The 137,433-nt window shown below is 42.5% G+C and overlaps 5 protein-coding genes, 1 long non-coding RNA gene and 1 other non-coding gene across 12 annotated transcripts in view; 4 read left to right on the top strand and 3 right to left on the bottom strand.

Annotated features, from left to right (window-relative positions):
* LOC138978127 (activated Cdc42 kinase-like) overlaps positions 1-28,584 on the top strand; it is a 106,215-nt gene extending 77,631 nt beyond the window's left edge. For all 3 annotated transcript variants that reach the window (XM_070350773.1, XM_070350772.1, XM_070350771.1), the window contains exons 8-17: positions 6,283-6,432; positions 6,907-7,013; positions 8,293-8,438; positions 10,712-10,879; positions 11,374-11,509; positions 12,030-12,132; positions 13,691-13,966; positions 15,828-17,052; positions 27,849-27,900; positions 28,446-28,584. In XM_070350773.1, the coding sequence (XP_070206874.1) occupies positions 6,283-6,432; positions 6,907-7,013; positions 8,293-8,438; positions 10,712-10,879; positions 11,374-11,509; positions 12,030-12,132; positions 13,691-13,966; positions 15,828-17,052; positions 27,849-27,871 (2,334 nt within the window). In that variant the 3' untranslated portion in view covers positions 27,872-27,900; positions 28,446-28,584. The remainder of the gene's footprint in view (positions 1-6,282; positions 6,433-6,906; positions 7,014-8,292; positions 8,439-10,711; positions 10,880-11,373; positions 11,510-12,029; positions 12,133-13,690; positions 13,967-15,827; positions 17,053-27,848; positions 27,901-28,445) is intronic.
* Positions 28,585-34,223: 5,639 nt separating this feature from the next.
* On the bottom strand, positions 34,224-38,319 carry LOC138979186 (uncharacterized). Its single transcript, XR_011459921.1, has 5 exons — positions 38,057-38,319; positions 37,478-37,581; positions 36,484-36,555; positions 35,168-35,256; positions 34,224-34,681 (listed from the first exon to the last, which is right to left on the bottom strand). It is a non-coding gene; the product is annotated as an uncharacterized lncRNA (long non-coding RNA).
* A 16,324-nt stretch (positions 38,320-54,643) lies between these two features.
* Positions 54,644-63,002, bottom strand: LOC138978124 (protein-S-isoprenylcysteine O-methyltransferase-like). The gene is made up of 4 exons (XM_070350767.1): positions 62,791-63,002; positions 59,218-59,476; positions 56,755-56,972; positions 54,644-55,185 (listed from the first exon to the last, which is right to left on the bottom strand). The coding sequence occupies exons 1-4, from the start codon at positions 62,992-62,994 to the stop codon at positions 55,003-55,005; spliced, it is 864 nt and encodes a 287-aa protein (XP_070206868.1). The 5' UTR covers positions 62,995-63,002; the 3' UTR covers positions 54,644-55,002.
* A 2,051-nt stretch (positions 63,003-65,053) lies between these two features.
* On the top strand, positions 65,054-105,090 carry LOC138978128 (ultra-long-chain fatty acid omega-hydroxylase-like). Of its 2 annotated transcripts, none has more exons than XM_070350775.1 (12): positions 65,054-65,285; positions 66,577-66,724; positions 72,256-72,443; positions 73,781-73,905; positions 76,850-76,912; positions 87,823-87,946; positions 89,106-89,286; positions 90,579-90,708; positions 92,142-92,272; positions 99,812-99,959; positions 100,429-100,494; positions 102,027-105,090. In XM_070350775.1, exons 1-12 carry the CDS (start codon positions 65,118-65,120, stop codon positions 102,130-102,132), a joined length of 1,578 nt encoding a protein of 525 aa, XP_070206876.1. In that variant the 5' UTR covers positions 65,054-65,117; the 3' UTR covers positions 102,133-105,090. The 2 variants fall into 2 exon arrangements, with proteins under 2 accessions (XP_070206876.1, XP_070206875.1); XM_070350774.1 differs by lacking the exon at positions 76,850-76,912 and adding an exon at positions 75,798-75,860.
* On the top strand, positions 82,679-82,797 carry LOC138979308 (5S ribosomal RNA). Its single transcript, XR_011459993.1, has one exon. It is a non-coding gene; the product is annotated as a 5S ribosomal RNA (ribosomal RNA).
* A 2,044-nt stretch (positions 105,091-107,134) lies between the features above and the next one.
* On the top strand, positions 107,135-116,950 carry LOC138978120 (uncharacterized). Of its 3 annotated transcripts, none has more exons than XM_070350762.1 (5): positions 107,135-107,279; positions 107,982-109,127; positions 109,632-109,678; positions 111,852-111,998; positions 113,179-116,950. In XM_070350762.1, the coding sequence occupies exons 2-5, from the start codon at positions 108,599-108,601 to the stop codon at positions 113,260-113,262; spliced, it is 807 nt and encodes a 268-aa protein (XP_070206863.1). In that variant the 5' UTR covers positions 107,135-107,279; positions 107,982-108,598; the 3' UTR covers positions 113,263-116,950. The 3 variants fall into 3 exon arrangements, with proteins under 3 accessions (XP_070206863.1, XP_070206864.1, XP_070206862.1); XM_070350763.1 differs by having other exon boundaries at positions 107,135-107,410; XM_070350761.1 differs by having other exon boundaries at positions 107,135-107,497.
* Positions 116,951-117,474: 524 nt separating this feature from the next.
* Positions 117,475-135,909, bottom strand: LOC138978118 (uncharacterized). Its single transcript, XM_070350759.1, has 16 exons — positions 135,804-135,909; positions 134,741-134,953; positions 132,553-132,693; positions 131,508-131,662; positions 130,546-130,639; positions 129,167-129,310; positions 127,431-127,507; positions 127,075-127,164; positions 126,078-126,177; positions 125,224-125,372; positions 124,728-124,855; positions 123,578-123,687; positions 122,135-122,239; positions 120,641-120,771; positions 120,135-120,226; positions 117,475-119,824 (listed from the first exon to the last, which is right to left on the bottom strand). Exons 1-16 carry the CDS (start codon positions 135,834-135,836, stop codon positions 119,640-119,642), a joined length of 1,947 nt encoding a protein of 648 aa, XP_070206860.1. The 5' UTR covers positions 135,837-135,909; the 3' UTR covers positions 117,475-119,639.
* Between the last annotated feature and the right edge of the window lie 1,524 nt (positions 135,910-137,433).

Genomic DNA, 137,433 nt, shown 5'->3' with positions numbered 1-137,433 from the left:
GCGCGTAACGCTGTGCTGCTCTTCCCAGGTTCTCTTGAGCCAGTTTGCAGGTCTCTTCAATCCTGTTCCTGAGTTCTACGATGTAGGTCGCTGTCGTCTGCACCTCCTCGTCAGCTTCTTCGTCCGTCCAAGCCTGACGCAGGATAGCCATGGGACCGCGTACCTGTCTGCCGTACAACAACTCAAATGGGGAAAAGCCCAAGCTCTCCTGAGGAACCTCGCGGTATGCAAAAAGCAATGCTGGGATGTACCTGTCCCCAGTCGTGCGTGTGGCTTTCTCCTGAGCTAGTTTCCTCAGCATGGTCTTCAAGGTGCCATTGAACCTTTCCACCAGTCCGTTGCACTGAGCATGGTAAGGAGTGGTGAAGTGCTGCTCCAGTGATAGCAGTCGTGCTGCCTCCGCCATCACTCCTCCCGTGAACTGCGTGCCTCTGTCGGTGAGTACCTCTGATGGAATTCCCAGCCGGGACCACATAGTAACCAGAGCCTCAGCTACTCGCGTGGCTTCAATCGATTTCAGAGGGATCGCCTCTGGGTATCGAGTAGCGTAGTCCACCATGGTCAAAATGTATCTGTTTCCGTCCTCAGACGCAGGCAAGATGGGCCCGATGATGTCCACTGCCACCCGACGAAAGGGTTCGTCGATGAGCGGCATCTTCTCTAAGGGGACCTTCCTCACCCTTCCTTTGGCAACCACCTTCTGGCACTTATCGCAGGACGCACAGAAACGTCGGACATCCGTGCAGATGCCTGGCCAGTAAAAGTGGCGCCAGACACGATCCGTGGTCTTCTTGGTACCAAGATGACCTCCCAGAATCGAGTCGTGTGCCGTTGCCATGACACCCTCGCGAAACTCGCGAGGCACGACAACCTGTTTGAATGTACCTTCTTGGTTGCTGAACTCACGGTAGAGCAACTTCTTGTCCCTGAGGAACCTTGACCTCCCATGCTTCCCGCTCAGCTTCACCTTCCCCGACTTCGCGTGCTCCCGAGGAGTAGCTAAGGTCGGGTCAGAATCCTGAGCCTTCGCGAGAAGCGCGGGGGTCACGTTCCCCAGGGCAGCTCGTGCAGCAGGTAGGGGTTTGAGAGGTTTGTCCTCTCGCTCCGCCTGTGCCCGCGTGAGCACTGAAATGACGTCGGGAGACCGATAAACGGGAACCTCCCTGGTGACGCCGTCCACAAACTGAACCCGGTTTCCAATGAGCAGGTCGCATGGAGGATCGTCCATGACGACGGCCACAATGGTCCCCGTGAACAACGGGGTTACGACCTTGATCACTGCCGTGTTCAAGTCGTAAGCGTGAGATGCCTCGGCCATTCTCACCCTGATGCTGTCTCCTGTGTAGGCCATAGCTGGAACTAGACTCGCCCGAACCACTATCATGTCTGCCCCTGTGTCCCGCAGACCTTCGCCCTTCACTCCGTTAACGTAGACGTTGCAGTGGGGCTGGAAATGTTTCCTGGAGCACGGAACGCAGAGTTGTGGAATGGTGCATGAGCTCGTGACGTCCCTTAACTCCTCACTGCCAACAAAGTGAACGCCCTTCTGGTCAGCCTGTCTCCTGTGGCAGTCCTTCTTCACGTGGCCCCGCTTGTTGCAGTAGTAACACTGGATGTCAGTTCTGGAACTCGATCCCTTGTGTCCCTGATCGTCCTTCCCGTCCTTGGGTCCTGAAGAACCCGAATTTCCCGATTTTCCTGGCCGTGAGCCTGAAGATTTGCCGGAGATCGCCTGGGCGTCCTCGTGCACTCTGATCCAGTCGGCTGCCTCCTGAGTAGTCTTTGGCTGGTGTTCCTGCACGAAGGTCACCACCTCAGGTCGCAGGCTGGACATCAGTTGTTCCATGACAATGAGGTCGGCAAGGTCGTTGACGGTCCAGTCCTTTTCGGCCATCTCCACCCAGCGCCGCAGGTAGAGATTAAGGCGTGCCACAAACTGATGACTCAGCTCGCCGCTCAGTCTCTTGCTGTTACGCAGACGTCGTCTGTAGGCTTCAGCAGTCAGGTTAAAGCGCTGGAGTAACGCCTTCTTAAGTGCCTGATAGTCTCTCGCCTCGTCGTCCTCCAAAGCGTTGTAGAGCTGCAATGCGCGTCCTTTTAAGCAGGTGCTAAGGCGGCTAGCCCACGTGGCCTCTTCCCACTTCTGGTCAGATGCAATGCGCTCAAACCGGCGTAAAAAATCGTCGAGCTCGTCCTTGTCATCGTCGAACGTCGGCAGTCTCGTACGGTCGGCAACAAACGTCGGCGCGCTAGCCTGAGTAAGCGTACCCTTCTCGGCCTGTAGCCTAGCTAGCTCTAGCTGGAGATCGCGATCCGCCTGCTCTTTCTCTTTCCGTTCCTGTCTGTCACGCTCGGCCTGTCGTTCCTGTCTCTCAAGCTCGTCTTTCTTTTCTTGTCTGTCTCGTTCTCTTTCTTGTCTGTCAAGTTCGTCTTTCTTTTCCTGTCTGTCTCGTTCTGCCTGTCGTTCCTTTCTTGTCTGTCAAGTTCGTCTTTCTTTCCTGTCTGTCACGTTCTTCTTTCCTTTCCTGTCTGTCTCGTTCAGCCTGTCGTTCTGCCTTCGTTCCCTTTCTTGTCTGTCAAGTTCGTCCTTCTTGTCCTGTCGGTCACGTTCTTCTTTTCTTGTCAGTCGCTCAAATTCTTCCTTCCGTTCTACTTCTAAGCGTTTTAGAACGCTTCGGGCTCTAACGCGTGCGTCTCGCTCAGTCGGTTGCTCGCTCCCAGGAGTCTCGAAAGTTATTCTCCTCGTAGGAGATCCCCCTGTAGCCATGGTTAGTTTTAGCAAAGCTTTATTACCAAAATAAGTCTAACGCAGCTATAGCTAGAACACGCGGTGATGAAAGCGGTGGATACAAAAATCCAGCAACCAGAAAATGCAGAAGAAAAATCCAAACGGTGTAGAACAAATCGCGTAGCCTACTTTATGGCTGCTTTTTGCGGTGAAACAAAGTGTTTCCCACAGCCGTGGCCTACTTTATCGGCTGCTTTTTGCGGTGAAACAGAGTGTCTCCCACAGCCTTGGTTAGGACAGAAGTCCTCGGACCCTTCCCCCCCAAAATTCCAACAAAGTCAAAATATGGAGAAAAATCCAAGTAAAACAAGACGGTAGAAATGTAACCTGTTACAGAATGCGAAACAACAATGTAGAGAAAACTGAGTAAAACGAACAACAAATCCGTAACCCGCTCAGCTCTCTGCAACGGAAAACTCTGAACGTACAACAACAAAGATTCACAAACAAAGGAAAGGGAAGTAATCACAGTTAGCGCATACAATAACTCACAAATTACAATTTACATTTCCTGCAAGATGTGAATCGCTTAAGGTGTGGTATATGATCAAAACTATACAAAAAAGGGTAGCACCAAGCAGAAAATAAGTCGAGCACTGACGAGATTATCTGCTCTTAGTTATCCTTAATTGGTGGGTCTTTATCAGTCAGAAATTAACTGAGTAAATCCCGGCTTGGCCCCCATGTGTCACGTTTCAATATATCACTCAAGGTGATTATGAACCGGTTAATTACTACTAATTAACTAACCACACCACGATCCACTCTCGCAGTCATACAATTAAATAGAGTCAACAAAAGTATAAGTTTCAGACGCCTGTTTATGTATAAACTCTCCACCTCCCTCGAGCCTTCACTCAAAATATGTTCCTTTTACGTTCTCAACACGTAAAAAACCAGTGTTCACTGACAAAATGCCAGTAGTATGTAGAAAATTATAGGAACACGCTGAACCCGTGTAAATATAGTTAAATGAGAATGTTCTGTCGAAAAGCCCTAGTTCGTGCAGGTGTCACACACCCCACGTTGTCACTACTCCAATGAAATCATAGATACGAAAAGACAACGGTGGTCAACGGGGTGCGTACGACATGGTGCACTTAGCTTTATCTCTGCTGCTGCTGCTTAGCCGGTATGCTGGTTAGTCGGTTCGCTGGTTAGCCGGTCCGCTGCCGGTTAGCGGTCCGCTGGTTAGCCGGTCTCCTGGTTAGCCGGTCTCCTGGTTAGCGTAGCCTCAACAGTTCCCGCCAGAGTCAGCCGTGCAGATGTTACAGGAACGTAACGAAGCGAGGCGAACGAAGCGAAACGAAACGAAGGCTGCAAACAGAAAGCATCGGTGCACTAAACATGTCAGCTACCCCTCACCCACCACCTTAAAACATGTCATCTTTAAATATCTCATCGAGCACGTGGGCCTGCACAAAATGGACTTTTTACAACAACAAAACAGTCATTTTCCGTCCTTCTCTCCCTATCTGCAAAAACCATATACAGATTAGTATTTTAGCGTCACAGAGAGTAAATTATGCGCTAACCTGGAAAGAACAACAGAGAGTATTTCATTCCACAACACAGACTCATCAACAGCGTTAAATAATGATTTATTACCTCAAAAGCCTATGATTGTACTCTCAATGGAAGCAAAGTCCGCTTCCTCCCTGGACCAGCCTCTGTTCGTCAACAGTGACCAAAACCGTCCAGAACCCCTTGTCGAATCCTTATGCGAAAGCCATCGCCGACGAAGGAAAATTGACGACTTGTCCTCAGCAAAATACGTGGCAGGGAGAAAGGAAAAACTAGTGGAAGTTCCCCTAGAGTGCCGAATATAATACTCGGTGAAAAACCATCATACTCTAGAAACTGTGTATACGATCCTTCCCCTTCTGCCGCTGGGTGTCAAGTGTGCCGTCCTTGAGTCTCTGACAGACCACCTAGCCAAATACACGTGACTGACCTTGTCCCAAAACCCAGTCCAGCTATACACAATTCTGCCCCCCAAGCAAACTCAATCCGTGAAAATCCCGTGTGCGCTGTCAGCGAAAAACCGTCAGCCCTAGCTATGACAGCAGAAACCTCCACTGTAAAACTCGTGCGATACAAAACATCCGTGCTCGTAGAGCACCGTCAGCAAACTCTGCTGTAACCCAATATCACGCACAGGCGCTTTCTATCATACACGACCAAGAACAGGCACTCCACTGAGTGACACTTTCTTGGTCTCTGTCACCCGATCGTGACAGAGGGGGTTGGGCGTAGTGTGGGGTGGGAGGGGGTTGGGTGTAGTGTGGGGTGGGAGGGGGTTGGGCGTAGTGTGGGGTGGGAGGGGGTTGGGCGTAGTGTGGGGTGGGAGGGGGTTGGGTGTAGTGTGGGGTGGGAGGGGGTTGGGTGTAGTGTGGGGTGGGAGGGGGTTGGGTGTAGTGTGGGGTGGGAGTGGGTTGGGTGGGGTGGGAGGGGGTTGGGTGTAGTGTGGGGTGGGAGGGGGTTGGGCGTAGTGTGGGGTGGGAGGGGGTTGGGTGTAGTGTGGGGTGGGAGGGGGTTGGGTGTAGTGTGGGGTGGGAGGGGGTTGGGTGTAGTGTGGGGTGGGAGGGGGTTGGGTGTAGTGTGGGGTGGGAGGGGGTTGGGTGTGGGGTGGGAGTGGGTTTGGTGTAGTGTGGGGTGGGAGTGGGTTGGGTGGGGTGGGAGGGGGTTGGGTGTAGTGTGGGGTGGGAGGGGGTTGGGTGTAGTGTGGGGTGGGAGGGGGTTGGGTGTAGTGTGGGGTGGGAGGGGTTGGGTGTAGTGTGGGGTGGGAGGGGGTTGGGTGTAGTGTGGGGTGGGAGGGGGTTGGGTGTAGTGTGGGGTGGGAGGGGGTTGGGTGTAGTGTGGGGTGGGAGGGGGATGGGTGTAGTGTGGGGTGGGAGGGGGTTGGGTGTAGTGAATGTATCAACTTCCTCAGCATACAGTGTCTCTCTTTGAGAGTTATTTCTTTACGTCTAGCTCTCTGCCCTGGGCCAGTTTGAGTGGACAGCAGTTACTGGTTCTGTTGTGTTATTTTTGTGTGAATAAAAATTATGCCAAGAGCCTTACATTGCATAACTGAAGACAGCTATTTGTAGTGAAAGTCTGTATGAAAGATATAGGCATGAAAGTTGGAAAAGAAATGATTGTAGTAAAGCCATATTGGTGAGTTAGTTCTCGCAAACTCTCAGGACAGTGGACCAGTCTCAGAGATAATGAAGAATCAGACCTCAAAAGCCAGGCCCCTTTCATCTTAACCTCCCACTTCCTACCACGTACACCACCACCCGACTCGCTCTGAAACACACACTGCTCAGTCAATCCAATTTCTCTGTCCTTGTCTCTATTTCTTAAACAAGAAGATTCTACTACAGACTTTGCATCTCCCATACCCACCTCCCCAAGCTCAACGGGCACTTAGCCTGGGAGCAATAAATATTCTGAGTTCTGAGTTCGGAAACATGAAGATTCTTACAGGTGCTTGATTTTTTTGTCCACAGATTCTTCAGGCAGTGGATGAGCCCCAGTGCCAGAGGTTAGAACAGCCAGACCTGTGTCCCAAAGAGTTCTATGCCGTCATGCAGAAGTGCTGGGAGCATAACCCAGAACGACGACCAACCTTCAGTCAGCTCTTCTTGACATTGCCGCAGGTAGGGAACCAGTGTTACACGGAGAGGAAGTGCATGGGTTCAAGTGGCAGGGGAGGGAAGTGTGTAGATGCATGGTTCTGTGGCTGCCGTCAGTTTTGAATTGCAAGGAATCCATTGTCAGATTTGGTTTTTAGGTCATCTTGCCTTCTGTTTTACTTGTTTTCTTTGGCAATCTGTTTATCTGTTTATCAATTTTCTTTGTACGTGACTTTGTTCAAAAATGAATAACAGGCAGATTCTTGAGTCTTTGCTCTGTGTGTGTGTGTGAAGTATATTTTGAAAGTTGTTCACTGTTGATATTTCATGTCAGATGCCAATACACAAGACCTCCACATGAAGGGTAATTGAGAAGTTGTTAGTCTTTGTGCAAAATGTACAGTTCTCATTTGACTTTGCTGCACAAAATGTGATTGACTATATTTTGCTTTCTTGACCACATTCGTGTGATACAATGTAGTTTTCTTTCTTGACCAGATTCGCCCAGTGCAGTTGAAGGCAGTGAGAGACTATCCTAGTCACACAGTGGAGAAAGATCACCTGTACTACAAGAACTACGATATCATCGTTGTGCTGGATAAAAAGTGAGTACATCACCAGGCTTGGGAATTGTCCTTGAATCCATGGAATTTCAGAGGAAATCTGATCGTTTTTTTAAGAAAGAAAATGAATCTTCGAGGAAAAAACATCCGATCTAAGAAGCAAATTTTGAATTGTACCCTGGATGAAAAGATCAGTTTAAAAGACTTTTTTTCTTTCTTTTCTTTCTTTATTTGGTGTTTAACGTCGTTTTCAACCACGAGGGTTATATCGCGACGGCTTTAAAAGACTGAGTACACAAGTACTGATCAATGTGCTATGGTAAACTGTCCAGAAATAATGCAACATAGGGATTCCAATAATAATCTGCAAATGTGTGCGTTTGTGTGTGAGAGAGAGGGGAGAGAGAGGGGAGAGAGGAGGGTGGGGGAGAGAGGAGGGTGGGGGAGGGGGTAGGCATGAAGATAAAGTGTGTGTGTGTTTCTATGCGCCCATACATGAGAGTAAAAAAGTACCACACTTTGTACTATAGTATACTATAGTAAAAGTACTATGATATACTATAGTTTACTACAGTAAAAGTACTATGGTACATTGAATTGTACTACAGTATACTATAGTTTACTATAGTACAAGTACTATGGTACATTGAATTGTACTATGGTAAACTACAGTTTACTATAGTACAAGTACTATAGTATACTATAGTACAAATAGTACTATAGTATAGTACATTACTGTGTACTATAGTACTTTGTGGTAAATGTACTATAGTATACTATAGTAAACTGTAGTACAATTAAATGTACTATAGGATTTTGCACGCTTTCTTTCCACACCTTACTTCTTCTTCTTCTTAAAACTATGGTAGAGGTAGACATTACACATGTATTGGGGCGGGGATATAGCTCAGTTGGTAGCGCGCTGGATTTGTATTCAGTTGGCCGCTGTCAGCGTGAGTTCGATCCCAGGTTCGGCAGAAATTTATTTCAGAGTCAACTTTGTGTGCAGACTCTCTTCGGTGTCCGAACTCCCCCCCGTGTACACTACATTGGGTGTGCACGTTAAAGATCCCACGATTGACAAAAGGGTCTTTCCTGGCAAAATTGCTTTGGCACAGTTAATAATTGTCTACCTATACCCGTGTGACTTGGAATAATAGGCCGTGAAAGGTAAATATGCGCCGAAATGGCTGCAATTACTGGCCGTATAAAATTTCATCTCACACGGCATCACTGCTGAGCGCCTAGAACTGTACCCACGGAATATGCGCGATATAAGCCTCATTGATTGATTGATTGATGTATTTCTTTGTTTACTCAGTCCCAGCAACCCTCCAGCACCTGGCATGTGGAAGGGATGCCTTGTCAGCGGAAAGTACGGCTTCTTCAGCCCCAACAACACCGTCCCCTTTGTGGAGCCCAAGACCAGCCCCATCTCTCTGCCAAAGACCTTACTCACCAGGAAAGGTTGGTGGAGTGACGTGTTATGTGTCCTGTTGTGGGAGATGTTTTGACATAAATTATCAATCATTGCAATATCTATTCATTGAAGCATCTAGTCGCTTCTTGTGGTGATGCATTTGTGAAAGTTACAAACCAAAAAATAAAGCCTAACGCTTCCTACGACTCCTACAGTTGTGAGCGATCTGAACTGACTGCAAAAAAAGTGGCCCCTCACAGGGTTTTTTCCGCATGGAACGTCTCCCACACTGTGTGTGTGTGCTGCTTTCTGCTTCTCACCAGTTTTGGTTGAGCCAGTCTGTGATTGTTACACTCTGGAGACCTTTTGGTTGAGCCAGTCTGTGATTGTTACACTCTGGAGACCTTTTGGTTGAGCCAGTCTGTGATTGTTACACTCTGGAGACCTTTTGGTTGAGCCAGTCTGTGATTGTTACACTCTGGAGACCTTTTGGTTGAGCCAGTCTGTGATTGTTACACTCTGGAGACCTTTTGGTTGAGCCAGTCTGTGATTGTTACACTCTGGAGACCTTTTGGTTGAGCCAGTCTGTGATTGTTACACTCTGGAGACCTTTTGGTTGAGCCAGTCTGTGATTGTTACACTCTGGAGACCTTTTGGTTGAGCCAGTCTGTGATTGTTACACTCTGGAGACCTTTTGGTTGAGCCAGTCTGTGATTGTTACACTCTGGAGACCTTTTGGTTGAGCCAGTCTGTGATTGTTACACTCTGGAGACCTTTTGGTTGAGCCAGTCTGTGATTGTTACACTCTGGAGACCTTTTGGTTGAGCCAGTCTGTGATTGTTACACTCTGGAGACCTTTTGGTTGAGCCAGTCTGTGATTGTTACACTCTGGAGACCTTTTGGTTGAGCCAGTCTGTGATTGTTACACTCTGGAGACCTTTTGGTTGAGCCAGTCTGTGATTGTTACACTCTGGAGACCTTTTGGTTGAGCCAGTCTGTGATTGTTACACTCTGGAGACCTTTTGGTTGAGCCAGTCTGTGATTGTTACACTCTGGAGACCTTTTGGTTGAGCCAGTCTGTGATTGTTACACTCTGGAGACCTTTTGTTGAGCCAGTCTGTGATTGTTACACTCTGGAGACCTTTTGGTTGAGCCAGTCTGTGATTGTTACACTCTGGAGACCTTTTGGTTGAGCCAGTCTGTGATTGTTACACTCTGGAGACCTTTTGGTTGAGCCAGTCTGTGATTGTTACACTCTGGAGACCTTTTGGTTGAGCCAGTCTGTGATTGTTACACTCTGGAGACCTTTTGGTTGAGCCAGTCTGTGATTGTTACACTCTGGAGACCTTTTGGTCCTCTGTGTTTGTAGTACAGTGGAACCCCCCTTTAAAGACCTCCAAAAATCTGAGAAAATCATGTCTTAAAAAGGAGGGAGTCTTAAAATGGGGGTATAAACAGGAAATCCAAAACAGCACAGTCTTAAATTGGGGGGGGGGGGGGGTCACAATGGGGGTTCTACTAAATCCTAAAACTCTCTTGAGTCTCTGTCCGTGTCTTTGTCTCTCTCTGTCTTTGCCTGCCTGTCTCTCTCTGTGTCTCTGTACGTCTCTCTCTTGTCTCTGTCTCCCCCTCCCTCCCTCTTTGCTTGTATTTGAATTGTGATGTCAGAGCATGAACTATACAGATAAAAACTGATGCTCCAAGCTACTTAGTTCCTGCACATTGCACATTCTGAACCTACTCAGAAGTTGTGTTAATGGTATATTGAGATGTCAAATTTGCACTGCCATGATATTTAATGTGTTCTGTTTTGGAAAAATTGATTGAATTCACTTTGCTAATTGTGCATTTGTTAGTTTTCTAATATGTTTAATATTAGGGATGAATTGATTGAATTCACTCCACTATCGTGCATTCGTTAGTTTTCTGATATGTTTAATATTAGGGATGAATTGATTGAATTCACTTCACTATCGTGCATTCGTTAGTTTTCTGATATGTTTGATATTAGGGATGAATTGATTTCGTTAGTTTTCTGATATGTTTGATATTAGGGATGAATTGATTGAATTCACTTCACTATCGTGCATTCGTTAGTTTTCTGATATGTTTGATATTAGGGATGAATTGATTGAATTCACTTCACTATCGTGCATTCGTTAGTTTTCTGATATGTTTAATATTAGGGATGAATTGATTGAATTCACTTCGCTATCGTGCATTCGTTAGTTTTCTGATATGGTTAATATTAGGGATGAATTGATTGAATTCACTTCACTAATCGTGCATTTGTTAGTTTCTCCCCTTGTCGTTTCCCCAGAGTCAGGCCGTAACTCCAAACGTACCAAGCTACGGACCGAGATGATTGGTGCCCCTCAGAGCGACCTCCGACACACAGGTCACATCGGCTATGACGGAGCGGTGTTTGGCGACGTCTCCTTCATCGGTGACAACTACGATAAGCTGCCTGTGAAAGTGGGCACTTCAGGTAATGTGGAGGGTTGAAGGTGTATTGTTTTTCTGTCTGTGTCTTTTGGTTAAAAACGTGTGTGTTTTTCTGTTCTATGGAATGGCACTGGTTGTGCATGGTTTGTGAGAATAGGTTTGTGTCATTGGATGTGTTTGTTGAGGAGTCTGTGCGGAGTATGCATACTCCGGTTGTGTGTGTGTGTTGTCTGTGTTTGATTATATATGAAGACCAGGTGCACACATGAATGTGAAGAGATTGAGATATTGTGAATGACTTACCTTTTATTTAGTGACCATTTTTGCAGACACAGTGTTTGTAGCATGAACAAACACACACACACATGTGCACACACACACACACACACCACACACCACACACACACACACACACACACACACACACACACACACACACACACACACACACACAGCAGGGTTGGTCCAGGCATGATACAGAAATTCAGCACTGAAGGATTACTGATTGTAAAAGTCATGCCGACACTCTTGCTGCAGGTAAAATGGACATCAGTCGCGGCTCATCGCTTTCGTCAATCCCACGCAGCACAGACACCGCTGACCGCAACGGTTTCGTCAAGGGCAGCACTTCCGAGGATTCTCTTGACAAACGCAATGGCGTCGGTCACAGTTGGTGAGACAGTTGTTCCCTAGTTGTGACTAGCTTTAGATGGATTATTATATGTCATTTGCATTTTGGACCAAAATATGGCATTTGACACAGAACGAGTAATTTTTCTACAAGACTACCTTAGCAGTTCAGTTGAATAGTGACTGCTATGTTGGTCAAAACTACAAATAATATTTGTGTATCAATTCATTTTAGTTAGAATATTTTTTATTTTGATTAAAGACATACACACATGCACACATGTTTAAAGTCTCGGCCAGCTGCCTATATGAGTTTTAGTCGGACTCTGACTCTGACTTCAATGGTGATTTTATTTTTAATTAAAGTAAATGTGGAAGGTAAATGTTAAAACTAGAACTGGCATTGACTTATATCCCATAATTGAGACGTGCTGTGAATTATAAAAAAGAAAAGAAAAAACGGAAAAAGAGAGAAAACAAGAACTGGTGTAAAGAGTAACACTGAAGATGTGGTGAACACTGACCTGAAACTTGTCATGACTTTGCTTGTTTTTGTTTTCCAGGATCAGCCAGGAGTCCCTGTCCAGCCAGCAGACAGATTTCCAAGATGGTTATGACGTTGAGGACAATTCCATCTTTGCTGACTTCAAGATGCCAGATCTGGCTGTAAGTGTACAGTGTTGCACATGCAGTACGTTCAACTTGGAGAGATTGTCAATTCAATGAGTGATCCACAGTGTTCTACAGTCGTATAGCAATTGCACATGGACTATTCTTAATTCTATAGCTTTCAAGTGTCACTTGTCAGTGAAGTTAATTTTAAAGATGCCCATTGAGAAAAGACTACTCAATCTAGTGGCTGCTCCGCCTGGCGTCTGGCATTATGGGGTTAGTGCTAGGACTGGTTGGTCCGGTGTCAGAATAATGTGACTGGGTGAGACATGAAGCCTGTGCTGCGACTTCTGTCTTGTGTGTGGCGCACCTTATATGTCAAAGCAGCACCGCCCTGATATGGCCCTTCGTGGTCGGCTGCACGTAAAGCAAAAAAAAAAAAAAAAAAGACTACTGCATAATATGTATGAATTTGCATTTGTAGAATTACGCCGATTTGAACGATACCTACATTGGAATGACTGATGCATTTCATTTATAGATAGATAGATAGATAGATAGATAATTTATTGCCAAGTGTACAATACATGAATGAACATAAAAAATACACGAGGAAAGCAGCTTGCTGTGTGATAAAAACAAAAATAAATAGCATTCATACATCACTGGCGCATAGCATCATACATACATGGGTAAGACAATTTGGTATCACAGTAACTAATACATACACTATACAGACATGGTGAGAACTATGAAACTCTAAGAGCTATCGGAACCACAATAAAAGTACGCAGAATAAGATAGGATCCCCCCCCCCCCCCCCCCCACTATCAACTACTGTAAGAACTGAACATGTTCCATACTGATAAAATGTACCTCTAAAACAGCACATAAAAATAAACTCTTCCAACACATCACAGTGGTTAAAGAACGACTAAAACTACTAAAACATACTAGATGTGTATTCCGGTAATATAACCAGCTGCTAAAACATAGTCTGGCTTCATCGCGTCACAGTGGTGTCACCATGCTAAAACCCACTCTATATATCACAGTATGTCATGTCAGCTACTAAAATCATACTCCTAGAGCATCCTAAAACGTGCCACAGTCTGTAGAGTTCATTTACCGGTTATTAAAAGCCAGGACAGCCTGGGGGTAGAAACTGTTTCTGAGTCTTGCCGTACGGCATCTGAGGGTTCTGAGCCTGCGCCCCGAGAGCAGAGGCTGGAAGAGTTAAGCTTTCCTTAGTTTTTGGCATACCGCCTTTGTCTTGGCAAAGTCATTTCATTTTCATTTTTCATTTTCATTACTTTATTGTCCCATCGCTGGGAAATTCGGGTCGCTTCCTCCCAGTGGAAAGCTAGCAGCAACGGAGTCGCGCTACCCAGGTGTCTGCGTGTTTAGGTGTATTCAGCCACCTGCACTTATGGCAGAATGACCAAGGTCTTTTACGTGCCATTGTGATGACACGGGGGTGGGACATGGCTTCCGTCTCTGGGTCTGCACATAAAGTTGAGCCGTGTCCGTCAGCTTTGTCCTCGTCAGAATTCAATCGCTTGAAGGAACCAAACACTGAGCATGTGTCCTTTCCCTGTTTCATTGGTTTCAGAGTTCTTTCGACTTCGGTCCCTCCTTCATGGATGAGGTGCTTAGAGCCCTGGACGAGAAGGAGAAACAGGCTGAAGCTGCCAGCTCTCCGGCCTTCAACGGCCGCGACTTTGGAGACGACATTGACCCCAACCGCGTTGACCTTGACGACAAAACGCCTGTGGTGGAAGAGAGGACTCCAATCTTCGAGGAAAGAGGATTCAGCACTTACGGGGAGAAAGGCGCAGTTTCAAAACACTCGGCCCCACCTCCCCTGCCCTCCCAACCACCTCGTACGGTCAGTGACGCCATTTTATTTTCTCTGGTGGGGTGCTGGCTTTTGAACTTTTTTTTTTAATTGGAGAGCATCGTTAGATTCTGCAAGGATAATATTCTTTCATTTCTTTGCTTGGCTGGATAGAAAACATTTATTTGAAGGATTTAGTTTTTTCTGCTTTTGATACCGACTGCAATTGAGAGGTGAATCTTTTTGCTTCACTCTGCTATTGAATGAATGCAATAGAACCTGCTTGTACTGCCCAGTGTAACCAATTCCACAAAACAGCTACTGTACTTTGGTCTTGAGCAGCATGGGGTGTGGGTTTGGTGTGTTAAATTTAACCTCAAGTTTGTGTCATTTCCAATAGCAATCAAACTTTTCGGAAGCCTCTTTGATTGGCCAGAATGGAATTTCAGGTAATTTTCCTTTGCATTTCTTCGCTCATGCTAACTGTCTGGACTTTTGTTTTATTTCTCTGCTGTCATCGGCCAAAGAATTTCCAACGGACAGATTGTTTTCAGACTTGTTACACATACCAGCAGGTTCCATTGCATTTGGTAAAATTAATTCTTAACACGTAACACCTTACGCAAATTTCTCAGAGAAACAGGATTTGCAGTGAGTATAAACCTCTCTTGTTTGTGTGTCCAGGGCTGGCATTAGGTTCTTATCTCACTTTGTAGACCTGTTGGATTTCACTTTTCAACACCTTATAGATGTTGGAGTAGTCATAGCTCTGTAGCACAACTTAGAGATGAGGAGACAGCTATTAATATCTACCATATTTGGGGGACTACATATTAGGCGCTGTGTTATACACGGCACAGCCCCCACTTTTTGAACAAAATTAGTCCAGAAAATACGGTAGATTATCCAAAGGTTGTTCAACTAGCACAAGTCAGTATCTTGGTCAAACTAAACGTTTCTTTTTCTGAATGTTCTTCAGCAAACATTAGCAAGATCTAGATCAGCACTTTTCAGGATGTGTACGGGTAACGTCATCAAATCTAGTTTTTACGTCACGCATTTGCCAAGATCTGCAGTCTTGGTGGGGAGCAAAACAACGTATGCATTTGGAACATTGGAGAAAAAAGTGAGGCACGTACACGTACAGGTCTTTGCTACACGTTCGACCATCTAGAACACTGTATTGTTTCCTGCTTCTCATCCTCACTCCCTCCTCCTTAACGCTAAGGGCCCAAAGCTGTGAGGTTGAAAACAGCAACTTTTTTGTATACACCTGTAGGGTGGGTTTGCTGTTCAAAAGATGTGGGATTATCAGTGGCAACTCATGCCTGGGTTTGCTGTTCAAAAGATGTGGGATTATCAGTGGCAACTCATGCCTGGGTTTGCTGTTCAAAAGATGTGGGATTATCAGTGGCAACTCATGCCTGGGTTTGCTGTTCAAAAGATGTGGGATTATCAGTGGCAACTCATGCCTGGGTTTGCTGTTCAAAAGCTGTGGGATTATCAGTGGCAACTCATGCCTGGGTTTGCTGTTCAAAAGATGTGGGATTATCAGTGGCAACTCATGCCTGGGTTTGCTGTTCAAAAGATGTGGGATTATCAGTGGCAACTCATGCCTGGGTTTGCTGTTCAAAAGATGTGGGATTATCAGTGGCAACTCATGCCTGGGTTTGCTGTTCAAAAGATGTGGGATTATCAGTGGCAACTCATGCCTGGGTTTAGTGATGCAAGTTGTAGCCACGGAGATACCAGACCTGGACACCTAGGATGAAGTTTTCAGCATTTGGCTTTGCTTCTTACTCGCTTACTTGAACTCACCTCCTTTACCCCTCTTGCCCCCCGTCTCCCGCTGTCTGTCTCTGCCCCCAGTTGTCCGTCCACCCAGTAACTGTTTGCTGTACTGACTGTGCAGGACTCGCACCGAGAGAAAAAGCAGGCCAAGGTCAAACCAATGTCAGCCTCGGAAGAGAAGATGATGGAGGATGCCATCAACTTAGCCAACATGGTTGATGCCACGCGAGCACAGCGACACAGTCACTCCCAGAGTCCGCCTCAGAGCCCCACCGATTCGGGGAAAATGGATTTTTCTGAGCACACAATGGAGCATGCTGCCCCCAGCCTCATGTCCAAGCTGAAGAACTCTATACGCCGCAGTCCCAAGTCAGACCGCAAAAGGACTTTCTCTGATGATCGGGCTCCTAAAGGGGAGGAAGAACCGCCCCCCGAGGCTCAGGAAGCGTACAACGCCCTGGTGGTGCGTGGCTCTGAGAAACAGAGCACCAGAGACGATACAGAAGCGGGCGCTGCAAGAGTGTCTGTGTCCAGCGACGCTGTGTTCGCCAGCGATGTGTCGGAACCTCATCTTCCCGAACCTTACGCCGCTTCTTCGTCTTCCTCAGCAGGGTTCCCGCAGACCCGGCTGTCTTCCTCTTCTTCCAAGGGCTCGGGGATGCCTCAGCCTCCCCCACGACCCATGCCCAAACCGCGGCTGGATCCCAAAAAGACTGACATCCCTGTTCCCAAACCTCGACCAGAAATTGTTCAGCGGGTGGAGCCCACAATACGAAAGCCTCCAGACTCACCAGAGGTCCCGGTGAAGGAGAAAGACTCGTCACACATCCCTGTCCCGGCCTCACGCAAAGAGAGCACTACAGAGACCAAGGAGCGAGAGAGAGAACAACTGAAGAGGACCATTGAGATCGTGCGCCTGGAGTCGCCAGCTAAGGACGACCCCCCCACAACCGTTGTCCCTGAGGTGGACACAAAGGAGTCGACACCTGAACCCGACTCGGATTCTACTCACCGGTCGTCAATCTCGGAGGGTGCGGAATCGAAGATCACGTCGCTGTTCGACGAAGATTTCAACGAACCGTCGCCCCGGGAGGTCATGTCCAAGCTGGCGCGGGAGAGCCGCATGCGTCGTAACCTTGACCACCAGAGGGTTCTGTCCGGAGAGAACCAGGACCTGCAGGCGGCCTCCGTCACGAGAACCCGGCCCCGAGAACCCTCCGGAATCCCAGTCAAAGCCACGCTGGCTACAGGAGAGGACCTAGAGAAGGAGGACGAGGAAGTGGACACCAACCCCCTCCGCATGCTGAGGGGGGGAGCCATCCCGCTTCGCACCAGCAGAGGGGCAGGTAACTCACCTGCCAAGAGCTCGGCGTCTGCTTTGCGCTATCCTAAGTTTGGTTTCCACAGCGGCGCCAGGAATGCTGGCGGTGAAGCAGACAGCGAGACCGCCCCCAGACTGCCGCCCAGAGCTCACAGTGTCAGCAGCGAAGGTGACGGAGGAGTCCTCTCCCCACCCAGACGAGGTGGTGGTGAGGGGGAGGTGGTGGGGGAAGCACCCTCTGTGCCACCACGGACCCCCAAGCGGCAGCTGAGCATGCCGGCGCTCAACTCTCGCCCTCGAGAGCGCCGGCATCCCCTGATGTACAGCAAAGACTCTGGTTGTGGCCCTACCGCCGAGTCCATGGCTCTTAGCAACAGTGCCCCCTCCTCCACCCTTCACGCCGCTCTCTCTGCTAACTCAGACTATTCCGCTTCTTTTGACGCTTCTTCTCTCGCGCCTCTCTCTTCCTCTTCCTTATCCTCGTTCCGCGCTTCTCACAACCCCTCCCCTCCCGCTTTTATGCGTTCCTTTTCTCTGCATGACGAGCCCTGCCCCCCGGACCTCCCCCAGGCCCCTTCAAGGCCCACCAATCCCCGGGCCCACCCCCTCTCCCTCCCCCTCTCCTCTCCCCCGCCTTCCTAGTTATGACGTTTCGGCCAGGTCAGACTTGGCCTCTCACCACTACTACGGAGTGGACGAGAGCGCCCTAGACAGCAGTAGCGATGATGTCTTTCATTCCAGCAGGCGGGCTCTCCCCCCGGCCCCCGCCTCCCCCACCTACCCGCCGTTTTCGGGGAGCGCGGGGTCCGGCGGGGCCATGAAGTTTGCTCCTCACAGCGTCAAGTGCAGTCTGGAGCAGCTGGGGTTCTTCAACCGCCAAGACCCGTTCTGGGTCCAGACGGTCAAGCTGCCGGAGAGGACCCGCTCCAGTGACACCACCCACAGCTCGGAGGAAATCTCTCCGCTCCTGCTGGTCAACTACAAGAACTCCGATAATGTCAGCTATGAAGACTTGCTTGACTTTGGACTAGATAGGTAAATGCTGTTTGCCAAACTGCTTGTTTAGACCTGCACTCCCTTTTCCTGTTTTCCGACATGCAAAAGAAAAGAAGAAAAAAAAAAGTCCTCTCCTGTCTAAAATTGAATAGAGTAAATAAGATCCATAACGGAATAAGATTTGCAGCATCCCATACCCTGATAATACGCCAGTAATTCCTGCCCGCTCTAAAACTGAAAAAGAATGAAGACGAGTGCTGTTTGGCAATCTACTTTCTTAAGACCGTAACTCTTTCCATGTGCGAAAATATGTCCTACCCTGTATGAAACATGAAAGATTGAAGAGTGAGAATGCTGTTTGCCAAACTAATCTTCCAGATGGTAACCCTTTGATCCTTATCCTGATAAACCAGAAAAGTCCGTTCTCTGATAAACCAGAAAAGTCCGTTCTCTGATAAACCAGAAAAGTCCGTTCTCTGATAAACCAGAAAAGTCCGTTCTCTGATAAACCAGAGTTGTCCTTTCTGTCTGAAACTAAAAGAGAGTGCAGAAGAGTCCTTTTTTAACAGAATTAAACTGGCTGCATCCCTTTTACCTGAAAATGCTTCTAGTTTATCATGGTGATGAAGCTTTTATTTGCCCTGTGTTCTTTCTGCCTGAGGGTAAACAGAGAAATGATTAATTGTAATTAATTATAATTAAGAGATAAAGATTAAAACCACCTTTCCCCCATCATGAATTGACAGGAGACCAAACAGTAAAGAATGAGACTTTTGAAATAACATGGAAATTCATTGACTGATATTGTTTGAACCACCTTTTCCCCCATCATGAATTGACAGGAGACCAAACAGTAAAGAATGAGACTTTTGAAATAACATGGAAATTCATTGACTGATATTGTTTGAACCACCTTTCCCCCATCATGAATTGACAGGAGACCAAACAGTAAAGAATGAGACTTTTGAAATAACATGGAAATTCATTGACTGATATTGTTATTGTGATATTGTTTGGTAGGTTCCACAGTAGAAACCCAAAGCTATACAGGACCCTTAGACTTCCCACTTGATGATACATTTCCCTGTTACGCCTTATTTTATTTTTAATGCCTGTTTGACCCATGAGTTATAAAGGAAGACTGACCGTTCTGTATGGCCCAGCTTCATGCTTGCTTGCAAGTGTTGGTTTGTAAGACAGCCACAATGGTAGCTGGACTTTTTGCAAAGCTGTGGAGCGAAACATTTTGGTTTTATAGTTGAGATCACAGAGCTTATTTTTAGCGGTGTCTGGAATTGTGTTTCAAACTATTAAAAAGCTCATTGTGCTGTTATGATAATCTCAAATAAGTCGATGAATCGCTTCGATAGTGTTGATTTTCAGACATGTCTGGTTAAGCTTGCAAGTCCTTAAAAATTATTGTGTCCGTCTTCTAGTGAGAGAACGTCATCACAGCACAGAGTTATAAATCCTACCCCATGTTTGAGCCCTTCGATCTTGATCATAGCTCATTTCCCTTCAGCTTATTTGAAAAAGAATAGATTCTGTAATATGTTATATGGTGTTGAAAGAGTTTTTAGAATTTTACTCCTCCCAAAAGTATTTCTCCTGATGCCGGAGTTAAGATAATTATTGACTGGTGGTATTTTGAGAGTACTTTAGGTCACAGATTGTAACTCTCAGAGGATACTGGAAAAAATCCACTCCTGTGAATTGTGCAATTTTGTCATTTTAATCAGGTCATGCTGTAATAGCTTATTCCTACCTTTTTAATTTTATAATTTCACTGAAGTATATTTTGAAGTTTTTGTTTCCTTTTGTTTGTTGTTTTTGATTTTAATTATTCCCACAAGATTTGAACTTAAGCATGCAGCCTTTTGAAGATAAGTTTCTTGTTTTGACTTCTTGCATGTGAGAGAAAAGATAATTGTCAAAGTTAAATAGTTTTGCGAATTGAAAAGAAAACTTTGATGTGAAAGTAAGTAGCAGTTTCGCTTGATTTGGTGAAATTCCCTTTCTACCAATCTCAAATAACTAATTCAGTTAGTCTTGTTTTAATCCAAAGTCCTTGTTTTTGACATTGTCATACTCATTTATAAATTGTTTTTGTGGTAAAACTGGTGTTTCTGTGGGCTTTAACAGTGACTCTCAAGTGTTCTGTAAACCTCACACCCTGTTTTTAATCTTCAACTTTGAATTCCCGCAAAATTCAGTTTTTGTGTTTCCCATTGTCTTTACTCCTCTCCCCTTTGTAACCCCCGGTCTTGAGGAATGTTTGCATGGTCATTAGTCGTGATTTGCCTGTTGAGTTTTTCTCTTTACGTTTCTTTTTTCCAACTTGATCTTTCTTTTGAAGATTCAGTCCTTCTGGCAGGGGACAGTTGCACACAGATCAGCAATTCCGGAAATAACTCTGGCAGGATTTCCTAAGTCTAGCAGGGGACAGTTGCACACAGTCCAGCAATTCCGGAAATAACTCTGTCAGGATTTTATGTGTTGTGGAAGAGTTGCTTGTCTTTGCAATCATCGAGGCAAGCTACACGTGACATTGTAGGCCAATCACTAGCGAGCGGAGAGTCTGCGCATGTGGTCGCTGGATCTGATCACTGAGGGACATGATCACATCGGCAATGCTGATTGTCAGCTCTGATGTACATATTTTCTAATGAAAAGAGCGTTATGTTGAGGGGACAGTGCAGAAAGTACAGATCAGAGATAATTCTCACTGGGATGTCGGTCGCTCGCAGAGACAAGCTGCTGGCTAGTGTTTTCCGAACAATGTCTCGTGTACCTTGCCTCAGTGTTGCCAAGGAAAAGCAAGGAAATGTTACTCTCCCACAACCCGTAAACACTTGACACAGTTATTTCCCAAAATCGTCTATTTCAACCAATCCAACACTGATTGGTTCACACCCAGTTGGGTACTTTTCTTAATGTGCACACCAACCCCGGTTTGAAATTGTAATGCGTTGCAAGCTTGAACTTTACTTGAAAACCTTTCACATAGCTGCCAACCCTCCAGGATTTTCCGGGAATCTCCCGAATTTTACAACTTCTCCCTGCTCATATTCAAGACTTGCGTTGCAAGCTTGAACTTTACTTGAAAACCTTTCACATAGCTGCCAACCCTCCCGGATTTTCCGGGAATCTCCCGGATTTTACAACTTCTCCCTGCTCATATTCAAGACTTAAACGGTCCCCATGGACCCCCTGGCTCCTGGATTTTGACTTCAGAAGGTTGGCAGCTATGCTTTCAAAAAGTTAATTTCCTTGAAAAAGCAGCAGTATTGTCATGGAAAGCTTGAAAAAGCAGCAGTATTGTCATGGAGAGCTTGAAAAAGCAGCAGTATTGTCATGGAAAGCTTGTAAATGCCTCTATGATATGGTTCAAAGCAAGTCTGAGACAAAAGCAAGGTCGTTTCTCCCAGAAGGACAGTAACTTTGAATTTAACCCGTTGAGTTTGATTTTGTGTTTGTTGTCCTCTTTTGTTATGTTCTTTAACCCTTTTCATTTCCAGTGTTGCCAGAGAATCTGCATCTTGTGTGCATGAAGTTTGATTAGCAGTCTTTGATTTTTGCATGGGGGTGGGGGGGGGATCAGAAACAAAATCTTTTGTTTGATGCAGGAGTCTGTTTTTTTCTTTTTCTTTTTTTCTTTTTTTTGTGTGTGCTTATTTGTGCATGACAGAAACAAGAAGATAGAAAAACGCAAAAACAAGTTGTGTAGTTTTCTTGAAGTAGACACAGAATCTATTTTGTTAGGTTTGCACAGATTCTTATGATCTTTGGCTGAGGCATGGTGTGTGATGTTTCGGTTTGCCTAAGCAATCAATTTTATCTAGGCTAACACAACTGTTTTTCAGACTAAAATGAGCATGCCTTTGTTCCTTCTCTGTTTGCCCTATATTTACTTATTTATTTTGTTTGTTTGTTTGTGAGTTTGTTTATTCGTTTTATATTTTTGGCTGACTGTTTCTTTTGTTACTTGTTCCGGAAGTCAATCACTCTGGTTGTGGGAAAATCTTCTGTTTCCTTTCTTCATCTTTCCCTTGTGTGCCCTTGGCATATTTATATTTTATTTTAATGTAAAGTTCTTCTCTCTCTCCATCATCCCCCCCTCTTCTGTCTCTCTCTCTCTCTCTCTCTCTCTCTCTCTCTCTCTCTCTCTCTCTCTGTCTCTCTCTCTCTCTCTCTAGCTCTCTCTCTCTAGCTCTCCTCTCTCTTTCTCTAGCTCTCCTCTCTCTCTCTCTCTCTCTCTCTCTCTCTCTCTCTCTCTCTCTCTCTCTCTCTCTCTCTCTCTCTCTCTCTCTCTCTCTCTCTCTCTCTCTCTCTCTCTCTCTCTCTCTTTCTTCCACAAATCTGGAAGTTCTTGACTAGTTTGTGCTAAATTCGTATGCAATTGTTTTTGGCTCTGTTTTCCCTTCCCTGTTTCGATAATCAGAAAGAGAAGAGAAAACAAACACTTTGTCAGATTCATGACTGTCGTTTTGACAAACGTTGCTCTACAGACTTGCATGCATCCTGCATGTGGACATTGTCTGTGTGTCTTTAAAGAGAGCTTCCTTCCAGTGCTAATTACAGTATTATTACATGAACCAACACACATCTGTCAATGTTTTTACAAGGAGTATACAGTGGAACCACCCTTTTAAAACATCCACAAATCTGAGAAAATCTGGTTTTAACACTTTCCAGCCCAACTATGTTGACAACGTTTTTTTTTAGCCGAGACCAGCTGTGCTGTAGCAAGGTCACTCAGAATTGTTGTAACTGTGTAGCAATTGTGCATCAACAACGCTGGAATGCAGGCGTTAGATGGACGTTACAGGAAGCGACTGAAGCTAACAGTCTGGACAGATATATCCGTACCTGGTCAGATAGAGCCATATAAGTAGGTACGGATATATCCGTACCTGGGAGACAATGAAAGGAGAGTCTTAAAAAATGGGGAATTTTACAGAGGTTATGAACAGAATTAAAGTCTGGAAAAAAAGTTCTTATAAGGGAGGGACAGTCTTAAATTGTGGGGTCTTAAAAAGGGGGGGGGGGGGGGGGGGGTTCCACTGAATGTAGGAGCATCCTGCAAGTTTGACACATTATGAAAGTAATACAGCCTCATTGCTTTCTGTGAAGAGCGAGACAGTTTTGACAAATTAGTTTTGTAACTGATGCCTATATCATCCATAGGCAATGTTTCAAACTAACTTGATCAGGGTTTAAGGGGTTGTGGAAGAATATCTATAAGTCTTCCAAACACAGAGGCAAGTAAACCAATTAGGCGAGTGGTGTGACTACACAGGTGGTCGTTGATCTGAACACCGAGGCACGCGATCCAGGCATGGGAATTGTGCGCTGAAAGGTCCATTTCTGCAACAACAAAAACAATTTCTGCCGAAAAAGCAAAAGTGTCCGCCGAAAAATAAATGGGGGAGGCAAAAAAAGACTAAATTTAATTCCAAACGAGCTCGGATGACACCAAATTGCACCATTTGGGTTCTTTGGAGAAAAAAATTCCCCGGATCCCCCTTGTAAGGCGAGGCACTTCGCGCCGTCACTTTGGCGCTTCGCGCCTACAGAGTTATTTTCAAACATCATGTAATTGTTAGATGAATTCATCAAGACGATTACACTGTGCACAGAAATCCTTGAGGCCAATGTGTGGTTAATGTTTGTGCCCAAGTGTGGTTAATGTTTGTGCCCAAGTGGGAGGACACTCTTATCCCGTGTAAACATCAGTCAAGTTCTGTTTTTTTATTTTTTTTATTTACGAGGATTTATATTGCGCACGTATCTCACCACACAAGGCGACTTAAGGCGCATGTTACCTATTAATGCCATGTGAGATGGAATTTTTTTACACAATATATCACGCATTCACATCGGCCAGTAGATCAACAGCCTATAGGCGCTGCATCCACCTTTCACGGCCTATTATTCCAGGTCACACAGGTATTTATGGTTTCCAAGATGGTTTATCAGGCATGGGAATTGTCCGCTGAAAGGCAAATTTCCGCCGACATATTGTTTTGATCCGCCGAAGAAGCAAAAGTGTCCGCCGAAAAAATAAATGGGGGAGGCAAAAATGGTTCTAGATTTAATTTAATGAATTTAATGGCAATCTTGGAGCTCAGATGACACTAACTTGCACCATTTGGGTTCTTTGGAGAAGAAAAAACCCGGGGGAGCATGCCCCCTTCACGCTGTCGACTTTGCTTCTTCTTCTGCGTTCGTGGGCTGAAACTCCCATGTACACTCGTGGTTTTTTTGCACGAGTGGAATTTTACGTGTATGACCGTTTTTTTACCCCGCCATTTAGGCAGCCATACGCCGTTTTCGGAGGAAGTCGACTTTGCTATTACATGTACTTACACATTATCAGCCTTTTGACTTTTTTCAATTCCCATGCCTGGTTTATACAAAGAATGTTGATGCTACAAGAATGACTAGGGTGCTGGCGAATGTTCATTGGTTTAAAAACAGTAAGTGAGACTGTCTGTGAATGACATAGAACTGTTGTGTAAAGAGCAGGTGTAGTATATTAGCTGTGAAAGTGTTTGTGGGAACAGTTTTATGACTTTACTAATTGTATGTAGATCTTATGTCTCTCTTTGTCACCTAAGCTGTTCAATTTTATTTCTGAGGCGATGTTGTATTGTGTATGCTTTTGCATATTTGTCTTCTTTTTGATGAGCAATTTTGTGACAATTCGGTCTGGTGAATAGTACAATTGTGGTGAGATGTGCCCTTTAATTCGAAAGACGATTCGCTTATTTCACCAACCCTGTTGGGGTCATATTAGTTTGGTGAGCCAATTGGATTTAAATATGAACCAGGAAATTTTAACTTTTAACTGTAAACCTTTTGATTTTGGAGTTGACCTGCTGTTAGAATTTGTATGGTTTTATTCACAATCTAAAGCACATGAGTGCATGTTACAGAGGTTGTTTTTGCCTGCTCAGAATACATGCGTCCAGCTCACTGTATATTCAGTCTGACCTTCAATCGTCCTTTCCAAATAAGTATGATGCAGATGGTATGGTTCTTCAGTTGGACATCTACTGATTGTCATCAGAAGTTGACCGGCAGTTATAGTATCTTAATGAATGACCCAACCCCCTCTTGCTACTAAAATGACTCCCCTACCGCCCCCCCCCCCCCCCCCCTTTACCACTGCCAGTACTTTTCCAGACCTATGCTCCAGTTATTCATTACTCCTGCAACAACCTCCCCACCCCCCTTCTTTTCTCTATTTCATAATCTCTCTCTCTCTCTCTCTCTCTCTCTCTCTCTCTCTCTCTCTCTCTCTCTCTCTCTCTCTCTCTCTCTCTCTCTCTCTAATCACGTTCCTTTTGTAAGCCTTTTTTTTTTACCATGGCTCTGTCAACAAATAAGTGGATTGAAAAGTGGATAAACAAAAAGGAAAGCATTTGAGTGAGACGTTTTTGCATTTGCCTTCTGCTCACTCAACAATCAGACCCAACCCCCCCCCCCCCCCCCCCCCCCCCCCTTTTGCACCTGTGACCTAACAGACTTGCCTGGATGGTGGTAAGAAGCAACCAGAGTTCTTTGCGGACATCCTTTAACACTCTCCTCTTCTTTTTTATTAATTGCATTTTTGTTGCAGTTTGGTGAGGAAAAATGGTTTGTATGGGTGTGTCTCTTGTGGGGATGGGGGCGGGGTGTTTGTTGTGTCTTTGTAAAAAAATCGTCTGCTGTCATTTATCTATGGCTTTTAATGAAAGCTGCTGCTTGCCTTTTGCTTCCTCGGTGAATACTGTAAATTAACTGCTGGTTTTTTTTTCTTTCTCGCTTTTCATTAACTTTACACAAGCCTCTGGGTGAGAAGGGGTGACGCTTACGCTTTTTGGCTCTTTTCTTATTTTCTTGCCTTTTATTCCCTGTGTGAAATAATTTTTCTCATGGAAGAGAAAAATGACAGCAGACTGTCGTTCGATATGAGAAGAGAGAGTGTTGGAAGATGTGTGTCTTTTCTGTCTGGTTAAAAAGCTGACGTCTCGTGTGCGTGCTGTGTGTTTTACAGTGACATGACCATGCAAACATTTGTTCTGTTCTTGTATAGATTTGTACAGCAATTTGATTTTCAGATCCCCAGTACCCTGTACATGCTGTACATATAATGTGATATCTTGCAGATTTTCTTTTTTTAAATGATGCATTGCAGTCTGTGAGTTGACCTTGTTATGCAAATGATTGTATTGTGCTTGCATTACCTGTTAGTTTGGTAGAGATTTGTTTCCTAGAGACATGGTTATGACCTAGACAAGTGCGACCTTGACCTAAATGAGTATGACCTAAATGAGTATGAGTATGACCTAAATGAGTATGACAATGCACAGTGGTACATCTGTTTCTAACCAACATTTTTTGTTTGCAATTTTTCCCCCAGAATCATTCACCTTTTGGTTTCTGTTGTGAATGAGTTGGATATTGCCCCATACTTTTTGTTTTTGTATATATCACTGTCAAAAATGTGTCAAAAGAAGGCCAGACTTTTTGTATGTGTACCAGGGTCTCAAAACAGATACCAAATTAAAAAGAATGTTATCTCTGATTGTTAATGATGGAGCTTGGGAGGAAGGTCAAGATAGAAAAGGTTAAAGATTTTTGTTTGTTTGTATCATAGTACAGATTAAAATCACACACAAATTCACATTCACACACTGTGTGAAAGTAAATTAACAACAGCAAAAGACAGAAGGGTGAATTTTGTCTGATAGGTTCTTTCAGACACGGCGCTCTGATGATTTGATATCATGTGACAATCGTTGCTTCAGGTGTATCATGAAAATTCAGCAGTCCATGCATTCATTTAGTTGTGTCATGTTGGTGAAAAACAGAAGTGCCACTGTGGCATTTGTAATTAGGGGTGAAAAGTCAGCAGCAGAAAAGTCCTCTGCTTAGCAGCCCCCAAGTCAAACAATTGTCAGTTTCCTTTTGCCACATTCTTTACCTATTTTTGTGGAAGGAGGGCGAAGAGAAAGGGTACAGATTTTGAAATTGGCACTCCATCTCAAACTTTTTTCAAAAAATAATTTTTTTTATCAACGATTTGGTCAGCTTTAATACCTTTATCTTATGTTGGTTTGTTTTTCATTTGCTTGTTATATGGTTCTATGATTTAAGGGGCAGGATTGGTAATGAATTACATTTTTGGAAGAGTGCAGAATTTAATGTCAGTTTCAGTTGACATCATTTTAAGGCCTATGGCAGTTTTGTTCATTGTACCGAAAAAAAGGGGAAAAGATATTTTCATAACGCTGTTTGAGCACATATAATACAACCATACTCAGTCAGATAAACAGTACCAACATTTTAATTTTAATTGAAGTTGATTTTTTTCAATCTTTTATTTGCATTACAATTGTACTCACATTAAGTACTTTCAAAGTTTGCCATAAGCCATATGAAATTAGCTTTTCTCCAATTAGAATTTGATCATGCTGTGAGAAATTCATTTTCCAGGAAATACCTGGTTAAACTTAAACCTATTACAAGCATTCCCTGTATCGAACAGTTATCACAGATATGTTTCAGTATCCAGGTTTAATATAAAATAATAATAATACTAAGTTGTTTTTTTCTTTTTAATTTGCTTTCAAACAGTTTTAAAGGAAAGAAAAGCTAAATTATTCGCTTTGAAAAAATACACTGTCTTTACCAAGACATTGCTTGTAGACTTAAATAGCACATTGGGGTTGCTTGTAAGAGGTTTGCCTGTATATATGTACAGTCTGTTTGTACTTAAGATTTTCCCAGTAGCGGAGATTGTGACATTGTTTGACATGTGTGTTTGTGTTACTGCAGGCAGAAGAACCGCGAAGAGGTAGAGATGATGCAGAGGCTGCTGGACAATGAGGTAGGTTATTATTGTATGTGTGTGTGTGCGTTTGCATGTGACCACGTGTGTGTGCCCGGGCTCGCGTGCGTTTGTGTGTGTTTTACTATCAGTGAGGTTGTTCTCTGTTCAGACTGTCACAGTCTGTGTGTATGTCTCTTTCTCTCTCTCTATCCCTCCATAATAAAGTTTTCGAGTTCTCTCTCTCTCTCTCTCTCTCTCTCTCTCTCTCTCTCTCTCTCTCTCTCTCTCTCTCTCTCCTTCCTTCAATCTTTCCCTTGCCAGCACTTTTTCAACGTCTTTGTTTTATTCATACACTTTCACAGACCCTGCCAACCTAACAGTAAACACCTCTACCCACCCTTTTTCCTAACAAAATTAAATTGCTGGGTTCCGTCTTCCTGCTTCATCTGCACGTTTTCTCAAATTTGCTAATGTTGTATCATGCAAAATTTCAAATATTTTCCCTCGAAACTTGGTATGCTTACATATATATATATCTGAATCTAATTACATTCTCCTTTTAGAGTGTGCTTACACATCTGACTCTTACGTTGTCCTGTCAGGTGAACTACGATGAGTGTCGCACAGCCCTGGAGGAGACGGGCTGGGACATGGGCCAAGCGGTCAAGTACGTTCTCCTCAAGCAGCTGCTCTCCCTCCACCTGGCCGACGTGCACACCTGTAAGCGCACGCTGATGGCTCATGGCTGGCACGTCCATCGGGCCGCCGACCATTTGCTGTCGCTGCCCAAATCACAACAGTCTGGTGCTGGAGACTCTAGCCCCGAGTGTGTGGACGTATAGGGAAGGGGGTGACATTTCTGTAGCTGTGTTAGTTAGGAAGTGTCTTGGTGTTGATGCTCGGGTGGCCAGGGTAAGCAGCATGTTGACTGCGTTTTTTCAGGAAATTACAGAAATATTGAAACTTCAGAGGTCTGTTGATTAATGGATTCTCAGAAATTAGATCCCCAGTAAAAACGAAGAAGAAATCGGTGATGAGGAGCTGAATTCTTCAGAGCATTGCAAATGTTAATGGAAGAAAAGAAATTAATGAACACTGTTTTGTTTTGATTTTTAATTTCTTTTTGGTCACGTGCCAAACAATATCAAGCAAATGAATTCAACAGGTGTTGTTGATGCCCAGACATGAAATGGAGCAAAACAAGAGGTGCTGATCTACTTTGTTCTTTAGTTCATTCACAGGTTCTAGGGCAATAGGAGAAATGGTGAAAGTAAGCATCCGCAATTTCATAACATGTGATGTGTCAAAGGTTTGTCAACACTTCTTGCCTGTGCGTGAACATACTGTCACTTAATACAAGGCAAGAATTGTGGACCACATAATTATCGAGCAGTGTGAAAACATTTCTTTGAAGTGAAAACTCAACAATGCTCGCTGACTATCTGCCTGTGAAAATGGAGCTCTTCTCTAAAGCAGACAGCGGAGTACAGCCCAGATATCTGCGGTCCTTCCACTAGAAGCTTTTAAGAAATTAGTCATCAAACATTTCGCATTCTGCACAAAGAGCAGTCAGGATGTTGAGTTTCGCTATGAGTCCAAGTAGAGGGATGGTTTTATCCCATGGACATACAGATCTGATGTTGTGAACTTTTTTGGCGGGAAGGACTGTGCCGTTAAGTATGCACAACAGCTACTCTTTGTATATTTTTTTGTATTCTCCTTAGGATTCGCGAAGGGAAGAAACAGAAAAATAATGCGAATTGAGACTGATGTGGATGTATCGTTCATATTGATGATGCGAATAGTGAGTCCATGGCATGTTTTGTGTGATCGGAAAAGATTCGCTTTATTGTAGTTCTTTGCTGCTGATGGTAGAAATGGTTGACAATCGTTCTGGTTTTGGTTTGAATCAGGATTTGCTGAAACTGTCACTTACATCTGTGCTTGTGTTCTTTCTTTATATCAGCCCATGTTTTGCTTGTATGTGTTTTCTGTAGTCCTTCTTATTTTGGTAATGTTACAGAAGGTGTGTGTGTGTGAGAGAGAGAGAGAGAGAGACTCAGTGCAGTTTCTGTGCTCATTCAAATGTCTACATCTTTGGGTAGAACAGGCAAGTTTGCATTATCTCCACTAGCATTGTACATCAAAGAAACAAACAAATCCAGTTTTCTTGACCAACACATCTACTCCGTCATGAACGCCTTTCATTTATGAAGCATATTTCAACTATTCATTACATTTTGAGCTGAAAGGTTCACTTCACATGAGAATGTTTAGCAGGCGAGTGTCCCATGTTATCACAGCTCACTGTATTTCAGTCATTGCAATATCGAGGATGACAAACCCCAATAAAGCGAACATTCCTGGTAGGAAGTTAGATTGCTCAGTTCTTCAAAATATTTGTCATATTTGTCATTCTTTTTGGTTCCAAGGAAATCCTTATCACACATTCATAACATCAGCAGTAAATCTTTTTTCCCAGCTTCAGTTCAGTTTTTATAAATACATGTAGAACCAAACTAAAACAACAGAACTACTAATGTTGAAAAATAAACACTAAAAAGTCTGAGTGCATGACACCTGATTAATAAATATTTTGTGCACTGTGTATTTGCACTTGCTTTTACTGTTTAGCGTCCTTTAACTATTGATGCCAGAATTGAAGTGAGTTGTAGATAAGGTATGGACAAGTATGCATGTGTGCTTGTGCGTATTAGAGAGAGTGCTTTGTGACTTGAGTGTAACTGTGCACTTTAAGTTATTTACAACACATTGGCTTCACAGTAGTGGAACACATGATCTGCTTGTAAATACTCAGAACAGTTGATCATAGCTGGCTTTATCACTACAGTGAAGCCCATATGAGATGATCATCAAAAGGCACACAGTTAAAAGAAACTCAGTCTTTGAGAAATGTGATAGAGGTGACTGCTTCCCAGTTCTCTTGCTTGCGCTAATGAATTTAAGGCGAAAAGATCAAGGCACAGTACTCATTACTAAAGATAGCTTAACTTTTCAATCTTCTTAGACTTCCCCTTCTGCACTGAAGTTAGAATATACACCCTAATTTGTTGAGAATAAAACATGCTGCGTGTATACTTGTAGCTACTTTAAAAGCTTTCCGGATTTCAGTTAATCAAAATGTTCTTCTCATTTCTACTTTATTTAAACATTTTTAACATTTGTATGTACATGTACTTTCCTGTTGCATGTAAAAGCTTGGTGTCGGCAACTGTGTTAGTGTAGTCCATAGCTACGAAAGTATCTTGCTGCTTCTACCTGGTGAATACAATGCACAGAGCATACAAAACAGTAAGCACGGCACTGTAAATAACGTTTAGACATGCTTCATCTTTACATGTAGTACACTGCTAGCAATGAATGTACAGATGAGAGTTGGTGCACAGTACAATAGACTGCATGCCAGTAAAACTTCAATAGTACATGTACCTGGATAGAAAATGCTATACAGTAAATAATGCAAACGTACAACTGGGTTGCCAGCTTCAGTGACATACATGTGGAAACTAGATGTACAGCTGACGTCTTGGCTGTACTCTTGTAAAGGATTATGAACAGTAAATGACTAATGTACAGTGAGGAGTCTGACAATAACCTATATACTTACAGTGTACACACAGTGTACTGTACACACACAATGGTGTACATTACTGTACAAAGCATGCCCATGCAATTTGCATGCTTACATTTTGTGCACAGATGGAATACGTATCATCGTCGTATGTACATACAAAAAAAGGATGATGTAATTGCATCACTGAACAACTTACGAAATGAAGTTTTTGTATGCAGTTAGAACTGATGTACTAGCTGTGAAGTTTGTGAATGTACAGTTTGTGCATTGACATTGTCCTGTAGCTGTGTTCTAGTTTTGTCTTCTCATATCATGTACAGCTAGTATGCAATATCGTAGATCTACACCTTTTAATACATTACTCCAGTATTTGCTCACTTGCCAGTGTTCATATTTGTGCAATATTTTGTTTGTGCATCAAGCATTTCCTCCTTCTGTCGTTCTCTTGGTATTGTTTTGTTCATATCAAAATAAGTTCTGTTTTGTATTTTGGTGTCATTAAAAGGGGTAACGTACATCATGCTTGCAATACTTCTTTCAGTGTTTATTTGACAGAGACTTAGGACCCTAGGCTCTTGAGACGAGAAAGAAAAATAAACGAGTGTTTGTTTTTGTCAGTTCTGTTTAGATTTGGTAAAAAAACACAGACAAAAACAAAACATTTTTAAGCAAATGTTGGTATTTTGCTGTGCTTTATGTCTTTACATGAAAGGTTCAAATCTACTTACTGCGTAGCTTTAGCCTGAAAGAAAGAGTAATGTGAATATACATCTTCAAGAATGTTTACTATGTTGCAAGGATTAAGTTTTATTACATGGCGTTAGTTGATATATTCTTGCTTTATCACCTACTGTTGTATACATTGCTCCCATGATACTTTGTGCTTCCCAGCAGTCATTGTGTTATTTAGGGAGATGCGTCTGGAATCATGAAAGTAAGAGCTCGATCTCTAAGAGCACCGTTCCAAATTTAGAATGCTGGTAAACAATGAAGTGTACAGGAACATTTTAAAGCATGTAGGTTTTGTAGTACAGTGGAACCCCCCTTTTAAGACCTCCAAAACTCTGAGAAATTCAGGTCTTAAAAAGGAGGGAGTCTTACAGTGGGGATACATTTACAGAGGTTATGAACAGAAAGTCTCAGAAAAAAGGGTTCTACAAAGGGAGGAAGTGCCCCCCGCGGGTTAGGGGGAAGAATTTACCCGATGCTCCCCAGCATGTCGTAAGAGGCGACTAACGGATTCTGTTTCTCCTTTTACCCTTGTTAAGTGTTTCTTGTATAGAATATAGTCAATGTTTGTAAAGATTTTAGTCAAGCAGTATGTAAGAAATGTTAAGTCCTTTGTACTGGAAACTTGCATTCTCCCAGTAAGGTCATATATTGTACTACGTTGCAAGCCCCTGGAGCAAATTTTTGATTAGTGCTTTTGTGAACAAGAAACAATTAACAAGTGGCTCTATCCCATCTTCGCCCCCTTTCCCCGTCGCGATATAACCTTCGTGGTTGAAAACGACGTTAAACACCAAATAAAGAAAGTAAAGAAAGGGAGGAAATCTTAAATTGTGGATCTTGAAAGGGGGGTTCCACTGTATGTTGTATGTTAGAAAGGCATTGGAAAGAGAGAGGGCGTGGGTGGGTGGTTGGGGGAGAGGGGTAAAATGAATCTAGAAGCATTGAAAATGGTACTGCAAAAGTTTAACGCCATTGTGTCATTAATTAAGCATTTGAATCAGATCGAAATATGCTGGATTGAGTAAGAACCATTTTCCCTCAAACAATTTTTTTTTCTCTCAAAAGAATGTTTATTGAAAACCTTGTTATCAGTTTTATTATTGCTGCAATGTTCTCTTATTTGTTCATGTAATTTCATTGACTCGGAGCAGTTGCAGTTCTCCCTTTTGACAGACTTTCAGTATCTTTTGTTTTCATACATTATTGCAGTTATTCAATGTTTCTGCTTATGTGTGTGTTCAAAAGTCAACTAGCTCCATATAGTTCGAGTTTTCTGAATGTTCACAGAAAGAAAAGATTTTCAACCAGAACATGTTCACACTATGTACAGTCATTTCAGTTCCAATTATCTTTTTTCCGTCTTGCGTTTATATTTAGCTGCAAACATGTTTTTGTCAAGTGCGCCCCTATTGTCTTAATATCATTTAAATATAAAACCCATGCTGTCTAAACTGGTTTGCTTATTTATATCACATTAAAACTTTAATTTTGTACCTTCGTCTACGACATGATCATATGTTAATGTAGCGTACAATATGGTGTACATGATATGTGTTTGATTCCTGTCATTTAACGTAATGTAAAACACATGCTCTTGCCTGAATTAATTAAATACAGACAAAAACCACCAACTCTTGGCTTCTTTTTGAGTCACGTTTGTAAAAATGTCGGTCCGTGTGATGGCGAATTTGGTTGTCTGTCCGTGTGTGTGTGTGTGTTGAAAGAAGTGAATTTATTTCTGGTGTGTGTGTTAATCTATTTCTGACACCTTTGTTTATTCACCAGATCTAGAAAACATGCGAACTTTCAAGAAAACTCTCTCTCTCTCTCTCTCTCTCTCTCTCTCTCTCTCTCTCTCTCTCTCTCTCTCTCTCTCTCTCTCTCTCTCTCTCTCTCTCTCTCTCTCTCTCTCTCTCTCTCTCTCTCTCTCTCTCTCTCTCTCTCTCTCTCTCTCTCTCTCTCTCTCTCTCTCTCTCTCTCTCTCTCATGGACACACACACACACACACACACACACACGCATTGCTTTCAACAACAAAAAGATGAAGGAAATATTCGAGCGTGTTTTCCTTTTATTAGTGTGAATTTATTGGATGACAAATAAGCCCGACACAATGTTCTTTTTTTTCTTTTTTTCCGGTAGATATTTCTCTCTTGTCCACAAGAGAGAAATATCCACTCTAAGTCTCTTGTTCAAGTCCACTCTTGTTCTGTGATTTGAAAATTACAGGGAAGGAACTTTTTTTTCTTGTTAGCTGTCTTCAATGTCTGAATTTCTCGCTTTTAATTCCACAACGAGTTGTTGTTGAGTTGTTTTAAATGCTTTCATAAGTTACATTTTAAGACGAGATCAATTATCATAACCGTGCATTAATTATGATCATTAATTAAGTCACGAGTGTGCCATCGTGGTTCCTGATTGGTTATCAGCTGCTGGTGAAACCACAGGATGATGAGAAATAAAGGTAGATATTTCTGTTTCCGACATCTGATCCGGATTTATTGTGAGTCCCTGAAAAAATTGAAGAATATTAAAAACATATCCAACCATCCAACCATCAATACATCCATGAATCTATCTTTCCAACCAACCAAAGATAGAAATCTTGAGACCCCGTCGTCTCCCTTTATCCTTATTTCAGAAAATTATTAGCTTGTCTGCGTTGTGGAAGGAAAATTACTTAGTAAGCTTTAGCTACATTCAATTAAACCCCTTGCGTCTTATTTTTGCTCTGGGATGACAAGAAACTGATTTGAACGGATTTTTGGGTAAAACATGGTAGCTATAGCTTCCACAAACAGGTAAAATATACAGTTTAAAGTACACTAAAGGCACCCACGGCACGCTTGCACACGCACACACACATACACAAGCACGCACGCACACACACACACCACACACACCACACACACAAACCAACAAACGCGCACGCAACACCTTGCCTATTGTAAACTTAAAGTACAACACCACCACCAACTACCGTGACGACGAACTTACCCACACACAGTAGCATAGTCCGCTGTAACACATCCCCATCCCCATGGAGCAGTAACACTCTTTGTGATGAGTGCAATGCCTCTTGTGATCTGAAATGACAAGGCAATGTATTAGCAATTCAAACAGAAGAGATCGAAACCATTGTAACCGATCGAGTGCCGAAACACTACGATCACCTCGGGAGGCGAAGTGCAATCAAACAGGATTGAAAATGTTAGGGCCAATTTCTTAGCCCTATAAAAACTGTTATGCAAACCCGAAGGTTTCCATGAACATACAGACAATCGGAAACCACCAAACCCCATCACAAACAGAATTCCACAATCCAGAGATGTTGACTCAAAAGCCAACAACTCGGGTGCAGATCGAGTCTGCTGTGAAAGGAGTGGTAGCCTCCCCTGTCACACCATACACAGTGGAACCCCCCTTTTAAGACCTCCAAAAATCTGAATGAACAGATGTTATGAACAAAAAGTCTGAGAAAACATGGTCTTAAACAGGAGGAAGTCTTAAATTATGGGGTCTTAAAAGGGGGGTTCCACTGTAACATCCCGCGGTCCAACTTGGCGATGACTACGACATTGAAGCTGGGGCTGGATCTGAGCTGCGTCCTGCCTGTACCGTGGCATCGCGCCAAAGTATTAAAAAAAATACACACAAAAATACACTTGTAGTCAACTCTGCTCATTTCATTCGTCCATACTAAAACATGGCCAATATCCGAGAAAAAAAACCACACCAGCAAACTTCCGTTGTCAACATGAAGGCTTGATTTGGGTTCGTTTGCGTGTGAGTGTGTGTGTGTGTGTGTGTGTGTGTGTGTGTGTGTGCCAGCGAGTGTGTGTGTGTGTGTGTGTGTGTGTGTGAGTGTGTGTGTGTGTGTGTGTGTGTGTGTCTGTCTTTCTCTCTCGCCCGTCCCCCGGGAGTGTAGGCCTATCGCGATAAGAAGTGTGTGAGCGCGGGCTTGTATACCTATGAGTGTTTGCTTGCTCTTCAAGTGTCTCTGTCTTTCTTTGTCTCTACGACTACCTTTCTCTCTATCTCTTTTTTGTCTCTGTTTCTACACTTACATATTTACTGAGCACCGACCAGTTTATGCACGTACCACCTCCACTTCCCTATGCCCCCCTTCCCGCCCACACACACACACACACACCACACACACACACACACACACACTGCACACACACACACACACATACACACACACACACACATACAAACACACACACACACACACACACACACACACACACACACACACACATAGGCACACATACACTGCGAGCAGGCGAGTCTAATGATACGGCACTTACCTACAAACTGTCCGATGGCAACCGCCGGAGGCGGGGACGCAGATGACGTTTCTGCTACTGGTGTCGCTGAAGCTAAAAGAATAAATAAATTACCCCTCTGTCAGTTAAATCTGCATTCCATACTCAACCCGTACTCACTTTCACCACAGGAAGGTAAGGGAGGTAATGATGTGGTCCAGCTTCAGGGAACAAAAAGTCAGAAAACCCGCTGGACACTTTTCTGCTTAAAGCCGAACATCCGTTTCTGGGACACCAAGCCACAGAAGGCCACAGAGCTAGATTTAGCGTTGCCAGCACGTGAAACTAGAGTTACATCTGCCGCGCCTCGATGTTGGCCATTAACTTTGTTTACTAGTCATTTTTGGGTTTTAATTGATGTAACGTTATTTTGTTATCTATTGTCGTTATTCTGATTCTGCTATCCCTCCTGTTTAATACCCAACCTTAAACATACTAATACTAGTTTGAGAACTGATCGAGAAAGTCTGCTGGTAATGTTGCTTGTGCTACCGTTTCTGTTATATACATATATTTTCTAACTGACAATATAAACGTCAAGAGAAAGATGATAGGTAAGCTTCTCCATCAAACTTTGCGTCAAAATTCTTACAAATGTATGAGGTTCTGCATGTTTACAAATGAATTTAATTTCTGCGCCAGTTGCGGGATTTTGATGGCCGGTCAGAAATCTTGGGGTCCATACAAGCGCTTAATTAGGCCTCCCCGACGCAAGCTTTCGTTGTTATTGAGAATCTCATTTTCAAAAAAAAGAAGTTTGTGCACTCTTCACTGAGAATCACCCGCGTGCTGCACTTACTAATACACTAATTTAACATTCACACAAAGTTCGTAATCAACTTCATCACGAACAGTTCCTCTCTCAGTTTTAACACAAAAAAAGATAAATAGTTCAATAAACATTTATAAATAGTTTTTAAGTCAATGCAAATACACATTTTCACTACCCACTCCTTCAGAAACGCACTATACTTACGTAAGACGGCAGCTGACGTCAGGGCGAGCGAGAGGAGAACCCAGAACATGCAAGCAATCGTGCACTTGCTGGCGAACATGACTGTCGTTTTCTCACAAAAGAGTCTGTACCGCAGGGGAAAAAAGGAACAAAATAATATGACATTCATGAGATCTTTAGAAATGTTAGTGGAAATAGCAAACACAAGCGATACACAGTCATTTGCTTTGTAAAAGTTTGCAACAAAACTCAAACTAACAAGAGCTTCTTTGAAAGGAATTCGAAAGACATTCCTAACTTATACAGCTGCAAGAGGAGAAATTAGAGTTCACATTGTCCGGCTGTGTTCATTACCGAGTTAATCTATAATCTAAAAAAAAGTCACCATACGCAGACTTTATCCGAATCCCACCGACCTATTTTTAACATACAATCCCCCTTCCACTGTCAACGTCCATCCTGCTACATCCCCATAAAACGATTATAAGAGCACAGAAATGAAAGAAAGACTGAATAATTTCACAACTCACAGACATACACAAACAGAGGAAGAGAGACAGAGAAAACAAATTGTGAATTTATCAATCTTTACGTACGTACCTTTTCCCGGCGAAAAATAATCCGATTCTGGTTTTTGACTAAGTGCTCCTGTTGGTTACCGCAAAACAAAAGTTAATGAACACACCTTGCACCAATTGTCTTGTAAATGCTGATTACTTGAAGTTTAATTGTTCGTTTCTCTTTTTTCCCTCTTTTTTCTCTCCTTTTTATTGTTCTTTTGTTTTGCCAAATTCACTCAGTTTTGAACGCTGCTCTTTCTATGTTCGTCCCACCTACAACCGTTGGGTGTTGTCTGCGAATGGAAGATTCTCATTGGTTCTTTATAGAGGTGTGTAATCGACGCTCATTGGCTGAGGTTGTGTGTGTGGCCCAAGAGTGAAATTTATGATTGGGGTAGAGTCGGGGGTGTGGGTACTCGACTGTCCGTTCCGGTGTGACGTTTTCATCTTTCGCCGTGTTGATATTTCGCTTCTCGGCCTCGTTGATCTAGTATAAACTCTACACTGAACAAAAAAACACCCTTCGATAGTACTGATGAGCGACCTTGTGTACCTTACATTCATGGGGCCAAATTTGTCCAACCAATTTGTTTTATTTAACTTAGAAATTTGATTCATCCTAAAATGTTTTCCTTCTAACTCAAGGGACGTAACCACTCAGTACACGTTTTCGAAGAATTCGATTTTGGGGGTGAAATCTATTAAATTTTACCACCAATTTTCTTCACATGCAAGAAACTGACATGCTTTTCGTCCATAAATTAATTTCACTTCTTAATTTTACCAGGAAACAACATTTCAGTCTTGAGTATATGTCGAGGGGGAAACATGTACACAGGCGAAAGATGAAAACGTCACACCGGAAAGAAAACGGATAATGGGGTCGTGAGGATTGGCCGAACTGAATTAGTGTGAACTAAGAGTGGCACTTGAAGGGTTGTTGTCCGCGCGCAGAAGTGCTTCTGAAAAAAACCCACTATGTACGGAGGACAGTGCATACATTGAAAAGGCCAAACCTTTAAACCGACACTGGTATTACTTTCAGGGATGACGTCATCAGATTGTTACGTCCCAAAGTGACGAGGGTTTAACTACAATATCTTACTTTTGAGTGTGCTTCAAAATGGGGTATATCAACAAGCACCATGACAATTCTATGTCTTTGTAGCCGGATAAGGATATACACTGGACATGTCTACAAATGTGAAGAAAACTACACGAACTGTCATTCTGGTTATTTCCTCTTTGAAAAGGAGACTAAGAAGTTTCACTGCATCCAGGACCTCAAAAAAGCTCAAAACCTTCCCCGAATTAGGCTTTCGATAGGCCTTTTCTGATTGACTCAGGCGCATGCGACTTAGCCTCGATGTAAGAGGACTAGACCTGCCAACCCTTGTGAAGCCCCAAGAGGAGCAATTTAGATTTTTGTTGTTGGTTTTCAGCGTAGCAAATGGTGTTTGAGAGTAGCATTTTCTAAAATGTATTCCCACATCCGCATGTATGCCATCTTGCACAAGAATAGACATCTTTAATCAAGTTTCATGATGATGCAGGGACATGAAATGCCCTTTAGAGAGTATCTGCAGTACTGTTTTATGACCGCCACACGGACTGGAAAGCAGAAACGAGTACCAGGACCTCACAAAGAGGGAACTGTTAGCATTCTTCTGATGATTTGTGTAGCAACCCTTAGTTTGGCGTAGCAGCGTAGCAATTGCTCTTAAAACGTAGCATGTTACGCCGAAAGCGGCGTAGCAGTTGGCAGGACTGTAGAACTTCTAATGACTGCTGTAATCTAGGCCAGATACGCCGAACAGTCTCCGCGAAAATCACATGTGATCATTTTGTCTGGATCATACCTCGTACAATAATTTAAATTTCAGTATTTGGGCTAAATTGAGCAAATCAGAAAGTTAGAATGAAATGACACGGGTATGGATGTTGTCGCTGGGGTACGAAAAATGGTGTAATAGCTTGTGTTTTGTTTTTGAGTTTGGTGCTTATAGCTAATATACCCGAAGAAGAACAAGGAAGAAAAGAAAAGTCAGTCCGAGGACAGCTAAATATAAAAACGAAATGATAATAGAACCATTTATATGATAAAAATAGACAAGAGCTGCGACTTGAACTATAACTGTCAACTTTCTCACGAGAGCTATTCCCAGGGCGGAGAAGGTAACAAGGCACAGATCAATTCAAACTTATGATTTACAGGTGAAACCACTTTCAGGAAGAAAGACAGAGTGCCTCCCGCCTGCTTTCCGTGCGTTCGGTAAATATGGTCGCGCTTGGTACTGTGTAAGTTCGGCAAATATACTCGCGAGCTTCCTCGCAATTTACAAGCTGCTATTACGCTTCTAATTTGAGATAAAGAAAATTTACTGCTTCCTGTGCGAGAGCGCTTCGTCCATAGTCCGATCGCGATGTCCGGTGATATCGCAACAGGCGATGGTAAATGTATCATGTGTCACGTTTCCTTGCAGATACTGTAAATTGTTGTGCCAAACTAGATCAAAAACAAAATTTTAATTTGCGATATAGCATAACGGCCATTGGCGGTAATCATATTGTCCTGGCCGGTGTCAGGGTACATAAAAAGCTTAGTGAGGTTAATAACAAAGAATGCTGATGCCTCAAAATCTTTCTCATCAATTATGTCGCAAAGAGCTGCTATAAGTAGGGGAAGGGCCCCTATTATGAACCACTTTTTGTTTCATGTCGATAAATCGCTTGTTTTCCTGTTAAGAAGTTTCATTTTATGCCGGTTTGGTAGTTGTTCTCTCTTTATAACTGTTATAGGTTATTTTCAGCAAGATTCTTAAATCTTTTCTTCTATTTGTTGAAGGTGGTCCATATTAGGGGACACACATGGTTCTATTTTGTTGTTTGGGGCTAGAAACTCGGGGCCAGAAAATACCGTCTTAACTGTCATATATAACAATTTTTGTGTGTAAACAGCTTTGTCTGTGTACAGAAACTAGTTCGTTTTAAGCGTCAAATTTAGAGTATGCTGTCAAAAGCCGTGCACAAAAAAAAGAAAAAGAAAAAAAAGCCTAACGTTTTTGTGTTTTGTGCGTCTGCAACAATTTTTACAAGCTAGTGCAAGTTATTCAGGAAGGGTAAATGTCTGCACAACTCAACGCTTTTCAGACATTTTGTTCCCACGTGCTTCTTCTGTTCCACTGATTTGCGGTCAGCAGCCCCGCGTACGCTCATCCGGCCTCACATTTGACCGCCCGAGTCTCCTACAGGGTCGGTCGATATATTCTACCCCCGAAATAGCACTTCTTTGCATCTTCAATGACTCCATCGTCCATTAGAATCCCAAACCGATGTCATATACGAGCTGATTTTGTGAAATAAAGCACATTTCTACTTCCGAAACCCATCGAACAGCCATTTCCGGCGCTCGATCGCCGATATGTTCAGCAGGCTTTGAGGGTAATTTACGGGCAAATATGAACCGCTCTATGGCATTTTATGCATCGATCAACAAACTAAGGCATCGCTGAATCTGTAGCTTACCTTAAATCCCGACGTATATCAAACAAATCCAAGAAAACTGACAGAACGTGCCTTCAATCGTGTCAGGCCCCGCGTACACCCTCTGCCCCGCTTATGACCGGTTATCCCCCGTATTTATCGGTAAATCATCTACTGAATGGTGAATTCAACCCTGTGCTTTTTATGGTCAATTTTCTTCAAATTTATATTCAATTTTAAATCTGTTTTGATAGTTAAACTGTAAAGGGTTTGGAGCTGTTACTGGGATTTGCTGTATACAAAAAAATGGATGAAACGAGCACCCGACCCAATAGACAATGTTCGGAAATAACTCTGTCGGGTTTGTTTGGGTTGAGAAAGAGTGAATACCCTTTTAGTGAAACAAACAATCTACACGTGCTCCTGTCCTCGTGTTTCAGACATCTCCTCCGGCGGCGCGAGTCACTCGAGAATGGCCTATAATGTCACGAAGGGAGCACATGTGTATTTTTGGTCTCACTTCTTCTTCTTCTTCTGCGTTCGTGGGCTGAAAGTCCCACGTACACTCGTGTTTTTTGCACGAGTGGAATTTTACGCCGTATGATCGTTTTTTTTACCCCGCCATTTAGGCAGCCATACGCCGTTTTCGGAGGAAGCATGCTGGGTATTTTCGTGTTTCTATAACCAACCGAACTCTGACATGGATTACGGGATCTTTTTCGTGCGCACTTGGTCTTGTGCCGCTTGCGTGTACACACGCGGGTGTTCGGACACTGACCGAGGAGAGTCTGCACACAAAGTTGACTCTGAGAACTAAATCTCTCGCCGAACGTGGGGACAAATTCACGCTGACAGCGGCCAACTGGATACAAATCCAGCGCGCTACCGACTGAGCTACATCCCCGCTACCGACTGAGCTACATCCCCGCCCGGTCTCACTAAAAGCAAGGGTAATACCGTGGAACCCCCCTATAAGACCCCCGACTGACTTAAGACCTTTGCCCTTTTCAGACCTTGCTTTTGTTTTTTATTATAATTTTCTTTTCATAACCTCTGTAAATTTACCCCCTTTTGAAGACTCCCTCCTCAGAACTGTTCAGATTTCTGGAGGTCTTCAAAGGGGGGTTCCACTGTAGCAGTCTTAATTACCAGAGCGGACTGTGCCGTGCTTGTACTTTTCGAGTTTAGTCACCTTCACGCGAACCCTTCAGTGTTAACACTATTGGTGCAAAGGGTTACTGAAGCCACCGAACAACAGCTGAGAGAGGCCTGATGGGTGTCACGTGAAAGAACAAAATTGAGCTGTGCAAATACGTATGCAGTGAGTTACGAACCATGCTGCACGCAAGCACGTACCCACCCACCGTGCACACAAACAGACACAGAGACAGAACTCTCTCTCTCTCACACACACACACACACACATGTATGATTATTATAATTATGCACACTCTTACACACACATGTATATTATACTAGAGTGAATACCCGCTTCGCCGGGTAGCCGGCTTTGCCGGGAAGAAGTAGAGCCGAATACCCGGCTTGAGTGGCGCACCGTACGCCGGCTTCGCCGGGTCCGAGCCATGGACCCGCCAAGCTTAGGTCCTACCCAGATTCGTGGAATGGGAACAGCAGGAAAATGATTCAGAGGGCATATTGCCATTCCTGATCATATCATATCGTGTTCCATCATTGTCGACGACGAATGTAACCGAGTGCCGAAACTCCACAATCTCCTTTGGAGGCAAAGTCCACTCAAACAGGTTTGAGAAATTTAGAGCTTATCTCTAAGCCCTTTTAAATCTGTATATGGCTTCTCAGAGGAAGGTCAGAACATACCGACACAGGAAAGCAGCCAGACCACATCACAAACAGAACTCTAGAATCCACAGGTGTTTTCCACACACACACACACAAACACACACAGAGAAGCCGTATATATATATATATATCTATTGTGTAAATATATAGAGATAGATGACAGTGTATTTTTCGCGTGGCTAAAAATTGATTCGACCTTTGCACTTTTACAGTGAGGACAACTTACGGCTGCATGGAAAGCGTTCTGGACACTACGGTGACCTTCTAAAAATAGTAATGGAACGGGAATATCCGAAGCTGCTTCTCGAAGCCATACGAAGGAAGGGAGGTAAACGCTGAAAACATGGAGAAGATAAGGAAGAGTTATGGTAGTTGATCCCGAAAAAAAAACCAAAATCGGTTTGCGCTGCGCGCTGAGAGCACGTATTGAAATATCTCATCGACCAGATTTTGTCCGGGGTGTATCTGAATATGGACACCAAATTTGAAGCAGATCCATCGAGAACTTTGGCCGTGCATGGCGAATACACACACAGACAGACAGACAGACAGACAGACACAAGCCGTATATATATATAGATGCACACACACACACACACACACACAGAGCTGGCTGCCCTGTTTAGCATGTGTACTGATTTCACTCAGGGATGAGATGCACAGAAGTGTGTAATGTACATGATGAATACAGTGGAACCCCCTTTTAAGACCCCCTGATTTAAGAATACCCCTTGGGCCCTTTAAAGATCCTAGGCCATATGTTTAGTCAGATTATTTGTTCACAGCCTCTGTAAATATATATCCATTTTAAGACTCCTTCCCTATCTAAGATTTGATTTTCTCAGATTTTTGGAGGTCTCCAAAAAAAGGGGAGTGGGGGTGGCACTGTACTGTGTTTGTCTGTTGCTGTATGCCACACAAACAAATATCTGACCACAAATAAATACAAATACACACAAAGTCTTGTTTGTTTAACACATTTCACTGTTTACTATTTCAATACATACACACCAGACAACACATCACACTATACTCTTATGATGGCATTTGCATACTTTTAAGTATCGGTGCTCCACTCAAACACATATCAAAATGATTCAAAGGCACAGTCCTACTACAGTAGTACTGTCTGGACCTAGTTTCAAAGAGATTCAAAGAAACAAGTCTTGTAATTGTGACAATAATAAATGTATTATGTGTACATATGTAATTTTGTCCTTTCACTTTGAAGTAAAATCTGGCAACCTTGTTTGCACTACGACAATTCACAACCATGTTGCATTTAAACCTTAGATGTTCTGGATCACAACAGAACTCACATGATAATTTATTGCTTCTTATTCTTTTGCATTTATTGGCTGCAGCTCCTATGTACATTCATGTGTACGAGCACATTTTAACTCGAGGCATTTTTTCCAGCCAGTTAGGCAGCCATGCTCCATTTTTAATGTTACATGTACTAAGTTAATTCTGACTTGGGCCGTACGTACTTTTTTGCTTTCCTTGAAACAAAGAAAATATTGATTGTCATTCATATTTTCCAGTTTGGATTGCAATGTATGTACTTGCAAAATCTGATTGGTATCATATTTACCTGTACTTTCATTACTGGTTTGTGAGTGTTTGTGTGTGTCTGTGTGTGTGTGTGTGTGTGTGTGTGTGTGTGTGTGTGTGTGTGTGTGTGTGTGTATGTGTAGATAGTGTGTGTGTGTGTGTGTGTGTGTGTAGATAGTGTGTGTGTGTGTGTGTGTGTATGTGTAGATAGTGTGTGTGTGTGTGTGTGTGTGTGTGTGTGTGTGTGTAGATAGTGTGTGTGTGTGTGTGTGTGTGTGTGTGTGTGTGTGTGTGTGTCGGATAGAGAGAGGAGGGACACTTCAAGCATGGCATGGTATAGTACCTAAACCCCTTGACTGCCTTGATGGATAGGCCTAGGTTCCTAGGACATCACAAAGAATCAGTTCTCCGCCAAGGGAAACAACCACTGTAAATTATCCTTTCATTTCCAGAAAGCTGATTGCCTCCAGCAGGGACCTATATTTATGTCTATGCCTCCAGCTATTGCCTATTTTCTCAGTTTTGGGCTCTTTGGGTTTTTTTGGGGGGGTGGGGCTTGTTAGCAATGATTTTCATCTGATTTTTCAATTGTTTTTCTGGTAGTCAAGGTGTTAAAAACTGAATGGGCTGGTAACCTACATCTGGGCAGGTTTTAGGCTTTACCAGTTATAGAAAACAGATTTTGAGAAGCCCGAAGCCCAAAGTTTGAAAGATGAGAAAGAACCAAAAACACGTACGCCTCAGTTTATATTCAAGATGATGTACAAGTAACAAAGCTGCACACACACATGAGTAACATGCTATAAAATAGTTCTCTCAATGTTCAAATATCACAAATGAATAGATTCTAACACAAAGCGTCATTCTGTCTCTCTTGCAAATCTGAACAGGAGTTTTCATATTTCAAGCAGAAATTTTTTATACTCAAAATGCAGCTAATACTGGGGTTAAAGCTAATGAAAATACTACACAGATTGCAGAAAATCTGTAAAACAGCAAATCTGTAAAACTCCTGAAAGAGTTGCTGGTGGATTTTTAATGCTTTAAAAAAAAATTAACCCTTTTTCACTTTGCTTCTAAATTTTGTTTGACTACAATTTCAATTAATTTACAGTTGAAATAGAGACAATGACAATGACATTTAATTACAGTATTGGCGTTAACCGGTAATTACAAGTATTTTACCGGTTGAAATGAGGAAATACCGGGAAAAAATTGGCTGCCGGTATGACCTACCGGTTGATTTTTAGAACTACCGGGGTTTTCTTCCCTGGTAAAACAACAAAACCAGTACTCTGAGTTGGACTCTTACTGGTTCCAATGACCAACCTACCGGGTTTTTTCTGGACTGTTTGCATCATAAAAGTTTGTGTACCGGTTTGAAAAAATATTAGCGCCATCACTGCATTTATAATGATAACAATTTCGACAATATGTGTCAATTTGTACTGTGAGTGTGTACAATACCAATGCTTATTTTGCATTCAGATCAATGGAACACACACCACACTTGTGCAGAAGGGACTTTGGTGGATGATATGTGTCATATGGAAAAGTTAAAAACAAATTAATTTAGAAGCAGAAAAAAAAGGGTTAATTTGTTTTAACCACCAATGATACACTCCTCGCCTCCCCTCTAGCAACACACACACACACACACTACCTTATTTACCCTAATAGTACTTCTACCAGATGTGTCAATCTCAGCTGCATCCAGATTAAAACAAGTCAATTAAGTTGTCACCGAACAGCAATAACAACTTTGTGCAAATGGTTTCATCTTTTTTCCAATTGCATTCAATTTCACACATGATTCCACTTGCAACGACAGCTATAAATGCAACATATGTACAGCAATCACACTTGGTATTAAATCAAATGACCTGCATATACATCAGACATGAGACCAGCAAATGTTGAAAAAGTAGGAAAGTGAGCCGGGGTCCAGGGGCAACGCCCCGGTAGGGGGTTCAGGGGGGCTTCGGAAAATGAATGTTAGAATTATAAAGGCCATTTTGGGGCCTCTCCTGATAGCAAAAAATGAGATCATGCCTTTTTAAAAAGCTATAAAACCCACAAGAATAATATGTTTTAGCATTTTAAACAAAAGTGTGATTTATAACAATCACACACACACACACAAAACTTTCCCCTTATTTTTTCAGTTGCTAATGAAAGATGAAACACCCGACTACGTTCTCATCAACTAATTTCGGTGGTGCACTCGCCCTATCGCAAAAAGAAAAAAATGACAAAAGTTCGTTTGCATTTATTTTATAGAATTCTCGCGACCTGGCGAAAAAAATGTCGATGCACCTCTAGCCCTATGTATCTGCTAGTGGTACCGGTCAGTATCGTCCACAACCAACCACTCAAATCGACGTACTTTGCCGTAACCTGACCCTGGGGTCCGGAGCCAAATCGCCGACCGGATTTTTGAGTGGGCGTGGTTTGCAGCGAGAGTTATCTTTTCCTAGCTTGCCCCATGCATAGATGCTACACCAAGTCCATATTTCACCAAGCAGTGGCCGTTGTCGCACCACGTGCACACGGCCTGACCGGGAATGGATATCTTGGCGATACTGTCGCCAATGAGCTGGCGCCTTTCTTTCTTGTTGATAGTGACAGTCACTTCTTCTGACAGCCAGTTGGCTTTCCACTTGTTTTTCACACTTTGGTGGTCGATCGTAAGAGCTTCCACAGCCGACAAAACAATACGGAATCCAGACGCCATGATGCTACCTTTTTCACCTTCGGCGTTTGGAGATCGGCAGCCAATCAAAACAACCCACAAACCGCCATCGGTGAATAATTAAGCCCCGGCGATAATCGTCGGAGATCGACAGCCAATCAAACGCGACCCATGATACTACTATGGGTTCACGCGAGTGCTGGGGTGCGAATGCACTGACTTCAGACGCAGACAGCTTCAGCTGAACGGTTCATACCACCACCTATGGGTTCACGTGAGTGCTGGGGTGCGAATGCACTGACTTCAGACGCAGACAGCTTCAGCTGAACGGTTCATACCACCACCCCCCTCCCCCCCTTTTTTCTCAACGAATTTGCATCGATCTCAAGAATGGTCTGTGAGCTAAGGAAAATATCGGAATTCCGATAAAAATCGGACCAGTCCCATATCTGATATATGCATAACAAAACAGTGTCTGGCTGACACTTCCAGTTTTTACAGCAGAATTAATGTCAATAAAAACAAGTCGCGTAAGGCGAAAATACAATATTTAGTCAAGTAGCTGTCCAACTCACAGAATGAAACTGAACGCAACGCAACGCAGCAAGACTGTATACTCGTAGCATCATCACTCCACCGCCCGTGGCAAAGGCAGTGCCCGTGGAATTGACAAGAAGAGCGGGGTATTCGTTGCGCTGAGAAGGATAGCACGCTTTTCTGTACCTCTCTTCGTTTTAACTTTCTGAGCGTGTTTTTAATCCAAACATATCATATCTATATGTTTTTGGAATCAGGAACCAACAAGGAATAAGATGAAAGTGTTTTTAAATTGATTTCGAAAAAAAAAATTTGATAATAATTTTTATATATTTAATTTTCAGAGCTTGTTTTTAATCCGAATATAACATATTTATATGTTTTTGGAATCAGCAAATGATGGAGAATAAGATAAACGTAAATTTGGATCGTTTTATAAATTTTTATTTTTTTTTACAATTTTCAGATTTTTAATGACCAAAGTCATTAATTAATTTTTAAGCCACCAAGCTGAAATGCAATACCGAAGTCCGGGCTTCGTCGAAGATTACTTGACCAAAATTTCAACCAATTTGGTTGAAAAATGAGGGCGTGACAGTGCCGCCTCAACTTTCACGAAAAGCCGGATATGACGTCATCAAAGACATTTATCAAAAAAATGAAAAAAACGTTCGGGGATTTCATACCCAGGAACTCTCATGTCAAATTTCATAAAGATCGGTCCAGTAGTTTAGTCTGAATCGCTCTACACACACACACACACACACACACACACACACACAGACATACACCACGACCCTCGTTTCGATTCCCCCTCGATGTTAAAATATTTAGTCAAAACTTGACTAAATATAACAAAACCACACAACAATGCAAATAAGTGATCAAACAAAAGGTACCATCCTTACTGTCTAGATCATGTTATATCTCAATGAATCTGTCCTGGCCTGTCACTGTCTAGATCATGTTATATCTCACAATGGATCTGTCCTGGCCTGTCACTGTCTAGATCATGTTATATCTCACAATGGATCTGTCCTGGCCTGTCACTGTCTAGATCATGTTATATCTCACAATGGATCTGTCCTGGCCTGTAACTGTCCAGATCATGTTATATCACAATGGATCTGTCCTGGCCTGTCACTGTCTAGATCATGTTATATCACACAATGGATCTGTCCTGGCCTGTCACTGTCTAGATCATGTTATATCTCACAATGGATCTGTCCTGGCCTGTACCTGTCTAGATCATGTTATATCTCACAATGGATCTGTCCTGGCCTGTAACTGTCTAGATCATGTTATATTGCTATTTCATATGTTACGTGGATTTCCATTGGTCAATTGGGCAAAACTGAGCTCAGTGCAAAAGTGATATCGACGACATTTCCGTCGATATCAGTTTTGATATCGACGACCTCTTTATTGCTTCCCCACTTCAAAAACAAAAACACCTGCATTTAAAAACAAACAAATATATATGAAAATGTAATTATCCCAGAATTTAGTTGAGCAAGTGACTAAAGACTTTTTGAAAGAAAAGACATTTTGAAATACTGAAAAGTACAAGAAAAGAGTGAACAAAAAGAAATAATAATCAGAGGGAGGGATATGGAACAGCCAAAACTGAGACAAATACTTTTGTAATTTCTTTACAGTAAATACAAAATGTCCAGAGAATTAGCAATATATCTAACATTGACTGACTGTGTGACGATATCTTCTGCTATTGGTCTGTTTCGACAATGATATCAAAATCTCGACCTCCGGTCTCGATTTTGATATCACTGTCTCAACAGACCATAGCAGAAGATATCATCACAAAGTCCGTCAATATTAGGTAATATTTCACAATGGATCTGTCCTGGCCTGTAACTGTCTAGATCATGTTATATCTCACAATGGATCTGTCCTGGCCTGTCACTGTCTAGATCATGTTATATCTCACAATGGATCTGTCCTGGCCTGTCACTGTCTAGATCATGTTATATCTCACAATGGATCTGCCCAGGCCTGTCACTGTCTAGATCATGTTATATCACAATGGATCTGTCCTGGCCTGTAACTGTCTAGATCATGTTATATCTCACAATGGATCTGCCCAGGCCTGTCACTGTCTAGATCATGTTATATCTCACAATGGATCTGTCCTGGCCTGTCACTGTCTAGATCATGTTATATCTCACAATGGATCTGTCCTGGCCTGTCACTGTCTAGATCATGTTATATCTCAATGGATCTGTCCAGGCCTGTAACTGTGTAGATCATGTTATATCTCACAATGGATCTGTCCTGGCCTGTCACTGTCTAGATCATGGTATATCTCAATGGATCTGTCCTGGCCTGTACCTGTCTAGATCATGTACGTTATATCTCACAATGGATCTGTCCTGGCCTGTCACTGTCTAGATCATGTTATATCTCAATGGATCTGTCCAGGCCTGTAACTGTGTAGATCATGTTATATCTCACAATGGATCTGTCCTGGCCTGTCACTGTCTAGATCATGTTATATCTCAATGGATCTGTCCAGGCCTGTCACTGTCTAGATCATGTTATATCACAATGGATCTGTCCTGGCCTGTCACTGTCTAGATCATGTTATATCTCACAATGGATCTGTCCTGGCCTGTCACTGTCTAGATCATGTTAGATCTCAATGGATCTGTCCTGGCCTGTCACTGTCTAGATCATGTTATATCTCACAATGGATCTGTCCTGGCCTGCCACTGTCTAGATCATGTTATATCTCACAATGGATCTGTCCAGGCCTGCCACTGTCTAGATCATGTTATATCTCACAATGGATCTGTCCAGGCCTGTCACTGTCTAGATCATGTTATATCTCACAATGGATCTGTCCTGGCCTGTCACTGTCTAGATCATGTTATATCTCACAATGGATCTGTCCTGGCCTGTCACTGTCTAGATCATGTTATATCTCACAATGGATCTGTCCTGGCCTGTCACTGTCTAGATCATGTTATATCTCACAATGGATCTGTCCAGGCATGTCACTGTCTAGATCATGTTATATCACAATGGATCTGTCCAGGCCTGTCACTGTCTAGATCATGTTATATCTCACAATGGATCTGTTGTGGCCTGTCACTGTCTAGATCATGTTATATCTCAATGAATCTGTCCTGGCCTGTCACTGTCTAGATCATGTTATATCTCACAATGGATCTGTCCTGGCCTGTCACTGTCTAGATCATGTTATATCTCAATGGATCTGTCCAGGCCTGTAACTGTGTAGATCATGTTATATCTCACAATGGATCTGTTCAGGCCTGTAACTGTCTAGATCATGTTATATCTCAAAATGGATCTGTCCAGGCCTGTAACTGTCTAGATCATGTTATATCACAATGGATCTGTCCAGGCCTGTCACTGTCTAGATCATGTTATATCTCACAATGGATCTGTCCTGGCCTGTAACTGTCTAGATCATGTTATATCTCACAATGGATCTGTCCTGGCCTGTCACTGTCTAGATCATGTTATATCTCACAATGGATCTGTCCTGGCCTGTCACTGTCTAGATCATGTTATATCTCAATGGATCTGTCCAGGCCTGTAACTGTGTAGATCATGTTATATCTCACAATGGATCTGTACAGCTTTGTTCCCAGGCTTCAGTCTCTGACGGCGCATATACTTTTATTATCGAATATATTGGTCTGACCCCTGTCTAGTCGACCGTCAGATAGTTTGGACATGTAGGAAGTTTTCTGACCATCAATGCATGTTTCCTACTACGTGGACAGAGCAAAACATTTGGACCTATACATATTTTGAATCCAGCCTACTGCCTTTTGCGGCTCAAGAACATTACACTGGTTAGGATTTGTGGACACAATCATTTACAAGAGGTGGAAGATACCTTTAAATCTAACGAATAGTGCAGGGGTAACAGGGTGGTGCTGGGCAGCTGAAGGTAAGGTTCAAAATAATAATATAAAACAACAGGCCAGTGAAACTAAACCTATCTCAAGATGCCTTATAAGAGAGTCACGTTTTGCTGAACAAGATAATGTTAGGCAACTGGTTAAAGATGCAAATGAAATGAAACCCTTCTGAGTTGAACAAAGAAATGCATTGAATTGTGACATGCTTGCATATCCCAGGGTATTATTGCCAAGCAACTGGCCAAAAGCAAAATATTGCTCAGCTAATACTCCTTTCGGAACAAAATAGGCTCTTCAAAGAACGTACTCCTCAAAGAATACATGACAACATGTGCCTTTATCAGAGCGGATGAAATGCTCACAATTTTAAATGCAAACACATGAAAAACATTTCTCAAACCAGACTAATATCAAAGTAAACAGAATGAACATTGGTCTGAACTGTTCATCATTCTGACTATTTAACTATTGTAAGAGTAAATATCAAAGTAAACAGAATAAACATTAGTCTGAACTGTTCATCATTCTGACTATTTAACTATTGTAAGAGTAAATATCAAAGTAAACAGAATAAACATTGGTCTGAACTGTTCATCATTATGACTATTTAGCCATGGTAAGAGAAGATTAAACACAAATCTACATGATTGTCCAAACTGTTCCATCTTTGTGACTATTAGTCAGTGAAAGCACAGATCTAACACAAATCTGTTTTCAGCACTTTAAATTGCTGTGACAATAAATGTACAGCAACTGTATGTTACAGGTACAGGTTGCATGACTTGCATCAGATGTTGTTCAGCAACATGACCACTAAACCTGAGATTGAGCAATTCGATAAATATAGCTGCACTTGTGTGTGTGTGTGTGTGTGTGTGTGTGTGTGTGTGTGTGTGTGTGTTTGTGTGCATACAGGTGTGTGTGTGTGTGTGTGTCTGTGCGCATACATGTGTGTGTGTGTGTGTTCATACATGTGTGCGTGCATGTGTGTGTGTGCATGTGCATGTGTCACTGCATGTGCGTGTGTTACTCTGTGTGTGTGTGTGTGTGTGTGTGTGTGTGTGTGTGTGTGTGTGTGTGTGTGTGTGTGTGTGTGTGCGTGAGGGGACTTGCACATGAATGTAACTGATAATCATGTACATCAGGTAAAAGTATAAACCACCCAGGAAACAATCATACAAAAACATTATCAACAGATTCCTTTGGCACTTAAACTAAAAGGCTTCCATTTAATTTAAGACTTCTGAACTTAAAACTGTATTTTACAAACCTGCCTTCAGATACATGAATTTTCTTCAAGACAAAAGTATCTTCTCGTACTCAGAAACAAATGTGCGTTTTTGTCAAAAACCTTTCAATCCTGAATCTCAACAAAACAGACTCAAGCCGCAAAAGAAAATAGTTGCCCATGATCACATTAAACAGTGTCCATTCTCTTTTTCTTTGATTGGACCCTTTTGTTAGATCTAGCTTTAAAAACAAGTTGCGTGATGCAAAATTACTACATTTAGTCATCTGTGGGACTCACAGAATAAAATTGAACACACTGCATTTTTTCACACAATTTTTTTTTTATAGCTCGGTCTAGTAAATCGCTCACACTCTCACGTAAAAAAACTTTGAGAAATTGACAAGCCCGTATTGCCATTTGTGGCGCTTGCGCATAACAGGAAAGCGCACTTTTCTTTATTCGTTTTAACTTTCTGAGATTGTTTTTAATCCAAACATAACAGAAATGATAAAGAATAAGATGAAATCATTTTTGATCAATTACTACAATTTTTATTTTAATTAGAATCTTCAGATTTTTTATGTCCAAACTCATGAATTAATTTTAAAGCTTCCCAGCTGAAATGCAATCCCACAGTCCGGGCTTCATTGAAGATTGCTTGACCAAAATTTCAATCAATTTGATCGAAAAGTGAGGGTTTCACAAAAAGCCGGATATGACATCATCAGAGACATTTATAAAAAATAAAAATAAAAATTCTGGGGATATCATACCCAGGAACTCTCATGTAAAGTTTCATGAAGATCGTTCCGGTAGTTTTTTCTGAATCGCTCTACACTGTCATACACACACACACACAGACACACACATACACCACCACCCTCTTCTTGATTCTCCGTCTATGTTAAAACATTTAGTTAAAACTTGACTGAATGTAATGATACAACGTTACAAGCAGAAATAAAAGTTACCAGGACAAAATAGATACATGTACATTCTTTATCACCCTTTTCAGTTACAACAAAAACAAAACTGCCAGCCACCATAATCCTTCCAACTAAAACAATTCCAAAATGTGTAACATTAGACAAATAGTGTCATGACCAGACTACAAAGATCGTATTGTGACCAGTTCTACAATCATTTTGGCTTTATCACTATAATTCAAATTTCTTTGCTGTACAGAGCAAAATCCTTCAACCTTGACAAAAATGCTTTTTTAAATTCAACTGGAGTTCATCCACACTTGAAATCTACTGCTGACATCACTCCTATCCTCACAGATCCATCAACATCATCAAGTTCATACGTGTATCTAAAAGCTAGAGTTACTGTTTTTTCTCTCATAAATAAGGACAAAGAGCAAGAAAAAACAGGACTGTTTTATATTTACATGGGTGCAACCTGGAAAATTCCAAAAACCGGCAAAAGTTGGGGTCCAGCTTTTTTAGTATTTAAAATGCAAAAAAAACCCTCTCCTGGAACAAAAACATCGGCAGCCGATGAAACCAAAAACCGGCTGCCGGCGTGTAGCCGGCAGAGTTGCACCCATGTATTTACAGCACATCTTGAACATTCATCTCTTTTTCCCCCGTCTTCTCAGAAAACACCATCACCATTCATATCTATCTACCATCACTCCTCTAAGGCAACATGGTGGGCAGGTGCTTCACGTACCATTGCACAGGTACGGATGCACCTAATGCACCAAGGTGGACAAACTTGTATCACAAACGCCTCTACACCTGCTCCCACTATCAAACCTGCCATCTGTACCCTTGGATGAATGGTAGACCTGTAGGCACTCGGCGCTGGTATTCCAAGTAATCTTCCCCGAAAAAGTTCAGCAGATAAATTTCCTCTTCGTAAATTCGTTCGTTGAAAAATCGCCATGATACGATAGTATAGCCAATCAGACAGCAAGGATTGCACAGCATAATCTGAAACAATAAGGCATGCATTCAGAAACTATATATACATTTGCCAATAGATCAAATAGGGGGAAAGAGCTGTAGTATGTGTGTGGCCTAAATAAATAACAGTCCAACTCAAAAGTAAACTCAAAAGTACATATCACTGGTAACAACATTGAACAACTGTAAATCATTTGAATTCCTACAGCAAAAACAGATGACACACACTTACAGTGTTTTTGCTTGTTTTTGCTTGTAAATTACACACACAAGACATCATACAAGATACCTGTCACACAGACGATATGGCATTCGATCATTGCTTACACTCCCAGACCAACCACACTGAAAGGGGAGAGGGGAGGGGGGGGGAGGATGGAGAGAGGGGTGACAGGGGTGAAGGTGACATGGAGGCATCTCCCGGTCTTGACCTTTTGTGTTGGATCAGTCAGGCTAAATTACTAGGTATGAGGACATGATACAAGTGTTTATCAGACTATTTTTCTGAAAAAAGCAAACAAAATATCCGGAATCAAAAAACAGGAATGGTAAGTTACTGGAGCAAACTTTATGTATCCAATAATTTATTTATTTATTTATGACTGTTTTTCCGTCTTCAGAATGCATGTGCCTGTAGTTGGTATGAGTGAGTGCGTCGCGTTCTCGTTCTCTGCGAGTGTATGAGTCCGAATGTCTTGGTCCTTGTCGATTTGTGTTTCGTATAATGTTCACTATGTATTGTATATTTTGTAAGCGCCTAGGGCTATATTTAGATTAGGCACACAAATGTTCATAATAATAATAATATTAATAATTTGTGTCCATTTTTGTTTAATTCTAATCTCAATGTAAAAATCTGTCCATTATTATTGCCAGAGACTAAGCTGTAAGTAAGCATCAGCAACAATTTTGAACCTAAGTTTATTATCTTTGTTTGTCTGTCTGTCTACTTGTGATTGTTTTGTTTTGTCATAAATTAAACGTTTCAATTACTTACTGTTCTTGATTTTTGGCTCACGTAAGTGTAGCCTATGCGATCGTAACTTTGTCTGTCTGTGCGTGTGTGCGTGTGTGCGTCTGTGGTAGAAACTTTAACATTTGAAGACGTCACATTATGGCGTAAGAGGGTTAGACGTCACGCGAAGGAATTACTGAAAGTCTCGGTCATTGTTATTTTGAGCGGGCCGAGACTAGTTGGCAGTCGTGTCCCTGTAAGTTACAGGCTACATGCAGACAGACAGATCTAGATCTAGTGTCTCGCTTTCTTGCACAGTGTCACCTATGCTTACTGTGTGTGTGTGTGTGTGTGTGTGTGTATGTGTGACGGAGTGATTGAGTTTGTGTTACTGTTTGTCGATTTCTTACGTGAGCCTTGAAGGCTTCGCCTTTTGTTGTTCTAAATTTTGGAACATTAGAAGTCTATCTGATTTGGGATTTGTTTTAGAATTTGTGGAATCCAGCGAATCTGGATGTACGGTTTCATCCATGAATATATATCAAACCAACATGCAGAACCTTATGAAAATGGCAAGCTGAATTAAAAAACACACCTGCCTTTCCTATGCATAGTTTATAACTAAAATATGTCAAACCCACCTGAGTGCCAATGGACCAGTAGAACCAGCCTACGTAGGACGGATGGCGAAAGAGTTTGTAGACACCGTTGGTGACCAGCCGATGGTCTTGGTGCTTTGTGTGCTGGACGTAATGGTTGAAGTTCCTGCCTGCAGTGAACATGCTAGCTTTTCGCAAAGCCTCCCCACCAATAGTAATGATCAGGCCCAGGATGTTGAGGAATCGTACTTGCTTCATGCCTGCAGGGAGAGAGGTGATCAAGTTGTTCATGGAGTGTCTCAATTAATTTTTATTTATTTATTTTATTTTATGCTGCTTGTTATCACGCGCATATTTCAACATACGGATTCAAGGCGCAGGGATTTATTTATGCCGTGTGAGATGGAATTTTTTTACACAATACGTCACGCATTCACATCGGCCAGCAGATCGCAGCCATTTCGGCGCATATCCTACTTTTCACGGCCTATTATTCCAAGTCACACGGGTATTTTGGTGGACATTTTTATCTATGCCTATACAATGTTGCCAGAAAAGACCCTTTTGTCAATCGTGGGATCTTTAACGTGCACACCCCAATGTAGTGTACACGAAGGGACCTCGGTTTTTCGTCTCATCCGCAAGACTAGCACTTGAACCCACCACCTAGGTTAGGAAAGGGGGGAGAAAATTGCTAACGCCCTGACTCAGGGTCGAACTCGCAACCTCTAGCTTCCGAGCGCAAGTGTGTTACCACTCGGCCACCCAAATTAACTGGGCCAAGTTGACTACGTGAAGTATACTTTGCGAAGCTGGCTGCACAGAGCTTTAGCACTTTCTTTCTTTCTTTCTTTATTTGGTGTTTAACGTCGTTTTCAACCACGAAGGTTATATCGCGACGAGGGAAAGGGGGGAGATGGGATAGGGGAAAGGGGGGAGATGGGATAGAGCCACTTGTTAAGTGTTTCTTGTTCACAAAAGCACTAATCAAAAAATTGCTCCAGGGGCTTGCAACGTAGTACAATATATGACCTTACTGGGAGAATGCAAGTTTCCAGTACAAAGGACTAAACATTTCTTACATACTGCTTGACTAAAATCTTTACAAACATTGACTATATTCTATACAAGAACCACTCAACAAGGGTAAAAAGTGAAGAATTTTATGGGTGAGAAAAGGAAAGTAAAAGGACTTTGGGGAGGTTGAAATAGAGAAGAAACAAGAAAAAGATCCTAATTAGGTTCACGGCATCGAGAGTGATGCGACCTTCTCTCAGAAGTTAGTAGAGAAGGCTCCCCCATCCACCACCCGGGGGACGCGCCTCTACGCCAATTAGGGGGCGCGAGGAGCTTTAGCACTGGGGTTTGGGAAAAAAGACTTTGCAAAGTCTTGGCGAAGTCGACTTCTGGCTTACTTAAGGACCGCCTTTAGGAATGAGGAGCTTTGCAAGTTACTAAAACCTGGGACCTCGCTAATGCTGCTATCAATTTATTTCTTTGGCAAATTTTCTGAAATGGTCATCGACATTTTTGTCAATTTTATTCAGTTTTAAGAAGTCCTTGGAGTTATCTTTTACCCACGGTGACGCAGATGTGCCAAAATGACAGCAAAGTTTTCAGCAATTTAAAGAAGTTTCAATGTTTTGCTTGGTCTTGTGCCTGCGTGTACACACAGAAGGGGATCATTAAGGCACTAGCAGGTCTGCACATAATTAAGTTTAGATCAGAAAAATCTTCACCCTCAACCCACCAGGTGGGGCGGAGATGTAGCTCAGTCGGTAGCGCGCTGGATTTGTATCCAGTTGGCCGCTGTCAGCGTGAGTTCGTCCTCACGTTCGGCGAGAGATTTATTTCTCAGAGTCAACTTTGTGTGCAGACTCTCAAGTGCGCACGAAAAAGATCCTGTAATCCATGTCAGAGTTCGGTGGGTTATAGAAACACGAAAATACCCAGCATGCTTCCTCCGAAAATGGCGTATGGCTGCCTAAATGGCGGGTACAAAATGGTCATACACGTAAAATTACACTCGTGCAAAAAACACGAGTGTACGTGGGAGTTTTAGCCCAGGAACGCAGAAGAAGAAAAAGAACCCACCAGGTACGGCCCGGATTTGAACCCCAAACCTTTCACATCCTTACCACTAAACCACATGCCGAGTCTGCTTAATACGTTTCTTTTTTCTTAGATTGCGTGCAGATTAGAACTTGATCGAGAGGACAGCACGTTCCGCCCTGCAGTCCGGACTGACGATCTAACAGCGAACGACAAGAAGAAGAACTTGATCGAGAGGACAGCACGTTCCGCCCTGCAGTCCGGACTGACGATCTAACAGCGAACGACAAGAAGAAGAACTTGATCGTTATTCACTGTGACACCAACAGCGTTTCCACTGGTTGTTCCCGATGAGTCAAATCTCTGCTTGCCTCAACTTCCAAGGAATTCGACTCTTCCACAGCCCACAAAATCCCGACAGAGCTATTAATGAACATCGTCTAAAGCAAGTACCTGGAAAGAAAAACCACTCCAAAGTAAATTCAGTCCAGCTGGCCAGTGCAGCCAACTGGTATTCTCGACTGTGGTCAAGGAGGAAGGACTCTAGGGTCAAGGAACGAGTGTTGGTGGCTGCCGTGGTGAAATACTCTGACCAGTGGAAGAAGGTGAGAGCAGTGAAGTACCAGCCAAACACGCTCCAGGAACCTCCGTAGAATGTAATCAGCACTCCTGAAGCAAACGCCACGCCTAGGTTGCCAGCACGTACCGCAATCTGCACACACAGAGCAAGTTCAGTCAGGGTTTGGTACAGCGAAACCCCCCCCATTTAACGTACAAATTCCAAACACCAGTGAAAATCAGGTCTTAACAAGAGGCGAAGCCATCAAGGCTCACGTAAGAAATCGACAAACAGTAACACAAACTCAATCACTCCGTCACATATACACACACACACACACACACAGAGAAAGAGCATAGGTGAAACTGTGCAAGAAAGCGAGACACTAGATCTAGATCTGTCTGTCTGCATGTAGCCTACTTACAGGGACACGACTGCCAACTAGTCTCGGCCCGCTCAAAATAATAATGACCGAGACTTTCAGTACTTCCTTCGCGTGACGTCTAACCCTCTTACGTCATAATGTGACGTCAATGTAATGTGACGTCTTCAAATGTTAGAGTTTCTACCACAGACATACACACGCACGCACGCACATACGCACGCACGCACAGACAGACAAAGTTACGATCGCATAGGCTACACTTACGTGAGCCAAAAAGGAGGTAGTCTTAAAATGATGGTCAACTTATTGTGGAACTACCAATTTAATTCAAGACCTCCAAACACCTGTGAAAGTCAGGTCTTAAAATGGAGGTAAATGTAAGTCTTAAAATGATGGTAAGTTTATACTTTAGAGGTTATGAACAGCAAAACCGGCACGGTTGGCCTAGTGGTAAGGCGTCCGCCCCGTGATCGGGAGGTCGTGGGTTCGAACCCCGGCTGGGTCATACCTAAGACTTTAAAATTGGCAATCTAGTGGCTGCTCCGCCTGGCGTCTGGCATTATGGGGTTAGTGCTAGGACTGGTTGGTCCGGTGTCAGAATAATGTGACTGGGTGAGACATGAAGCCTGTGCTGCGACTTCTGTCTTGTGTGTGGCGCACGTTAAATGTCAAAGCAGCACCGCCCTGATATGGCCCTTCGTGGTCGGCTGGGCGTTAAGCAAACAAACAAAAAAATGAACAGCAAATGTAGAGACCATGATGCAGTCCTTACAGGGAGATTCTACTGTATGCACAATTTAGTATCACGACATACACATTAGCAAGATCTAGATCAGCACTTTTCAAGACGTGTACGGAAACGTGTACGGGTAACGTCATCAAATCTAGTTTTAACGTCACGCGTTTGCCAAGATCTGCAGTCTTTGTGGGAGCAAAACAACGTATGCATTTGGAACATTGGAGAAAAAAGTGAGTCACGGGTGACGCAGTATCTACATGTACACGTACAGGTTTTTGCTACACGTTCGACCATGATCTAGAACACTGTATTGTACTTGGGTACACTAGTGAACACTGACTCGGCCTGACATTTTTGGATAGGTTGAGGGTGTACAGGGATGAGCTTAACACTATCCTCATATCACTGAAACTAAAAGTAAAAACATCGATAAACACATCTGACTATAGTATATGGCCTAAACCTAGAATTACAGCAATGTGATAAGGCTCATTCTGATAGGCTCTAGCTGTCCCAGAAAAACAACAACAACTAAAGGTCCCAAAAAGAAAGAAAGAAAAAAAAAAAAAAAAAAAAAAAAAAAGACGAAAGAGGCAAAAAAGATGGGTTGAAGCAGCCTTGCATGCAACTGAGGTCAAAAAAAAAAAAAAAAAAAAAAAAAAAAAAAACCAACTAAAGGTACATGTGAACAAAACCAGAGGAATCATCATCCAACAGTACTGGCAGCACTAAGAGTTTTTGAGGAAGAGTTTTTATGCACCACATGTACTTGTGTAAGAAAACAACAAGATTGCAGAATTCTATTTGCCTCGTTGTCTAAATAGAGAATACTACATGGCTTGCTGTGTCGTACCAGATTTACACGAGTTTGTTTTTTAAAATATATTGAACTGCGAGCGAAAGCGAGCTGTTCACTATTTGAAAAAGCAACGAGTGTAAATCTGGTACGACACAACAAGCCATGTAGTATTCTGTTTATCCTACATACATGTACTGTACTTACGTGTATTTGACTGAAAATGTCCTGCAGTCGAGGCAGCTAAATTGAAGACGCTTGTTTTGGAACCTCGATCTCTTCTAAAGCCTCGTGCAATCTATTACATCAAAGCAAAGAAACGTCACTCTGAAAGTGTGGCGTGACGTGTTAGTTCTAAAGATTCATCGAGGGTAATTAGCGAGCGCAAATTTTGTTTCTATAATGACGTTTGTCTCGGTGACTTTGGCATCATAAGCAGTGGAAAAACAGGTCCTTGCCAGACTTGCTGGACATGACCTCATTTACATGATATACACACGTGTGATTTGAACGATTATCTCACGGGTGTCTCTCTCACACATATATATGTAGGATAATAACTTATTAATAAGCATGGGAAAACTGTTCTGTAAATTAAAAACAAGAGCATTAGTTTTACTTTGAAGATGATGACGTCTTCTAAGTTAATCTAACCGAACAGCCTCAAGAGTAGACTTGACGCACACTATAGCTGGCAAAATCTACCCTCAAAATATGACCCCGATTGTGACATAGTTGTTGTTACTTTCACCGCCAGGCAGTGCTACCTTTTTGTGTATTTGTTTTCCCATGCAACTTTGTGAACAGCCCCTCACTGGCCTCAACTGATCAAGTCAAGTCAAACATGTTTTTGTAGCCAGGGCAATTAATTGAACCTATACATATTAATTGTTGGTATCTTCTTCTTCCATTAGACGCCCAGGGTCAACATTCTGACTATTAATGACGCCTGAGTAGGCATGCTGGGTATTTTTGTGTTTCTACAACCCACCAAACTCTGACATGGATTACAGGATCTTTTCCGTGCCCACTTGGTCTTGTGCTTGCGTGTGTACACACGGAGGGGGTTAAGTCACTATAGCAGGTCTGCACATAAGTTGACCTGGGAGATCGGAAAAATCTCCACTTTTAACCCACCAGGCGGCAGCGACGGGGATTCGAACTCACGACCTTCCGATTAGGAGGCCGACGTCTTACCACCATGCCACTGCGCCCGTCTAGATCCAACTGAACTATTGTCCTCTGGGAACAACACTGACATTTATTTGCCTTGTTAGCTTATGGAAAATAATAGAATGCTGTAAACTCGAACAAGAAATCAGATTCAGAGTTTGAAATTTAAACAGGGTAGACACAACTTCATTTGCCTTGGACAGAGCTTTTCTGGCTGTTTGTCGACCACGAAGAAAGGAATCTATTTTCTACAGTGTCGCCGTCACACAGTCGCCTGTTTTTATGTTCTCTAGGGTTTCCCCCCCGCTTGTTGGGAAGGGAATAGAGAGAACGAAATACGAAGGCGAAGGAGAAAGTGATTGTTTCACACGTACCTTGTACGTGTCTCTTTCTTGCATGTACACGAGAACCAATACTCCATTGTACACGACCGCATACAGCAAGACAACGAACACTTGAAATTCTCCCCATAGGTAGCTCGTCGTTTGGCTTATACCAACAATAATTGGAAGCAGACAAGCAAACGCACCGACCAGGAAGGTGCTCAGGCTCAATCTTGCTTGCCTGATCAACGCCATCTTGACAAACAACACCGCAGCAACGTAAACTTTCTTATTTCATTGGTCCAATTTGACAACTTCGTCTATAAGAGTCACGTCCCTTGTCCGTTTCGTCTGCTGTTGGTTGTGGCTTAATGGTAAAACATTAAATACCCCACCCCCCCCCCCCCCCCCGCCTGACCTAAATCATACCGTTCCCATCATTTGCGTGTGTGTGTGTGCGCGCGTGTGTGTGTGTGTGTGTGTGTGCGTGCGTGTGTGTGTGTGTGTCAGTGTGTGTCTTGTCTTTCCATTATTTGCCCACAATCAGCAGTAGTGTGTGTGTCAGTGTGTGTGTGTGTGTGGGTGTGCCGTGTGTGGGTGTGCCGGGTGTGTGTGTGTGTGTGTGTGTGTGTGTTTCGGTGTGTATGTTTGTGTGTACTATATGTGTTTAATCAAGGCGACGTTGGTTATGAGTCACATGATACATGTAATTAGAATAGACATCATCCTTATTTGAACACGTTGACCTCATATTATATATCTTATATTGAGTTTGTTATTACACATGCCAAAGTCCGTCAACACTCAGTAATGCTTATACAATCAGTATCATTTTCAAATGGAGTGTAGAAAAACAAAAGAGGAAAGGGGTTTACATCATTCTCTCCAAAAAAAACAAGACTCTTTTGACCAGAATTTCAACATTAACTAGACAAAACAGGGGGCATCAATAGCAACTGTTGACTGTTTTAAAAATGCAAGTACATGTATATTACTTGCTGAAAGTTGGGGTATATATTTATATTGATATGAGTCTATGATCAAAGTAGACTGTTTTATAAAGTGCATCAGCAATGTTTTGAAATCATATTTTCAGGTATATTTTTGACATTACCATTGTCAATCTGCTACTCAGTTGTAACTCTCTATCGAAACTCACCCAATCATCTCTCTCTCTCTCCGTCTCTCTCAGTCTCTCTCTCTCTCTCTCTCTCTCTCTCTCTCTCTCTCTCTCTCTCTCTCTCTCTCTCCGTCTGTGCGAGTGTGTGTGAGGATGTGTGAAAGAGAAAGTGTATAGTATGCTTCCATTAACAAGCACATTTTTGAATTTTTTATTTTTATTTTGTTATACTTTTCCCTGCATGATTTTGTTTTATTTGATTTTTTGTGTGTGATTAATTTTTTATTTTTTATTCTTCATACTTGTTCTTTGTTTCATGTGTGTATTATAGTAGGGACTAGCTGTAAGAAAGGACCATATGGACCTAATGCTATCATCCCTCGGTAATAAAGTTTTCGAGTTCGAGTTCGAGTTCGAGTTCTCTCTCTCACTCTCTCTCTCTCTCTCTCTCTCTCTCTCTCTCTCTCTCTCTCTCTCTCTCTCTCTCTCTCTCTCCGAGTCTCAGGGTGAGGTGGGATGGTTCAAAAAAACAAACTCGCGTGTATGCATATGCCACAACCCTCGTAAATAAATCTTCTCTTAACTTCTTTATGATTATCTGTGAGAAGTTTGCTACTCCATATTGTTGAAAACTGAGCTTAACAAAATCATGTATGCTCCTGTTCTGATTTAGAAAAAAAGGAACAAAATAAATTCTGTGAGGTTTTTCTGCTGCAATCTACGTCTCTAAATTTGCAGAACTTGTCCTTGTGAGTATACCGAAAAGTCATTTGAAATACCATTCGAGTTACGGAAGGAACTGAAAAGGTGCGTTTTGAAAAAAATATGACATCGGAAATTTTTCAGAACGAAACTGACAAACAAAGGAAGACCAAAAGTATGCTTTTTACCGCTTTGGCCAAAGAAACAAATGATGAAATCATGCTGTTTTGGAGCTCATCAGTTCCGTCGATTAGTGCCACAACTCAAATTAATTCTATGCATTGATAAAAGTGACTTGTATCAAATATTACTCAATAATGGTACTGGATTCTGAGCTTTGAATTTACTACGCTAAAGTTTGAGCTGCGAGTTCAAGCTGCATAGCAACCAGATCGCTTCTGGCGGAGTACATGTACCATCATTATTTGTCACCGATGCACCACATCGGGAAGTTCCGGTACCTCTCGGAAAATCCCCGAAGAACAGAGTGTCCTCGATTCGATTCGAGTCGAGATTGCGCGAAGCTCTGTGGTAGCCAAGTGCACATGTTGTGAACATGGAAGACAACCTGTCTCTCCTCAAAACCACCGTGCTGTTTTCTGTGATTGGCTATGTCCTGTATAGGGTGGTTGCAGCAATTCAGAATTTTCGATCCTATGCCAAGCTTTTCAATGACTGTCCGGGAGAGACAGAATTTCACTGGCTGTACGGGAGCTTGCACAAGGTAAGGCGCTGTCTAGAGCTCTGACAAATTACAACTCTAAGAGCATGACACGAGAGCATGTCCAGAAAAACGGTGGAATGCGTAAAGCCAAGGTGCATGCGCACCTATCACAGTGCGTGTGTACTACCACTACTAATAGTAATGTACGGCTCCGTGCCCTAGTGCGCGTGTACCAGAAATGTACTTTAATGAGTTCGCCGCACTCCCTCACTTCTGGTTGCAGGAAACTAGGATACACATTGACGAACATGTATTGTACACCTGCAAGAGCACACACACCGCCAGAGGGAACACACACACACCTGTGCACACACATGCAGACACACACATGCAGACACACACACACACACAGTGACACGCACACAAACACACACACACTTAGTGCGCCTGTACCAGTAATGTCTGTACCTTAATGATTTCTGCATACCCAGAACCCTCACTTCTGAGTGTAGGAACATGTAGAATACACATTGAGGTCAGAACACACACCTGAGAGCACACAAACTACTAGAGGGCAAACATACGTATTATATGTGTGTGTGTGTGTGTATATGATCACAAACGCACAAACACACACACACACACACACACACACACACACACACACACACACACACACACACACACACACATTAATGTCAAACTTCAGCATTCAGTAGGGATAGTCACAGCCCTGGCTGATAAAAGTTCAGTCATTGAGGGACTGGGTGGCCGAGTGGTAACACACTTGCGCTCGGAAGCGAGAGGTTGCGTGTTCAGGCCTGGGTCAGGCCGCAATTTTCTCCCCCCTTTCCTAACCTAGGTGGTGGGTTCAAGTGCTAGTCTTTCGGATGAGACGAAAAACCGAGGTCCCTTAGTGCACACTACATTGGGGTGTGCACGTTAAAGATCCCACGATTGACAAAAGGGTCTTTCCTGGCAAAATTGTATAGGCATAGATAAAAATGTCCATCAAATACCCGTGTGACTTGGAATAAAGTGTAAAAAAAATGCCATCTCACACGGCATTAAGTCTCAGGGCTTGGAAACATGAATACACGCATGCAGGAAAAAAAAAAAAAAATGGGTAGCGCCGTATACTGTATGGCAGCTCGCTTTCCCCAGGGAGAAAGCAGCCCGAATTTCTGTGAGGTTACCCTCATGGACTATATAAAATCTTATCCCTTATACTTATCTTATCTTATACGTACATGATGTCAAGTTCAACTCAACAACAAACATTACTAAAAGTTAGCAGTTTACCACTCACATTAGCTCATATACTAATTATCGTGATAACATTATTTTTCAGTTCCCAGGACCGAACGAGGCAGGCATCAAGTATGACACAGATATGATGGTGAAACGTCCGCGTTTTTCACGAGTTTGGGCTGGCCCATTTGTGCCCGTCTTGCTTCTCTACCATCCTGATCTCGTCCGCATTTTGCTGAAGTCTTCAGGTAAAAAAGATTCAATAACAATAATAACAATAACAGCACTTTATTGTCCATTAAAATATTACATAAAAATGGAAATTTTTCTTCGGCACACCCTGTCTGCCTGTAAACGATTATAACAACAATTGTATAGGACGACACACATAAAACATAAAACATAAAAGGGATACAATCAAATATGATATTGCACTATGTAAATTTACCCTCTCATATCACAGGAGTTGGGTTTCACAGCCGAGTAATCACATTACAAATATTTCCCACACACCTTCACATGTACACATTGTTTGTTTTTTCCCAGCCGACCAGCCTCTACGTGATGCGAGAAGAATTTAAAATGGTGACTGCAGAAGGCAGGAATGACTTTTTAAACTGGTTTTTGCGTGCCAAAGGGACCTTATAACGTTTACCTGAAGGGAGAATTTCGAAACAGGGGTTGAGAGGATGGATCGGATCACGGCAAATTTTGAGAGCTTTCCGCTTAATGCCAGCTTGGTAGAGACCGGTCAGCTGTCGTTGGGGTTGCCCAACAAGCTTGCTAGCCGTCGCAACAATGCGGTGGAGTTTAGCTTTGGGATAGAGCCACTTGTCAATTGTTTCTTGTTCACAAAAGCACTAATCAAAAATTTGCTCCAGGGGCTTGCAACGTAGTACAATGTATTACCTTACTGGGAGAATGCAAGTTTCCAGTACAAAGGATTTCTTACATACTGCTTGACTAAAATCTTTACAAAAATTGACTATATTCTATAGAAGAAACACTTAACAAGGGTAAAAAGAGAAACAGAATCCGTTAGTCGCCTCTTACGACATGCTGGGGAGCATCGGGTAAATTCTTCCCCCTAAACCGCGGGGGGTTTGAAAAGAATGGGTCACACATGATTTGAAGATCTTACAATGAGCAAGTAAAACATGCTGCGGAAATATTTTTTAAACTTATGCGCAGTAAAACAACAGACCCATATTGTACCTCAGCAATCTCCATTTAAGTGTTCTTGCAAGATGCATGATATCATGTTTTTTTACCAGTTTATTTTATTTCAGAAATACATGAGCATTTCTGTTTTTCTGCAGAATAACTGAATAATGCCAAAATGCTGAAGAAAAAGTGTAAAAAGTTTTTCTGCAGTAAAACAACATCACCGTTTTACTGCAGCATTCTTGATTTCAATTTTACTGCAGTAAAACTGTTTTACTGCAGAAAAAAACATTGCTCTCGCGAAAGATGACATTATGCAGAAATGCTGCAGAAAAGACAGTTTTTCTCCAGCATTTCGGTTTTTCTGCAGAATAACTGAATAATGTCATAATCCGCCAAGAGCCAGTACAAAATGCTGCAGAAAAAATAAAAACAGGTTTTCTGCAGTAAAACAACAGCACCGTTTTACTGCAGCATTCTTGATTTCAATTTTACTGCAGTAAAATGTTTTGCTGCAAAAAAAATCGCTGCTTCGGCGAAAGATGACATTATCCAGAAATGCTGCGGAAAAGACAGTTTTTCTCCAGCATTTTGCTTTTTCTGCAGAATAACTGAATAATGTCATAATCCGCTAAGGATAGTCTTGCAGAAAAGATGTGATAGGCAATGAAGTATACAGTGGAACCCCCAAATTAAGACTCCCTCCTTTTTAAGACCTGATTTTCCCAGACTTTTAGAGGTCTTAAAGGCGAGGTTCCACTGTACATGTATCTTGAAAAGAATCTTTACTTTCTTTATTTGGTGTTTAACGTCGTTTTCAACCACGAAGGTTATATCGCGACGGGGAAAGGGGGGAGATGGGATAGAGCCACTTGTCAATTGTTTCTTGTTCACAAAAGCACTAATCAAAAATTTGCTCCAGGGGCTTGCAACGTAGTACAATGTATTACCTTACTGGGAGAATGCAAGTTTCCAGTACAAAGGACTTAACATTTCTTACATACTGCTTGACTAAAATCTTTACAAAAATTGACTATATTCTATAGAAGAAACACTTAACAAGGGTAAAAAGAGAAACAGAATCCGTTAGTCGCCTCTTACGACATGCTGGGGAGCATCGGGTAAATTCTTCCCCCTAACCCGCATGGGGTTTGAAAAGAATGGGTCACACACGATTTGAAGATCTTACAATGAGCAAGTGAAAGATGCTGCGGAAATATTTTTTAAACTTATGCGCAGTAAAACAACAGACCCATTGTACCTCAGCAATCTCCATTTAAGTGTTCTTGCAAGTTGCATGATATCATGTTTTTTTACCAGTTTATTTTATTTCAGAAATACATGAAAATTCCAATAAAAGATTCCTTTATTCCCCTGTTAAAAACAATTTTTCTGCGGCATTTAAAATGCCTTGGAATGTTGCAGTTGTTGTCACCATTCACTAAGGACAGAGCAGTTTAAAAAGGACCAGCAGTGCTTACATTAGATTTAAAACGGAAACTGTGCAGGTGTGATTCATGCTTTGTGAATCTGGCAAATGCAGGCGACAAAGGCACAAAGCCTGACATAGGGATATCTTGCGCATGCCTGACGGTGTACAGAGCAGGCTGACAGTGAGGTATTGTTAAGCCCGCTACTAACTACAGCCGAACCAAGCTGAACTCGGTTCGGCGAACGTTCGGCGAATGTTACACCGTGTCTTGTTCAGTGTACAAACTAGCGGCGAATGTTTTGGTGACACCGGTCACATGATCAAGAAATATCACGTGCGAAGACACGTGATCAGTTGACAGCGTTAATAATAGCCGCCATTATTGTCACTCTTTAAGGATGAAGATAAACAAATATTCAACCAATGAAAAGTCAGTTCGTCTAAGGTTACAGTGACGCGCTGCAAGGTTTGCAGGAGTGAATCGCCGAACCTCGAATGTTAATGCAGCTGCAACCCCCAAAAAAGGGAATCCCCTGATTTGATGACATCGTGCAACGTTCGCCAAACCTAGTTCGGCTTGGTTCGGCTGTAGTTAGTAGCGCGCTTTCGATGTTGTAAACCAGAAAAACATACCTCACCTCTGATCCCTCCCCTCCCTCCCTCCCCTCTCTCTCTCTCTCTCTCTCTCTCTCTCTCTCTCTCTCTCTCTCTCTCTCTCTCTCTCTCTCTAATATATATCATTATTTGACTATTTGATTTTTTGGGGCTAATTATTGTTGTCCTTTCTTTCCAGTTTTATATTGGTACATGTAGTTTAAAGGCCCAGTCTGCCTCAAATGATTTACAGAACGATTTAAATGTTCTCGTGAAAAAAGCAATTCTAACCTTATGGAGCACACTTGCAATAGCATTTAAATGACACAGTTTGTTTTAATCGCTATTTACCTTGCGTAAACCACACACCAGATTTCGTGGTTTATTTTACCCCTGAGCCATTGTGAACCTGTGTCACACACTTTCCTTTTTTTCACAATTTTGTCGTCAGTTTGTGATTTCATTGCGACTCGCTATATCTGCAGTAGCACGTAATTATGACTCTGAATCTAAAATGCAACAAACGACTGCGAGTCACATGAACTTATCAGCGGCGGTTGGCTTCAGAAGCAAGCGCTATGCAGAAAATTTGACTGCTTGCGGAAACACGACCTTTGCGTGACCTGCTTCCGGCTCCCTTTCTTAAAACTTTAAAACTCCTGATCTTGTGTCGATGAAAAAAGAAATCTTTTATGATTAAAGAATATTTGTGTTACAAGCTGTCAATTTATTATTTAGATTTTAAAAGTTAGTTCTAGCGCCTAAACGAGGCGTCCGATTGTGGTACTAGACAATCCGGCTGGCCACGCAAAAATAAATTCTTTGAAAAATGCTCGCTCTTTACGGAGGGCACCTAGGATGTTGTCAAGCGGTGAGTGTTTAAACGAAAGGGTGTTTGTACTGTGTGTAAAAGCCAGACAGTGTCTGTGACCAGAAACTGATGGTTTACGTGAAGCTGTGTGTCCGCAGCCTTTAAAAAATATGATCTTCATTTTTCATCAGTTTTCGTTATACAGCGAGTAAATAATTTTTCACGAAATTTTTCACATAGAAGTGACCAAAGCAAAGGAGACAGACTTTTTGTGAAAAGCAGATATCAGGACCGTTTCAAACATTAACAATAACAATAATGAACTTCAGTTGATAATGTTAAAACATATCGATCGAGAATACTTGTCTGAATGTGGCACACTTAATTTGCACCAAACCCCTGAATAAACAGACCTGCGTTATGCACCAATATACCACATACTGATAAAAAGATTAAAGTCGAGCAGGTTTAATGTCAGTCAAGGCCATTCTGCACTCGTTATTTTTGTAAGTAACTGCATGATAAGATATGGACTGAGACAACCTTCATGCAGCTGTGTCTGGCTTTCGGAAGATTCTACTTCTAGTACAGGTCCCCGTTTCTCAACCGCACTCCCGCACAGCGGCAGCCATTCACACACACAACACCATTCAGTGACAGAATTGTACATAAAAGCTGCCGTCTCAATAAGTTGAATACCGGCACGGTTGGCCTAGTGGTAAGGCGTCCGCCCCGTGATCGGGAGGTCATGGGTTCGAACCCCGGCCGGGTCATATCTAAGACTTTAAAATTGGCAATCTAGTGGCTGCTCCGCCTGGCGTCTGGCATTATGGAGTTAGTGCTAGGACTGGTTGGTCCGGTGTCAGAATAATGTGACTGGGTGAGACATGAAGCCTGTGCTGCGACTTCTGTCTTGTGTGTGGCGCACGTTATATGTCAAAGCAGCACCGCCCTGATATGGCCCTTCGTGGTCGGCTGGGCGTTAAGCAAACAAACAAACAAACAAACAAAGTAAGTTGAATTACCCAAACCTAACATATGAAACGTTCATGAGAATTAAAAAGGATTCCTTTGATAATACATTGTATTGCTTTTGTCCAGATCATGGAATATGTAACTGTTCTTTGAAGATCTGAAGTCAAGCAGTCTTAAAATGGAGGTGTTATTTACAGACTTCATGAATAAAAATAAAAAAGTAAAAAAAGTAAGAGGGGTGGGTCTTAAAAGGCCCCTGCACATGAATTCGAATGAAGGTTGAAGACATTGTGACTTGAATAGAGCTGGAATTTCCTGTCAAATTGACAGGGTAAACTCTTGATAATACCAACCAGCTTACAGCTTAGACCAACAATGTAGATGTGAGGGGTAGGGGGGGGGGGTAATGGTTTCAAATTGTAACCAACACCATAGACTGAACGAGGAATTAATTTCACCTTCCAGCGACACTGACAGTTCTAATTTAACTGTATGCTAATGCAATCCGTAAGAATTACATGTGGTTTGGTTTTACTAAATGTCAGAGCTGGGATCAGATGATTTTGCTACTCATGCGGACAACTGTAATGTTTATAATAGGTGAAAAAGAATTCAGGAATATTTTGGGTTAAAAAAAATGTAGAGTCTAGTTTCACTTACTTTTACGTTCACGTTTTTTTGTTGAAGATTGGTTTTTGAGCAATTTGGCAGCGTGGACAAGCAGAGTGCCAATAATATGTTTTAATTGTCAAATATTCATTCAGTTTCAACTTTAATTAAGATTTTGCTGCGTTAATTTTCAGCCCCCAAGCCTCGAGGAGGGTTCATTGCGTCCGTGTACGAGATGGGCTTGGGCTGGCTGGGTGAGGGACTCCTCATCAGCAATGGAGCCAGGTGGGCTCGAAGCCGTCGTCTGCTGACCCCCGCCTTCCACTTCGACATCCTGAAACCCTACATCCACATCAAGAACCAGGCTGCCAACATTCTTCTGGTTCTGTTACATTGCGTATTATTGTCATCCATGGCAACGTAAATGTCAGTAGGTGTTTGTAATGCGGAACCAATCCTGAAGATAAGAAAGAAAGGTCTACAAAAAAAGATATGTTCATGCAGAATTATCTTTCGCTGACTTCTTGTGTTTTTGTTCAGTAACGATATTTATTGTTCAACAAGATATTTACAGTGGATTTTCTGTTCACAATTAACGAACCTCTTTAAATTTAGCTGCATTCATTTTTAAGACTCAATTTTCCGAGATGTTTCTAGGTAAAAACAAGTCGCGTAAGGCGAAATTACTACATTTAGTCAAGCTGTGGAACTCACAGAATGAAACTGAACGCACTGCATTTTTTCACAATGACCGTAGTCCGCTGCTTGTGCAAAACGGAGTGAAACTGACGAGCCTGTTCAGCGCGGTAGTGGTTTCGCTGTGCTGCATAAGCACGCTTTTCTGTACCGACTCTTCGTTTTAACTTTCTGAGCGTGTTTTTAATCCAAACATATCATATCTATATGTTTTTGGAATCAGGAACCGACAAGAAATAAGATGAAATTGTTTTTAAATCGATTTCGGAAATTTAATTTTGATCATAATTTTTATATTTTTAAGTTTCAGAGCTTGTTTTTAATCCAAATATAACATATTTATATGTTTTTGGAATCAGAAAATGATGAAGAATAAGATGAACGTAAATTTGGATCGTTTTATAAAAAAAACCATTTTAATTACAATTTTCAGATTTTTAATGACTAAAGTCATTAATTAATTTTTAAGCCACCAAGCTGAAATGCAATACCGAAGTCCGGCCTTCGTCGAAGATTGCTTTACAAAAATTTCAATCAATTTGATTGAAAAATGAGGGTGTGACAGTGCCGCCTCAACTTTTACAAAAAGCCGGATATGACGTTCACAAAAGTATTTATCGAAAAAATGAAAAAAAACGTCCGGGGATATCATTCCCAGGAACTCATGTAAAATTTCACAAAGATCGGTCCAGTAGTTTGGTCTGAATCGCTCTACACACACACACGCACAGACACACACACACACACACACACACACACACACACACACACACACACACACACACACCATGACCCTCGTCTCGATTCCCGCTCTATATTAAAACATTTAGTCAAAACTTGACTAAATGTAAAAAGGGGGGTGCCGTGTCTGAATATAGAACTGATTTTGTCAGAGTGTTTTAGTGTTTGTTTAGTTAAGGGGTTTTTACTGTACTATCTTTTTTTCTTTCTTGTTCAGTAAGAATAAAGTGTTCAACAAGAGAGATCTATACATGCCAAACAATCGATCGAATATGATTTCAGGACAAATTGCAGCAGATTTCCGAAGAAAAGAAATCCTTTGACGTTTTTCAACATGTCAGCCTGTGTCTTTTTGACATTCTCCTGCAGTGTGCCTTTGCCCATAACAGCAACTGCCAGACCTCGGGGTGAGTCTTCATGCCATGATTCAGACGGGCGCAGTGGCCTAGTCGATAAGACGCTGGCCTCCTCGCGTGTTGGAATCCCGGCCGCGTCTGGTGGGCTAAGGGTAGAGATTCTTTGGATTTCCCAGGTCAACTTATGTGGAGACCTGCTAGTGCCTCATCCCCCTTCGTGTGTACACGCAAGCACCAGACCAAGTGCGAACAGAAAAGATCCTGCAACTCCTGTCAGAATTCGGTGGGTTATAGAAACACAAAAATACCCTGAAAGCGGTGTATGACTGCATGCATGCCTAAATGTCAGGGTGTGTCATACACATAAAAACACTTTCCTGCAAAAAACACAAGTGTACATGGGAGTTTCAGCTCATAAACGCAGAAGAAGAAAAAGCATACAATGATTCGCAGGTTCCTGCCTGTGGGTGCCGGGAAGGTTACAACCGATGGCATACTCCAGATTGCAGATAAGCATATTTTATCCTACATACGTGAGAGAGACACCCGTGAGATAATAATCGTTCAAATCACACGTGTGTACAGTATAACATGTAAATGAGGTCATGTCAAGCAAGTCTGGCAGGGACCTGTTTTTCCACTGCTTATGGTGCCAAAGTCACCGAGACAAACGTCATTATAGAAACAAAAATTGCGCTCGCTAATTACCCTTCATGAATCTTTAGAACTAACACGTCACGCCACACTTTCAGAGTGACGTTTCTTTGCTTTGACGTAATAGATTGCACGAGGCTTTAGAAGAGATCGAGGTTCCAAAACAAGCGTCTTCAATTTAGCTGCCTCGACTGCAGGACATTTTCAGTAATATACACGTAAGTACAGTATGTAGGATAAACAGAATACTACATGGCTTGCTGTGTCGTACCAGATTTACACTCGTTGCTTTTTCAAATAGTGAATAGCTCGCTTTCGCTCGCAGTTCAATATTTAAAAAACGAACTCGTGTAAATCTGGTACGACACAGCAAGCCATGTAGTATTCTCTATATCTGCAGTATAGGCGTAGTATATTTAGCTGAAAAAGTGATACAGGGGAACCTGCCTATAACGACCACACAGTGGGCTGACCAAAACTGGTCGTTATTCACAGGAGGTCGCTGTGGATCCTTTGGAGTGGTCTTTGTTGGCAAGTTAATTGTCGTTATCAAGAGGTGGTGGGCGGGGATGTAGCTCAGTCGGTAGCGCGCTGGATTTGTATCCAGTTGGCCGCTGTCAGCGTGAGTTCGTCCCCACGTTCAGCGAGAGATTTATTTCTCAGAGTCAACTTTGTGTGCAGACTCTCCTCGGTGTCCGAACACCCCCCGTGTGTACACGCAAGCACAAGACCAAGCGCGCACGAAAAATATCCTGTAATCCATGTCAGAGTTCGGTGGGTTATAGAAACACGAAAATACCCAGCATGCTTCCTCCGAAAGCGGCGTATGGCTGCCTAAATGGCGGGGTAAAAACGGTCATACACGTAAAAGCCGTGGGAGTTTCAGCCCATGAACGAACAAACAAACTCAAGAGGTGGTCGCCCGGGCAGGTTCAACTGTACATCTGTTCTTGTTACAATTGAATGTTTTATTCTACTGAATAAAGTGTGATACAAGGGAAACCAGAGGTTCGTTTTCTGTAAAAGATCAACCATTAGACCAAGAGAACAAAAGCGCTACTCAAATAGCTAGTGTTGCAGAACGTAACAAGAGACTAGAATTGTTTCATGTTCTTGATGTTTTGCATTTTCTATTGTTCTAGAGAGAGTATGAGGCACTGAAATCGATTCATGTTAACGTTACAGCGTTTTGTAACATGCCTTATTGTCTATTTTTCAGAGCAAGTGTAAGGTGCCGGAATTTGTTCATGATGTTGTGTTATGGTTGTTTTATTGTGTATTTTTTTCAGAGAGAATGACCCATTCGTTCAGAGTGTTAATGATCTTGTTGCCATGTGGAGTGAACGATCGCTGTAAGTTTTTCATTGGCCTTCTGAAAGGCTCTTTGTGTAAGGCCTAAAAAAAAAATAGATGTGGTTACGGTAACCCGACCTACCCTATTTTTAGGGGCCGACCCTATAACTTTTTATTACATTTGTCAAAAAAACAAAAAACAAGAGGCGAAGCCATCAAGGCTCACGTAAGAAATCGACAAACAGTAACACACACACACACACACACACACACACACACACACACACACACACACACACACACACACACACAGACACACACACACACAGACACACACAGACACACACACACACACACACACACACACACACACACACACACACACACACACACACGAGAAAGAGCATAGGTGAAACTGTGCAAGAAAGCGAGACACTAGATCTAGATGTTTGTCTGCATGTAGCCTACTTACAGGGACACGACTGCCAACTACGACAAACTCTATGGACCCATGGAGAGCCTCCGGCGTACAGCAGCCTTCATCAGGGCCTCCGGAGTTGCTGTCTGAGCGAACGACGAAGAAGAAGAAGTCTCGGCCCGCTCAAAATAATAATGACCGAGACTTTCAGTACTTCCTTCGCGTGACGTCTAACCCTCTTACGCCATAATGTGACGTCAATGTAATGTGACGTCTTCAAATGTTAGAGTTTCTACCACAGACATACACACGCACGCACGCACATACGCACATACGCACGCACGCACAGACAGACAAAGTTACGATCGCATAGGCTACACTTACGTGAGCCAAAAACGAGTGCAGAAAACGCAATGAAAGCGAAATCGCCCGAGTCGCACACTTATTTCCCTGTCAAGTAGGTTTAATTTGTACACATTAGAAAAAAAAGAAAAGAAAAAAAAAGTAATTGCCTACCTTCCTACCCTATTTTTTTTGGCTATGTTACCGTAACCACACCTATTTTTTTTTTTGGCCTAATCTGTGACACGCTGTATTAACTGTGTTCTACTCTGGAATGTACCTGTTCAGGGAGAAGGACAAATATGTACAAAATGTGGGACATCTCATCGCCATGTGGGTTGAGCGTGCACTGTGAGTTGGTTGCGATCAGGATCATGCTTTCTTTTTATTCATCCTCTCCTTGGAGCACTGTTTGCTGTGTTCACTTTAACATTCACTTTAACAGCTTTGATTGATGGTCCTAGCACTGTTTGTTGTGTTCCCTTTAACAGCTTTGACTGATGGTCCTAGCACTGTTTGCTGTGTTCACTTTAACAGCTTTGATTGATGGTCCTAGCACTGTTTGCTGTGTTTCCCTTTAACAGCCTTGATTGATGGTCCTAGCACTGTTTGCTGTGTTCACTTTAACAGCTTTGACTGATGGTCCTAGCACTGTTTGCTGTGTTCCCTTTAACAGCTTTGATTGATGGTCCTAGCACTGTTTGCTGTGTTCACTTTAACAGCTTTGATTGATGGTCCTAGCACTGTTTGCTGTGTTCACTTTAACAGCTTTGACTGATGGTCCTAGCACTGTTTGCTGTGTTCACTTTAACAGCTTTGATTGATGGTCCTAGCACTGTTTGCTGTGTTCCCTTTAACAGCTTTGACTGATGGTCCTAGCACTGTTTGCTGTGTTCACTTTAACAGCTTTGACTGATGGTCCTAGCACTGTTTGCTGTGTTCACTTTAACAGCTTTGACTGATGGTCCTAGCACTGTTTGCTGTGTTCACTTTAACAGCTTTGATTGATGGTCCTAGCACTGTTTGCTGTGTTCACTTTAACAGCTTTGACTGATGGTCCTAACACTGTTTGCTGTGTTCACTTTAACAGCTTTGACTGTTGGTCCTAGCACTGTTTGTTGTGTTCACTTTAACAGCTTTGATTGATGGTCCTAGCACTGTTTGCTGTGTTCACTTTAACAGCTTTGACTGATGGTCCTAGCACTGTTTGCTGTGTTCACTTTAACAGCTTTGACTGATGGTCCCAGCACTGTTTGCTGTGTTCCCTTTAACAGCTTTGACTGATGGTCCCAGCACTGTTTGCTGTGTTCACTTTAACAGCCTTGACTGATGGTCCTAGCACTGTTTGCTGTGTTCACTTTAACAGCTTTGACTGATGGTCCCAGCACTGTTTGTTGTGTTCCCTTTAACAGCTTTGACTGATGGTCCTAGCACTGTTTGCTGTGTTCACTTTAACAGCTTTGACTGATGGTCCTAGCACTGTTTGTTGTGTTTCCCTTTAACAGCTTTGACTGATGGTCCTAGCACTGTTTGCTGTGTTCACTTTAACAGCTTTGACTGATGGTCCTAGCACTGTTTGCTGTGTTCCCTTTAACAGCTTTGACTGATGGTCCTAGCACTGTTTGCTGTGTTCACTTTAACAGCTTTGACTGATGGTCCTAGCACTGTTTGCTGTGTTCCCTTTAACAGCTTTGACTGATGGTCCTAGCACTGTTTGCTGTGTTCCCTTTAACAGCTTTGACTGATGGTCCTAGCACTGTTTGCTGTGTTCACTTTAACAGCTTTGACTGATGGTCCTAGCACTGTTTGCTGTGTTCAGTTTAACAGGTTTGACTGATGGTCCTAGCACTGTTTGCTGTGTTCCCTTTAACAGCTTTGACTGATGGTCCTAGCACTGTTTGCTGTGTTCACTTTAACAGCTTTGACTGATGGTCATAGCACTGTTTGCTGTGTTCACTTTAACAGCTTTGACTGATGGTCCTAGCACTGTTTGCTGTGTTCACTTTGACTGATGGTCCTAGCACTGTTTGTTGTGTTTCCCTTTAACAGCTTTGACTGATGGTCCTAGCACTGTTTGCTGTGTTCACTTTAACAGCTTTGACTGATGGTCCTAGCACTGTTTGTTGTGTTCACTTTAACAGCTTTGACTGATGGTCCTAGCACTGTTTGCTGTGTTCACTTTAACAGCTTTGACTGATGGTCCTAGCACTGTTTGCTGTGTTCACTTTAACAGCTTTGACTGATGGTCCTAGCACTGTTTGCTGTGTTCACTTTAACAGCTTTGACTGATAGTCCTAGCACTCTTTGCTGTGTTCACTTTAACAGCTTTGACTGATGGTCCTAGCACTGTTTGCTGTGTTCACTTTAACAGCTTTGACTGATGGTCCTAGCATTGTTTGCTGTGTTCACTTTAACAGCTTTTACTGATGGTCCTAGCACTGTTTGCTGTGTTCACTTTAACAGCTTTGACTGATGGTCCTAGCACTGTTTGCTGTGTTTCCCTTTAACAGCTTTGACTGATGGTCCTAGCACTGTTTGCTGTGTTCACTTTAACAGCTTTGACTGATGGTCCTAGCACTGTTTGCTGTGTTCACTTTAACAGCTTTGACTGATGGTCCTAGCACTGTTTGCTGTGTTCACTTTAACAGCTTTGATTGATGGTCCTAGCACTGTTTGTTGTGTTCACTTTAACAGCTTTGATTGATGGTCCTAGCACTGTTTGCTGTGTTCACTTCAACAGCTTTGACTGATGGTCATAGCACTGTTTGCTGTGTTCACTTTAACAGCTTTGACTGATGGTCCTAGCACTGTTTGCTGTGTTCACTTTGACTGATGGTCCTAGCACTGTTTGTTGTGTTTCCCTTTAACAGCTTTGACTGATGGTCCTAGCACTGTTTGCTGTGTTCACTTTAACAGCTTTGACTGATGGTCCTAGCACTGTTTGTTGTGTTCACTTTAACAGCTTTGACTGATGGTCCTAGCACTGTTTGCTGTGTTCACTTTAACAGCTTTGACTGATGGTCCTAGCACTGTTTGCTGTGTTCACTTTAACAGCTTTGACTGATGGTCCTAGCACTGTTTGCTGTGTTCACTTTAACAGCTTTGACTGATGGTCCTAGCACTGTTTGCTGTGTTCACTTTAACAGCTTTGACTGATGGTCCTAGCACTGTTTGCTGTGTTCACTTTAACAGCTTTGACTGATGGTCCTAGCATTGTTTGCTGTGTTCACTTTAACAGCTTTGATTGATGGTCCTAGCACTGTTTGCTGTGTTCCCTTTAACAGCTTTGACTGATGGTCCTAGCACTGTTTGCTGTGTTTCCCTTTAACAGCTTTGACTGATGGTCCTAGCACTGTTTGCTGTGTTCACTTTAACAGCTTTGACTGATGGTCCTAGCACTGTTTGCTGTGTTCACTTTAACAGCTTTGATTGATGGTCCTAGCACTGTTTGCTGTGTTCACTTTAACAGCTTTGATTGATGGTCCTAGCACTGTTTGCTGTGTTCACTTTAACAGCTTTGATTGATGGTCCTAGCACTGTTTGCTGTGTTCACTTTAACAGCTTTGACTGATGGTCCTAGCACTGTTTGTTGTGTTCACTTTAACAGCTTTGACTGATGGTCCCAGCACTGTTTGCTGTGTTCACTTTAACAGCTTTGACTGATGGTCCTAGCACTGTTTGTTGTGTTCACTTTAACAGCTTTGACTGATGGTCCTAGCACTGTTTGCTGTGTTTCCCTTTAACAGCTTTGACTGATGGTCCTAGCACTGTTTGCTGTGTTCACTTTAACAGCTTTGACTGATGGTCCTAGCACTGTTTGCTGTGTTCACTTTAACAGCTTTGATTGATGGTCCTAGCACTGTTTGTTGTGTTCACTTTAACAGCTTTGATTGATGGTCCTAGCACTGTTTGCTGTGTTCACTTTAACAGCTGTCTTACACATCCCCACTTTTCCACATCTTTTTGACGTCCGTTGCTATGGCTAAACACATGCACAAATGAACGCAGGCATGCAGGCAGACAGACATGCAGGCAGGAAGGCAGGCAGGCAGGAGCAAAAATACAAACACGCACACACACACACATGTACGCACGCACGCACACACACCCACACAAACACACACACATGCATGCATGCATGCACGCACGCACCCATGCATGCATGCATGCACGCATGCATGCACGCACGCACCCATGTGCGCAGAAACACATGCATGTACGCACGCACACACAAACACATGCACACACACACACACACACACACACACACACACACACACACACACACACACACACACACACACACACACAGATGCATTGAGTTATACCCTTGGCTTACTTTTTCATAGTCATAACATCTGATCATTCACAAAATTCGTTCTCTCTCACACACTTGCGCATACACGCTCAAACACTGTTACAACAACACACACATACACACACACACACACACACACACACACACACACACACACACACACACACACACACACACACACACACACATACACACCCACACATATAACACACACACACACACATACACGCACACACACGCACACACACACGCACACACACACACACAACCACATGCAAACACACACGCACCCATGCACATAACCTGATTAGCAAGTACCTCTTTAATTATAACTTTCTGCATTTTTTCTGATGATAAATAAAAAAAATTTTGTATGTTGACAATTTTTGATTCACTTGAGAAAAAGTGACTCTATGTAATCGGTCAGTGTTAGTCTGTCCGGCCGGCCATCCGGCCGGCCGTCCGTAGACACCACCTTAACGTTGGACTTTTCTCGGAAACTATCAAAGCGATCGGGCTCATATTTTGTTTAGTCGTGACCTCCAATGACCTCTACACTTTAACGATGGTTTCGTTGACCTTTGACCTTTTTCAAGGTCACAGGTCAGCGTCAAAGGAAAAATTAGACATTTTATATCTTTGACAAAGTTCATCGGATGTGATTGAAACTTTGTAGGATTATTCTTTACATCAAAGTATTTACATCTGTATAGCCTTTTACGAACGTTATCAGAAAAACAAGGGAGATAACTAGCCTTTTCTGTTCGGCAACACACAACTTAACGTTGGGCTTTTCTCGGAAACTATAAAAGTGACCGGGCTCAAATTTTATGTGAACGTGACTCATTGTGTTGTGAATAGCAATTTCTTCCTGTCCATCTGATGCCTCATATAATATTCAGAACTGCGAAAGTGACTCGATCGAGCGTTTGCTCTTCTTGTCTTATTATTTTCTTTATCTATTTCACTTTTAGTTTTGGTATTTTCGAATTTGTGAATGAAACTTGCCACAAAGATTCCTCCTCCCCCTCTCCCGCTCCCTCCTACTCTCCCTCTCCCCCCTCCACCCTGCTTTATGAGCTGCCATGCAAAAGCCTAATAAGGCATAACATTCTGAGTAAGAGTTCTAATTAAATTACATATCTTACCCAACTCACATATAGCAATTAACCCTGGTTCAGTGCTGGTATCGCTGTACGCGTCCCCTTGGTAACAAGAAAGACGCCTCTAAAAAAGAGTGACCGAGACCCGTAAGGGTGTCTAGGCCAGCCCGGAAACGAGGCTGCCTTCCGTATGCGCGCGCATACTCCGCCATATGCATCATTCTAAAACTCAGCGTCAGTGGGACTGGTCGCTTTTTATGTACGCTCTGGCTGTTTCAGCCGTTGTTACTTAGTCTTTTTGACTTTGTTTCGTTCCTCTTGGTCTCTTCTTGTCATCTGGACTTCACAACTATGTTGAGGTGAGGTCGTTCCTTGTATTTTGCTTGATTTTGGCAGTTTTGTTGGCCGTATTTTGGACTTGCGATTTTTCTCAGAAATTTTTTCGTGAGTCGATTTTCCGTCATGGCTGACAATGCTAAGAAGAGGGCAGCTTCTTAATAGGTAGCTGCTGTGCCCTTTTCTCCTTAGAAAGCTTTTAGGAAGTCTAAACAATCCGGTCTATGTCCGTTTCTGTTGTAGATTCTCTTGCTAAAAATCTTTTGATGTGTTGATTGTTTTACCCGCTAAGCCGGTAGACAAGTCCGCTTCCAGTTTGTTTACTACACTGGTGACTATTCCGGAACCCCCATTTTGCCGGCCAACGGCCACTCCACGTTGTAAGCACCGGTTCTCGTCCGATCATCGAAGTTAAGCAACGTCGGGCCCGGTTAGTACTTGGATGGGTGACCGCCTGGGAACACCGGGTGCAGGTGGCCACCTTTGTTTTAAGCCTACGGATTAGTCCGGGCTCGGTTTTAAACATGTTGTTACTGGGCTTGCGTCTGTAGACGTGGCCTCTTTGCTTTTGACTTTAAGTTCACAGGTTTCTGCTTTGGCGACTGAAACTTCGTCATCAAAGGCAGAACTACGTGCTCTCCCGGCCGGGGTTGCTGTTTGTTCGTCGCTGGACAGTGGTCGTTCGTCCCCTGCTGTGACCTTATGAGGGGAGCTCACGGTTTCCGGCGTCTGTTGGTTCACCTTTAGGTGTTCCGTCTTCCTCACAAGGTATGTGGACTACACGAGTAGCTGGGTTCTCCAGCGAAAGTGTAGAGCGTTGTCTTGAGAAAGTAGCCTCTGGTGAAAGCCCAGGTGAAAGTTCCAACCCATCTGCTGACATTAGCCACTTAGTCGGTTGGTCAGTGGGTGCTAGGGGCCCTGACAAGCGAACAGAAGTTCCTATGCTTCCCGCCACGTCAGTAGACGGTGGCCTGGTTGAAAGGCTTCTGCTTCCGCCCAGGGGGCAGGAAGGGGTGCGTCCAAGTTGAGCGTTGTCTTGAGAAAGTAGCCTCTGGTGAAAGCCCAGGCGAAAGTTCCAACCCATCTGCTGACATTAGCCGCTTAGTCGGTTGGTCAGTGGGTGCTAGGGGCCCTGACAAGCGAACAGAAGTTCCTATGCTTCCCGCCACGTCAGTAGACAGTGGCCTGGTTGAAAGGCTTCTGCTTCCGCCCAGGGGGCAGGAAGGGGTGCGTCCACGGTGGTGGACGACATCCAGCTTACTTGCCGTTCAAGTTGTCCAGCGCAGTGACGTGGGCAGCGGAAAACGGCATTTAAGTTTTGTGGAAGTTGGTGGACCGCGAAAGGCGGGGGTCACCTTCCTGATTGCGATTGCGAGCATGAAGGAAAGGATAACGAGGATACTTCCATTTGAGGGTGCGTCCACGGGGATGGACGACACCCAGCTTACTTGCCGTTCAAGTTGTCCAGCGCAGTGACGTGGGCGGCGGAAAACGGCATTTAAGTTTTGTGAAGGTTGGTGGACCGCGAAAGGCGGGGGTCACCTTCCTGATTGCGATTGCGAGCATGAAGGAAAGGATAACGAGGATACCTTCTTATGAGGGTGCGTCCACGGGGATGGACGACACCCAGCTTAACTTGCCGTTCAAGTTGTCCAGCGCAGTGACGTGGGCGACGGAAAACGGCATTTAAGTATTGTGGAAGTTGGTGGACCGCGAAAGGCGGGGGTCACCTTCCCGATTGCGATTGCGAGCATGAAGGAGAGGATAACGAAGATACTTCCATATGAGGGTGCGTCCACGGGGATGGACGACACCCAGCTTAACTTGCCGTTCAGGTTGTCCAGCGCAGTGACGTGGGCGGCGGAAAACGGCATTTAAGTTTTGACTGGAGGGGGTGGTTGAGAGCAAAGCTTTACTTCCTCCACCTCTATCCGGTTTGATGACTTCTGGAAGTTCGGAGGAACAGGATGTTCACTTCAGCTTCCGGGAATCGTTGTCCATTGCCCTGGAGTTGGCAAATGGCCGCGTGTAGCCGGGTTCTCCGGTGAAAGTGGTGTACGTTCGCAGGAGGTAGCAAGCTTTGTGCGGTGAAGTGTTGAAGCCATGTCTGTTCTTCCGCTTTCTGGCGCACGTTCAGCAGCGGCTAAGAGCCCTAGGCAACGTAAGCTTCCGCCCTGGGGGCAGGAAGTTGGTGGGCTGGGTGATTCTTGGGTTGACCATGCGAGTCTCTCTGGGGGTCACTTTCCTACCTTTGATACCGAGCAGGGGGGCAGGAAGCGAGCAGTAGGGCTGATTCTTTGTTGGAGATTTAAGTCTAGCATGGAGTCAGCTTCCGGATTGCACGGAGGTGCATGAAGGCTGTTCAGATTAAGGTGCTCCTGTTTTTCTGTAAAGCACTGATTTTAGGTTCTGTTTCAAGTTAGCAAGTGCAGTGGCGCTCGCAGCTGAAATGGTTCGAGGTACAACGGGATCGTCCGGTGTGTTTCTATGCAACCGGTTGGTCCTGATGTTTACTTATCCACGGCCTGTTGCGCTTTCGCTTTTGCGGCTGTGACTTCTGGGTACAGGACGGGATATCCTTCTACTGTTAACACGGTGGTGTTGGTAGTCGGCACTTTTCAGCTTTTGGCTTCTGGTTCCGTTTCTGCGGTTCCTTTGCCTTTTTTACAGGCTGTTTTCACTTTCTCTTCCAGTCTTCCAGCTGGCGTGAGTCAGGTGGATGGAGATCTGGTCATGGTGTTATGACGTTTGAAACTTTTCAAAACTTTTCCGATTGTTGGCAAGTTTTTGCCTTATCGGGATTGGTGACTGGTTCTCATCATTTCGATGTTCGTTATGATGCTTGAACAAGAGGAGGAAATGGGGAGGCTCATACTTCAGCTGTGTCGCGGTTCGCGGCATTTTGTAGTTGGTTTGAGCTTTCTGAGGAGAATCTTCGAGTGTTAAGTTCTTAGATCCTCTGGCGGGGTCGTCTTGTTCTTGCGGAAGTTTTCGCAAGCGAGTCTTCTTTGTCACCACTACCTTTGTGGGCAACGCACGACTATTTACCTGTGGTGGTGGTGGTGCTTTAGCTTGTTTCTTACGCTCAAGTAGCGTGTCACTCGCGGAGCGCTTTCTGTAGGCTTCGGTTAACTCCAAGCTTAAGAACTTAGGTTCTCTTGTTTTTCGTTCTATGGAACCGCCCTCGGGTTTGGTGATGGCGATAGCAAGGAGAAACTGTCTGTTAGATCAAGGTCTCCTAGCTCTGGTAGATTGCGGCATCTTTTCTTTATGATTGGCTCTTTTGAACAAAACTTGCTTTTAGTCTCTCGCTTGGGCGGTTACGTTTAACAGGTTATCTTTGTGGTCCGACAGGACTCAAATACAAAGTATTTTACTTTGCCGTTTTTACCTGAGAGTAAGCCTCTGCCCTTTAAGTATTATTCTGTTGGCTAGAGGTTAATCTCTTTCTTGTTTGAAAGGTCTCTTTTTGAGCCCGCTTCTATGCACGCGGGTTCTCTAACTAAGAGAATCTCACGGTAAAAGGAAAGCGCAGGGCAGGTCTTGGCTGTTTTTCGTTTCCAAACGAAAAGCTTCAGGCTGGCTGTTATCCACTTTGGGTTTGGGCTCCATACCCTCGCTTTCACAGGGCTCTTTTTGAGTTAGTTTGGGCGACCTGTTGGTCGCACAGTACGGGTCTTTGCAATCTTGGTTTCCAGACCTCTTTAGGCTGGCAAGAAGGCATCTTTGCTTTCTCACATTGGAATTACTTGAATGTCTGCTGTAAGGGTATACTTGAGATACTTAGGGGCTTCTGCCTCAACTCTGGATTTGGTTCAGAGTTTCTGTGTTCTATGCAGAAGGTTTTTTCTGGCTAGGTTTGCTATGGACAGCTTTTTGGAGAAAGACTGATCTATGGTGCTTAGGGTTCCTTCAAAATTTCTGGCAAGTAAGCAGAATTTGGAGAATCCAGCTTCGTTCACATTTTAAACCTTTTAGCAATATTCTGGCTCCTCCAGAGCCATATTTAGCCTTTTGATCATTTCGAGTTCAATGATTTTTCTAACTTGCATGGATCTTTTCAGATTATTGATTCTAACAGCTCTTGTTCTTATCTTTCAACTCCGTCGCTTTTTAACCCTGAACGGTTAGAAACGACGTTAAACACTGGTTAAGGATAGAAAGTTTTTCTATCGACTTTGGTAGAGGTAATGACTTACTTAAGTCAACCTTAGCTTTATAGACTGCCACATTGTTTTGGCAGTCAGTCCTCTCTCTTCGGGTGGCGCGGACTCAACTTTCCTCTCTTGAGCAAGTTTATTGCTCTTGGAGATCCTGATGTACATTTTTGTCCTGTTAGAGCCCTCAGCAGATTTCTGTTTCGGACTGTGCACACTCGTTTGGAGACTCAGAAACTTCTTTTTATCTCATTCATCATGGTACGGTTTAGAGATATGTCGAAAGTCTCGTTAGCCAAGTGGGTCTCCACCATAGCTAGGCAAGCTCTTGGCTGGTGGCAGAGTCAGGCAGGGAATGTCAGGGCAGTCTTGCCCTTTACTACAGCCAGGCCTCATGAGGCAAAAGATTGGGCTTCCACTCTAGTTGATCTTCATTTTAATCTCCTGGCGGAAGTTCTTGAGTCGGCTTACTGGCTTTCTTGAAATGTTCTTCATTGATGTCTTTCTCAGGGATTTCTATGCCTTGAGACAGGATGCGTTTCTGGGTTACCTGCTCGGGTAGAGGCAGGACAAAATCTCGATTCCTATTTGGGTAAAGTGCCCTCCAACCTTTAGTAGCAATCTGCTATATGTGAGTTGGGTAAGATATGTAATTTAATTAAAAATTTTAGTAATAAATTTTCATTTGATTAATATACTTACCCAACTCACATCGTTTATTCCCTCCCGCCTCCCCGCTGTGGGGTTATATATGTCTAAAAAAGAAGTGAGTTGGGCTTCGTTTTAGAATGATGCATATGGCGGAGTATGCGCGCGCATACGGAAGGCAGCCTCGTTTCCGGGCTGGCCTAGACACCCTTACGGGTCTCGGTCACTCTTTTTTAGAGGCGTCTTTCTTGTTACCAAGGGGACGCGTACAGCGATACCAGCACTGAACCAGGGTTAATTGCTATATGTGAGTTGGGTAAGTATATTAATCAAATGAAAATTTATTACTAAAATTTTTAATTTCATTCTGAGTTATGCACTTGTTAAAAAACAGAAAGATTGATTACCAAAATTACCTAGTGTTACTGGAAAAAAACACCTCATTCTGTTTGACACAGTAAATGAAGGCACATTCTGTTTATGTATCTTTTTCCATTATGAATACTTTTTTTAAGACAGTGAAATGTATTATATTTAAGACACTGGTTTTATAGATTTTCTGCATATAATGCCTGTAATTTTACCTCCATTAAAGACCTGATTTTGTGAGAGTTTTCTAGGGGGTTCCAGGTTGTTTTTGTTATAAATACAATCTTCTTGTGCATATCATTTATTTTATAATTTATATTTTTTAAACAGAAAACCTTGGATGCACAATGATTTTCTCTACAAGTGGATGCCGCATGGCCGTCGCTGGTACAAAATCTGTGACTTTGTTCACTCCGTATCAGAGGAACTCATCAGCAAACGTCGTAAAGTCCTGGTATGTGGGTTATTGTTTTTTGGTTGTTATTTTTTTTTTTTAAATTTGGGGGAGGGGGGGGGGGGGGGGGTAGAAATTAATAATGCATGTATCAGAAGAGCATAGTATAAAACATTTGCTGGTTGAATCATTGATTTTTTGTTGGTAAATTAGCTGTTGAATTGAGAGAGAGAGAGAGAGAGACAGATAGAGAGAGAGAGAGAGAGAGAGAGAGAGAGAGAGAGAGAGAGAGAGAGAGAGAGAGAGAGAGAGAGAGAGAGAGAGAGAGTGCAATATTGCTTGTGTCTGTATTTCAATAAAGTGACGTTGCTTCTTGTACATTGGTTACACCTCTCTTTCAGGATCCCAGGATTTAACCCCTCCCCACCCACCCCCTCTCCCCCTCTCCCGCCCCCCACCCTTTCTCCCCTCCATTCTCAGGAGGAAAGTTAACCTGATTTCATCTGATTTTTGGATGTCTTGGAAGGGGCGTTCCACTGTATTGTTTCTTTGGTTTGCTTTGTTTTGTCCATTCTACTATCAACAGGGCAACACGAACTTGAGCAGGTGTCAATCTACAATTTCTAGTGTTTAAAGCTCTAGTTGACTGTTTTCATGTAGCTTTCTTTCTCATTTAGGGAATCGATTCTCAAGTTTTGATTTAAGTTAATGTTAGATGTTTTATTGCTCTGGGATGATTAATTGACATCAGCATTTGGCAAGATGCTGTTTCAAATTGACAGGAATTTATTGCAGTGTGCAAACTTTTTTCACAGTTGAGGAAAGGTGACATTAACAAGGACTGTCTTGTACATGTCCTGGACAATTGTAAAACTTTCCTGTAATTTGTCGAAGAAAACGAATCCTAGCAATATCCTATATGTGACCCTCCACCACGGAATGAGTCGCATGTCACCTTTGCATGATTTTCTTATTTTTACATTTTCCTAAAGAGTTTGTTATGCTCTATCCAGTGGTGAAAACCGTTTTAGAAAAGAGCGAAAACTGTTTGAGTTATAAGCCTGTAACTAAGGTGACCCTAGCTCACACTGTTACCAGACACTCCCCGGACTTATATTAAGCCTAGCGCAGAACCGCGCGAGGTGACATGCGACTCATTTCGTGGTGGAGGGTCACATATTTTGATGCTTATCTCAGTGTCTTGTTCTGCTACCCTCAGGAGGCGAGTCAAGTTGATGAGAAGAGTACAGAATCTAAAAACCCTGACAAAGAATTAGAAGAGCCAGAGAAGAAATGCATGATGAGTTTTGTTGACATCTTGCTGACTGCCAAAGATGAAGACGGAAAAGGAATGACACCGACAGAGATCAGAAACGAAGCAGACACATTTCTCTTTGAAGGTAAAGATCGAGTTTCAGGAGTTGTTGGCAAAGTTGTGTTTCATTATGTATTACAGTGTTCTAGATGGTCGAATGTGTAGCCCTGTACGTGTACGTGTAGATATTGCGTCACCCGTGACTCACGTTTTTCTCCAATGTTCCAAATGCATGCATTGTTTCGCTCCCACCAAGACTGCAGATCTTAAACGCGTGACGTAAAAACTAGATTTGATGACGTTACCCGTACACGTTCCTGAAAATTGCTGATCTAGATCTTGCTATTGTTTGTTTGTCTTGGACTTTATAAACCTGAACATAATTAATTGAGACGTAATCACAAACCAGTGTTATTTTTTTTCACGACACGAGCACAACACGTTCTTTCTCTGCATGTAACTTGGTTTGTCTTATTCTTTCTGAATATGATACAGTGAAACCCCCTATTTTAAGACCATTACTTTATTGTTCCAACACTGGGAAATTCGGGTCGCTTCCTCCCAGTGGAAAGCTAGCAGCAACGGAGTCGCGCTACCCAGGTGTCTGCGTGTTTAGGTGTATTCAGCCACCTGCACTTATGGCAGAATGACCAAGGTCTTTTACGTGCCATTGTGATGACACGGGGGTGGGACATGGCTTCCGTCTCTGGGTCTGCACATAAAGTTGACCCGTGTCCGTCCCGGCCCGAATTCGAACCTGCGACCTTTCGATCACAAGTCCAGTGCTCTACCAACTGAGCTACCGGGCCCCCAGATTTACCTTACAAACAGAACTTTAAAATAAAATAAGATCTTAAAAGGGAGGTTCCACTGTAACTTGGTTGCTTTTAGTGACGGGCGCAGTGGGGACGTCGGCCTCCTAATCGGGAGGTTGTGAGTTCAAATCCCGGTCGCTGCCGCCTGGCGGATTAAGAGTGGAGATTTTTCCGATCTCCCAGGTCAACTTATGTGCAGACCTGCTAGAGACTTTATCCCCTTCGTGTGTACACGCAAGCACAAGACCAAGTGCGCACGGAAAAGATCCTGTAATCCATGTCAGAGTTCGGTGGGTTATAGAAACACAAAAATACCCAGCATGCCTCCCCCGAAATCGGCGTATGCTGCCTGAATAGCTGGGTAAAAACGGTCATACACGTAAAAATCCACTCGTGCTAAAAACATGAGTGAACGTGGGAGTCTAAGCCCATTAACGAAGAAGAAGAAGAAGAAGGTTGTTTTTAGTGCTCTCTTTCTTTGCCCTTTGCCTTTCTGTCATTCTGCAAGTCTGTTTAGATTTCTTTTGAGTATTACATGGCAATGTGTTTTCTCTCGATGCAGGCTTTGACACCACGACTAGCGCACTGAGCTGGACACTGTACAGTATGGCAAGATGGCCGCAACACCAGAAGAAAGTCCAGGAGGAAGTGGACGCTGTCTTGAAAGGTCGCAGCTCAGATGATATCTTATGGTGTGTGAAAAGAACAGGATTTTGTCTGCCTTGATAAAGTGTTAGCCCTTGTCGCTTTACTTCTGTGGCTGTGTATACTTTTTCTTCTTCTGTGTTCGTTTTTTTGTTTCATTTTAGTGTGTCCATGATGGGGCTGTTACGAGCAAGGCCTTAGGCAGTCATACTCCTCTTACGGTAGGAGCTGTATTCTAAAAGGTAAAATTTATAATGCAGGAGCTCAGAGAAAAGTTTTGTGACTAACCTTCTTCTTCTTCTTCAGCGTTCCAGAATGTTCTGGTTACGTGTGAGCTTGTTTGCCCATTTGAGTTCCCCACACTATACTCTGAGAGCATAGTCAGCTCACTCCGCTTTCGTTGAGTAGGCATGCTGGGTATTTTCGTGTTTCCATAACCCACCGAACTCCGACATGGATTACAGGATCTTTTCCGTGCGCACTTGGTCTTGTGCTTGCGTGTACACACGAAAAGGGTTAAGTCACTAGCAGGTCTGCACATAAGTTGACCTGGGAGATCGGAAAAATCTCCACTCTTAACCCACCAGGCGGCAGCGACCGGGATTCGAACTCACGACCTCCCGATTAGGAGGCCGACGTCTTACCACCACGCCACTGCGCCCGTCGAACTAACCTTCAAAAAGGAGTTATAAATTTGATTTTTTTTTTAACTGTCAACTGACTCATACATGTAGAAACAGTCGATCCTGTCTTTCAAGACCACAGAAGGGACTGCCCAAAATTTGTTGTTGCAACTTGTATGAAAGATGGAAAAAAACTCATCGGGGATCGTTTGGGGTGGTCGTGATTGTCAGGTGGTCGTTATCGAGAGGTGGTCGTCAGAGCAGGTTTGTCTGCACTGTGTTATCAACGCTTAACGTAAGTTCTTTTGTTGTTGGTAATTCTCTCATTATTATTTGTTCGTCTGCTTCAAAGACCACAAGGTAAGCATACTATGTAGTGAACGTTTCCTTTTACCCATGATTACACTTTCAAAAACGATAACCATGGCCATTCTTGTTTTTGATTCTTTGCATTCTTATGCACAGAGTAAAATTAATACTATGTTTTTGATTCTTTACTGCCTTTTGATTTTGATATCAGTATATGAACTTTTCTTCACTTTTAAGAATGTATGTATTGCATGTCTTACGCACAGTGTAAGATTAATGGTATGTTTTTGATTCTTTACTGTGTTTTGGTTTTGATATCAGAATGCACTTTTCTTCACTTTTCAAAATGTATGTATTTGCATGAGTTATGCACAGCTAGTGTAGATTAATGGTGCATGTGTTTGATTTGAGGGAAGACTTGAGTTGCTTGCTGTACCCAACAGCCTGCATTGGTTTTGAAGTCAATTTGAACTTTTTAACACTTTTCAGAATGTATTTACATGAGTTTTGCACAGCTAGCATATAATGGATGGTATGTTTGATTTCAGGGAAGACTTGAGTTGTTTTCCGTACACAACAGCCTGCATTAAGGAGGCCATGAGGAACTTCTCAACAGTGCCTTTCATCGAAAGAGAAACAAAGGAAGATGTGATGATAGATGGCCATAACATACCTACTGGTGAGAATTCAGTTGTATTCACTTCTCAGTGGGGGCGGGGATGTAGCTCAGTCGGTAGCGCGCTGGATTTGTATCCAGTTGGCCGCTGTCAGCGTGAGTTCGTCCCCACGTTCGGCGAGAGATTTATTTCTCAGAGTCAACTTTGTGTGCAGACTCTCCTCGGTGTCCAAACACCCTCGTGTGTACACGCAATCACAAGACCAAGTGTGCACGAAAAAGATCCTGTAATCCATGTCAGAGTTCGGTGCGTTATAGAAACACGAAAATACCCAGCATGCTTCCTCCGAAAGCGGCGTATGGCTGCCTAAATGGCGGGGTAAAAACGGTCATACACGTAAAAGCCGTAGGAGTTTCAGCCCATGAACGACCAAACAAACAAACAAACAAACTTCTCAGTAGACGGACGCAATGGTCTAGTGGATAAGACGTTGGTCTCCCAAGTGGAAGGTCGTGGGTTCCTGGCCTGGTGGGGCTTTCCCATCTCCCAGGTCAACTGATGTGCAGACCTGCTCGGGCCTTATCCCCCTTCATGTGTACACGCAAGCACAAGACCAAGTGCGCATGGAAAAGATCCTGTAATCCATATCAGAGTTCGATGGGTTATAGAACACAAAAATACCAAGCATGCATCCCCCGAAAGCGGCGTATGGGGTAAAAACGGTCATACACGTATATAAAAGCCGTGAGAGTTTCAGCCCATGAACGAAGTAGAAGAAGACTTCTCAGGTTTTAATGGTTTTTGAGTCACTTGAGAAAAAGTGACTCTATGTAATCGGTCAGTGTTAGTCTGTCCGGCCGGGCCGTCCGGCCGGCCGTCCGGCCGGCCGTCCGGCCGGCCGTCCGTAGACACCACCTTAACGTTGGACTTTTCTCGGAAACTATCAAAGCGATCGGGCTCATATTTTGTTTAGTCGTGACCTCCAATGACCTCTACACTTTAACGATGGTTTCGTTGACCTTTGACCTTTTTCAAGGTCACAGGTCAGCGTCAAAGGAAAAATTAGACATTTTATATCTTTGACAAAGTTCATCGGATGTGATTGAAACTTTGTAGGATTATTCTTTACATCAAAGTATTTACATCTGTAGCCTTTTACGAACGTTATCAGAAAAACAAGGGAGATAACTAGCCTTTTCTGTTCGGCAACACACAACTTAACGTTGGGCTTTTCTCGGAAACTATAAAAGTGACCGGGCTCAAATTTTATGTGAACGTGACTCATTGTGTTGTGAATAGCAATTTCTTCCTGTCCATCTGATGCCTCATATAATATTCAGAACTGCGAAAGTGACTCGATCGAGCGTTTGCTCTTCTTGTTTTGTTTGTTTTTCTTGCTCTGTGCCTTTTGAAAGAGAAATGACGATAGTATCTTCTTAAAACTTAAGATAATTGGGTTAAGTTGACTTCGTGAATTCTACTTCACGCAGCTTGTTGCATGAAGCTTTAATTGGCATTGAATTTTTGGTAAAAAGACTCTGCAAAATCTTATCTGGAAGTCGACTTTAAGCTCAATTAAGGACAGTCTTAAGTTAAAGCTCAATTAAAGCCTTTTCCGGGGGGCCCTGTAGCTCAGTTGGTAGAGCACTGGACTTGTGATCGGAAGGTCGCTGGTTTGAATTCGGGCTTGGACAGACACGGGTCAACTTTATGTGCAGACCCAGAGACGGAAGCCACGTCCCACCCTGTGTCACCACAATGGCACGTAAAAGACCTTGGTCATTCTGCCATAAGTGCAGATGGCTGATACCAACTTAACACGCATACACTTGTGTATCTCGTCAAAAGCCGTGAGGGCGTAAAACTCGAATCATATAACCCATATCTTGTCCTCAAGAGGCGAAATATTTAGCCTGTAGGACATAAAGCATTCTGACTCTCTCTCTTTTTTTGCCTTTTCCGAACTTGTTTGACACAAGCTCTCAAACATTCTGTCGTATCACTGCAGTTGTAGAGTTGTTTGACACAAGCTCTCAAACACTCTGTCGTATCACTGCAGTTGTAGAGTTACCAGATGCACAAGCTCTCAAACACTCTGTCGTATCACTGCAGTTGTAGAGTTGCCAGATGCACAAGCTCTCAAACACTCTGTCGTATCACTGCAGTTGTAGAGTTGCCAGATGCACAAGCTCTCAAACACTCTGTCGTATCACTGCAGTTGTAGAGTTGCCAGATGCACAAGCTCTCAAACATTCTGTCGTATCACTGCAGTTGTAGAGTTGCGAGTTGCCAGATGCACAAGCTCTCAAACATTCTGTCGTATCACTGCAGTTGTAGAGTTGCCAGATGCACAAGCTCTCAAACACTCTGTCGTATCACTGCAGTTGTAGAGTTGCCAGATGCACAAGCTCTCAAACATTCTGTCGTATCACTGCAGTTGTAGAGTTGCCAGATGCACAAGCTCTCAAACACTCTGTCGTATCACTGCAGTTGTAGAGTTGCCAGATGCACAAGCTCTCAAACACTCTGTCGTATCACTGCAGTTGTAGAGTTGCCAGATGCACAAGCTCTCAAACACTCTGTCGTATCACTGCAGTTGTAGAGTTGCCAGATGCACAAGCTCTCAAACATTCTGTCGTATCACTGCAGTTGTAGAGTTGCCAGATGCACAAGCTCTCAAACACTCTGTCGTATCACTGCAGTTGTAGAGTTGCCAGATGCACAAGCTCTCAAACATTCTGTCGTATCACTGCAGTTGTAGAGTTGCCAGATGCACAAGCTCTCAAACACTCTGTCGTATCACTGCAGTTGTAGAGTTGCCAGATGCACAAGCTCTCAACCATTCTGTCGTATCACTGCAGTTGTAGAGTTGCCAGATGCACAAGCTCTCAACCATTCTGTCGTATCACTGCAGTTGTAGAGTTGCCAGATGCACAAGCTCTCAAACATTCTGTCGTATCACTGCAGTTGTAGAGTTGTTTGACACAAGCTCTCAAACATTCTGTCGTATCACTGCAGTTGTAGAGTTGCCAGATGCACAAGCTCTCAAACATTCTGTCGTATCACTGCAGTTGTAGAGTTGTTTGACACAAGCTCTCAAACACTCTGTCGTATCACTGCAGTTGTAGAGTTGCCAGATGCACAAGCTCTCAAACATTCTGTCGTATCACTGCAGTTGTAGAGTTGCCAGATGCACAAGCTCTCAACCATTCTGTCGTATCACTGCAGTTGTAGAGTTGCCAGATGCACAAGCTCTCAAACATTCTGTCGAATCACTGCAGTTGTAGAGTTGCCAGATGCACAAGCTCTCAAACACTCTGTCGTATCACTGCAGTTGTAGAGTTGCCAGATGCACAAGCTCTCAACCATTCTGTCGTATCACTGCAGTTGTAGAGTTGCCAGATGCACAAGCTCTCAACCATTCTGTCGTATCACTGCAGTTGTAGAGTTGCCAGATGCACAAGCTCTCAAACATTCTGTCGTATCACTGCAGTTGTAGAGTTGCCAGATGCACAAGCTCTCAAACATTCTGTCGTATCACTGCAGTTGTAGAGTTGCCAGATGCACAAGCTCTCAAACATTCTGTCGTATCACTGCAGTTGTAGAGTTGCCAGATGCACAAGCTCTCAAACATTCTGTCGTATCACTGCAGTTGTAGAGTTGCCAGATGCACAAGCTCTCAAACATTCTGTCGTATCACTGCAGTTGTAGAGTTGCCAGATGCACAAGCTCTCAAACATTCTGTCGTATCACTGCAGTTGTAGAGTTGCCAGATGCACAAGCTCTCAACCATTCTGTCGTATCACTGCAGTTGTAGAGTTGCCAGATGCACAAGCTCTCAAACATTCTGTCGAATCACTGCAGTTGTAGAGTTGCCAGATGCACAAGCTCTCAAACACTCTGTCGTATCACTGCAGTTGTAGAGTTGCCAGATGCACAAGCTCTCAACCATTCTGTCGTATCACTGCAGTTGTAGAGTTGCCAGATGCACAAGCTCTCAACCATTCTGTCGTATCACTGCAGTTGTAGAGTTGCCAGATGCACAAGCTCTCAAACATTCTGTCGTATCACTGCAGTTGTAGAGTTGCCAGATGCACAAGCTCTCAAACATTCTGTCGTATCACTGCAGTTGTAGAGTTGCCAGATGCACAAGCTCTCAAACATTCTGTCGTATCACTGCAGTTGTAGAGTTGCCAGATGCACAAGCTCTCAAACATTCTGTCGTATCACTGCAGTTGTAGAGTTGCCAGATGCACAAGCTCTCAAACATTCTGTCGTATCACTGCAGTTGTAGAGTTGCCAGATGCACAAGCTCTCAAACATTCTGTCGTATCACTGCAGTTGTAGAGTTGCCAGATGCACAAGCTCTCAACCATTCTGTCGTATCACTGCAGTTGTAGAGTTGCCAGATGCACAAGCTCTCAAACATTCTGTCGTATCACTGCAGTTGTAGAGTTGCCAGATGCACAAGCTCTCAAACACTCTGTCGTATCACTGCAGTTGTAGAGTTGCCAGATGCACAAGCTCTCAACCATTCTGTCGTATCACTGCAGTTGTAGAGTTGCCAGATGCACAAGCTCTCAACCATTCTGTCGTATCACTGCAGTTGTAGAGTTGCCAGATGCACAAGCTCTCAAACATTCTGTCGTATCACTGCAGTTGTAGAGTTGTTTGACACAAGCTCTCAAACATTCTGTCGTATCACTGCAGTTGTAGAGTTGCCAGATGCACAAGCTCTCAAACATTCTGTCGTATCACTGCAGTTGTAGAGTTGTTTGACACAAGCTCTCAAACACTCTGTCGTATCACTGCAGTTGTAGAGTTGCCAGATGCACAAGCTCTCAAACATTCTGTCGTATCACTGCAGTTGTAGAGTTGCCAGATGCACAAGCTCTCAAACCATTCTGTCGTATCACTGCAGTTGTAGAGTTGCCAGATGCACAAGCTCTCAAACATTCTGTCGTATCACTGCAGTTGTAGAGTTGCCAGATGCACAAGCTCTCAAACACTCTGTCGTATCACTGCAGTTGTAGAGTTGCCAGATGCACAAGCTCTCAACCATTCTGTCGTATCACTGCAGTTGTAGAGTTGCCAGATGCACAAGCTCTCAACCATTCTGTCGTATCACTGCAGTTGTAGAGTTGCCAGATGCACAAGCTCTCAAACATTCTGTCGTATCACTGCAGTTGTAGAGTTGCCAGATGCACAAGCTCTCAAACATTCTGTCGTATCACTGCAGTTGTAGAGTTGCCAGATGCACAAGCTCTCAAACATTCTGTCGTATCACTGCAGTTGTAGAGTTGCCAGATGCACAAGCTCTCAAACATTCTGTCGTATCACTGCAGTTGTAGAGTTGCCAGATGCACAAGCTCTCAAACATTCTGTCGTATCACTGCAGTTGTAGAGTTGCCAGATGCACAAGCTCTCAAACATTCTGTCGTATCACTGCAGTTGTAGAGTTGCCAGATGCACAAGCTCTCAACCATTCTGTCGTATCACTGCAGTTGTAGAGTTGCCAGATGCACAAGCTCTCAAACATTCTGTCGTATCACTGCAGTTGTAGAGTTGCCAGATGCACAAGCTCTCAAACACTCTGTCGTATCACTGCAGTTGTAGAGTTGCCAGATGCACAAGCTCTCAAACCATTCTGTCGTATCACTGCAGTTGTAGAGTTGCCAGATGCACAAGCTCTCAACCATTCTGTCGTATCACTGCAGTTGTAGAGTTGCCAGATGCACAAGCTCTCAAACATTCTGTCGTATCACTGCAGTTGTAGAGTTGCCAGATGCACAAGCTCTCAAACATTCTGTCGTATCACTGCAGTTGTAGAGTTGCCAGATGCACAAGCTCTCAAACATTCTGTCGTATCACTGCAGTTGTAGAGTTGCCAGATGCACAAGCTCTCAAACATTCTGTCGTATCACTGCAGTTGTAGAGTTGCCAGATGCACAAGCTCTCAAACATTCTGTCGTATCACTGCAGTTGTAGAGTTGCCAGATGCACAAGCTCTCAAACATTCTGTCGTATCACTGCAGTTGTAGAGTTGCCAGATGCACAAGCTCTCAAACATTCTGTCGTATCACTGCAGTTGTAGAGTTGCCAGATGCACAAGCTCTCAAACATTCTGTCGTATCACTGCAGTTGTAGAGTTGCCAGATGCACAAGCTCTCAAACATTCTGTCGTATCACTGCAGTTGTAGAGTTGCCAGATGCACAAGCTCTCAAACATTCTGTCGTATCACTGCAGTTGTAGAGTTGCCAGATGCACAAGCTCTCAAACATTCTGTCGTATCACTGCAGTTGTAGAGTTGCCAGATGCACAAGCTCTCAACCATTCTGTCGTATCACTGCAGTTGTAGAGTTGCCAGATGCACAAGCTCTCAAACATTCTGTCGTATCACTGCAGTTGTAGAGTTGCCAGATGCACAAGCTCTCAAACACTCTGTCGTATCACTGCAGTTGTAGAGTTGCCAGATGCACAAGCTCTCAACCATTCTGTCGTATCACTGCAGTTGTAGAGTTGCCAGATGCACAAGCTCTCAACCATTCTGTCGTATCACTGCAGTTGTAGAGTTGCCAGATGCACAAGCTCTCAAACACTCTGTCGTATCACTGCAGTTGTAGAGTTACCAGATGCACAAGCTCTCAAACACTCTGTCGTATCACTGCAGTTGTAGAGTTACCAGATGCACAAGCTCTCAAACACTCTGTCGTATCACTGCAGTTGTAGAGTTGCCAGATGCACAAGCTCTCAAACATTCTGTCGTATCACTGCAGTTGTAGAGTTGCCAGATGCACAAGCTCTCAAACATTCTGTCGTATCACTGCAGTTGTAGAGTTGCCAGATGCACAAGCTCTCAAACATTCTGTCGTATCACTGCAGTTGTAGAGTTGCCAGATGCACAAGCTCTCAACATTCTGTCGTATCACTGCAGTTGTAGAGTTGCCAGATGCACAAGCTCTCAAAGTCGTATCACTGCAGTTGTAGAGTTGCCAGATGCACAAGCTCTCAAACATTCTGTCGTATCACTGCAGTTGTAGAGTTGCCAGATGCACAAGCTCTCAAACATTCTGTCGTATCACTGCAGTTGTAGAGTTGCCAGATGCACAAGCTCTCAACATTCTGTCGTATCACTGCAGTTGTAGAGTTGCCAGATGCACAAGCTCTCAAACACTCTGTCGTATCACTGCAGTTGTAGAGTTGCCAGATGCACAAGCTCTCAAACATTCTGTCGTATCACTGCAGTTGTAGAGTTGCCAGATGCACAAGCTCTCAAACACTCTGTCGTATCACTGCAGTTGTAGAGTTGCCAGATGCACAAGCTCTCAAACACTCTGTCGTATCACTGCAGTTGTAGAGTTGCCAGATGCACAAGCTCTCAAACATTCTGTCGTATCACTGCAGTTGTAGAGTTGCCAGATGCACAAGCTCTCAAACACTCTGTCGTATCACTGCAGTTGTAGAGTTGCCAGATGCACAAGCTCTCAAACACTCTGTCGTATCACTGCAGTTGTAGAGTTGCCAGATGCACAAGTAAGAAATCCCGTTATGCAGATACAGTGTACAGGTAGTTGAACCTTGTTTCTTTTTCTTCCTCCAGGTACATTTGTGGCCATTCAGCTTTGGTGCCTCCACCACAACCCCCAGGTGTGGGATCGACCGCATGACTACATCCCTGAGCGTTTCCTTGGCGACAATGCGCTCAAAATGGACCCCTTTCAGTTTGTGCCCTTCTCTGCAGGGCCCAGGTAAGAGATTTTAAATTGTTCAGCAGAAAAATAGACAGACAGATAGACTAACTGACTCAGTGACTGACTGACTTACTCAGATCAAGTCCTTGTAAAAACATGAAAACCGTTTGGCTCACTGTCTCAGATCTGGCCAGGTGTTTACATGGGACAAGACCATCCCTCCACTTGGTCACATACCACAAATGAACAGCCTGTATGAATTTTTTATGAATAAATTTTGTAAAAGTGTTAAACCACACACTATTTTGACCAGGAGTGGACCTTTGATTGATGTTGACACCGGTCCATGCAATGATTAAAAAAAAATATCATAAGCCATGGTGTATATTTTAGACATTTTGAAAACATTGAAATGTTACTTCCTCGGTGTTTGGATCATGTGTCAAAGACAATAAATGCATCACTAACAGCTAGGTGATTTATTCATTTTGAATGTTTCCTCAGGTTTTTTTCTGAATTGTTTCAGGAATTGCATTGGTCAGAATTTTGCAATGCATGAACTGAAGATTATGGTTGCAAAGATCTGTCACAGGTATGTTTACTGATCTTCAGGTGCTCTCCTGGCTTTGACAACAGGATAAAATATTTTGTCAGTGACTCAGTGTTTATACCATGTTTTTCTTATATAGTTGGCCGCTGTCAGCGTGAGTTCGTCCCCACGTTCGGTGAGAGATTTATTTCTCAGAGTCAACTTTGTGTGCAGACTCTCCTCGGTGTCCGAACACCCCCCTGTGTACACGCAAGCACAAGACCAAGTGCGGACAAAAAAGATCCTGTAATCCATGTCAGAGTTCGGTGGGTTATAGAAACACGAAAATACCCAGCATGCTTCCTCCGAAAGTGGCGTATGGCTGCCTAAATGGCGGGGTAAAAACGGTCATACACGTAAAAGCCGTGGGAGTTTCAGCCCATGAACAAACAAACAAACAAACAAACTTGATAGAATGTATGGTTCGGAAACAGTTCCCTGTTTCTTAGCGGTGAGATGGCTGGGTTTTGGTGAGTGAAGATAATAAGTAAAGCATGTAAAGCTTGTGTTTCTTGGGAAGTGCTCACGCCAAAGAAGGCTAGGATTTGGCAAGAATACATATAGGTTCTGGGATGCGCATCTTTTTGGAGGTGCTTGCACGTGAGAAAACATGGTGTCTTTCAGCCGGCGCATCTGTAGGATGTTCATGCACTGATGACTCTTTCAATGTCAACGAATCATATTTAATTCTTATCTGGCCTAATCACCAAGCTTCTTCTTCTTCTTCTGCGTTCGTGGGCTGAAATTCCCACATACACTTGTGTTTTTGCACGAGTGGAATTTTACGTGTATGACCGTTTTTACCCCGCCATTTAGGCAGCCATACGCCACTTTCGTAGGAAGCATGCTGGGTATTTTTATGTTTTTATAACCCACGAAACTCTGATATGGGTTACAGGATCTTTTCCGTGCGCACTCGGTCTTGTGCTTGCGTGTACACACGAAGGGGGATAAGTCACTAGCAGGTCTGCACATAAGTTGACCTGGGAGATCGGAAAAATCTCCACACTTAACCCACCCGGCGGCCGCTGCCGGGATTCGAACCCTCGACCTTCCGTTAAAAGGCCGACGTCTTACCACCCTGCCACAGCGCCCGTCGTATCACCAAGCAAGCAGCTAGCTTTCTACTTCTAGTATTTTTTTCCCTGTAGGGATTGATCCCCAAGTTTGACGATGGTTTTACTTCCCTTGAGTCAACCTGGCCTGTGCGCAAATTAGTTGGTTAAGTGACCAAATGTTTATGCATATATTAAAAATTGCATGTTCAACATCAAAACATGGACACACATGCAGGTAAAAAAAAGTTAATGTGGTATTGTGTAGGCTAGTTTTATGCAGGGGAAGTAACCATCTCTTAGTACTGAAGAAACACCTATCCTTGCCTCAGTCGATTTTTTTTTAATATTCAATATTTATCACACTGTCAGACATATTTTCTGCTGTGTCTCTGTGTAACTGTTCTGACATTTCTGCTTGAAAAGCCATGAAAAAGAGCTAAAAAAAAACTACCAATTTATTCTGGTTTGTCTTTTCAGATTCAGCCTCTCTCTGGACCCAAACCACGAAGTTCTGCGTGCGCCGTTTGCCACTTTCAAAGCCGAGAAGGACATCAAGATGTTTGCCACACCACGTCTTCACTAAAGGCGGCATTTCTCAACATGACAGTGGAATGTGACTGTATCTAGGATAATAAAATAGAGAACTTTAATATCTTACAGGCTAAATATTTCGCCTCTTAATGAAAAGATATGGGTTATATGTGTTTTCTAGTTTTACGCCCTCATGGCTTTGGACAAGATACACAAGTGTGTGTGTGTTTAGGTGGTATGAGCCTTCTGCACTTATATGGCAGAATGACCGAGGTCTTTTACGTGCAAATGTGGTGACATGGGGGTGGGACATGGCTACCGTCTCTGGGTCTGCACATAAAGTTGACCCGTGTCCATCTCAGCCCGGATTCGAACCTGCAACCTTACGCAAGGACTGTCGTCTGTCGCATTTTCAAAAGGAACTAAATGTCAGACTGTGTGTTGAAAACTAAAGTAAAATTTGAAATACCTGTGGTACCAGCAATGAAAGACATGTTTTTGGCTAGTCATACCTGTCTGTACATTGCAGGTCAGTACCGGTATATTTTGGTCCTAATGATTTGCAGAAGGGACAAAAAAAGGTTGTCCTTTTATTGGGAGGTGTCCTCTTACCAGGGGGTGGGGGTAGGGGGTTGCTCACATGGCAGGTACCACTATGGTACACTCTGAGACTATGTTCAACAGTTAAATATCTGGTATGTGTTTCAACAAGACTGTTAAATTCCCATTACATGCATAAAGAAGAGGTACGAATGTGTTCCATAAGGACTGAAACCACACAGAACTGTTACCTTGTCCTACACAGTGGAACCCCCCATTTAAGACCTCTCAAAATGAGGGAACATCAGGTCTTGGGAAGAAGAGAGTCTTAAAATGGTGGTAACTTTGCAGAGGTCATGAGCAGAACATCTGAGAAAACAGGGTCTGAAAAAGGAGGGAGTCTTAAACTGAAGCCTTAAAAGGGGGGTTCCACTGTAGAAGTGTGACAGGGGAGGCTACCACTCCTTTCACAGCAGACTCTGCACCCGAGTTGTTGGCCTTTAAGTCAACACCTCTGGATTGTGGAATTCTGTTTGTGATGGGGTCTGGTGGTTTCCGATTGTCTGTATGTTCATGGAAACCTTCGGGTTTGCATAACAGTTTTTAATAGGGCTAAGAAATTAGCCCTAACATGTTCAATCCTGTTTGATTGCACTTTGCCTCCCGAGGTGATCGTAGTGTTTCGGCACTCGGTTACAGAAGGAAGATAAAGAAATGTGCTTCATCAATCAAGACTGAAATTGTTAACTGTATGCAATCTGTTGCAAGTCCTTTTAAAGGCAGAGTGAACAATCTGTGATATTGTATGAAACCAATTAGTTACCGGTATTGACCTGTGTTCAGTTGGTTGCTTTGCTCTGCTGTACTGTAACATGCCGCAACAATTAAAGCCATATGTACTCGATGACTATACACGCTAATTGCTTTACCAACAGCTGGAGACATGCTAAATTAAGTTCCCTGCAAAATATTGTGGTCTAGGACCCCTTCAATGTTGAGATATGTTAATTTTCATTTTGATCTGGATCGTCCTATTTATAGATTTGGCAACACATGTAACGTTGATGCAAGGGAGCTAACACCGCGGCTTTGTTGACATCCTCACTTTTTCAGAGGCTAGAACAAGCTGTAATGCATGTATTATGGTCCGCGCATGGTGACATATCGTCATTATATGGTCTTATGGTGCGTTTGACATCGATTATGGGCAAACTACACTTTGTAATCACAGGAGCGCGTACATATGCCTTTAAGTAATCCAAAATTGTGAAAGGGTTAATTATTTTTGCTTCCCTTTGTTTATCAGATCATTATTTGTTAAATTAAAATGGACATTGGATAGTGCGGACCCTGATGTCAGTGTGTTTCACCAATCTGTGCTACCCAAGTGTTCCACGGGGACAATCTAATGGCAATGGACATAATTTTTTACTTTTTAAAAGACTAGAGTTACGTACCATGACCTGCAGATGATTAAAAGGCTTGCATGTTGATTTTTGGTTTCCTCTATATTTAAAGATTATAATCATGTCCTGTCCATCTTGCCCGACATATCTATTATGGTCCAAAATGTGTTGTTGATAATATTTTACCTTTTTTTAAGGCCATGGATAGTATATGCGTTATTTGTATTTTTCACCCAAATATGAAACTTTATACAGATCGAGACAGTCATTGCTCTCCGAGACCGCGCTTATAAAGCAGTCGAGGTGAGCAATGAATGTCGAGATCTGTGTCAAATGTCATATTATGGTCAAAATTATAAATAACATTTGTATGGGGATCTATTTTTATTGGATTAGTTAGAACATGCACTCTTTTGTTGTCTCGGCCAGCGGCCTAAAAATGAGTTTTGTAGTCAACCTCTCAAAGAAGGGCAATCAAGTGTTCAATCGATACATTCTTTCTCAATGTTGAATAGTATATGAATTTTTTTTTTTTTGGGGGGGGGGGGGGGGGGGTATTGTTTTGAGAATTTGTAATGAATGACAGAATGGTAGATTTGGTGAACACATGATTTTGTATATACATAAGATAAGGTATGATCTGGCTGACTCTCTGAAACATGGGCAAAATACCATCACATATTCGGTGCTTGTCATGTTTTTGTGTGCGAATGATAGTGACCATTGTGCATGCAGCGTAAAAGAAGCTTAACACTCTATTCCAAATTCGCCTAAATTAGGTCACATTAGAATTTGTTCATTACAGATCAAATAACCAAAGGGAAGTAAGCTAAATTAGGTCACATTAGAATTCGTTCATTACAGATCAAATAACCAAAGGGAAGTAAGCGCTCTAAATGTATTTGACATTTTTTGTTTGTTCATTACAGCCGTTTGGGGTTTTATAAGTGCACAATATCCTAGATCATTTAGAGTTTGCTTTGATGGTCTTCCTGTTTTCTGGTGCTGATCGACATATCCAACCCCATCTGTTACAGCTATGTTGCATTAAAGTTAAAACAGAAGTCATTTTTGCCAGTGTTGATTGTGACATTTGAATCATCTTATCTTCCAGGATAAGATTGATTAACCTTCACCGTGCTTCGTGGGTCATGGACGACCCAGAGCCTCACAAAGTCGTCTTTATCTCTAAAACTATTTAGAGTTTTTAATTGAGACTTCATGTAATCTCCAATCACAATACGACCTTCCTATTGCCCAACTTTTGAAAGATTATCTTTGTTAACAAACAAATTAACGATGACGTAATTTGAACTACACAGTCCGGATGATGTGGGTCGTGGACGACCCATATGGAATTACGTAAGGAATTTGATCCTTATTCGGATTGCGTGGGTCGTGTACGACCCATACTCTGCATAGAGGCGGAAAAACGTTTATTCCTATTCGGATGGCGTGGGTCGTGTACGACCCATACTTTTTAAGTTGAATCCTTCTTTGGAAGTATGGGTCGTACATGACCCATATCATCCGGACTGTGTAGTCCAAAGCGTGATCCGGTGAAGGTTAATGTGTGTGTGTGCATGTGTGTGTGTGTGTGTGTCAGAGTGTGTGCGTTTGTGAAATATAACACATACACAGAACTGAATTCGGATGTGGATCGAGCAGGGAATGATATGAGACAGGCGGTGTGAGAGAAAGCTGGGGCAAGGAACAGGAGTGAACAGCACACAGGTAACCCCATATGTCCTATGAGCGTGTTTTTGTCTGAGGTACGAAAAAGATACCTACACGTCCATGAAAGTGCCTGAGTCAGTGCGTGTGTGTTTGTATGGGTTGTGAAAGAATGAACACCCTTGCGGCTTTTCCTCAATTCCTTGTGGGTAACGGGTGTCGTATGGCTATCACTTTACATGTCATGTGAAGTTTATAGAAAAAATGAAGAAGACAAGATGAGGGTCACCATGGGGGAGGGGGGGGGTGTCTGCACGTGCACGTTGAGGCCAAAAGTGCCATGCACGGTGATCCACGGTGCACGGTGCACCGTCGTTACGAAAAAGCTCCATGCACGGTGCACGCTACGAGAATTTCCCCATTCACCGGGCGTTCTGAAGCTCTAACAGATGAACCCCACGGTCTAACAACACCGTTGGAGAGCTTTCCACTGCAAGTTGATGTTTTCTTTTGCACTCAGCGTCTGTTGGTGACGATCTCGGTGCTTCACAGTTATTTCCTAGCTCGTGGATGTGATGTATAATATTCTTTTAGAGTTTTTAATAATGTACAGTTAGATATTTGCTTTATTATCCTTTATTTTGTACTTGTTTTATTATTATTATTATTATTATTTGTACGGTTGATTGTGTGGAATGTAAGGTTGTGAGATTGTTATGTACGAGTGTATGCATGAAGCGCCTTTGTAAACGCCACGAGCTTCCCTTTGAGAAGGTGTGCGCGTATAAATAATCATTATTATTATTATTATTATTCCCATGCACGTTACGTCCAAAAAGCCCATTTCTGTTGCACGTGGTAAAGCATCGCCCCCCTCCAAGTTCGTCTGGGGATATCATCTGGAAGACGGAATCAGTTTCTATGAGACTATGTTTAAGTTTCATGAATATCTGTCCAGAAGTTTTCTCGGAATCGCTCTTAACACACACACACTGACACTGTGTGCGCACACACCACGACAATTTTTGTTAGTAAAAACTTGACTAAATGTAAAAAGACAAAAACATCTTGGAGAGTGGAATTTCAAGAACTTTTAATTTAATACACTTTTAGTTCTAAATAAACACATAGAGATCAGTTCAGTATGGTCAGCCCATGACAATTTGGTTTCCGAGAGAGAGATCGAGAGAGAGAGAAAGGAGAATAAGAGGATCTAGGGAGAGACACTAAAGAGAGAGAGAGAGAGAGCTCCGTTTACACATTCTTTGAGATATCTCTGTTATCTCAAACACACGCCGCAGAGAGAAAGATCGAGAGAGAGATTCTCCATTTTGTACAGAGTGACTGATGTGATCATAATTTAATTTTAGATTAGTGACAATACAAGGGAAGTAATACGCCAACAAATGCGCAGTTACTCCCCTTGCATTCACTTCCGTTGTCATGGAGCCAAAACCACAGCTGAGCGCTTGAATCGTGACCGTGGGTTAGAGTGGAGCCGAACCCCAAACACCGGGCGTTCTGAAGCTCTAACAGATGAACCCCACGGTCTAACAACACCGTTGGAGAGCTTTCCACTGCAAGTTGATGTTTTCTTTTGCACTCAGCGTCTGTTGGTGACGATCTCGGTGCTTCACAGTTATTTCCTAGCTCGTGGATGTGATACGTGCGCTTGCTTGGATTCGAGCTCGCGAAATGCTGAGAAAGATAGTAATTATCATGCATCGTCTTTGACATCTGTGTCAGTTGAGAGTACAATGGTGGAGGTTTTCTGTGGTATTTTGGCCTATCGTATAGGTGCGGATATTGTGTTTCTTGATTTGTGTGTGTGTGTGTGTGTGTGTGTGTGTGTGTGTGTGTGTGTGTGTGTGTGTGATCTCATCCCTGTGCACCACCTTACTTTTTCAGCGGTAAGACGGACATTAAGACAGGCAGGCATGCTGGAAGATAGAGACACATACGCATGCAGATGCTAATCTGTGACACTCCTTTTCATGAAAATTGTCTTTCCTTGCTTTTAAATGGTACATTTATTCATCAGTGTTTCTCTGCTGTCTTGGTGTTTCATTGGTTCTTACACAGCATCTGTTCTGTGCACGTACAGTCATAGAGACAAAGACATGAAGATATGCACACAAAAACTCACATGCACATACCCACATGTATACATGCAGGCAGGCACACATGCACACACACACAAGAAATTCCACTGTCACTGAAGAAGGGCTTGGTCAATCAAAGCGAGATACACAATCAGTTATATGTTGTTGGGTTTTTTCAGGTTAACCTCCAGCATTTTACCAACGTGATCCAACCAAAGCCTGGAGGTGGTCTGTGATGTGCAGTCAGTAAAGACTAGACCAGATCAACACTCTGAGGTCAACGCTCCTAGTGTATTCACGGGCCAGTCGCAGCACAGATCTTCACAAAACCCACTGTTCTGACCAGCTGAGTTTTACACAATGACAGAATTATTGTTACTGCTGGTCTGCTTGAAAATAATTGTGACACTTCCGCTCATCAAAAAGTATGGTCACCTATGTGTGAATGTAGAGAATGAGGAGGAGGCCTTCGCAAAAGCTCATATGAAATAAACTGTCTTTGACTTCAAGCTGTCAGGAAATACATTTTTTTTATCATGTTCGTGTGAGACCACCAGCATCATGAACTTGTACGCCTTTTAAGTTTATTGTTATATTTTCTTTTTATAAAAACCTCTGCATTTACAGCTGCAGAACTTTTCAGTGATGATGAAATAACTATACATCCAGCGATGCTTTTATACAATCCTGCACACTATACCCACTACACACTTTGCAGCTGCCATTTAGTTGCAATGGTAATGGCGGCTGTGATTTACCCTGACACAGTTTGACCTGTCCACTACAAACTTCACAAATGCTGACCACCGGTCTGCAGCTCTCTGGAACTCAAATCAACTACCTGGCAGCACTGACAGCACCAGGCAACATCCGCTCGGCCACCATGCCACGCAGTGCCACACAAGGTCCAGTTGCAGTCAACTTGCTTACAGCAAACTGCAAGGTGATGCAGCTGCACCAAAAGCCACTGGAGGTGCGTTCAAAGCTTGTTGTCAATACGACGGTGTCTGTGCTGTCTGTGTACGCTCCTCGACCCACACCCATGACCCGGGCGAGCACGAACACGTTCAACTCAAACAAAAACAAGAAACGGTCGAGCAGCACCTACCCAAAGCCCTTGTTGCAAAAAAGAACTAACAGCTCCCCGACAAGAAATTTGGAAGCTTCTCATGTTGTACGGAAATCTCTTCCCTCAAATTCATCGCCACTTGTAAACAGCATGGAGAGGAGAGTGACCAAAGTGTATCTGTCTCAGAAACAGTCTGCGCCTGTGAAAGATTGTGGCGTCCTGGTACCTGGGGCTCCCCCTGCCACACCCACCCCAGGTATGACAAAAAAAATACAAGAATGGAGGTGGGCGGGTAGAGAATTATGTGTGTGTGAGTGTTGGCGGGGGGGGGGGGGGGGGGGGGGGGGGGGGAGGAGGAGGAGATGTTAGATGATGTTTGTTTGTGTGTGTGTGTGTTTTTTATGTGTGTGTGTGATGCTGGGGAGAATTAGAACCAGAATATAATTTCTGACAATATTTTATAATTTAGTACAGTTTAATAGAACAAGACGGTGTGATTTATATATCATTGTAAACACCAAAACACATAAACCCATGTTCACTTCACATTCAGGTGTTAGTATTTGTAGATTTCCAATAGATTGAAGGCTCAAGGAGAGGGGATGTGGGGTTTCAGACAGGAAGGTTGAAAGAAATATGAACAGAGGTTCTTGCCTGAAAGATTTGTTGATTGATTGATTGACTGATTGATTGATATTTACAGCCAGAGCTTTTAGACTGCTATACATTATTTGAATAAAACCTTTTATGTTCATTTCAGACCATCTGAAACAGTATGAGTACGTGCCAAGCTTGACCGACATAAAAGTAAGTTATGGTTGCAAAATGATTTTGTGCTGACCTTTTGTTTTCTTTTAGCTTCACCTGTTGATTCATGTTCTTTAAACATGATGATCTGATACAAGTACAGACCTATCAATAAATTGCTCAAGGCTCCAAAAACTCAAACGTTTCGTTCTTTTACAAAGTAATCATGCAAGCTTCATTCAAATTTCCTGTAGAGCCTGGAGGATGAACAAAATAGTTGTTTTTGTTATTGTAAGTACATGTATGTAGTTTTGAGACAGACATTTGGCTTAGCCATATAGCCGCTATGGTCGGTGTAAAGTACACCTCTTCAAATCAGTCTGACTTGAAGGTGAGGACGAAAGTCGGACAGATGGCCAGAACAGCGCAGGGCAGTTTCCTTAAATGAGAGCAGTGTTCTGTATAGAACAGAGGCGCGTCAGCCGCGACGGTGCCGGAGCTAAACATTGGCGGTTAATACTGCTCAAAGCCCCACACACAGCACTGTAAATATTCCCCCTCCCTTCACCTCTCTCGCCACCATCCATCCTAATAATAATTTTAGCGGCAAGTGATTATTGGGGCAAGTTTATTGAAATCGCGATGGTCACATCGACAGTCGGACCACCGCTTTGCAACCCGACTCGGACTGTAATTGCTGGCAGGGTAACGATTTAGTACATTTCATGACCACCTACAGTGTTCTGACTGGCCAAGTTGAGCATTACCACTTCCGCATTATTATACTTGCTCATCAAAATGGCTGATATGAAAGAAGCTAGTCTCCGCCCGCTCAAACTAAATATGACTGAGACTTCTTGTAATTCCTTCGCGATGACGTCAAACCCTCTTATAATGTGATGCCTTCAAGACATAATCCTGACCCATCTTCTGGATCAATTACTGCTCCCTATGGATACATTTTGAAGAACAATCAAGTACGCTTCAGAATCCAAACAAGGCCCTTTTTCTATAGGCATATATGCGAGCATTGATCTACTACTCACTGAACGAATAATCACATTTTCTGTCGGATAACAATCGCAGTTGTCCAAATGGGGTGCCTGGGGAGAACAGCACTGGTAACAACCGGGCAACTGACATCTTCTTCGTGAAACCCAATTTTGTAGGAATACTGTATTTTACTTGTTCAACTGCAGTTTAACCAACTGGTTGTTTTTCTGGCCTATGAAAGTTCTGGCCGCTGGTCACATTGAATAAATCCTTTACAGTGGAACCCCTGTTTTGGGACCTCTTAAAAAAGTCATTATTAAAAAAGGATGGAGTCTTAACCCTTAGGCTGGTTGTCACAACATATGTCGCGCTACTTTACGTATACTGTCACCTGGTTGTCACGACATATGTCGCTCTACTGGCTCAGTCTGGTTGGGAAGGCTCCGTTGCACCCATTTCAGGGATGTTGTTACAAATTCACACCCATAGGACAAATGTCCTGACATCTCTTCAGAATCAATAGGACATTTGACCGCTTTCAGAAATTTCAATAGGACATCATAATTTTGTGCAAAACACTGTCCATGGAATGGCTCCAAAATCATGTGCACACACACATGCTTTAACACACACACATATATAGTATATATATACACCGAACATTTTTGCATACATTGTTTTATTAATTTAGTTCCAAATAGGACACACACAAAAGTAAACAAACATCTAAAAAGCTACCAAAACCTTTAGCACTCTTTTGTTGATTGTCTCACAAACTGCATGATGAGAAAAAAAAAAGTCTGTTTCAACACAGATTCGACAAAGCAGGAGTCTTTTTGCTGTCAAGGTCTATAACAAACCAAACAGGGTCAGCCATGGATATTAAAAGACCATTTCGGCAAATTTCCTGCTGTGCCGACACCATGTCCTGTACATGGTTGTGTCAGTTTCAGCGGCGACACTGTCATTGGCATGTCATTTTCAAGAATAATGCTCGCCGTGTTTTCTTCTGTTTTTGACACAAACGGACAATGACCGCGCTCAGTTGAAAACGATAGGACATCTGACCGCCATGCAGCTATGTGAATCGGACATTTGAGCCTTTTAATCGGTCTATGTCCGATGTCCGACGCCTAACAACATCCCTGCCATTTTTAACCTTACGCAGCTAGTGTATTATGTATTTTATTCTAGATAACTGCTGAAAAAGAATGTCATTATGATTTAATTCTGCATTCAGTCTCAGAGACACATGAGGCACAGACTGGAGAGGATCAACAAAGCGGATGCTGAACAAGCAGATAAGAGACGAGGAGAGCAGGCAAAGCAAGAGCAACTCACCTACAAGGAAAAAGTTATAGAACAGAAGAAAAGACAGCGCCAAGAGGTAATGAAATGTTTAAACATGTTTGTTTGTTCATTTGTTTTTGTTTTACAATTGCAGATGTGTTTTACACTTGATTTAGTGAAATGACGGGCGCAGTGGCATGGTGGTAAGACGTCGGCCTCCTAAACAGAAGGTCGTGTATTCGAATCCCGGTCGCTGCCGCCTGGTGGGTTAAAAGTGGAGATTTTTCCGATCTCCCAGGTCAACTTATGTGCAGACCTGCTTGTGACTTAACCCCCTTCGTGTGTACACGCAAGCACAAGACCAATTAAGTGCGCACGGAAAAGATCCTGTAATCCATGTCAGAGTTCGATGGGTTATAGAAATACGAAAATACCCAGCATGCTTCCTCCGAAATATAGAGTGCTGTCCCTTCTGGGCCGAGCGGCTGCATTTCAGGGCTCTCTCTAGTTCATATTGTGCGCCTCGAGTCGGCTTGTGGTGAGATATGTGCGCAATATAAATTTTCGTATTATTGTTATTATTAGTATTGCACTGCCTGTGTTACTCAGAGCTGCCAACTGTTACGCTTTCAATATAGCAATTATTGCTATGTTTTTAAGACAAATTGCTATGTTGACACGCGAAGGTTAAAATTGAACAAATAATAACAGCATGCAACAGTTCCGTCTTTCTTGTGAGTTCCGATACTCATTTCTGCTTTTCACTTCGGTTAGAAAAAATTGGTCCTAAAATATTGTGCACGCTGAAAAGTTGCATTGCAGACACTCTTTAATGGGCATTATTATGTTCCTAAACTAATTAAAATTGTGTATTCTTGCACAAGATTGTGTAAATTAGGATGTGCAAATACATTTTGGACAATGATCGATACACAAGTTAAACACTACGGTATTTGCTACGCTGAAAATTCGAAATAATTCTAAATTGTTACACTTGAGGCTTATCACAAGGGTTTGCAGGTCTGCTTACTTTGCGTGTTTATGTTACTGTGTGTGTCTGTTTCTGTACATGCATGCATGCGTGTGTATGAGTGTATACATGTGTGTGTGTGTGCAAGAGCTTGCGTGTGTCAGTATGCGTGTGTGTGTGAGTACGTGTTGTTTCATAATGTTGCACTGAAAATTAATGCACATGTATGTGACTCAGTGATGACATTGATATATTATTGCCACAGGTTTAGACAATTTAACAATAATTTTGTTTTATTCCTTTGCAGATTTATGCTCTGAACAAGGTGATGACAGATTTAGAGTACATAAACTTTGAAGAATTGGTAAAAACAAAAGGCCTCAATGAATGAGGGGGGTTTTCAACTGCAGAACACTATAAATCGATCCTTGCCACGTACTCTTCCAAAGTACTTAGATTGTTCTGTGAGAACATTCTGATTTGTGTGAGAATGATCAAGAATGAGCAAAAACTTCTGACCTGAGCTTGTTTGAGAACTTCTGGAAGTATTGAGCAAAGGGTGCTTTCACATTAAAACATGTTATCCCAAAGGGATGAAGGAGATTTTCCTGCTGGCTGCAAGGCTATAGCTGCAGCTGTTCATTTGCAAGGACATGTGTGTTGATACAAGCTGTTTTAAGGTAAACCCTGGAATCAATCAAAACTGTTTTTACCATGGCATAGAAGAATTACCAGAAAAATACAATATTCAGTGGAGTGCATGTGGATTGAAAAAACAATCAAAAACAAACAAACAAACAACAACAACAACAAAACAACAACAATTTTCTGATACCATCTGTGATAGCAACATTGTGCAATAAGTTAAGTTTGTAGGTTGTGATGCTATGTATTCCTCTGCTGATGAACAAGTCAGGAACAACAGCAAACCAGGTTGTGCATACAATCTTTTGAAACGCCTTCCTTCTTGTGTCACTATCTTGTAACCACAGCAAATATCTTCATGCCCAGTTTTACACGGGAAGAGCAATATATCTTTCCATTTGGACACAATACAAATCTACACTATAAGCTACTTTCTGCAGAGAGTTGCAATTTTTTGCTGGATTATTATTGTGAATGGCATGCACCTATGTGAATTTGCATTTAATTAATTCAGCAAAATAATTCCAGTCCTCACAGATAGAAGCCTGATGCAGATTGATAAGATTCAAGGCAATTGTCAGCTGTATATGGAAGGATGCTCTTATTTGTGACCCTCCACCACGGAATGAGTCGCATGTCACCTTTTCATGATTTTCATATTTTTACACGTTCTTAAAGAGGGTTTTTATTCTCTATCCAGTGGTGAAAACTGTTTTAGAACAGAGCGAAAACTTTTTGAGTTATAAGCCTGTGACTAAGGTGACCCTCACACTGTTACCAGACACTCCCCGGACTTATATTAAGCCTGGCGCAGAACCGCGCGGGGTGACATGCGACTCATTTCGTGGTGGAGGGTCACATTTAGTGTAAAGCCTTGGGGACAGCAGAGCTGTGGTGCTCTGTTAAGATGGTTTACAGTCATGAAGGAAGGTACAGTCGCACCTCTTGATAACGACCACCTCCCCATTACGACCACCCCCCCTCCAAAAAAAACCAACGGAAAAAATAAAAAATAAATAATTAACAAACAGACTTGGTTCTTTCTTATATATATATATAATTAATATTTCCATAATGACTACCTGTCTGTACGAACCATTTTTTTTGGTCCCTTAATTGAGTGGTCGTTATAGACAGGTTTGACTGTATTTATATAAAAGAAGTTATTTGTTGCATATATGTAAATATTATCTTTGCCTGTGTGATTATTGTGGGTTAATGTTTTTTCTGGCTTTCATGTGATATATCTATTTCATCAAGAATTCTGGCAAAACAAACCTCTAATAAATTATCATTTCTGACAAAGTGTATGGTGGGGAAAACCAAAATTATAGCCCGTACGTACATGCAGTGTGCATTTTTATCAGCATTTTGTTGCATGTGTTTTTATCAAATATATATATATATTATATACACCAGAACTTGCAATGAAAAAGTCAGCGTATACTATAGGACCTAAATGTACAGGAGTGAATACAAAATACATTGTATGATTTGTGCCAAAGTTTTGTTATTGTGAGAGTTGCCATACAAACCAGATCGAATCTCATGTATTTAAAGTACCGGTATTTACTGGAACTGCTGGTTCTGAATTCAAAGCTAGATACAAAACATAAGCATTTGTATTCATGCTTATAATTACATGTCAATAAATAATTATTACAGATGCCAAATTCTGATACTGTAATAGCATATTCATTTAACAACAAGACATGTATTGAGTGATCTCTTCACTGCCATATCAGGAAAAAATGCGATCATTATTCATTTTTCACTCATTTGTCAAAGGGTTTAAGTATTTTTTCTGAATTTATGAACCTATGAACCTTTCAGTATTACGTATGCTTGTAAATATAATATTTTGTAACTGTTGACTGAAATTTTGATTATGATTATTAATACATGTGGTAAGAATAAAAGGAGTAAACTTGGTTACCAATTGTGATAAATATGAATGTTAAAATATGGTTAATTTGTTTTGTTTGCATTTTGTAACTCATTTTGTAACTCAGGCTTATAACTCAAACAGTTTTCGCTCTTTTCTAAAACGGTTTTCACCACTGGATAGAGCATAAAAAACTCTTTAGGAACATGTAAAAATATGAAAATCATGCAAAGGTGACATGCGGCTCATTCCGTGGTGGAGGGTCACAAATGTCCAAGAAACTAGGTATTATTTCACATGGATAGATGCCCGAGGCATGACTGAAAGCTATAGCCTTTGTGCACCTGGAAGTGCCAAGCACAGCAACTTTAAGACAGTGAAAACTGGTGTTTTACAGAACAGTTTACCTCAGACTTAAAGCATATTCAAAGTGAGGATTGTTTTTATTTTTTAAAATTTTTTTTAAAATCAAAACATAATAGCAAAATCTCAAAGTATGTGTGAGTCCACTAACATGGACCACCTTCAACAAATCGAAGAAAATAAGAGCTTAAAGGCTATTTCCATTAATTTAGTAAGAAGCTTGCTAGTGAGGATTGTTTGGCCCCCCGCGGGTTAGGGGGAGTCCCATATTGGTTGGGACGAGAAAGAATTTACCTGATGCTCCCCAGCATGTCGTAAGAGGCGACTAACGGATTCTGTTTCTCCTTTTACCCTTGTTAAGTGTTTCTTGTATAGAATATAGTCAATTTTTGTAAAGATTTTAGTCAAGCAGTACGGTATGTAAGAAATGTTAAGTCCTTTGTACTGGAAACTTGCATTCTCCCAGTAAGGTAATATATTGTACTACGTTGCAAGCCCCTGGAGCAAATTTTTGATTAGTGCTTTTGTGAACAATTGACAAGTGGCTCTATCCCATCTCCCCCCTTTCCCCGTCGCGATACAACCCTTTGTGGTTGAAAACGACGTTAAACACCAAATAAAGAAAGAAAGAAAAGAATTGAATGTGTAATCATTAGGCCAAAAAAAAAAATTGTCTGTTTAGGGTAACATGACCAAAAAAAGTAGGGTCGGTAGGTAGGTATTTTTTTTTTTTTTTTTTTTTTTTTTTGTGTAAATGCTATGTTGGCTGAACATTCACTTCTTTAATTTGATGAATACATGTTTCAAAACTAACGTATAAATAAAACAGAGAGAAAGGGAGAGAAAGAAACGCCAAATGTCTTTTTTTTAGCATTTTTACCTCTTTTTTTTTCTTTTTTTTTTTTGAAATCAAAAAAAAGTTTTTGGGTCGGCGCCAAATCGATAGGGTCGGTCAGGTTACCCTAAACAGACAATTTTTTTTTTTTGGCCTTATTAAAGTGAACATAAACAATGATGTTACTGTAGTCTCTGTCAGCATAAGGCAGTGCTGTTTGTGAAAAGTCACCAACAAAACATATTTCATCACGATTTGGTCGAAAAAAATTAATGTCTTGATCAGCTGTTGAACTGAAGTAATCCCATGGCCAGGCATTACATTTATAATACACTGAATATATAACCGCTATTCATTCTTTGTGTGCTGATTATCTGTTGAGTTGTTGCTTTAAACTCTACGTCATGTGTGTGTGTGTGTGTGCGCATGTGTGTGTGCATGTATGTGTGGGTGTGTGCGTGTGTTTGTGTGTTACATGTGCGAACCTCGGACAATAAAGTTAAATATTACTTTTCACATCAGTGCATGTGTTTGTGTGATAGTGCGTGTTATTACAGTGTGTGTGTGCACGCTTCTGGATGCTAAGATCGCTTTGAGATAAACTAAATTGGAAAAAATAGTGGCAGTGAATCAGTAAAATCAAGTAATTTTTCTTTTGTCGAAAGTGTTCCTTACACATTTATTTTTTGTTTATTGCATGACTGCAACTACTGTATGGTATTGATTGCAAAATTCCTTCTGTTGAATGTTCTCTCAAGTAGGTCCAACTACATCAGACAGGTAAACATTTTCCATTTTATCTGTTTAAATGAATTTATTAGACAGTAAAAAGCAAATTAATACATGTTATGTACATCTCAAATTGTCAAAATTACATTAAAAATACATGTATCACAGTTGAAAGAATTAAAAGAGATTTTTTTTTTTATTGCAATACATGTTCAGGCTATATGAGACCAGCTCTATCAATAAGTCCACACCAAACAAATTAATTTACCCCCAAGTGAAATTCAAAAATGCAGGACATGAATTTCAGAAAAAGTGTAAAAAAACCTAAAAAACAAAACAATTGTCAATCCAGCTTTACACAAAACACGCAGTTTAGAAAAAAGTGTTTGAACTGAACTTTGTTAAACTATTTGTCCAGTATATGTTTTTTTGTTGGTTCTGAGCTTCCACACAGTTAGTTACCTTACAAATTTAAACTCTATCATTAAAAGTATTTGCTACCTGAGTGAAAAACGCCAGTGCAAAATTTTCTTCTTTTTAATTTTGTTTTATTAAGTTAAGAAAAAAAGAAAAAAAACATGGGTCAAGGGCACAGCATTATTAAAAAAACACAAAGAATCTACTGATATTGCATAAAAAGAAGCTTTGAGATGACTCCCCAGGAAGATTTGGTTTAAACAAAAACAATCAAACCAGAACACACACCCTGCACCCCCCCCCCCCCTCCTTGCATAATTGCAAGTACATGCAGTAAAAAAAATATATTTCAGAGAAAAGAATCTGCAAACAGAACAACTTTTGCAAAAATGCAAAGGATAAAAAGGAAAACATTTTGATGTGGCCAGCCACCTTATAAAAATTACAACAATATTAATGCCAAATATTAATTGGACGGAATGCACAAAAAACGTCCGTTTGCGCAGCGTTCCATTGTTGTGGCAGCATTCCTTGGTTGGTACGGGAACGGGACAAAGAACGGTTACTTTTGACACCGACAAACTGAAGAATGAACAGATCTATGAGGTAACCGTCTCAATGGTCCAGGCTCAGGAAACAAAGAGTATATACGGCCTGGGGCGATTGTAGCTTCCCTTCTTCGTGTCCGATAGACAAGGACAATAAATAGTAGAGCATAGTGCAATTTCATGTTGGCATCTTCTCCACTGAAAGCTATAACCCAAAGACTGAAGACCAAAGTGCTTTACCCCACTTCTGACCCGAATCACCCCCCTCCTGCTAGGTACACGTGCACTCAAGTTAACCTCTGCTTTGACCTGTGTGCCAGGAGTCGGATGAGAGAGAGAGAGAGAGCGAGAGCGAGAGAGAGAGACACACACACACACACACACACATAGACAGAGACAGACATAGAAAGACAGAAGCGGAGAGACTCAGAGGGAGACACAGACAAAGACATACATACAGAGAGAGAGGGAGAGAGAGAGAGAGAGAGAGAGAGAGAGAGAGAGAGAGAGAGAGAGAGAGAGAAAACAAACTGTAACTGATCTCGTGAGAACGGTAACAAAACGAGACATGTCAGCTCTCCGAATGCATTGCAATAGATGACCGCTCCTGCGGCCATCAATAAATATGTTATATTCGGATTAAAAACAAGCTCTGAAAATTAAAAATATAAAAATTATGATAAAAATTATATTTCCGAAATCGATTTAAAAACAATTTCATCTTATTCCTTGTTGGTTCCTGATTCCAAAAACATAGATATGATATGTTTGGATTAAAAACACGCTCAGAAAGTTAAAACGAAGAGAGGTACAGAAAAGCGTGCTATGCAGCACAGCGAGACCACTACTGCGCTAAACAGGCTCGTCAGTTTCACTGCGTTTTGCACGAGCGGCGGACTACGGTCATTGTGAAAAAATGCAGTGCGTTCAGTGTCATTCTGTGAGTTCCACAGCTTGACTAAATGTAGTAATTTCGCCTTACGCGACTTGTTAGTTAATTAAAATACACCCCAACTCAACAACAATTTTGTTGTTTTTAATTCCATAAGCAAAATAATTCCTTGAAGTCGCTGAAAGTAGAGACACACATTTCTGAAAGGGCATATAATACAGTCTGTCCTCTATAGTAAATTTAACACTGCATAACAATACTGTACCAACAATTTAAACACTTCTCTTTTGTAGAAGTACTCTTTCAAACTCATGAAGAGCAGAGAAATATATAACACGGAGGGTATAATACAGTCTGTTCAAATACAACTGATAGGCATCAAAGAACTGAAGACACAACAGTCCGTCCACTTGGCGAATCAGTCTGAAAACTACATATGTCACTGGCATTGTGATCAGGCCAGGCCCTTCTTGACATCATCACTTGACCCACTTGACCCGCTGCTGCCAGCCTTGCCCTCTGACCCCAACGATGTCCTTGAACCAAAGCTGCCATCCTTGACCTTCATCTTGTTGAGCTTCTCCATGGTGGAAAGAGTGGGAAGGTCGTTAAGAGGGCCAGAGGTCATCAGGTTCAGGCCTGAAAATTAAAATTCATCCAAATAATTAACCAAAACCACCACAGCTTTGAGTTTTTACATTCAGTCAAGATTTTCTGTTCATAACCTCAGTAAATTTACCTCCATTTTAAGACTCCCTTCTTCATAACACATTTAAGTTCCCCCACTTCAAAGACATAGTATTTTTTTTTTATTATAACGTCAGTAAATTTACCACTAATTTGAGACCTTTTATTCTCAAATAATTTTGTTAGGTCTTACAATTGGGGGGGTGGCAGTATTTCCACTGTAGTCAAAGCATTCAAACTGCCCTTTGCTACAGCAACTTACACTCATCCGCCATGTCCCAGGCATCACGGTCAGCGGCATGATCTCTGACCTGCTCCAACACTGCGTCCAGTTTACACTCCTGCACCTTGTTCCTGTCACAAAGTATATAAAGACAATTGAATGCAGTCGGCAACACACACAATATGCTACATAAATCGGTAACAGATAGAAAAGGTAACGTTTTAAAATCAATAATAAAAAAACAAGAAAGGTTGGTTTAAATCTTGATGTAGAGAATTCAACGCCTATACTGAGCTTAGTTCCTTTCTTTCTCTGTTCATTATTGACATATGTCTGTCCAATAGAAAGACCGTTATATCGACGTACTTGTAAATGTTTCGTTTGGTCTATCAAAAGTTTTATAAATGATCTTCCTTGTTTTTTTTATACAGGAACCACTGTATGACCTCGAGTATCCATTGCGGTCGTGCAGAACTCCGTTTTGATATGAAAATTAAAAATTTGTTGGCACTTATGCAGTTTCAACAATTGACGTTGATGCTGACCTGAGTTGTGGCGACTCCAGCATACAGTGCACCATCTTGACCACCACCTTCTGCAGCACGGCATTGTGGGTACGCACCATGGCGACCAGAGAGTCACGCAGGCTGCTCTGCTTCAGCAACTGCTCGCATGTCTGTAGATGCAGGAACAACGTTAGAAAGCTACCAAAAAATCAAAGGGAATTCGAAGTAAGCAACTTAAAAGGCATATGGCACGGTTATGTCTGTGGATACAGTAACAAAAACGCTCTAAAATGCATGTGGCATGTGCAATATAATAAGAGAATAAATCCAAAAACAAAGCGACCGCCATCTTGTTTTTTGATTGAGACTATGAGAGTATGTGAAATGTTTTGTCTGTAAATACAGTAGCAAGAATGCTCTGTTGTAATACCCAAAAAACAAAAGGAAGTAAGCGCTCTAAAATGCACACGGCATGGGTACTAGAGTATGTGAGAGTTATACAGAACCAGTCTAGTTGGCACCTGAAAGAATAACAAGCATAATTGAAATGAGAAAACCTCAACCACAAGAATTAATTTTTATCCTTAAAAATGTTTAAGATTCTGTTTTAAAACCTCAACAATCTGAGAAAATTGTCTTAAGAAGTGCATTTCAAAACGGCAGTAAATATTAACAGCTATTGTGTTTTCAGCGTAGCAATAGGGTCCGATATTTAGACGAGACAAGTATAATGCCGACGAGTCGAAGACGAGTCGCATTATACTTGTTCGAGTCTAAATATCGGACCCTATTGCTACGCTGAAAACACAATAGCGATTATATAGCTGTTCTAACCTTGATCTGTTGTTCCAATCTTACAAAATGACAGTTTTTGCGTCGATGCGTTGATCTCAGGTTTTGATAGCAGACCCCGTTTCTTATGCGTATTAGTTTTGCGCAGCCGGAGCCACACTGACTTTGGAAAATAACCTTGATTTGACAACACAGCTGTTAAACAGCTTTTTGTTATTTCATTCGTATACAACAAAAAGAAGTTTGAGTTTTTTTAAAAATTTTGAACAAGACTACTTATGAAAAAGACCAAAACACAACATCAACGGAAAACTAGAAACAACTGAAGATCTAGGCAAGAACAAGGGGAGAAGAAGAGAACAGCTGCAGCTATCCGTACAACGCGAGCAGACGACAGCGAAGTTTTCAGTTTGGGTGAATGGTATCGCTTGTCTCGTCATGAAGCGAATTTTTCAACCTCAGTTATAAACGACTGCATGAATGTTAGTGCCATGGGTTGTACATCAATACTTCTGAGGGGAAGTGGGGTATTTACGAGATAAGGAAGTCGGCCATTTTCGTCAATATGCTTTTGGATATTGAGAAAAATGGCCGATTTCCGCAGCATTATGCTTTGATAATCTGGAGAGACCATCCAATCACAGTCCCCGAATTCCCCCACGTGTTCATCAGAATAGCTATATACAGACATCATGATGAATGAACTGCGCCACAGAAATAATCATGTGAGTCACATTCTACCTTTGGGGTTTCAGCAAAGTAGAGTAGAATCTTAGACGCAAGCAGGTAGAGTCGTTCGTCCATTGTTCTGAACGGCAGCTGCAGTATCAGGTCAATCAGTTCTTCCTGTCAACACAAAATATTCATTATCTTTCTTTCTTTCTTTATTTGGTGTTTAACGTCGCTTTCAACCGTTCAAGGTTATATCGCGACGGGGAAAGTGGGGGAAAATGGGATAGATCCACTTGTTAATTGTTTCTTGTTCACAAAAGCACTAATAAAAAAATTGCTCCAGGGGCTTGCAACGTAGTACCTTTCTGGGAGAATGCAAGTTTCCAGTACAAAGGACTTAACATTTCTTACATACTGCTTGACTAAAATCTTTACAAACATTGACTATATTCTATACAAGAAACACTTAACAAGAGTAAAAGGAGAAACAGAATCCGTTAGTCGCCTCTTAGGACATGCTGGGCAGCATCGGGTAAATTCTTCCCCCTAACCCGCGGGGGGTTCATTATTTTTACCTACAACCAGTACAGCACTGTTTCAGGAGACAGTTATATTCTGTGAATAAACACGCATGATATACATACATACAGAATGCACACTGTGCGCTCCATTCAGTCTCACCGAGAAACCAGTAACAATCATCAATCTATGGAAAGGAAACATGAAGATCTCTATGAACTGATCTTAGTAACTTAAACTGCTCCCCCAGAGAGTACACCGAGTTCGGGTATGGTATCTCCTTTAACACACTCATTACCAAAGCCATAGTAATTAATTACTACATAATCAAATCAGCTACTACATAATCAGCTGTGCTTAACATTACGTGTTAAACAGAATTTACGGCAGGGATTTTCTCTATTTGCAAGAGCCAACGTTCAGAACAATTTCTAAGCGGACAGAATTGTATCAGTACAAATTCATGCACAAAGACAGATGCACATGTTAAAGATCCTGAGTTTCCAGCAAAAGTCTGTGTACTTGGAAAGTGCACACAGATACCTAGCACACACACCCTTGGAGACGGCGTCCATGTGGCTGTCATGTAAAAATCGGTGTCGCATGCAAAACTTGCGACCCTGAGAATCTTAACCTCAGAAAAGAAGAAATAGCATCTATCACCAACCCGGCCTTTGCCTCCTGCACAGAAAGATGCTGTCTCCTATGCACTTTCCATGGGAAGTAACTCAGTCTATTTCAAACTTTAAAAAATTGTAGCAAAGCAACCGCGATGAGTTTTCTAAAACTATAAACGCTCAAACCATGCAGGAAGCAGGTTAAAACCGAAAACTATATGAGTCATATTGCATTGTCAGTAATATGAACACAAAATGAAAGTAGGTAGCATGGTGCATAGCGAGCGTTTTCTGGGCGTTTCAGGATCAGCATATGCGTTGATAGCGAGCAATTTTCGGTGCTCTAGGAGACACGGGGTTATGGAAAGGCTCTTACCTGTCTGCAGACGAGGTCAGCATTCTCAATGGCCAGTAACTCGATGGTTTGCAGGGAGAAGCGAAGCGTGTCAGCGTCATTACTGTGGCACAGGTACACCATGGCTTTCACTGCACACCACATGATGGTCAGCATTTTGTTTTGTTTATACAGAAGCACACCCATTGCAAGACTCCTGGTCCATGTAAAACAAATACCCACATCCTTCCATCCACCCCTTGTAAGACCCTGCGATAACCTCCCTCCCCCTCCCCTCCCTCCCCCTCCCCTCCCCCTGTAGGCAATGCTTTTTCCAATTTTCTGTTTATATACTCCGTAAATTTACTTCCATTCTACAAATTCCTCCTTTTGAAGACTTGATTTTCTCTGATTTTTGAAGGTTCTAAACAAGTTCATATAACATCTGTAAATTGACCATCATTTTAAGAATCCTCTTTTTCTAAAGACCTGAATAATTTTCTCATCTTTCTTTCTTTATTTGGTGTTTAACGTCGTTTTCAACCACGAAGGTTATATCGCGACGGGGAAAGGGGGGAGATGGGATAGAGCCACTTGTCAATTGTTTCTTGTTCACAAAAGCACTAATCAAAAATTTGCTCCAGGGGCTTGCAACGTAGTACAATGGAAGAATGCAAGTTTCCAGTACAAAGGACATAACATTTCTTACATACTGCTTGACTAAAATCTTTACAAACATTGACTATATTGTATACAAGAAACACTTAACAAGGGTAAAAAGAGAAACAGAATCCGTTAGTCGCCTCTTACGACATGCTGGGGAGTATCGGGTAAATTCTTCCCCCTAACCCGCGGGGGGGTGAAATTTGCCCTGACGCACAGCAATACCAAAATGCTGTTATACTGTGGCAGTGAAGGGGTTAAGACCTGAATAATTTTCTCAGATTTGTTGGGGTCTCAAAGGGGGTTTCACTGCAGTGCCAACTATCTCGAAAGCATTCTCAATGCACATAAAACCCTGGACAGCTGACTACAACATGATGGGCTGAAACTCCCATGTTCGCTCATGTTTTTGCACGAGTGGGTTTTTAACGTGTTTGACCGTTTTTACCCCGCCATTCAGGCAGTCATACGCCGCTTTTGGGGGATGTAACATGATTATAAAACAAGAAGGAAATTGTCCCTAACAGACCTGGCCCTGGTCGGCTAGCCATGACAGCTCGGACGTCGGCAGTGAAGGCCAGCTCCAGCATAACGGTGGACACAGTTCTCTGACAGGTGATGGTGCCGTCCTGTGCTGCATGGCACAGGTCCTCCAGTCTGGGTACAATGCAGAAATACAAGGGTGGTTAATAACACAGACCTTTTGTGGTTTAAGGTATGTAGCCCTCTCGATCTTGAGGATTGTTTTTTTTTTTACCTCAACCACACACACACACTGACACACACACACAAACCAACTGACACACATACACACACAAACTACACATGCACACACACACACACACACACACACACACACACACACACACACACACATACACAGAAAAACAGACACACACACACTGACACACACACACAAACACACCCCCCCCCCACCACACACACACTGACAACCCCCTCTCCCCACCCCACACACACACTTACACCCCCACCCCACAACACTCACACAAACAATCTCAACACACCCCCTATCAGCAACAACAGCGGACTTGTTCTCCTCAGAGTCAGCGACAATGGTGTAGATGGCGTTGGCCGCTTCCTGCATGGCGCGGGGGGAGGGGGAGTGCAGCACGGCCATCAGCGTCCCGACTCCTCCCGACTCCACAAATGTGTCCTGAGAGATAGATGAAGATATTTAATTTTCCTTTGAGAGTCGAGTCCTTCAGTTGAACCCACTTTTTTAAGACCTCAAAAAAGCTGAGAAAATCAGGTCTTAAAAAGGGGGGAGTCTTAAAATGGAGATAAATTTAACGATGTTATGAATAGAACATTTGATAAATGGCGGTCTTTTGTTTTGAGGTCGACCTACCCCTTTCTAAATTGGGGGAGGGTCTTAAAAAGGGGGTTCCACTGTACTGTCAGAGATTGTAAGAGGTAAAGACTCCGTCCTTTTTAAGACCTGATTTTCTCGGATTTTTGGAGGTATTAAAAGAGGGGTTCCTCTGTACACAACTACTTGCAATGCCTTGAACCTCATTTCCATCCCGCCTCTGTAGCCACCATTCAACCCTGCTTCCATTCACATTTCCATCCCGCCTTTGTAGCCACCATTCAACCCTGCTTCCATTCACATTTTCTCTCACCCACCATGCATGCATGTGCACCACCCCTTCACAGCATACCACTCTTTACCTGACGATGCAACACCTGGTGACGAACGGTTGAGGGAGAACTGAAGGCCCTGAACCAAACGTGGGGTACCATCCAGATTCTCGACCAGAACAGACAGGAGTGGAGGTCCTTTGTTGCTGTCCTAAATGCCAACCGGCAGCAGAATTAATGGGCAGTAAGTAAGTAAGTAAGTAAGTAAGCAACTGACCTGGATGGTGGGGATGGTGAGGATTTCTGACAGGGCCTCCACAGCGTGTTCCTGTGTGACTTCATCCCGCGACATGGCTAGCGACGTCAGCACCTCCAGTCTGGCGATGGATATACAAGTTTTTATAGATTTGTGAAACAAACGGAAGTAAATGCTCTAAATGCATGTGACATGTGCAACAGAGTAAGAGAGAGTTATACGGAAACAATCTCCTGGCACCTGAAGTCAGCACCTCGAGTATGGCGATCGATACACAAGATTTATAGATTTGAGAAACAAAGGAAAGTAAGCACTCGATCTACATGCACATGCAATAGAGTAAGAGAGAGTTATATACGGAAACAATCTCCTGGCACTGGAGAGATAATAACAAGCATTGAAATGAACAAGCGACTTTTATCCTTCAAAGAGGATGATCGCCACAAGCTCCAATATGTTTATCATTCTCCGAGGCACTCTAACTAAAAACAGATTTTTAGTGACAACCTACTGGTTAACTGATTACTTCCCTTTGTTCCTTACATCCTACTGGTTGACTATCCGTTCTGTTAGCAATAACACAAAAATACAGTTAATGACAGCTAGTTTTCTTGGCTCATACAAGGCAGACAGATTGACAGAGAGAGAATTATGGAAACAGAGAAAGACAGACAAATTAAGAGCAACAATAAGTTAAGGAGATGTACATACTCGTGTACACTACATTGGGGTATGCACGTTAAAGATCCCACGATTGACAAAAGGGTCTTTCCTGGCAAAATTGTATAGGCGTAGATAAAAATGTCCACCAAAATACCCGTGTGACCTGGAATGATAGGCCGTGAAAGGTGGATGCAGCGCCTATAGGCTGTTGATCTACTGGCCGATGTGAATGCGTGATATATTGTGTAAAAAATTCCATCTCACACGGCATTGATAGGTAACATGCGCCTTGTGTGGTGAGATACGTGCACGATATAAATCCTTGTAAATAAATAAATAAAATAAAAATACATACCCTCCTTCAGCCACAATGAGGAATTTGTTATCATCACAGGAGGCAGACATGGCTGCCAAGTCACAGGCTGCGATGCGTTTATCTTTTACCCTGGAATAAACCGCAGATTACAGTTACACAGTTAAAGGGGAACAGGTGTTGTTTTTGATTTGTTTTGTTTTAGAATGAATGCTGATCAAAGCTAGCTGTTGAAAATACACACACACACACACACACACACACACACACACACACACACACACACACACACACACACACACACACAGACAGACACACACACACAAACATCTTTTCTTCTCTTCAAGGAGATAGATACATAAAACCAATGTTGAAAACGATTGACTATGCAGACTCACTTTCCGTTTCTTGCAGCATTCATCACCTGTTCGATGTCTCTCTCTTGCACCAAGTACTTTTCAATCAGATCTCCTACCTGTAAAGGCGAGGAAAATAATTCACAAAAGTGTTGATTGGACAATCGATTCCTGCAATTGTCTCATGCTTGACACGAAATCTTCCCAGTGCTGCCTTTGTGTTACTGATATCTTACTGCGAGCACATTTTTTCAGTGTGAGTGTATGTGCCCACGTGTGTTAAAGGCATATGTACTCGATGACTATACACGCTAATTGCTTTACCAACAGCTGGAGACATGCTAAATTAAGTTCCCTGCAAAATATTGTGGTCTAGGACCCCTTCAATGTTGAGATATGTTAATTTTCATTTTGATCTGGATCGTCCTATTTATAGATTTGGCAACACATGTAACGTTGATGCAAGGGAGCTAACACCGCGGCTTTGTTGACATCCTCACTTTTTCAGAGGCTAGAACAAGCTGTAATGCATGTATTATGGTCCGCGCATGGTGACATATCGTCATTATATGGTCTTATGGTGCGTTTGACATCGATTATGGGCAAACTACACTTTGTAAACACGGGAGCGCGTACATATGCCTTTAAGTCTGCATATAAGTATACAGGGTTTCATCTACTAGTGCGCCCTGCGCCATTGGCGCAATATATCTGAAAATGTCCCATCACAATTCCCTTCAGTGCCTCAAAGGGGGCATAGACATTACGTACCACTGCGCCACCAAATGTACACTTTACATAAGATTACACACACACACACACACACACATATATATATACAGAGATAACACGATATAGCGGCTAATTCTCAGATGGCACCATATTGCACCATTTTGCATCTTTGGTCAAAAACGCGTACATGCAATTGACGCCCTTTGCCTTCGACTATGTCCCATCTGAATTTAGTCGAGAGGGACAAATGTCCCATTGCCTTTTTCTCCCAAGCTAAACCCTGAGTTTACAAGCATACATGCCTCTACAATTGTGCATGCCAGTGCATTTCTCATGAATTCTGTTTCAAGCCATGACGTTACAATTTTGACATGTAGAATTATCAACTTTGTCTTGCTTCACTAGGCTGCAAACAATTTCCTTTTAAAGCCTACTGAACTTGTCAAATCCAGGTGCACGGAGCCTCTGGGGCTTTTAGTCATACCTCAGGCAGCTATCCGTTAGAAGAACTACCAAGTTTCATTGACTTGCACCCAAAGAGTCAAGAACTGCAATTTTTTTACGAATTAATTTCGTACTCAGACCCGGCTGGTCTTGACCTATTTTTGGATCTAAATTTAGATCAGGTAGATCACCACATCATGCACAAAAAGACACGTCACTAGCAAACTATGTCAGACGTCATCATGAGTTTGTGTAAAACAAAATGGAGGCCGGAATCACTCAGTTGAATCGAACTCCGACCAAACACCACGTAATAACTAGGTTAATTTATGCACTCGCGTGAACAAGAAACTGTCGAGCTTCACAGATGTCGTCGTTGGGTAGTTTTGGGTTTGTTTTACTACCATAGGAGGATTTTTGAACTGTAAATGCACTCAGCTGCAACAAAAACGCAAAACAAAGGCTGTGAGCTGCACTGTGCCTTTAACTTGCTTCTTTATTGGCGCATTCTTTTTCCTATGGTACACATGAATGATCATAATTTGACTTTAAACTACAATGACTGTAACTTCAGGGAGGGGGGTGTTTGGAATCTTCCTTACCTCTATGCGAAAGTTTTTCAAAAGAACCCAGGACAGACCGCAGGTGAAGAGAAGAACGACCGAGTGAAGCGTGAAGAACACGGCCGTGTAGATGTTGCGAGGCGAGCAGTCCACCTGCATCTGCCAGTCTGTGCAGCCATCGTCCTGAAAACACAAGTCCCATTAACACCCTAAAGAAACAGGGCGGGGATGTAGCTCAGTCGGTAGCGCGCTGGATTTGTATCCAGTTGGCCGCTGTCAGCGTGAGTTCGTCCCCACGTTCGGCGAGAGATTTATTTCTCAGAGTCAACTTTGTGTGCAGACTCTCCTCGGTGTCCGAACACCCCCCGTGTGTACACGCAAGCACAGGACCAAGTGCGCACGAAAAACATCCTGTAATCCATGTCAGAGTTCGGTGGGTTATAGAAACACGAAAATACCCAGCATGCTTCCTCCGAAAGCGGCGTATGGCTGCCTAAATGGCGGGGTAAAAACGGTCATACACGTAAAAGCCGTGGGAGTTTCAGCCCATGAACGAACAAACCGTAAAGAAACAAAAATAATGTGTGGAAAAGCTGCCTGCCCTAGTTTGCAGACACTGACCTTCTGACCCCGAGTCAATGACCGAGATTTCGACTATGAGACCTTTGATGTCTGAGATGAAACTTTTTCCAGATCATAGAAGCAGAAACATGCATATCACTAGAGAGGGAGCGTTCTGTTTCTTTTTAAGCGATGTGTGTACATCTGTACTCTTCCTTAACCCTAGCCATACACAAGGCGATACTGGTCAATAGGGTGCAGGGGTCAAAGTTGAGGAATGCACCTAATAATAGTCCCGAAAGCTCAGTTGGTAGAGCACTGGACTTGTGATCGGAAGGTCGCAGGTTCGAATTCGGGCCGGGATGGACACGGGTCAACTTTATGTGCAGACCCAGAGACGGAAGCCATGTCCCACCCCCGTGTCATCACAATGGCACGTAAAAGACCTTGGTCATTCTGCCATAAGTGCAGGTGGCTGAATACACCTAAACACGCAGACACCTGGGTAGCGCGACTCCATTGCTGCTAGCTTTCCACTGGGAGGAAGCGACCCGAATTTCCCAGCGATGGGACAATAAAGTAAGGAAATGGAAATGGAAATGGAAAGTACCGTAATTTTGTTAACACCTGCATTAATTGCTTCAAACAGCATTAAGCAGTTGCTTAGATTTCAAAAGTGAAGCTGAAGGTTTCATCAATATGATTTTCAATGCAACAGATACTCAAGCAAAGTTTAATCATAAACGTCAAGAGTCGTGCAGTTACACTGATTTGTGTCTCAATTTTAAAGGGATGAAAACTTTAAAAACAAAATAAAACTGCAGTAAAACATTTTACAGTGTATGACTTAAACTCACGGAAATACTCATCCACTCGTAGACAGCAAAGTACAAAGCTGCAGCCAGGCACGCCAAGGTAGCAATCCCTGATCCAAGGCAGAAGGTTTGGCGACTGAAACAAACATCAAATCTGGCTGTCAAACTGAAGATCACCGCTTCATACGCCACCACCTAGTACTACTACCACTTACCTAAATGCCAAGCTTCATACCCTGTGATCAACAACCCAAAAACCTCACCACCATCACTATAACAACAACAGCATAATCATCACATAAATTCGCAACAAATTTGTTTGCAAAAGTAGCTGAAACAAATCCCATATCTTCGCCCCCAAAATCTTTATATTTAGATAAGATTCTCTGCCGTCCAGTGGGAAGTGTTAATTTCAAACCAGCTTACTTATTCAAAGCTTACCAGAACAGTAGAAAACAAAGATAACACATCTAAAATACAAGCAGAACAGTGGGTTTTCTTTGCTTGTTTTTGTTTGAGTTTTTGTTTTACAACCAATCTCAAACAGAGAGTGAAGTAAATATTACACCTAAGTTGCACACATACTCCCTCTAGATACACTGAAGTTTTTGAAACAGAAACACAGTCCACCAACGAGCAAAATTACCCATTAACAAGCAAAGTAGCACATGTTGTTACACCCATATTCATCGAACGCAGAAGAAGAAGAAGAAGAAGTTACACCCATATTGAAACTGTTTCACGTGATAAGGCCAAAAAAAAAAAAGGTCTGTTAACGGTAACATAGGCCAAAAAAATAGGGTCGGTAGGTCGGGATTATTATTTTTTTTTTTCCCTCCAAAAAAACCATATTTTTACGTTATTTTGCAAAAAAAAACCAAGAATTTTTTTTTTTTTTTTCTCCCCCCAAATGCCAAAAAAAAGTCTAGGGTCGCGCGAAAAAAATAGGGTCGGTCGGGTTACCGTAAACAGACCTATTTTTTTTTTGGCCTAACCAAACTTACATGTGTGATGTGTTTCCAACAAATCCACCAAGTCTGGAGTAAGTGGGGACAAGGAGAACTGCCAGAATACAGAATACGGCCAACCAGATCCCTGCATACCAGCGTGTTGTCAACAGCGAGAGTATCATTGCTATGCAGTGGATGTAAATCAGTGCCTGAAATAAAAAGAAGAAGAAATCGGTTTGAAAAAATGACAGCTGGAGTGTATATACTTGCCCAACATTTTTTGTATCATCGATAACACAGAAATGTACAAAAACCTATTAATTTGTTGACAGTTAAGTTGACAACACACAAGGATTGTGCTGCTCTGCAAGTGGCATAATTCATATGTATTCTGGTACAATTGAGCTTTGGTATTAGCATTCCTTTAAGAATGTGCTGCTCTGCAAGTGGCATAATTCATATGTATTCTGGTACAATTGAGCTTTGGTATTAGCATTCCTTTAAGAATGTTTTTATGTCCTCAATCCCCCCCCCCCCCCCCCCCCCCCCGATCTGTACATATGATAATCACCATGTCATCTTTAACACCTGCATAGTTTTATTTCATTTTTTCATTTTCATTTCATTTTCATTACTTTATTGTCCCATCGCTGGGAAATTCGGGTCGCTTCCTCCCAGTGGAAAGCTAGCAGCAACGGAGTCGCGCTACCCAGGTGTCTGCGTGTTTAGGTGTATTCAGCCACCTGCACTTATGGCAGAGTGACCAAGGTCTTTTACGTGCCATTGTGATGACACGGGGGTGGGACATGGCTTCCGTCTCTGGGTCTGCACATAAAGTTGACCCGTCTCCGTCCCGGCCCGAATTCGAACCTGCGACCTTCCGATCACAAGTCCAGTGCTCTACCAACTGAGCTAGCAGACACCAGAGCACTCTAGTACACAGCTTATAATTGCAAACAATAATGTCAAGCACTGTTTAGCCTTGTGGCCCCCCCCCCCCCCCCCCCCCCCCTTCCCCCTTTGTCCCTCCCCCGCTGACTCACATAATAATGAACACACATGCAGGCACATGGACAAACACATAGTTTAACACACAAACCTTAAAGTCTCCAAGCATCTTTTCCCGCCTGTCAAACATCTGGATCTCTTTCTCAAGTGCAACCTTGACACTGGCAGGCTGACCTAGGGCACTGAGGTCAGACGTCAAACTGCTGTTGAGTGACTGAATTTCCATCAGCACCTGAGATACAAAAGAACACTCATAAGGATTAAGACTGCATGCAGCTACCTGCTTCTGCCTCAAAGAAACACAATAACAAAATTTGCACAATAATTTCTTTATGTTACAAAGAATTAAACAATTTTCATTATTTTGTTTTCTCAAATTGATCGCAGGCTTTCTTGTGAAGTAAGTATAAGCAATTATAGGTTGAAACCCAATGGAAAAAAAGACAATGTGCGCAGCCCACTTTTATGTTATGCTGTTGCATTGTTTAGTTTTGAACCATTGATTTCTTTCAAATACTTTTTCAAATTTTGTTTAAGAAACATTATCTTAGAACTTCCAAAGTTACAATTCTTTAATCAAGAACGATACAAACATTCATACCTTTCACTAGTAGATCTTTACGACATCTGAGAAGCTCTTGCAAGATCATATCTGCGAGTCATGCTCTTTGTTATGCTTCGAAAGTAGCGAGAACTATATGAACTTTGGCCTTATTCTTCTTCTTCTGCGTTCGTGGGCTGAAACTCCCACGTACACTCGTGTTTTTGCACCAGTGGAATTTTACGTGTATGACCGTTTTTACCCCGCCATTTAGGCAGCCATACGCCGCTTTCGGAGGAAGCATGCTGGATATTTTCGTGTTTCTATAACCCACCGAACTCTGACATGGATTACAGGATCTTTTCTGTGCGCACTTGGTCTTGTGCTTGCGTGTACACACGAAGGGGGATAAGCCACTTAAGCAGGTCCGCACATAAGTTGACCTGGGAGGTCGGAAAAATCTCCACACTTAACCCACCAGGCGGCCGCGACCAGAATTCAAACCCTCGACCTTCCGATTAAGAGGCCGACGTCTTACCACCCCGCCCGTCGCATCTTTGGCCTTATGATTCATGGCTCTCGCAAGATACAACAAGCTTTGAAGTTAGCGAGAACTTGGAATACCAATAGGGTCTATTGTCATTACAGTGGTCCGGGAACATAGAAGAAGAAGAAGAAGTCATTACAGTGGTACTTGCCATGTATAGCCCCTCTGATGAAAGGACACCTCCCTTAAAAGAACACTTTAAGTTGTCCCTTTTTATATTTAGTCAAGTTTTGACTAAATATTTTAACGTAGAGGGGGGAATCGAGACGAGGGTCGTGGTGTATGTGTGTGTGTGTGTGTGTGTGTGTGTCTGTGTGTGTGTGTAGAGCGATTCAGACTAAACTACTGGACCGATCTTTATGAAATTTGACATGAGAGTTCCTGGGTATGAAATCCCCGAACGTTTTTTTCATTTTTTTGATAAATGTCTTTGATGACGTCATATCCGGCTTTTCGTGAAAGTTGAGGCGGCACTGTCACGCCCTCATTTTTCAACCAAATTGGTTGAAATTTTGGTCAAGTAATCTTCGACGAAGCCCGGGGTTCGGTATTGCATTTCAGCGTGGTGGCTTAAAAAATAATTAATGACTTTGGTCATTAAAAATCGGAAAATTTAAAAAAAAAATAAAAATTTATAAAACGATCCAAATTTACGTTTATTTTATTCTCCATCATTTGCTGATTCCAAAAACATATAAATATGTTATATTCGAATTAAAAACAAGCTCTGAAAATTAAATATATAAAAATTATTATCAAAATTAAATTGTCCAAATCAATTTAAAAACACTTTCATCTTATTCCTTGTCGGTTCCTGATTCCAAAAACATATAGATATGATATGTTTGGATTAAAAACACGCTCAGAAAGTTAAAACAAAGAGAGGTACAGAAAAGCGTGCTATCCTTCTTAGCGCAACTACTACCCCGCTCTTCTTGTCAATTTCACTGCCTTTGCCATGAGCGGTGGCCTGACGATGCTACGAGTAAAATGGCATTGCGTTCAGTTTCATTCTGTGAGTTCGACAGCTACTTGACTAAATATTGTATTTTCGCCTTACGCGACTTGTTCTTTTATATATCTACCACATTATACCTGTCATGACAGGCCACCTGCAATGTGGAGACACTTTTGACTGGTCCTAAGGGTACCCTTTCATCGCAGGTACCACTGTACTAAAAGTTAACTTACGCCTTTTGATTTTCCCATGGGAATCATGGTGACCACAGCATTGTCAGTGATGTTGTAGTCACTGACGGGGAAGGCGTCACGCATGACCTGTCCGTTGTAACGCAGGCGGAACTGGTGGTCATCCTTCCCCAGCTCGTATAGAATGTGCAGAAGATGACCGCGGATGCGAGCGACCTTGTCTCCTGGCGAAACGCTCACGAGGAACGTCTTCAGCTATAATTGTAAGCAGATGTCATGTTTTAGTGTGAACATACACATTTCATAAAACTGCACATTTGATTTTCATTTGCCATCTTAAAATGGAGTGCCTGCCTCATACCCTTTTTACCCAAGAATTATGGACAAGTATGTCTACTCTAAAACACTCTGTCATTGTCACTGAATTACCAAGCATCTATCTCTATCAGTATCACATGTCCACATGACATATAGATGCATGACAAACACCAGCAGCAGTAGTTAAACACTAACGTTTGTTTTAAGCAAAGTTTATATATTTTCCTTTTCAGGTGACATTTTCTTTGAAGCACTGATTGTTTTGATCATATACAATTGTTGCAATTATACCTCAAGAATCTCAAATTTTGCTGCTGCAAGTTATCAGAACTTGAAAACGAAGGGAAACCAAGCCTGAATGTTTTTACTGAAAGAAAATTATACTGAACCAGAATAATCTTGACTGAGAAAATCAATCCAGTCTGTAAACCCCCATTGGACTGCTAATTGTTAACAGAGAGAGAGTTCATTTTGGACACCAAAGCTTTAATCATTTCAGTATTGATGAATATAATAAAGGTAACTATGAGAGAGAGAGAGAGAGAGAGAGAGAGAGAGAGAGAGAGAGAGAGAGAGAGAGAGAGAGAGAGAGAGAGAGAGAGAGAAAGAGAGAGAGAGAGAGAGAGAGAGAGAGAGAGAGAGAGAGCTACTGAACCGAAACGAAAGAAACGCGAACTCTCCTCCGAGTCCTCGTTAATTAACATTCATTTCACATTGAAAATTAACATGACGCCATTTTCCGCAATAACTAAATGACAACCAATAAGCAAAATTATAACACACTTACAGGAAAGGCCTTGTTTTTCACGTAGACCAACATTTTGAGAAGACTTGGACCAGTTCCAACTAACTTGGGGCCATATTTGTTGTCGCAAATTCCAAGGAAGTGCCCAAGGGAGACCAATCTGAATGCTTTTCCAGATGTTGGTAACTGGGTTATCTCGTACAGGTGCGTGTGCATTTTAGAAGAAGAAGAAGACGAAGAGAGAGAGAGAGAGAGAGAGAGAGAGAGAGAGAGAGAGAGATGATTATTCCGGGAGGTCATGATGTTTTAAACATTATAGGTTTGCGGCAAGGGAAAAGTAACCTTGGCATCAAACATTCATGAATGTCTGTGTGAATTTTGTTTTGTTTTTTTGTTTAGGACAATCAGGGTGTCGCAAATGTGAGTTGCTTTTTATAATGCTTTGAATAATATGAATAGTCGTATGTATAAGTCTTCACTTGAAGAATGATCTCAGTAATTTTCTTTCAGTTTACTGACCTGAAATAACAAATTTCAGAGAACGGTAAGGTATACCCCAGACTGAATAGGGAAGACCTGTATAGTTTCAAGATGGTCTTATTAGTACCTTCTCGCAATGAATCTTGCCATATATATGCTTGTATAAATAAATTCAGAGAGTTAATTTGATGTTAGACTTAGAGTGTACATATGAATCGTATCTTGCACGTATTGTGGTATGGAGAAGCTATATATGTTACAGTAAATTCATCAAACCAGTAAATTTGTAAATTTACTGAAATTTTCAGTAAATTTGTAAATTTCCTGGGTGTCAAACTCAGTAAATTTGTAAATTTCCTGAATTTTTCAGTAAATTGGTAAATTTACGGAGTGAATTTACAAATTGACTGGTTTGATGAATTTACTGTAACATATATCGTTTCGCTATTTTCCCCCCAAAGCGACAAGTAACCGGACGAAGCCGACGAGATGTCTCGATATATCTGTTGTTGTTTCTCTCCCCCCTCTCCACCTTATTTTGTGTCTGTGTATATGCCGGTGTGTGTGTGTGTGTGTGTGTGCGCGGCGCGTGCGCCGCGTGCCGCATGCGGTGTATGTGGGTATGTTTGCGTGTGTGTGTGTTCGATGGATCTAAAAATATTATTTTAAAAACTTGGATGAACTCACTGCCTTCGTGCAACTGACATATGCGCACTGCAACAGCTGGCGTCGAACTGCAACGGTGTGTCAGAGCGTGTCAGTTGCACATGACATGCTATGCATTGCGTGCAGGTAAAACTGTGCGATGTAGACATAACCTAATTTCCACTGACAGACGCATCGTCTAGCGGCACCAGTCACGCTAGCTGTGTCATATTTACTGACGTTCTATAGATACACAGCTGGTACTCGAAGGATGCTTGTATGTTAAGTGAAATTGTAGGTGTGTTGGTAAAAGTACAGGCACACGATTTGACGTTGATTGGTGTGAAATGAAGTGAGTAATGGGGAGGTTTTTTTTTATGAAGGTGGGGAGGAGTTATTAATTAAGATGAAAATGCCGTTTTGCGTCGTACGTGTGCCGTGTGTGTGTGTGTGTGTGTGTTTGTGTGTGTGTGTTCGTGTGTGTTCGTGTGTTCGTGTGTGTGTCAGTGTGTGTGTGTGTGTCAGTGTGTGCCGGCAGTGTCACCGT

The sequence above is a fragment of the Littorina saxatilis genome, linkage group LG10, assembly GCF_037325665.1.
Source record: "Littorina saxatilis isolate snail1 linkage group LG10, US_GU_Lsax_2.0, whole genome shotgun sequence".
Taxonomy (NCBI): domain Eukaryota; kingdom Metazoa; phylum Mollusca; class Gastropoda; order Littorinimorpha; family Littorinidae; genus Littorina; species Littorina saxatilis.
This window is presented reverse-complemented; position numbering and strand designations above follow the sequence as displayed.

What these genes read in the sequence shown, in the direction of transcription:
- LOC138978124 (XM_070350767.1), bottom strand. Translation starts at nt 62,994, where the DNA reads ATGGCGTTGATCAGGCAAGCAAGATTGAGCCTGAGCACCTTCCTGGTC. An exon ending in GGAGTGGTTTTTCTTTCCAG is followed by an intron (nt 56,973 to 59,217) that starts GTACTTGCTTTA and finishes CTCTCCCTGCAG; the next exon opens with GCATGAAGCAAGTACGATTC. An exon ending in ACTGGTCCATTGGCACTCAG is followed by an intron (nt 55,186 to 56,754) that starts GTGGGTTTGACA and finishes TTATTGTTTCAG; the next exon opens with ATTATGCTGTGCAATCCTTG.
- LOC138978120 (XM_070350762.1), top strand. Translation starts at nt 108,599, where the DNA reads ATGCTGACCACCGGTCTGCAGCTCTCTGGAACTCAAATCAACTACCTG. An exon ending in CCCTGCCACACCCACCCCAG is followed by an intron (nt 109,128 to 109,631) that starts GTATGACAAAAA and finishes TGTTCATTTCAG; the next exon opens with ACCATCTGAAACAGTATGAG. An exon ending in AGAAAAGACAGCGCCAAGAG is followed by an intron (nt 111,999 to 113,178) that starts GTAATGAAATGT and finishes ATTCCTTTGCAG; the next exon opens with ATTTATGCTCTGAACAAGGT.
- LOC138978118 (XM_070350759.1), bottom strand. Translation starts at nt 135,836, where the DNA reads ATGTTGGTCTACGTGAAAAACAAGGCCTTTCCT. An exon ending in GTTGGAAACACATCACACAT is followed by an intron (nt 130,640 to 131,507) that starts GTAAGTTTGGTT and finishes TGTTTGTTTCAG; the next exon opens with TCGCCAAACCTTCTGCCTTG. An exon ending in AATGCTGCAAGAAACGGAAA is followed by an intron (nt 127,165 to 127,430) that starts GTGAGTCTGCAT and finishes GGTTTATTCCAG; the next exon opens with GGTAAAAGATAAACGCATCG.
- LOC138978128 (XM_070350775.1), top strand. Translation starts at nt 65,118, where the DNA reads ATGGAAGACAACCTGTCTCTCCTCAAAACCACCGTGCTGTTTTCTGTG. An exon ending in TGTACGGGAGCTTGCACAAG is followed by an intron (nt 65,286 to 66,576) that starts GTAAGGCGCTGT and finishes ATTATTTTTCAG; the next exon opens with TTCCCAGGACCGAACGAGGC. An exon ending in TGGCCATAACATACCTACTG is followed by an intron (nt 92,273 to 99,811) that starts GTGAGAATTCAG and finishes TTCTTCCTCCAG; the next exon opens with GTACATTTGTGGCCATTCAG.